Genomic DNA, 124395 nt, shown 5'->3' with positions numbered 1-124395 from the left:
TCACAGTTAGAGTTATTCATGCTCACACACACACACACACACACACACACACACACACACACACACACACACACACACACACAAACACACTGAGGACACTGTAGGGAGACACAAACATGCTGATGTGCTCAGTACCAGTTTAGCTGGGAGATGGGCAGATGGAAGAGTGCTCTTTTTACAGCCTCTTCTCCTCCCTGTGTGTGTGTGTATGCATGTATGAGTGTGTGTGTGTGTGTATGTGTGTGCATGTGTGTGTGTGTGTGTGTGTGTATGCCCGATGCCTAGCATAACACTGGCAGAGTGTTGGTGCCAAAGTGGGCATCTGGTCTGTGGACTATCACAGGGGAGAGAGAGAGGGGAGAGAACAGTAACACCAATATAAACCCTCCTCTCTCTCTCTCTCTCTCTCTCTCTCTCTCTCTCTCTCTCTCTCTCTCTCTCTCTCTCTCTCTCTCTCTCTCTCTCTCTCTCTCTCTCTCTCTCTCTCTCTCTCTCTCTAAAGTTGTGGATGCAGTTAATCCTGCTTCAGATCTTGTTCTGGTTTCATGGATGTTGCTGCTTAGCAATAATTAACTACACACACATGTACACAAACAAACAGTTGTGCATTTAAAATAAAAAAACAGAGAAACACACACAAACCCACACAGGGGCCAGATTAAAGGTCAAACCCTTTCCGTCTCTCAGTGGCTTCACTTTCTGTCAGAATGACGCTGTGGTGTGTATTTCTGTGGACTGCTTCCAGGTTGTGTAGGGGTCAAACTGTCTCTGGGGCCCAGAGTATCGCAGGTGCTAGAACTTAACACTGGCCACTACCCAGTACACACACACACACACACACACACACACTAATAAATACACACCTATCTCTTTCACTCAAAACGTCTAAACGGTGAAACATCATCCTCCACCAGCCTGTAAACTTTGAACCTTTGTTCTCTACTTGCCTTTGAATGTTATCGAGTGTTTTGGGTGGAACCGCTGCTTTAGTGTCACCAGCCAAGTTGAGTTGGCAGTGTCGTTCTTTATACTGTGAGAGTGATAAAGCTGATCTGTGGTCAGCAGCCGGGCTCGGGGAGAGCCGATCAGGCTGCAGTTTGAAGGTAAGGTTTGGATTATCAGCAAACTGTTGCGTGTTAACGGCTACCCCTACCCCTTTCCCCGGGAAATTATTCCCATAAATGTCGTTGTCTTTCTGGCTTTATAAGGCAGGTGAATCCTCTGCAAACACACATGCGTGCGGACACACACTCACAAAACAAAACGTAAAACAAGTGGAGACACTGATCATCATGGTCATGCAAACAGAGAAGAGCAGAGATGCACTAAAGTACCATCAAATGGGAGCACTAGAGGATCACACAAATAAGTAATACAAACATAACACACACACAAACACAGAAAAAGTAGATGCAAACAAATTATCTGTCAAACAAAACCACATGCTGCTATAATTCATACTATCTGCAATGTATTGGTTATTTTCAGCTGACACCTGATCTGACTTGCCTGCTCGAGTGTCCTTCTCTTGTTTGTATTATTATGCTATATAGTATGTCCAGTCCTTTAGACTATTATTAGCTTAACATCTTTCAGCAGCATTTGTCTTCTCTAGCAACACCATTCATCACTTCATCATTCAGTAACTGGTAACAAAGCAGAAAAAGACTAAACGATTGAAATCCTTTTTTCCCACAAATAATCGTAACATCGTGTCGTCATGAGCTCAGTGACGTTCCATACTTAGGTTGTGCGGTGACAATTGAACGAACTCCCTCAAAAAGGCCACAAAATCCGTAAAAAACATCTGTAAAAGCTGCTACGTGGGTCTTGATGTATGTATGTTTTTCCAAAATTCCAAAAGTTTCACACTTAGTTTACATGATGCTTTTGCATTTTGTTGTAGGACCTACTTTATCTCTTATGGTACAACTGTAGTTTTTTTTTGTTCGGTAGCTGTTAACCGTTCCTGCAACCGTTCCTGCAAAAAATAGTGACAATATAAATAATAGACAAAAAATAGTGACGATATCCTCTAAAATTGATCACAGGTTTACTACATTTTCGTTTAACTTGCAAACATTATTTTTCTCACAATAGAGTCTTAACTTGACCATGAAGGCCTCAGGTCTTCCTTTGTGTGTGTGTAAACTGCACCGTCATTGCAGGTTGCTCTCAGATGGAGCATGATGGACTCTCTGATACTTGTCACTGATCTGCAGTGTTCAGCATTAACCACCAGAGTGCAGGCTGCTCCCACAGATCTATTGAAAGTGGTTTCCCATTCATGTCCCCCTTCCTGTTTAGGTCAACACTGCTGTGAGGTGTTGTCTAATGAGGTGAAAATACACATAATAACTGGCAAATAACTAATTTATACTGTCATGCGTGTTACAGTGCTGCAGATTTGTGATGTTCTGGCTACAACAGACCAAACAAAAAGAACACCTGACTGTATTTACATTACACACACTCTTATTGTTCAGGTTAATGTGTGACCGAGTGTGTGCCTCCTTTATGGCTCCCTTTCACGTGAGCAGACTGGGACTTAAACCTTCACCCCCGACGGGGCAGTCAGTCAGTCTGTCTGTCTATGATTGTGTCCAGTGGGCACCATGGCGACCCATTCTCGTGACAACCCTGTAACCCGAGCCACCAGTCAGGTAGGGCAGGTATAACCGTGACGATGTGAACGATTCAGGTCATAGGTGTGTGTGGAGGCGGAGCTTCAAGAAAAGAGAGAAGAGACAAGAGCAAAAGTTTAAACAGAGAGAAAGCTCTGACACTAATGAATGAGCCTGTGAGTTAAAAAACAAAAAGGAAACATGCTGGAGGAAGGAGAGGAGACTCACGCCGTTGGTGCCGAGGAAGAGGAGGATGATGGGACGTTCACTAACATCTCTCTGGCAGACGACACAGGTAAAGACTCAAGGGACTACTCTGCAATTGTTTTGGTCTTTTTTTTTCCAAAGTAAGCCCTTTTCTGCCCTTCATTTGTTGTATATGCACAAAATGACAGACAGTTACGTCAATTCTTTAAAAGTATGTGACTGAACAAATGAGGGCAGCTTGTAAAACCAGAGTAGTTATGTTGGTGTGTTGTGCTGTGACAGGACGGAGGTGTGGCTTTTACCAAAGCTGCATGCCTTTCTTTTTGGTATTCTAAATTTGATTATCAGGGGGGAAAAAAAGCATTTAGTTAAATATTAAGAAGTAACAATATACCATGGGGAATAATCCCTTCCAATATAAATCCTATATCAGAATCAGAATCAGCTTTGTTGACCGTGTATGCGTATGATGAAAGGAATTTGACTCTTTCCGTTGCTCTCAGCGTACATACACAGAATATACAAAAAAAACACAAAAAAAACAAGGACAAGAAAGTAGAGGTAAGCGTAAACATTTAACTATTATGTACGAATAGGGTTAGGGTTATATACAAAAGTATATATATGAACACAATAAACTGCATACTGTCTATTACCACAGCATTGGTATTACATAATAGTTTGCATTCTGAAGAGTTTGTACTCTAGGAAAAAGGGAATATTTGACTCAGTGTTATGTTCACCTCTATTTGTGTCTATCTGCCGTTTGATCTGGGTTTGGCGTGCTACACCGAGGTCAGAGTGCTCTGAAGTCTCTAAAATCTTAACTTGCAAATTGATTACAGCTTGGATCTCTTATGTGTTCACTCATAGCGTGGTTTCTGATAAATTGTCATGAAGAAAGAGCTGGAAAGTATTTTGAAATGGTAGTAGTTGGGGGTATGACAGTTTTGGCACTTTCAGCCAGTGATATTTCACAGGGATTGGGCAACACACACACACACACACACACAGAAAAAGATGGAGAGAGAGAGAGAGCAGACTGGTCATAGATGGCTTTTGGCTACAGCAGCCGTCTCCCCAGGGTTTGGTTTGGCTAACAAGCAGCAGCATATGGACTCCTCAGATCGAGCAGAGACACAACACAGAGGCTGCAAGAATACTACACCCAGACGTGTATATTAATGTTTACAAAGGCTGCCAACCACTCCATTCATGCAGACAGACACACAGACAGACAGAAAGACAGACAGGGGGACAGAAAGACATCTATGCACAAAAACAAAAACATGCAAAGGTCTGGTGAGAATGACATTGCTGCTCTCTGACTGTCTCGTATGTATGTGATATTATAGCAGTGGGAATGACTGAAGGCCTGAGCATCTGTGAGGACTGCAGCAAGTGTGTGTGTGTGCAGAGTGCCCCCTCCCGTCGGCTGGTGTGGTCACGCACACTCGGTGACGTCGCTATCATCGTCACTGTCCTCACCATCACCACATAGCCTCGAGTCTGTTTACAGGGTCACTCCGCTAAACGGAGAAGACATTTATTGCTGTAGGTGAGTCTAAATGCCGGCATGTGTTTTGTGTAAAATAAAATTTGAGTAGCTAAATCACAGCTAGCCTTTCCATTAGCAGTTTGAAGCTAATGCTAGCTAGCAGCAGCAGTTAGCTTGTAACGTTAACAGTTAGCGGTAGCATAACTCTGGGTGTTGTCCCGGTTATTAAATGTATTTATCAAAGAGTCGCCTCTGAATATCAGACGAGATAGACGAGTTCGTTTTGGTTGGTTTTTGGTGAGTAACTGACTTCGCATTGGGTGCTGAAGTAGTTGCTCCGTTGGTGTAGCTAGCCACACCGCTGACATCAGTTAGCTTAGCGTAACATAGCTAGTAAAAGTACACGCGTCCATTATCGGACTCGTCCTGATAATGATGAAGCTAACCGGCTGTCATGTAACTGTGGCTCTGAACGGGAGATGTGATGTAACGTTGTTGTTTTTTCACGAACGATTGACTGTCAATTTGCCGTTAGTCGCTCGTTTATTTGTGGCTGTAGTAGCCAGTATCACATAGTAGCCAGTATGTAGCATCACCACATCATCTCACACCCAGTTCACTGACTGTAAACATAGAAGCAACCATGTTTAGCTAGCAAATCCAAGCTAAGCTGTATTGTTTTAGTGCTCTTGTTCTCAGTGAATACGGATTTCATTTACATATAAAGTCAAGGATGCTTCCTTTGGTTTTATAGAGGTAGGCCACCTTGCATGAAACAAAGGTCTCCTCTGCTAACATAGTGAGACAATAAACCTTTTATGAAATAACAAATACTCTTTGTTTAATGTGACTATGTTTAGTAACTTAAATGATGACAGGACAAGGTGGAGCTGGGTGGCTTACCACCTTGATGAGGGCATGAAGGAGCTCAGTGCAGTATTAGGCTCCCTTACTGTATATATATAGTTTTTTTTTTCCCTATCTTTTCAAGGCAACTTTTTGATTTATAAGATGAACGTGAACACACTTGGTTCCTCTAACCACCTTGACTGGTAATCGGTGTTATTCATATGAACAGGGAAGCAGATAATTGCCGGAGTCTCTGCCAGCATTTGAAACTTTCATCATGCTAGAACCTCCTATTATCAGACGTATGACCGCTTCATGGAGCTGACAGTGTCTGTTTTTGCTCTTTTACAGTGGCCAGTGGATCTGCAGCCCTGTATACTAAGCAGGAGAACGAGCTTTTCATCATGAACTGCGATATAGATGGTGCGTCTGCACACACGCAGCTTTGTGAAACACTATTATGTCCGATAATTAAATAATAATGAGATGATGTGTTTTCAAGTGCATGTGAATAGCGTCAGCGTTTGTATCTATTGCAGGAGACATGGAGAACCAGGTGGAGATGGAGGAGAAGACGAGGTTAATAAATCAAGTTTTGGAACTTCAGCACACGCTAGAAGGTAACACACACACACGCATAACTTCATCTCCTGAGTCTGATAATTGAGTTACATAGAGTAACTTGATGGCCATAATAGTTTCACTGGGCTAAATGTCACCAACCAGATGTCTGTTGTTATAAGAAAAAGCATGTTATCCAGCACAGCTGTGGACAGCTGTGTCAGAACTTAAAACGTAAGCTGAGTAGACCACGGACTTTGTCTTTGTTCCAGACCTGTCAGCGCGGGTTGACGCAGTCAAGGAGGAGAACCTGAAGTTAAAATCTGAGAACCAAGTCCTCGGGCAGTACATTGAGAACCTCATGTCTGCCTCCAGCGTCTTCCAGACCACCGACACCAAGAGCAAACGGAAGTGAGGTACCCTCAGAAAAACACACAGTCCCAGGCCAGCAGCTGGGAGAGGGAACCACCCACTGAGACATGGAGAGGGGTTTGTTTTCTCAGCTGACCTGGGTTTCTGTACCCGTTACAGCCCACTTACCCGAGTCGAAACTAACTATTTAAATATCAAAAACATAAACTGACGTTGTCACATGTCCCGCTGACTCAGAAATAAGATGAATTTAATGTTAGTTTGACCCAGGTCTGTTTTGCAGCAGCTCCCTCTCCACACTACAGAACCAGACTATGTATATGAAGTGGTTAAGGGTCATTTGTACCATGAGTTTCTTCTTAATGCTCTCTGTCAAAGTATCTGTAAAATAATTCTTAGTTCTGCTTTACCTGCTTGGTTTTGTGTTTGAGGACAATTCAGATTTTCTGTGATTTTTTTTTCCCCCAACTTTCTGATAGTGTTCCCGTCTCAAACTGACCTGTAAGTGGGTGAAAACAAATCATAAATATTACAAATACTGGTTGACCACAAAGCTCATTTCAACTCTGGTTTATTTCTTTTTGTAAAATATTTTCTACATCAGCTGGATCTGAGTTGTTCCGTAGGTCTTGGATGTCATCATGTCTATATGAAACATGACTGTATTCTGCCATTTAAAAAGCAGGCAAACTGAACAGTATTACTGAGAATAAAATGTATTTGGATTGCATGTACGAGTTCTTTTTAATTTGCAAGTGTAGTATATCTAATGAAATGCCATTAAATCAATAGTCACTAACTTACAGACTGTATAAAGCTTTTGAGAACTTTGTAACAATAGAAGGTGGATACTAGACCATTGAGAGCTCGGCAACAATGCAAGTAAAAGCACAGAGAAACTAAAAGTTATGTAGACTTCATAAAAGTGTAAATCTTAACTTATCAATGTTTTATTGCAAGTGGTTCCATTTTTTTTTTTTTTTTTTTCAAATCACAATTACACACTATTTTCATTTTGCACTTCAAAGTATTTGTAACCCTTTCAGTTGATCATATCATGAATGAGTGTTATGGCCCAGACTGTAATGTAAGAGAGACAAAGGAAATGGTCATAAATGCAGCCGGGCTGACTCAGAGACGAACCCTGCATTAATGCATAGTGTGTGTCTTCATCCTGTTCGTGGGTGGGGGGGGGGTGGACTAAATGGGCCGGATGAGTCAAAAGATACGAGGAGGAGGAGGAGGAGGGGGGAGAAAGGGATGCTTTCCCCTTTAACTGCAAGCAGTAAAGAGGCCTTGAGTGCTATTGATCCATCCAGCCAGGCCTGGAGCACACCACCTGCTAGAGGAGGGGTTCGACTGTAAGGTGTGCCGATGTACTCGGTGTGCAGCAGAGTGGAGGGTGTGTCTTCCAAGACTTCTGCTGCAGCAGGTACAAAAAGAATGAGGGTGTAAAGAGATGAAGTCACGTAATCTCAACGCATTTGCATTCCCTTTAAATGTATCCAGTTGAATAATGTCTGGAAAGCAGTAATTCATGTGTAAACATCAAGTGACTGTGGTGCTGTTTGAAAGGGGTGACGTTAATTATGTGGAGGCTATAAACACTGTATATGATGTAATTTATTGAGGTTTTTTCGATATTTTTAACAGTTGTACAGTATCATTTCTTCAATTTCTGTCTGGCTATGAATATGCCCCACCTACTACACACGCCCTGTAGACACCCTGCACCTTTGCCTTTAAACTGTTTTTTGTTTTAATAAAAACCTAAGATCACTCCTTTCTCTGGGTCTTTTGTCAACATTACATTAACTTTCAGGAGAGCAACAGAAAAGGTTGATATATATATTTTTTTGTATTAAATAGTTTTATTTTCAAGAGCAATGTACAATTTGCGAACAAATGTAAACAGGGATTCCTGCCAGAATCTGGCAAGAACATGATCTACAAAAGCTTGAGACAATAATATAAAACAAATAAGTTATCATCAATGTTTTTCCCAGGCAATAATCTTGGATCTGAACTCCAGCTAGTCTAGATACTCTGGGAAAGCGCTGCCGTGTACTGACTGAATGAGACGTGTTTTCGGCAGGTTTAATATCCAGCGGTTTGCTGCAGGAACCTACTAATCTTGTCTTATTGACAACGGATGGCCAAAGGCATTCAGTGTTTGGATCAGACCCAGACCTTTGAAACAGACCTAGGTTCAGAATAAGCACATCAGTGGCATGGCGTAATTAAGAAAACTGCCTCAACAGGAACAGTGGTGGACGAGGTGGGCCTTTTCAGGCTGACAGGCATTGGTGACAGCAACGGCTTAGAGGAGAGAAGAACGATGGAGAAAGCGCGGAAGCTCAGGATGGAGGAAGAAAAACATCTAAATGCACGGAATCTCCGGGGGATTGATTCGTCTGATCGTTCAATGAGCAGGCAGGGAGGAGGAGACGAGACGAGGGATGCAGGATGTGGTTCGGGAGACTGCGGCCCTGTGATGGGTGTAGCCGAGGGGGTGACTGCAGGCTACCGGGTGGTTGGGAGGAAATGCATGCTGCTCTGCTCAGAGAGGGGGCGGAGCAGCAGCTGAGACGGCCCTTTCCTCCACCTCCTCCGCATTTGGGGGGGGGGGAGAAAGGAGACAGGAGGCGTGGGGGGGGGTTCACCTCTTCAGTCTTTCCGTACCCTCCTCTTTCTCACAGCTTGTTTGTGGCTCTCTTCAGCGACGTCTCCTCCCTCCTTCGACTGGGGGCCACAATCGGAATGACAGAAAGAGAAAGAAAAAAAAGGGCAAATTTAATGGATGAGATATAACACGTCCCTCTTGCATTTTTCACATTACCGACATCTTAACACATCCGAGTGTAGCGTTCGCCCCGTGTTACAGGGTGTCTAGACTTTCTATCAAGTCAAATTAAACTGATTTAATTAAATTAAAAGGCCCTTTAAATGCCAAGTAGAGTGAAATACATGATCACTCTGGAAAAAGAGCCGCGCACATTTCACACAAGGCCAAGGACACGGTGTCCGAGACGTGAGTCAGTCTCAACAGAAGGGAGGTGAGGGAACGATCCTGTTCACTGTGTTGTCTGCAGGCCACACGAGACCGGCTCACCGTGTGTGTGTGTGTGTGTGTGTGTGTGTGCGCATATGATAAAAGAAAGTGGAGCATTTATAGGTCCATGAGGGGCTTTGCACCCTGTATCAGTACACCAAACGGCAACATTTTAGCTAATTTTTAAACATAATGTATTCAAGTATGGTTAATGTGAATTATAAGTAGAGTATTATTAGATTATAAGTCTGAGGTTCCCATCAGATACCTAGAAGAACTACATGAAAGATAAAGCTGGTGGTGAGATCCAGGGACCTGGTTCTAGGTATTAACTCCTAGCGTGTGCATGAACCCCCAGATCTCTACCAACACCATCAGCTCATGTTGCTCTGCAGGTAAGAATAACTCACGACGACACCCACCTCCTCTTCTAATGTTCGCTCAGGAGCTTTGCTCTCCTCTACTCCCTCCTCCTCTTCTTCTTCTTCTTCCTCCTCCTCCTCCTCCTCCTCCTCTTCCTCCTCTTCTTCTTCTTCTTCCTCCTCATCCTCCTCCTCCTCTAGATTGTCACCTCCCGCATCAGCTTCATCCTCCTCTTCTGTTGCTTTTGAGGGAGACAGAGTAACGGTGATGACAGTAAGGACAAAGAAATATGAGTCTAGAACAATGTAGCAGCAAAAGACCAATACAGCAACAACAGAAGAGTGTGTGTGTGTGTCCTGTGTTTGACCCTCTAACCTGCAGCTGGAGCACCTTCTGCAGCCTCAGCTGCTTTGTCTTCCTCATCTCCTTCTGCCTCCTCTTCTTCTTCTTCTTCATCCTCCTCCTCCTCCTCCTCTTCCTCCTCTACATCAGCCCGGGGAGGATCCACCTTCTTGTACACGTAGTCGTCATCTGATTTCTGTGACGCAAACAGGAAATGGGATCACGGTCTGGCTTAGAGGGGGTCTGCTGGAGTGCTTGGCATAAATTGAGGATGGGAAACGCGCAATAAATAAATCCCTCGTTAGGTTCACAGTACCTTTGGCCAGCAGAAGAGCACACCCAGTCCAACAGGCAGGCCAACTGTCAGTATGTAAATCACCCAGAGCCACGGCCGTTCCTCTGCTGCGATCATCAGCTGAGCGAAAACCCCCGGCTGGTGGGATCGAGGAGCGAAAGACAAGAGCAAATAGTGAGCCTTTGTCTCTCAGATACTGACAGTAAATTATATGCACAAAGTGACAATGTAAGTGTCTGTGAGGGTGCTGCTCCATGTTCCTTTTTGCCCTTACAAAACACCACACTGACCTCGTTAGCGCTGGCCACCAGTTTCTTCAGCCCCCAGCTGTCGGAGGCCCAGCGGTCGGCCACCTCCTTGTGCGAGGTGATAATGAAGTTGTCAAAGTAGATATCAGCGGTCATGGACCACAGCTCCAAGCCCACAGCCTTGAAAGGTGTCATCCTGAACGGCTGCAGGTCCTCAAAATAATCCGGGTTATTGATCTTGCGCGGCTTCCAGACTCCCTGGGGGACAAGAAGGTAGAGGGAAAACAATTATGGTGGCTTCAGCTGGTGCGCAAACATACAGCGTCTCCAGCAGGACAGGTCAGAGGTGTTACAAGTAATACAGAGAGTGAACTGGCAGAGTGCTGTAGTGTGCACCTCATTATTTGTGGCCTACAAAGAAGCTAGGAACAGTTCCTAAAAGAGAAATGAAATAAAACTCTAATAAGCCCAAAACGCCTGGTTTAGTTAACGCTATAGTCACCTGATAGTTGGGATTGTCCACCAGAGGGGCTTTCCACTTGCCCTTGTACTGAGGGTTGTTGATCTGTGGACGCTTCCACTCCCCACAGCCGGGGGCCGTCTCACAGGCTGGGTTAGGAATCTGCGGGGCTTCCCACTCTCCATCCATCTCCTCGTCCCTGCACACAGAGAAGAGCGGTCAGGCTCGATCGTTTCCTTTACTGTAACATCATTCAAACTGCCGACTGTGGGTTTGTTTGGTGACCGTGTTCATTTTACCAGTCTGTTGGTTTATCAGCGTTGGGGTCGGAGACAAACTCTGGTTCGTCGTCCAGCCAGCCCTCTGGCTTCAAAGCGTCAGGGTCTTCAATCTTTGCTGGAGCATCTTCGTCCCTGAGACACACACACACACACACACACACACACGGCCATGTTTGTTATTGAAGACTAGGTCCAATCTGCAACAGAATCTGTACCGTCTACAAGTATGTGGCTTGCGGTCACCAGTCATCGGGCTTGGCGGCCTCGGGGTCAGGCATCTTGGCCCTCTCGTCCCAGTCCTCCGGCTTAGAGTCCCGTGGGTCGTCTATCTCTTTGGGTGGGTTGACTGGAGGCACCACGTCGTGCAGCAGGCTGCCGCGGCTCACGCTGGACTGGTCTATGAACATCTCGTAGCTGTTGTCTGGGTTCAGGACTAACAACGGGGGAAACACGCTTGAATGAATATGTGAGCGAAATGAGAAATGTACATTTTATGAAAAAATAAAATTAAAAAAAGGCAGAGATCGGTATGTAAGCTATTACATTTCAGACTGATGTAAAAACATATATATTCTCCTGTACCCAGAGTGTAGAGGTGAGTCTTCTTGTCAGTGTAGAACTTCTTGAGGTCGACATCAGCCCTCTTGGCATGCTTCTCCTCCTTGTCTTTGTTCAGAGGATTCTGGTGGCGGAAGATGAAGTGCAGCTTGTAGTCCTCGCCACACTTGTCTGGTCCGAACATGAGGGAGTACGATGTATGGTCGTGGAATTGCTCCTTAAGTGAGGGGAAAAAAAAAAGAAAGTGTATTTTAAAAGAGTGTACAGAAGACAGAGGAGGAATGCTCTGAAGGTTTGGGATTCAGTTCAAGGTATCTTCAGTATTTGCTTCAGTGTAAGATGCTTTTGGATGGACGTACATTAAAACATTACACATAAACAGAGCCAGGGAGAATGACAACATGTATACCAACCAGATTGAGATTGCCAGTGTCTGAAAGCAGTTTGATGTAGGCTCCACCACAGTCGATGCCATCCTGGAAATTCACCTCATACCTGCAACCAGAACACAAGAAAACAACTTAACAAGTCGCATTATTTCACACGGTTTAGTAAACTTGAAAATGCAAATAAGAAGATTTAAGTCACACACTTATCCATCCACGAAACACTGTAGCTCGTGGAGAAAAGAGTGTTTTCCCGTGTGTGTGTGTGTGTTTGAACTCACTGTATGACCAGAGGTTCATCCTGGAACACAAAGGGTTTGTTCAGCATGGCGGCGATGGCGTGGTGTTTGGCCCGGGACTTGAGCACCAGGCCCTGGTCTCCTGGAACTTTGTTCTCCTTCAGCTGCTCCACAGCCCACTTCCCTACAGCCAGAGAGACGTTCAACGTTTATCGTCACGGTGCGGTCGCAGAGTCTCTGCTTGAGGCGGCTTTAGTGTCGTCTACGTAAAAGTCCAACTGAGGCGTTGGACCTCATGTCACAGCAACGACGCTGCAAAGTGTTATAACCAGTAGTGATGGTTGCCCAAAGTAAAATAAGACTAAATATCTTTATTTACAGCATACATGTGAACAATGAGTCTGTGTGCAAAGTCAAGATAAGAACAGCCAGTTGTGCCTCTCTACAAGCTCTCGTACGCACACATCTAGATAAACCAAGAGGGCGGGAAGAAGAAAAAAGGAACAAACCGTCATATTTGGCGATGTCGTCATCTGCATCCCCCTTCACCGTCTTTGAGAGCTGCCAACTATGGAGATGAACATCACAAAACCCTCAGCTTCCACACAACAACATGTGAACACACTACAACCACTGATTGTGTAAGTTTATCCGGGGTCGGAGGCTCATCTATCCGAGCAGGGATTAAACATTTACGCTGTATTTTTAGCCGCCCTCGGGGGTAAATTTGTCAGGCTCTACCTTTCCAGAGAGCCGTCATCAAACGTCTCTGCAAAGTACACATCTCCAGTCGGGACGGGAGTCTTGTATGTTACCTGGGGAACAAAAAAAAAACATAAATTAGAAGTTAATCTACAGGCCACGTTCCGCTAATCCAAAACTTTGCAACTGTGAAGAAAAGCCTTGATACACTTCAACATCACAAATGGGCTTTACGTCACCTATGAGACCCATTTCTGACCTGGAAGGAGACGTTTGCATCCATTCCAGCCTTCCCACTTGCTGTGCCGTCTGTCTCATCCAAGAGGTCTTCATCCATCACCGTCGCTTCCTCCTCCTCCTCCTCCTCCTCCACCTCTTCCTCATCTGCCATCAAGACATTTAATTCCTCCTCGTCCAACCCTATATCTTCATCCATGTCTGAAATATCAACGTCCAACTGCGTCTCCTGGGTCGCCACAGCCGCCACAGCCAGCGAGGTCAGGAGCAGCACGCACCACATCCAACCCCTTTCCAGCTTCATCTGTAGGGGGAGGGTAGAGATAGCAGACGGGTGAACAGAGTGTGCTGATGAGCACGGTGTGAGGAGGGTGAGGGAGGGTAAGGGGTGGGAGGAAGGGGGCAGGTGTGAGATGTTATTTATGGGGAGCAAGGGGGGGGTGGGTGGACGTCAATGATATAAATAGAAATCACAAGTGCGTAAAAGGATGAAAGGATAAGAGGGTGAGACAAAAAAAACAAAAAGAGATTGCCATCACATTAGAACACAGAGTTACTTGATGTAGGGCCTGTGTCCTCAGATCACATCCTTATCTCACAAGACTGCCCCTTCTCTGCTGCAACGCATTCCCGCCAGATGAATCTAAAAGACGGACTCCTTCTAAGCAGACGCCACTAACATCTGTACCATACGAGCCTCTTTGGATGTATAATATGTCCTCTTTCTAAAATACCCTTACGAGTTCTACTTTGTGACGCATCGGATGAGAATCTTTTTTTGTGTGTGTCCTAAAACGCATTTGAAACCCTACCTGCTGAATAGTGGTACAATTCAGATATTTGTTACACCAAACAACAGCTGTAATGACCCATCGAGCTGGCCGCAGCTGCTCAGTCCGCTCGAGAGCAGCAGGAATTGAAAAAGCATCAGTGCAGACGGCACAGCAGCACGCTCGCCTTCATTCCTAATCAACTTTGATTCCCGTGCTGCTGTTGTTCTGTTAGGTAAACGGAGTGACCGGGGACCAACAGGGTGAACACAAGGGAGAGAGACGATGAACAAATCACACGTCTTATCTTGAAAAGCATCAGAATGTGGCTCAGTAACAGCTATTTGCATCTTTGGTCTTAATGCAAGCATTGCAACAGTTTGTAAGACATCTTAGCCACATCCCATGTTTCTGATAGTAGGAACACTGCACACAATCCTCATATTTAATGTATGAGGTGGTCACATGTGGCAGTGGATTAACCAATGAATTGACTTCAACAAGAGTTACCGGTGGTTCTCAACCAGTGACATTTAGAGTCAAAACTGTCAGTTCTGGGTCCTTCTACTTTAACCAATAAAAGAAGTACCTGCTAAAGGGGCACCATACTTTGATGAAGGCTCAGCTTCTTTACAATGACAAAGGGCCATTTACCTTCACTTTACCTTCACAGATGCGGGCATGGCTCTTGCAGAGTGCACTTTATGGCAACCTCGACGGTAAAATGAACCGTTTGAGGCAAAGCTTTTACTGGTTGAATGCATCGTACCCCACGAGCTTTCTGTTCTGCACGACATGTCTATGAAATGTCAGGGACAGTGAACTAGGTCAATGGTGACAAGGAGGCACAGTCAGGTTAATACGCCAGTTTTAGATTAAACAGTGCAAATGAAATGTTCCTCTCAGACATTATCATTACAATGTTGGCCTTTCTGTGAATTTTTTAGGCCATTTTCCATATGAAAGATATTATGACTACAAATACAAGACTACACAGTGAATGCTGTAGAAATCCCAAAACAGGTCATTCCCCAAATTTATAAAAAAGGACAATACACATTCCATAACATTTCTACAGCAACAATATCCACTATGTTGCACATGTAGAGAGCAACTCAAAGCACAACACAGCCAAGCCATACAGATGATAACCACAATGACACATGCAGGGCAGCGATAGGGTGTAATTAACATACGGCATTCATACATTATTTTTTTGTATCCCTTTCTAAGAGAAGCTTATTACTGAACAGATCTAGAAGCTACACAGAAAAGGTCACAGGACAGGGTTAAGGAGCCAACATGGCTGCCACCGAACACTGCAATATCCAAACTCTTGTAGATAAATGGCTCTGGCTGCAACACCTGCTCCGCTAGCTCGCTATGCTAAGTGCACATAGCGCAAACGCTAGCATAACACGAGCTTATCTAGTTGACTAATGGTAGACTAATGGGCTTATACGATGAGCCCACTAAGTAAACACGCCCTGCAGTTAAAAACGCTAAACGGAAAATATGTATTTCAAAACAAAGGGGAGGCCGAAGACTGAAGAAACGATTGGACAGCGACGGTTAGCTTGCTGAATTGGTAGTAATGTCGCACAGGGGAGCGATGGGAGAGAATGAATGAGCGCACATAAAAACAAACCTTTTGCGCCTTCTTGTCAGCTGCAGAGAAAATGTTTTGATAACAGCCTTTTCTCCGGAGTAAGTATCTTGTGCGGTTCTCCTGCACGGAGGATCACCGAGGCCCGCCGTGTACAGATACACGGTTCTCGGCTGGAGAGGACGGAACGTAGATGACAGCTTGGCCCCGGATAACGGTGCGCGGTTGATGAACGCGAGCGAGTCCCCCCAGCAAATGGGCATGACGCATGCGCACATCGCGCAGGGTAAGAGAGCGTGAATGCTGCCTCCACGTGCACCAAAATATTAGCGGAGATGAGAGGGTTGCCGGAGGCTGCTCGGAATAGATAACGCTGGTAGGGCCATTTCACTCTAATATTGCTATTATTTTGCATGAGATACGTTTTGAATAAACTAAATTTACAACTGAAGCGATTAGAATAAATTCGCCACCGTTTAAAAAAACATTTCTTCACGTTTTATGGAGCACCATTTAGTTGTAGTGTTGCTTTGAAATGCAGTTGTTAACCTTTTATCCACGATACTCAGTTACTCAGATACTCAGTTTGTCAATGGAATTCTAAAATACAGTCACTAAAAACTCCTTCAGCAACAGGATTCATATTTACTCAACAAAATGCTGTAAATATTTACAACTTTGAAAGCCCCAAACAACGAGTTTACGCTAGGAGCGCTTGAGGGCATCAGACATTCGCTTTGCAGCTGCCTTTCAAAGTAAAAGCTTAGTTTCTACTAAACACGTTCCTTGGTCATATACTGCTAACGAAGATCTGGATCATAATAACACAAGCACAAATACGCTAACATAAAAACAATTATGTACAATCATTCCAAAATAGTCAAATAAAGAGAATGATTTACCCCAACCTTTACTGTGGCATGTAGTATGCACATCCGGGGTAGAGTTCAGAACATTTCTATGGTGGCCACATGCTTGTCGGATCAGTGCAGTTGTGAACTACATTATTGAAACCTGTCTGCAGTCACCCAAGAACCCTCAGAATGAAGGACACACCGCTGTCTAACTGTGAGCGGGATTTCCTGCTCAAAGCGATCGAAGAGAAAAAGGTGAGCTGGTTTCTGAGCATTTTACACTTAAATATAAAACTGACGACAAAATACATGTTGCACAAACGGAAAACCATACCGATGTAGAATAAATAAGCTTTCTGTGTATCTTGAATCCCTTAAACACACGCCTGAAAATGGACTACAGTCAAATTAAAAATGGAAAGTTCTTCAGTGAGTTTGCTTCATGAACGTCTGCTTTGGAGGCTTTGTTGTCCTTAGTTAGAGTTTCACCTGTCGTCTCCCTGCAGCGTCTGGATGGACGACAGACCTACGACTACAGAAAGATGAAGATCACATTTGGGACCGACTATGGATGCTGCTTTGTGGATCTGGGAAAAACCAGGTGAAGCTAAGGCCAGATATATGTAAAGTCAAGTGTTTAGCTTTTTCTACATCACCCCGTTAGTGTTCAACCCTCCTCATGAATCTTGCCCCAAACTTTGCTCAATTAACCTTACAGTTTGACAGCTTCATATACAGCGTTTCTGTTTTTGCACCATTCTATCAGATACGGAATTCAACGTGTCTTGTGCATTATTTTATAAACTTTTTTTTCCCATCAACTTTCACATGACAATTCTTTTTACACGTTAAAATAAAGGGATGGGATAAACAATGCTTGTCTGCAAGGCACTAATATCGTGCAAAATTGAAGTGAGCACTTGCCCATGTCATGCACCCACACTCATGCATTTTTTAAAATTTAAAAACACCATGAAGTTATATATGTTTTGTGTTAATGGAGTAGCAATGTGCTGCACTCTTCAGGGTCATGGCCCAGGTGTCATGTGAGCTGGTGACTCCTAAAGAAAATCGACCAAACGAGGGAATCATGTTCTTCAACATCGAGCTGTCACCCATGGCCTCACCAGCATTTGAACAAGGCAGGTGAGAAAAAAACAACCCCTTTTTGTTTTTATGTATTAAACCAGAACTGTGTCTGAGACATGGTTCATTTGCTCTAACTGTTTGTGCAGAGAGTGTAAATCATCTGTGGTGGTTGTTTTTTCTTCTCTCCAGACAGTCTGAGTTGTCAGTGAAGTTAAACAGACAGCTGGAGAGATGCTTGAGGAACTCCAAGTGCATTGATACTGAGTCCCTGTGTGTGGTGTCTGGAGAAAAGGTGAGACACACACACACACACACACACACGTAAAAGAAAAGAAGAGAAGAGAGAAGAACCTTATGATAATGATGTGTGTGTGTTCAGGTGTGGCAGATCAGAGTGGATGTTCACATGTTGAATCACGATGGGAACCTGATGGATGCTGCCAGCATCGCCGCCATCACCGCTCTGTGCCACTTCAGACGTCCCGATGTCGGCATCCAGGGAGATGAAGTCACAGTGGTGAGTCAGCAACAAACGCAGCAGGTGGTGTCTCCTCACATCGCTGAATCTACTGGGGAAAGCCTGACGCTCCAAACACCAAACTGCTCCGTTATCTGAATTTCTTTGACGATGCTCACAGGGGGGTATAATGTGCCAAATTTCCTGCTTTAATTCCACAGTGACTACTCACTATGTCGGCGTCAATACATCTTTTTTTTACTGTCAAAACAAAAACACCTCACACTTATGTTGCACCACATATTTTTCATACTTTGTGGTTGTAATACTTTTTTTTTTTTTTTGCTGTGCTCCCTTAGTACAGTCCAGAGGAGAGAGACCCGATTCCTCTGAGCATCTACCACATGCCCATCAGTGTCAGCTTCTCCTTCTTCCAACAAGGGTAAGGCACATTTAAATCACATTTAAATACAAGACGCAATTATTTTCTGTGCAAAGTACTGAGTAGGTACGACTTTTATTTGAGGGGCGCTCACCCATGTGTATTCAACCCTAACCCAAAACTACGTCCTACAACAATCATACAGTTGAATCGACGCCTCTCTTAAACTGTTTCAACAAAAACTAATAGTTTTAGCTAGGTATACCTAATCTAAGTGTATAAAACAAACAATGATTATTATAACAATAAAAGTATCCAGCAGACTAATTGAAGCTCGCCAGTCATTGGATGAACGTTCCCCTTCATTGTACCAAGCGCTCTTCTTCTGTTCTTCCTTCTCGCTCTGCAGAACCTACCTGCTGGTCGACCCCTGTGAACGGGAGGAGCGGGTGATGGACGGCTTGCTGATGATCGCCATGAACAAACACAGAGAAATCTGCTCCATTCAGTCCAGCGGGGGCATCATGTTGCTTAAAGAGCAGGTAAAAACAGTCGTGATAATACTGCGATGTGGATTTTGGTTTTGCAGCCATGGAGATCAATTGTTTTCTGAAAAGAATTGTCACTCAGTTCACTGTGGAGCTTCACAAACGTCCGTGTTTGCTGGAAGAGGTGCTCTCTAAAACACACACAAAAGATAAAATGAACACAAGTGAAGTTTTAAGAAAAAGAAAAAAACCTATTAACGTGAAAAAAATACTAAAATGTTAACACCAATATATCTTGTGTGTGTGAAGGTTATGAGGTGCAGTAAAATAGCCAGCGTTAAAGTGTCTGAAATCACAGCGCTCCTCAGCAAAGCCCTGGAGAACGACAAGAAAGCAAGGTGAGCAGTGACATCACATAACCACACCGTCAGCATTGTGGAAGTGGACACTTTGACCGCTGTTGTAACCGTTAGAAGATTTACAAGAACTCTGTATTTTTACGTTTTCCAGGAAGGAGGGTGGTAGGTGTGGTTTTGCGGAGTCCATGCCACAGGAGCGAATCACAGCACTGAAAATGGATGAGACCTCAGTGGAGATGACGGATGTGACGGAAAGAGCCAAAGACATCGTCCAGAAAGCCGAGGCTCCACCTCAGATGTATCCTTAACTCGGCAATAACAGCAGCACCTACCGGAATGTCTAACTTTTTTTCCATCACTTTGCCATATTTTACCCACTGTGGCTCCTTAACCGTACATACCAGGGTGCGTTCCCCCGTGGTGCCCGTCCCAGGTGTGGGTCAGTTAGGGCAGGGGCTGCAGAACACCTGGGGACTGGAGGAGGAGGAGGAGGAGGATGAGGATGAGGAGGAGGAGGATGATGATGAAGAATGTGACAACAGTGATGAAGAACAGGAGGAAAAGGTTATAATGATGGAAGAGGAACAGCATGAAAAGGAGGCGAGCACAGAAGGTCCGTTAACTAAAACAATCTTATGTCAAGTAAAAAGTTTCTGTTTCTAAAGACAGGAAAATATTGTTAACAAACATAAAAGTAGTTTGATAGAGAAAGTGATGCAACAGGTTGGAATCTGATGTCAAACCAGCACGCTGATGTGTATATACTGTATATTTGATTAATATTCAAGCTCAGGTGATATAAGTGATTATTCTGTCAGTATGTTTAATTTTTAACATTCGTTTTGGCCTACAGGAGATGTGGTTGAGATATCTGACAGTGAAGAGGAGGATGTGGTCATACTTCATTCAGAGACACCAGACAAAACTCCGAAGTGGGTGAACCCATGTTTTTTTTTTTTTCTATGCACAGCAACTGAGACGGTATGCCTGTTTTTTTTTAGTTTTTTTTTAATTTTACATTATTTTTCTTGCTCCTAGAAATACAGAAAGCAGGTCCCACCAGAAGGGGGCAGCAGCATCAAAGAAAAGACAGAAAAAATGAAAGATGAACAGGTGGAGTTTCCTGCAGCCGGAGATCTGCATATCTGCAGCAATGCCAGACACTGGTGTACCTCCTCATAACAAAGACCCCCATTCTGGCTAAAATGACTACAAGCTGCCAAGAGTGAGGATTGGTATCAAATACGGAACAGAAACACTTCCAAGTGTTGGATTTCTACACTTAGAACATGAGGTTTACTTCTTGTTTGTAGCCATTTGAATCGATTTAGAAACAGACTGCGCCTACAAATGTATAAAAAAATTATTTTTAACAATGAAAGGATTTTGGTAGTAGTATTAAATAAAGTATCTTCAACCACTCTTGGAGGTTAAGCAGACTTTTACATTTCAGTTATGTTCGCAAAGTGCTTTATTTTGTGAGGAAAATGAGATCTGTGGTATTGTATATCAAAATAAAAAGATCAATATAGTAACCTTGATTTTGTGTAATTTTTACACCTCACAAATAAATACAAATATACGTTTTGTTTGCATTTCTTTTCAGACAGGTAAAATAATCACACATTGTAAGAAAGTGTGGTGTAAAAGTCTGGTTCCACCGAGATCGCTGGATTCAGAGTGCTAACCATTACACCATGGAACCGCAATGCCGGCTTTGTCTGATGGTCTGAATATAAAGGAAATCATTACAGTACTTCAGAGAGACTATAATTGTCAAAGGTATTGTAATGAGGAGAAATACAAAGTAACCGTATCGGTGTATTGGAGTTATATTTCCAACTAAAACAGTCATGGCCAGTACGGGGATCGAACCCGCGACCTTGGCGTTATTAGCACCACGCTCTAACCAACTGAGCTAACCGGCCACTTGCGCGGTGACTGGATATTTTAACATGTCGGACTCCAAAAGCAATCCCCGTAGAGCCCTACGACATACTATGACTTTTGTATGCCTTTTTTTGGTATACACATACACTGGGATAACCAGATCCAAATAGACCGGTAGCCACAACTCTTTTTGTTGGAGTCATATCAAGCACACTTTGAGGTGCCAGTGTTGGCAAGGCTGTCCTCTCTTAGCTGATACACATTCCTAACTGCTATGTAATACAGCCAAAAGAAAACGAGGGCGTGCACATGCTGTGTGATTGTGAAATCATGCCTCTGTATCCCTTCTCCTCCCCAGGAGTTCAGGAGTTAATGCAGTCTTAATCAAATGTTTGTTTTTTTTTAATTTGCCTTTTCCTTCAACTGTATCTTCTTCACAAAGACAGACAGACAGACAGACAGACACGCACACACACACACACACACACACACACACACACACACACACACACACACACACACACACACACACACACACACACTCAGCCTGGTAGCTCAGTTAGTGGAAACGTATACTGGAAAAAGCAGAGACTGCATACCAGCCCTCATCACTGCCATCAACAGTCCAACACACAAAACCACGATTGCCTTCTCAGTTCATTAACACATAGGGATGTTTGAGATTAAGTCACAGACCGGTTATTCTTATCCCTTTTATTAAATGTAACAATAATCTCTCCATAACCGTAACCATACCACAGCATGCACACGTAAATATTGCAGAAAGCAATTTACACATCTTGGCAACCATTGCCATCAAAGTAATCCAGCATTTTGAAGAATCTGTGTCAACTTTCTTTCCACAGGACAAAACAAATATTTTTGTTTATAAAACATATCTGTTTCATTGTGTGGGTGTGTATGTGGGTGTTTATACAGTATGTGTGTTATGGATGTATTTTCTTTTCTGATTGCATTGATGGGGTGCGGGTATCCAACAGCAAACATCCCCAATGTGTGTTTGTTAATGTGTTCAGGAGTGATGGTTGTGGTGGTTTTGGTTTGTTAATCTTTTTACATTATCCTGCATTTTGTTGGTATTGCATTTTTTCTAGAATGTACTTTTTGTTGTTGTTGACACAAGTGGTGCTTTTGGTTGTAGACTTTGTGTATTAATCTCAAGAAACATTTTATTGCAATGAAAAGGAAAAGACAATCGTTGCAGGAGCCTGCAGAGATTGAGTTATTATATGCATCGTCCTCCATGGTCTCACTTTGTAGGTTAGTCATGTAATCGGATCTGCTTTGTATTTGATGCTATAACAGCAAGAGATATGAGAGAAACAGGGACATGTATGGACCCGATGTTTACATCTAGTTCCTGTACATGAGCAGACGTTGTGTCTTTTTACATTTAAAAGCATTGAGCAGACAGTACTGATCAGTTAAACTTAGATAATGTCTGATCTGTATTGTATTGTGACCAATAAGAGGGGCTGGTTTGGGACGATTTCTAAAAGGATTTCTTTCCCTAAAGGGGAGATGGCATCAGTGTGTTTCTCTCCTCCAGACCCTGGCCTGAAGACTTGCATGTCAGTTCTCAAATGACCAGGGTGGATGACATGTCAGACCAGCTGCTGAAGACCAGCGAACGGGGACACATCACTGGGATAGGAGACTAATGAAATGAAAGAGACGTTTTTCAGGGTAGAAGACTAGAGAGGAGAGTGGAGTAAAACCTGAGAACTAGAGGAGTAGACTGGTCTTGACATTTTATCATAGCTCTCCGGTCTATAAAGAGGATATCATCTGACCTTTACTAATGGAAAAATAAAAATACCTGAGTAATAGAGTTAAAGCTGAATCATAACAGTGCAGTGCCCTTGCTGAAGGATTTTCAAATAGGCTAGCATGCTAACATAGTTCTACATATCTAGCTAGCAAAATAACATTCAGGTAACTTTATATTGCACTTCTCAACATTCTGCATCACACAGTAGAAATATTTTATGGCTGTCAGATTTATAATAACAATATTGACTTACCCTCCAGAGCGAGGACTTATTTAGCTAACGTTACAATTACAAAAGAAAACAAAAACAAAAATCTTTTTTTAATGTGGTGTGACATGTTTTTCAGCGAAACCATCTGCAATGATACCTATACCAATTAGCTAAAGGGCTGCTATAATTAAGAGCAACAGTATCCTCTGCTTTGAAACGCGATTGCATGTTGATTGCATTCACCCGTTATAAATAGATTGAGAATGAAGTGAGGGGCACGGCTCCTTTCCTCCACTGAACAGGCAGCTTTAGGACTTTTTGTTTTAACAAGAGATCACAATATATTTCATCTAGCAGTATGTTTTGCTGCCCATGCATTTAATGAACCCTAGTAAGACCTAGCTGTCACAATATAAATCTCTTGCACCGAAATAAAACATGACACCAATCAATCAAAGAGCTTTACCACTTGATCCATTGCTGAAAAAAGCCAAACCAATCCTCAGTTAACTTATCTTACTTATCTGAAAACTGGAGCATGGTCGTTTGGTCTTTTTTTCCCTTAAGAGTTAATCATTGAACAATGGTGGATAAGCCAGATATCAGTGATCAGATATCAGCCTAATATTCACCCAACAGAGTGAGTACCAGGCTCAGCCTCAAGTAGGCGATGTATGTTGAAGCCCTTCAACATAGCTGGTTGCTTAGCCCCAAGCTCAAGTGTCTTCCAAGTGTCAAACTGTTGCAACAGAACTGTGAAAAGGTAACTTGAGGTAACACATGAGAGAATTTGCAGATAAGCTGTTTTTATTAATAGTACTGTTTGACATCTGCATTTAGCCCATCATAAGCATTATGGGCTGCTGTAATCCTACATCTCATGAAAAATGTTCAGTCTCATGGCTCTGAATGGTTGGACAGGGTGCAAGGAATATTAACTATTTTACAGACAACACTATTAAATCATGTGGAAACTTTAATTCTCAATAAACCAAAGTGCAGTTTCATTAACAGGAGGATGACACACCTTCCATGGCTTCTCTAATCACCAATACAAAGCATACCTTTAAATACCTAGCCCTATTTTTAGGCCTCTGCTCGAAAATTGCATACCCATACCAAAAAGACTGTAGTTCTGTAACTACAAGGTCTATTTGAATAATTTTGATGTTATAATAACAGAAACACTTGTGAGATTTGTTCAGATGTGTAGATATCAGTGTATATGTTACTGGTTAATACTAAATGAAGATCGCACACAGCTAAAATTGAAAATGTTCAGGTTCGCCTGAAAAAAAAGCACTTTTATTGTTTCTTTGTTCTTGAAATAAAGCCCTGGCTAGCTTAAAATCTCTCCCAAATCATAGCACATGTCAGCAGTCTCTAATAAAAATGTGGCTTTGATAAAGTGAAGCAAGACAAAGTTATAGAGGTTTCAGTACGGAGAGGTCATGTGGGGTCAAGCCAAATTCACATTTTGGAACCAGCTGTTGCAGCTGTTCTATTCTAATTGTATATACTATATAACTATATATTTCAATTGTTTTATCACTAATAGTATTCAATCTATCCAGATACAGCAGTTTGGCATCATTTTGAGAGCCAGAATCCTCTCTAAGGCTGTAAACCATGGATCCATTCTAGTCTGAGCTCCAGTCTTAATGTGTGTATTGGAAGCTCAGCCAGCCTATGATTGGTCAATTTTAGAAAATGACCAAATGGTTCTCGCTCGGTAGCAGGTGTATTATGTACTTTGTGTCATTGTTTTTTTTTGTCCAGCCATTGTGTTCCAATTTACTGCCGGTATTTTTGGAGAAGCTCGCCCGCCATTAACCAGTTAAGATATTTGGATGCCCGGGAAAACAATTTATACATTTTTGAAAGGCTCACAAGTTGCATGAGCCACTAAGATGATTTAAGACCCCAAAGAAACAGTGATTTAGTTTCAGCCTTTATTCTGACAGAACATCATCCCATGGGGTTTTCCATTAATTGATTACAAATAGGGACCTTGCCAAGTGCCAAGAGTGAACAGTTCAGTATACAAACATCATTGTTAATGTAAATCAACATGGATATACAAACATATTGGGGGTTACAATATACTACCAATTGATATTGTAAAACTTACAGCTATTCAGTACTTTCATAAAGATACTTGATTTACCCCACATGGAAAACAAATAATGTCTCTTCAAAAAGTGGTGTAATGCACGGATGACAATAAACATACACTCCAATATTAAGGGCGTTGCCATCCTTCATTATATTGTGGATGTTTTGCTGAGGACTGCAGGCAAGTTTTCTTCCATCAAATCATTTCTGGAGACGTTATCAAGCCGGAGTGTTCATCCTAAATGGCCAATACTTTCACTGAGCAGTATGCATTTCATGTGATATGTGTACAACACACGACTGGTAAGAATCACTGCACTGACACAAATAAACTGCCACCCGGTGATTTAAACATGTGTGAAGGTGAAATTACATTTCATGTTCTGCAAAATGTAGGTGAATTTATTTCACTATAATAACATCGCTTGAGATAAAATACACTTTTGTGTTTTTCTTCTAGAACTCACAACGCATAGCAATCAGCTTAGATAAAAAAAGAGTGTTAATATACAAATCATGATGATGAGGACTGTACAGTATACAAGAGTAAATACAGGTTGACATTACAATCACGTAAAAAAAGATGGATGCATTGTGCAGTTTGTTCTGTGCAATCAGTCTTTGGAAAATGACACATACAGTTTTCTTTGGATAGAAGTTAGAATCATAGGTTGAAGTTGTGTATAGAGCCAACATTACCACTCCATGAGGTATTTGAACAGTGTCAAGAGTATACACCCCTTTTACAATGACCAGCAAATAACCGCTGACAGTGGAGTGAGACCAGATTCCAGTGATTCTGTGAGCAACAATATGGTAGAGAAAAGGGTTTCTGCCTATCCCTTGTTAACAGGAATCTATTTGCACAACAACACTACAATAAGGCTCAGAAAAACAACAAAAACAATCATTGAACAGTCTGAACAGTCAAATTTGCATTAAATTTACGTATATTCTCAGGAATTTAGCTGCAAACACTTTCACCACCACAGAGGAAATAATGATCCCACTGTAAACTACAGCTTTGCATACAGTATATAACAGAAAACAAAAGAAAATACATTTCAAAGTCACTAACAAAATGAAAGGCACATCTCTCACGAAGGATACGGTTGGCGTTCTTTATCTCCACGCAGTTGTAGAAAACTGCTACATTCAATTATTCATTATGTGAATAAATTGCAGGTGAAGGGAATGGGCTAATGATAAATGCTGGGAGATCAAGTTCTGCAGTTTTGTTTCTCCCTGCTGCTAGTCAGGGAGTGTTTGTGCGACTTCTGTCAAAGTGCTTTTGGTTCCCGTTCTCAGATTTGTGATATTCCTTGCATAGCAAAGCCACCAGCCATGCACTGCAACATACCTCAGCAGCATTCAGACAGGTTGGGACACTTTAGTCACCAGTACCTGGGTGGGTTACAAACAAAGAGTCTGAAACTTGATGGTGTCTACGGAGCAGTATTTGAGCAATGGAGGTAAACGTTGCTCTGAAAATGCACATGTAACTATGAATCTTCACATCTCTGATATGTTCACAAAACTGTGATACTCTCTCTTTGCACACAGATTCATTTTTCTAAACAATTAAAAAAATATATCTTCAGGAGTGTGGACTGCTGCTCAACAGAAGTGTCTGATAATACGCAGCTAAGAAGTTTGGTAATCAGAAAACAGCACAGTCTTTCTAAAACAAAATCAAATTGGTGTATGAGCAATTGTTTTATGTGAAGGGAAAATTGATGATCTAATATTAACAAATACGCGAAGAAGAATCACAGTGTATTAGAGCTTAAGGCAGCTGATCAACTATAGAACGGAAAAGAACAGATGACATTAAAATAAACTGTTAAATATAGAAATGTCTTTCTCAAATGCGCCACAGAAACACGCAGAGAGTGCAGGCGTTCTTTGGATAGCATTTCTTTGTTCCGGTGTGAATGAGAGCTCTGTCATGCTGCACATAGCTGCAAGTCATTGACGGAGGTTCACACTGAGAGAGGAGTTAGGTGCACTTGCAGTGCAGTACAGCACCGTGAGACACGTTTCCTGCCGGCCTATAGCTGATTAATGATTTTTCAGTAAAGGGAAAATCAGATGTCTTGATGGTTGTGTTGCCACAGCACAGATGTCTTTGGGAACTGATTGCAGGTCTGTCAAAAATCAAATCTCAATTTGTCAAAATGTGGAAAAAATAAATTTGTATAAATCTGTACAAATGTAAAAGTCTGTTTTTAGGGAGGGGTATCTAATGAATAAGAGGTTAAAGTTGTATTATTTAACTTCTGTTTAAATCCTTTTTTATCCAAATGCAAATTTATTTTTTGATGGCTTGGTGGATGAACTTTGTGTGCATCCATTTCAGTGATGTATGATGATGATATATTATATACATCACTGAATACAGAGAATATATATATATATATATATTCTCTGTAGAAGGCAATGAGGCAACTGGTGAAGTAGGGTGCGAGTTGCTCAGAACACACTCCGCTAATGTAAATATTATCACTACAAATTCACTGTGATACTGCCAATGTCCAGCCTTTGCCATTGTTCCCTCTCTGTGAACGCCTGCTTAGCAGACGATCAAACATGTTCGCCTCAAGCCAGTACACCATCTTCTCTCCCTCCTCGTAAGCCTCTTCAGCAGCTGGTGGTTTCCAGTAGCTGCTTGGCCGCTGAGGCTTCTTCGCTACCACAGTTGGTCTTCTCGCCGGCCACCGCTGTTGGTTTCTCCTTGCGTTTGATCTTGAACACATCCCACCTCTCAGGCAACAGACCCTTGTTGAAAATGATGGACGTCAGCCAAGAGACGAGCAGGATAGTCAAGAGCGAGGTGATCATGATAGTGGTGCGGAAGGGGAAATACTGGGTTAGCTTTCCCTCGGCATCCAGACGGCAGCCAGGGAAATGGATGGCAGGCGGGAGGCCAATGAGGGGCTCGCCGCTCATTATCCTCAGGATGATTCCCATCAGGTAGCCCAGGGTAGCTCCATAGCCATTGGACACTTTGAAGAAGAGGACGCAGACCAGCTGAGGGAACATGATGGTGTAGGACATGTCCACGCCCACAAGCCAGAAGACCAGGACGCTGTTGTCCAGAAAGGTGAGGCCAGTGCCAATCAGACCCACCACCACCACTGAGATACGGATCACCCACTGCATCTCACGGTCTGACGCCTGCAGGAGCAGAGAGAATGACAAGAAGAAACACAAAGAGAGTTAAGTTGCGCCTTGTTATAGTAATAACGATCATCTGGTCTTGAGACCTTCTGGGTGTGGCTGTGTCTCGGAGTTACAGCGGGTTGTCACTTAACAGTAGATCGGCAGTTCGATCCCCGGCTCTTCCAGTCATGGTGTCGACTTGTCCTCCTTGGGTAAGATACTGAACCCCAAATTGCTCCACAAAGTGTGCCAGCAGTATGTGTGAGTGTGTGAATGGGTATTAGGTTGAATCTTAAAGAGCACCTTGTATGGCATATCTCATACTCTGTGTACATCAGAGTATGAGATGTGTGTGTGAATGAATAAATGTTGGCATGTAGTGTAAAGCGCTATGAGTGGTCGGAAGACTAGAAAGGCCCTTTATAAATGCAAGTCCATTTACCAAGAGATCCCCTCACAAAGACAGTACCAACGTTACAGCACTACAAGAACATTCCTTAGGGGCGTAACAATGAAATCATTGTTGTAATAGAGCAAACATCATACACAAGACTCTGTGTGAAACAGTGGACATACTGTACATACTGTACTTTTGCAAGAATCACTTTCGCAAGAATCATTTTGCAAAAGTCATACTGTACAGTATGTACAGTATGTACAGTATGACCTACAACCTACAACCTACTGGGCACATTATGCAACATAATGTGCCCAGTATTTACAGTATTGTAAAGTCAGTAACTTGTGTTGCTGTTTCCAGCTTGTGTAGTGAGTCCAGTATAGTGATACAGTCTCTGTGGAATCCTCCAGTGGAATTCACATGATTTGATGGTTAATCAACCTTTAAATTACATATTCAAATGCATCAAATTAAAGATGTTTAAATGTTGTTCGGTCTTTTTTTTGGATTTTGTCACACAGTTTGCAGCCTTCAAACCCTCTTTTCTCAACAGTAGTTTTCAGTATTTGGTTACAGATGCACTACGTTAATATTTTTCTCCAAGATTCTCACCTGCTTCCTGAGGATGTTCTTGTATACATTTGAGGAAAACAATGAGGCGGAGGACAGAAGAGCTGAGTCCATGGAAGACATGACAGCAGCAGCTACAGCTCCAATGCCGATGATGGAGATGTAGGGCGGTGTAAGGAACTGCAGGGCGATGGGGAGGATGGAGCCTGCCTGGTTGCGCTCATATGGGGTGGGTAATCCATAAGCGGTTGAGTTCCAGTCTGGGAGGAAGGACAGATGAATTCTTGGATTAAGATCAAAGTATTGGGTTTTATCTAAGAAACAGATCTTAATTGATGAAAAGAAATTGTTAGGAAAAATCTAAATGACTAATTAGTATGCGTTTACGTGATTAAGGAATGTTATACTGTTATCCACTGTACGTGTTTAAAGCCTGTGTCCTTGTCTGGGACACCATGGTCTTCAGCAGCTGTTTTGTCTATCGAAGTATCAGCTGTCTCCTAAGAAGAACACTTACTTACGCAGAGCTGATTTGCAACCATGACATCCTGATTTCGATAAAGGTGACCTTTGGACTAGAACAAATTGTTACAGTGTCCAGATACTGTATGAAGGCAATTCGTATGTGTTATCCTTTTGTGACGTCAATTACTCTGTGCCAGTCCACTGCATGTTGTTTACTTAGTATATATATCAGAGACTCGGAGACAGATCCCCGAGCAGCCTTGAACCATGTATACTGTATGTGTTTCAACTCTGTTCCTTCTTGCAAGAATAAATCTCCTGTGATTAATGATTTTTACCACGGCTCGAGTGAATTGTTCTATCAGAAATGTATAAATTCTGATTCATTTAAATGAAAACGACACCATAATCATCGGCCGGATGAGACATGAGATTTCATATCTTGCAGAGTGAAAAAATACAAATAAGCGAAAGAACACAAACCACTGTCTACATCAATGGAGCTGAAGTCCTGGGAATCAGCATCACAAACAACCTGACATTGTCATCACACATCTCCATCATGAATGGCTGTATTTATTAAGGAAACTTAAGATGGCAAAGCTCCAGTGCCAAGTTCTTGTCAACTTTTACACAGGAGCAATAGAAAGCATCCTGACTAGACAAACTGGCAAACTGGCATGGATGTGCACGGCCTAGGACAGAAGGGCTCTAGAGCGGGTGATTAAGACCGTCTGAAACATCTTTGGTACCCTTCTCCGAGCATCATTGATATTGGTGACAAGAGGTGCCTGCGAAAAGCCCAAAAGATATTAAAAGACATGACCCCCACCAGCCACAGCCTGTTCACCCTGCTGCCATCTGGTAAAAGAGACAGAAATATAAGCTGCTTTACCACCAGACTTCAGAGCAGCTTCTTTCCTCTTTTTTCTTTTACGTAGCAAAACCCAACTACAACTGCATTTTATTGTGCTACCCTGTGCCGTACAACGACAATAAATTAACCTTGAACCTTGAAAATGAAAGCAGACTTAAGAATATTCCGGGGCTGTAAGTGAAGAGTGTGTACCTGTAGAGGCAGCCACAGCCCCCACCAGAATGGAGGGGATACCCAGCACCAGGCAGAAGCCTGAAGAGGCGTAGCAGGTCACTTGAGCCTGGGTGTAAGATGAGGCGGACAGGATTCTTTGGTAGAACGCCTGATAGGCCAAACCGCCCAGAGCCTGGCACAAACACAACGTTCAGACATGAAGACAGGAATCAGTTTGCACAGCAGTGCAGGACAAAAAGGAACAATCCTCTCATGGCCTTGGCTTTTGTTGGCTCATCAAATGCAATAACAAGCCCACTCACCAACAACATGAAGTCATCAAACCACTTGCCGGCCTCATCGAACTCCACCGTGCCGACCCAGGGAGCCTGAAAGGTCTCGTTGTAGGCCGTCGCTGAGATGTCCATAGAGTGAGGGTTGGTCAACAGGAAAGGAACACACACCCACTGTAAACACAAACACAAGGATTCAGCTAATCCGATTTTGGGCTCAGCACTCAGTTTCTGAATGCTGCACAGCACACATATACTACACAATGATTAACTTTACACACATCATACTGATCCAAAACTCCCTCTTTTCAATCATATCACATGCTCTTTATCAGCGGGTGTAATAATGAGCAGTTTTCATGGAATTTCATGGAACTCATGAAGCTCAACTTTTAAGTCAACACGGACAAGAAGTCTTTAAAGAAATTAATTTGAACATCTACAATTGGGCAAACTGCTGCCGGTAAAGATCATGTGAAGTGATTGAAAGCTCCAGCAGCTAAGCCTTTTTGGGGAGATTATTTTGTCAACCACTAATTCTAATGTTAAGAACACATTTCTTAGGCTAAGGAACTGTCTATACAACAAATGGGTGCAGCTTTAAAGCCGTTTCTCACCAGTGCGATGCAGAAATGTGGTGCAGGAATGGGGAAAATCTGCGTGCAACTATGGTCCAGTGTAAATTATCAGCATTGCCATCTTCCCTTTTTGTGAGATGTAAAAATAGATCGCTATGACGTTATCTTGGTACAGAGCCAGGCTAGCCATTTCCCACAGTTTTCAGTCTTTGGGCTGAGCCAATGGACCAGCAACATTCCTGTATTCAGGTTTAGTGAATGAGGACCAATGACTTTCCTCCTAAATAGTGCCAGTGTCCACTCCACACAACAAAAAACGATCCAGACAGAGAATGTCTAACAAGCTAACGTTAACGTCTCAATACATAAACTAATCAGACCCCGAATTTGATGCTAACGGTAGCTGTTGTGGCCACAGCCATTGAATGAAGGCTGGGACACGCTTGAGCTGTGGGGTATGACACATGTAACTGGGGCTGTAATTGAATAAGCTAATGAAATCAGTACATGCTTTAATTTAGCAGGTAAATTAATCAGCTAGCATATCAGCTAGCTCTGCAGAAAATGTGATCCCTCTGTCTTCTTTCATGAACTTGTTACTACAATGTAGTTGAGTGAGTAATAGGATACTTGCATGATGTTCATCATTCAATAGAAGAATGAAGCTGGAGCTATGAGGTTAACCCTCCCTGATTGTTCAAGATGGTGCTGTGTGAACAGGTCAATAGCTAGATGTTACGCACCAGACTGATAAAGATGAGGATGAGCTGGATCACGTCTGTGTAGGCCACAGAGTAGAGCCCCCCGAGCAGTGTGTAGACCATCGCCACCACTGAGGAGAGGATGATGGAGTAGACGTACGGCAGGTCCAGGATCACACTCATAGTTCCACCTGGAGCAACACAACAGAGCGATGAGCATCGGAGGGCCGACAGACAAAAAGTCTTACACCAAGTTGTCTAATGTACAGGCTTTGGTTGCTACAGATACATGCAACTGCTTGCTGTGATAGTTAAATTGCGTGTTTTATTAAGTTCTCAATCTCTTTCAGGCTTTTAAATAATTTCCCTCTCACACAGACACGCATTATACATGCATCCACTTGTATGTACTTATACTAAAGACGCTAGGCAATGCTATTGTCTTGTTTTACTTTTCATATCTTAATGCAGTTTTTTCCCAAAAAACACAAATACACAAATTATTGAAATCAATAATAAAGCGACACTTCAGCATGGGAGGCTTTAGTTAAACTTTTAAAAAGCACCCAAGAGCTTAGACAAAGCAACAAGCCAACATAAAATGATAAAATTGTAACAAAAACAACTGTACAGAAACACATAACAGAAGCAGCCTATTGATTGTGACTCCAAAATATGCCTTTTCACCCTCTTAGATGAATTATCACCCTAATACTGATAATTCTTAATTAAGTAAACAAAATCAAGCAGAAGGTAAAGAGAAGTGTCTTCAAGTAGTGAAACAAATATGTAAAACACGTATAAGTAGAGATAGACAAGTGAATAATAAAAGAAGACATCTTGTTACTCAAACAAGGCAAGCAAAACGACACTACCTTCGCCAGCTCTTCTCCCACATTGCCAGGGTCTCCCCAGCCGCAGCCTGCAGCCACACACAACAATGCCCTTAAACATAAAAAGTGTCAGATCGGCACCATCGAGCGCGACTTACCACCCTGCTGACCCCTCACCCCCCCCTAAACCACCCCGTCTCTGCATCATCTTGACAACGCATATTTCACAGTTTTCAGTTTGTCCTTTCCCCCCCCCCCATGTGTTTGACATTTTTTAAATCAAATGTATTACCCGGGAAAATTTGTCACCATATCATTTATCGGCTGCTTTATCATATTAACTAAATTAGTTTGTTGATGTTTCTTTACCCTGCAGACAGACTAACCCATCACTCAATTGCCATTACAACAAGATATTAGGTCCCACAGATACTCACCACCTGTTCACACTTTTTTTTTTTTTAGGTAAGCACTGAATACAGATACATTACATTGAATGACAGTTACCTAATGTTTTTCACCCTTTAGGTCATATTCACAACTTTTATTTTGAACTTGTTGTCATTACAAGTTTTTGCTGTGTTGGGTTGCTGTGTTTTGTTTACTGTTGTATTATGTATTAATTAAATAAACTGGAATCCATCTCTACTACATCTCAACCTGATCTGGATATATCTGGATATGCATCCAGACCCCACAGGGCACTGTATCCCTATCTGTTCTGTGCTGAGCTGTGATGTTCCCATCCATGCTAAATTAGAAATTGGATGGGGATTGACAGAGAGAAAGAGCTGCCTAAATACCCCTGTGTTATTTTTAGATCCATGTCCCACCTTCATACTACTCATGCATGTGCGTGCATGCACAACCAACACAAACATACCATTTGCAGCCTGTCTGTTCTGTCCCTGATTCTTTCCCAGAAGAAATTTGACCTTTTTTGGGAAGTGTGTACGCACATGCCCACGCGCACGCGCGCACACGCACACGCACACACACACACACACACACACACACACACACACACACACACACACACACACACACACACACACACACACACACACACACACACACACACACACACACACTCAAGCAGACCTGAAGCTCAGTTTATACTACACATACACACTCACATAAACAAACAGTCTCCCAGCAACAACTCCCGTGGGTCAAACGCTCAGTGCACTCTCTGGAGTGTCAAGTGTTTATGTGCGTGTGTGCAAAGTGCTCGTCGGGGATGAAAGCATAACTGTCCCAGAAACAACGACAGGAGGTTTTACTGAGGAGTGAGGGGTCCTCTGGTTCTATATTGGTTTAATAGGTTTGGGACATTCCTGCCTCCCAACCAGTCCTTTTGTGGAGCGTCATACAGCATACAGTGCTACCTTGGTGACTCAAACACTGTCAATGGATTTCACTGTTTCCCTTCGAGTTTAAAAAGGCTTAAAGGATCATCATGTCAATTCAGTGTGCGTTCCCTCTGTCAATCAGTTAGAGCCCTGGCACAAACAATAGCAAAACAAATCTGATGACTCTAATGACAAATGATAACAATCTGGTTTGAGTAATTGATCACCTTTCACAATCAACAGGCTGCTCGATGTTTAACCCCCCTTTTCAAAAAAGACTGGAAAAGAAAACAGTATTAAAAACACACACAAGAAAACATTACGTATACACATTCACGCTGCAGAGCTACTGCACACTTGTGTGCACTATAAAAGCACAGAAACAAACACGGTTATATTATCACTTACAGACTAGAGACACAAACAACAAGGCCACTTTAATCTTCAAATAAGCAATCTTGTCACCTAAAACAATTTTCCAAACTACACTACAATAATCCCACATAATAATAATAATAATCCACGGATGGTGGCTGACCCTGTTTGTGTTTATAATTATGTTTTTATTTTATACCAGTAAGACAGTCGCTCAATTGACCGTTTGCTAATGACCAACCAAAACAACTTCAAGACTCCCAATGTTGTTGCTATGGACATAATACGTGTCAGAAATTACATGAATTACTATGAAACCTGACCATACAGGATAAGTGATAGCGTTATATCAATTAATATTAAGGTTTTACAGAATATCGCGTTTTTGACATTTGATGTTTTCGGATGAAGCTTCAAATGTTTGTCGGCATATTTTATAATGTCATCAACCTATAAAAATGGGGAAAACATTATTTAGTGTTGTGGTGGTTATATAAATGTAATTTATGGGGCTGTTATATTGCTGCTTGTGCCAGCCAGGAGAGTCAACTATTTTTGGACCGCAATGAAAATTGTGTTTTTGAATGGCTAAACGCCCAAAAATATAGTTTGAAGGATAATATTTAGTGAGATAAAAACAAGTGAATTCAGGAAATGATTGGGCTACATTTATCTGTTTTCAATAAATTAGTTTTTTGGACTAGCCCTGTGTATGTGAGAGAGAGAGAGAGAGAGAGAGAGAGAGAGAGAGAGAGAGAGAGAGAGAGAGAGAGAGAGAGAGAGAGAGAAAACAGAAGTTGGATTTACAGCTTCGAACTAGTCAGTACAGCCCAAATTAATACAAGGCCTGTTATTATCTATCTTATCTGCATGCCTGCGTCAGTGAGTGAGTGTGCACTATTGTGTCTGTCCACAGCTAATCTTGCATCTGCTGCAGCAAATATTTTGGTTGCCCAGTTATGGCTGCAAAATCAAGGAACTCTGGGTTGGGGTGACTCACACTTCCTTTTGTTGCCTGTTTGATACCGCCACGTCTGTTTACTCCTCACTCACTACTCTTAACCGGCCCCCGGCCGGTATGGGCCGCTATTGATAGCACAGCTGAGTGCATTGCTGACCCTTGGTGTGTTTGGCTAACAACTAACAGCTAATGCAACTACCAGTGCACACAGTGCTGTACCTCAACTAACCCACTGCTAACCAGGCAGAAAGCTTGGTGAGTTAAAGAAAACGTGTATTATACAATGACTTTGAGGCGATTGTTTTTGAGTTTGAATTCAGTATGTTTGAAAACTGGGTTATATTCATTCCATCAAACAGAAGCAAAACACGTGGACGTAACACATACTAATCAACACATATGCTCCATATGATTCAGTCATGAATGATGAAAAACAGTGCAATAAAGCTCAGCATTTACACTCATTACAATAACATGCTTCTTTGGCGCCACCAATAGAAAATGCAACCACATAGCCCCTCCCCAGTGTGTAGAGTTGAATGTGAGTTTATTATAGTAAAAACACTTATGCACCGTGGATTGTCTGATGTTGCGAAACTTAAAGTTTTCGGTGGAATGCCTGCATCGTGAATATATGGTTTGAACGGGAAAATGTACTTACTAAAATTCCACATTATCAATTTTTTTGTTTACATTTACATTCCCAGTGTAAAAAGGCCTTTAAAGGCAAGCTGTAGTTTGAGGTGGTCATTTGTATTATTTATTGTCAGGTGGTACTTCTATTCTTTTCACATGCTTTCTTGCAGTAATCCACAGTGCGGAGCCAAAAAAGCACCAACCATCAACATATAGTCTACTCTGGTGTCTGTGTACATTGTGTACTCAGACCTGTGGTTGCCTACATGATTGCATAAGTATGTAAGTAATTTAGTAGTATTATATTACCAGAGAGATTTACAGAGTGAAGTAACTTACCCAGGCTGACGAGTGTGCGTGCCACCCACAGGACATCAGCCACCAGTGCGGGAAAGATCAGTGCAGTGCTCAGAACGTTCCCATATTTCTGTTGGAAGGGGTCCATCATTGTCAGATACTTGTTCTCTCTCATAGGCTTGGCAAAGAAAAACCCACCTGGAGCAGGAAGGAAGGGATTAGCATAGAATGATAATCTCTCTCTTCAAATGATGATCTTTCTATCATTTAAAATCCCAATGAGAGGGAAGGGACAAAGAGGAAGAGGGTCAGCAAGAGAGTGAAAGAACAAGTGTGTGTGTGTGTGTGTGTGTGTGTGTGTGTGTGTGTGTGTGTGTGTGTGTGTGTGTGTGTGTGTGTGTGTGTGTGAAAAACAAGAACAACTTTCCCTTCAAATAACACAATAAACACCTTCAGCTGAAGCTGGGTCTACTTGGCGTCAGGAAATGTTGTCTTTATTTCCTGATCAGGGACATTGGAGTTTCCATTTCCTATTACTCTCATACCATGAAGGCCATTGGGACATTGGGACTGCAGCGCTGATGATTTAGTTTCAAATGCTCACAGACAGCACATTGAGATTGTCGATTTGATGAATTCAGGAGCGGGCAATGTAAGTCTCTGAGGGAACTGTCCCTTTGCACCTGTTGCCTCAAGTTACAATCCTGAACTGATTTCTCATGGTCCTATTTTTAACTTGAGCGACCCATTTAATGGTGCGTGCAGCCAGATGGGAGCTGGGGCCATGGCCGCTACCTTACTGGTCTACAACGCTTCAGCTCGAGACAGAAGTCTGTGAAGTTCAATTTAATGTTGTATCTTGTTAGTTGTGTGTAGAAACTTAATTTTAGAGTTTTCACTGAAATGGTTAATGTACTCTCTTGATGAATTATGATGAAAACAATAATCCAATGCACACTTGTGCTTGTTGTTAAAATCTAATTCCAATTGCCTGAGTGTCATTATACTTTCATTCGTGTAAAATAAGGTATGCACTGAATGTCAAATGTTGACAACAACAATCTTTCCTCTTCCAATACTGAGTCCTGACCTCTCAAAAAGAATCTATATCTGTATTTAAGTGAAGCTTACCAGTGTGTGAATGCTACCAGCATGTGTGGCAATTTACTGGTGCTTGCAGGTGTTCATTTCCGACCCTGCATTCAAGGCCACTATGCCTTGTGTAGAAGACTATTTATGTTAGGCTGCATAAAGTTCATCTCTATTTCATCAGCACAGTTGTATCCCTTATTACAATCAGTAAGATATAGACAGTAGTAATTGTGTGTGTGTGTGTGAGTGTGTGTGCAGGGTTCATGGTCAAAGCCTGCGGGTCAGAGGTTATACTCACCTAAGAAGAAGGTCAGGACATATGGCACAGGCATGAGAGCCCATACCGCACCTAGTGTTGGGTTGTATGTTGCCTCAGCTATACCGAGGATGAAGCCTCCACCCACCCACGTAGCTGCAGAGAGACAAACGACTTTTCTTGAGACACACAATCACTAGATGTCAGTAGCCATTTGCATTTTTCTTTCTAACATAAATAATTATAGTATCTAATGTCATGAACATATCAGAAAGAAAATAATCAGTCTGATTGAATTCCCTCTGACTGCTTTACCGGTAAGAGTAAAGATGCCGACTAGCAAGTTGATGTTGCGTCCGGCCAGAAGCGTTATCTCCAGGCCGTCTCCTGTGCATTTCTTTTCCTCCTTCTTGGAACGCATGGATGCCCAGATGCCCGTACCCAAGATCAGCAGGTAGAACCCCGCCATCACCACCAGACCCGGCACATTGAGAGTCATCCTGAACTACTTCTGAGTGTGTTTCCTGTAGAGAGACATGAAAAAGAAGGGGAAAAAAAGACGTGAATTGCTAACAGCTGGTAAAAGAAATATGCAAATGTTGTTTGCCAAGCTTGTCTAACTCACTGTGATATACAACTCAAAGTGCAGGCACAAAACCACAATACAATACATATTCCATTAACTTTTTATAGAGAAAGTATTTGTAGGACTGTAGGGCAAGGGTGTGGGGGGAGGCAAGTTTGCTTGTCATCTATGATTCTGACAATCAAAAGGTACATTCATCATACGCAGAAAGCTAAAAGTGGCAAATCATAAACAAGAATAAATAGAAGCCAGCAGCTTGTATTTAAACCAAAGCACCGAGGAAGTTGAGTAAGGAGAAAAAATAACTCTTATGTCTTCTTAAAAATAAAGACAGTAAATAAAGAAAAGGCTACAGTAAAAAAAAAAGGAAAGAGCAGTAGTATCGCGGATGAGCTCTGTGCATCTTTGCAGATGGGGGGGAGACAAGGTGTTGAGAAGGGGGGAGGTGGAGGGAGAGAAAAAAAAAAGAAGGCAAGTGTTTGGGGGATGGCAGAATGAAGAGTCAGAGAGGCGAAAAGAGATCTCACCATCATACTTGCAGCACTGACAAAGATGGCGGACAGATGTTGTCCCCCGTCTTCAGTGGTTGGGCAGCCCGAGTTTCTAACCCAAACATTGTGAATTGAACACAACACGTTAGTGTGCACACATGTGTGCCTATGTGTGTGCGGTTACTGAAACTGTTAGACAGATCGTTTTCAAAAAGGATTAAAAGATCAGATGAGCTTTTGGGCTGATAAAAAAAGAATTAATCTTCAACTAATAGTTTGCACCTATTTGCACCCACATCTCTGCACATGGCATACGTTGAATATACTGTATCAACTGTGTTTTAATGCAGTCAAGAAAATGTGAGGGACTCATGACACGTTTTCTATCTAAAATATCATAGGAGGGCAGTTTCTTAGAAAACTTTTTCTTTATTATAAACAGAAACGCATAAACACAGTCATCATTTTCATGGTGACAAACACATAGCAGCCATGGCCCCCACCCAAAAGAAGTGAAAAACATTTGTTATACAAAGAGCTTTGGTCTGGATCATAACACTCGAGGAAGAAAAAATGCATAATAAGGACTTTGGAGAAGAGAGAGAGGAAAAAAAGGAAATGTCTGTGAAAGGAATGGACTGAAAATATGGGTAGGACTAAGAGGCAAATGTGTGTGTCTTATCTGAGAGCATGGAAGGAATGGGTGGGGGAGTTACAGGCTGCTTGCCTCTGCACCAAAGTCAGCAAAAGCAAGAAAACCTTGTTTTTGTGTGTGTGTGTGTGTGTGTGTGTGTGTGTGTGTGTGTGTGTGTGTGTGTGTGTGTGTGTGTGTGTGTGTGTGTGTGTGTGTGTGTGTGTGTGTGTGTGTGTGTGTGTGTGTACACATTGTTGCAGCCTCTACATACCAGAAACTGCGGGGTTGAAACTGCTTCTATATGTTAGAGTACAGCACGGATATTTACTGGTGAAAACCTGATTGGTTCAAAGAACCAAGATCTACATTCTGAAAAACATTCTAGCTCATGGTAATACACACATTACAGTACTACAGTGTTTGTTTTGTGAACATTTCAGAGTTACTTCATTTTTTGTTTTACTCCACCACATTGATCTGACAGCTGTCGATACAAGCTACAAGCTTGCGGGACACGATTTGACATGCATTGAACACATCCAGTACGCTCCATAATTAAGGTTGGGTAGGGACATGCATGTCTTGGCATCAAAGCAGTAATTCTCAAAAAACTTTTTTCTAGTTGGACTGGAAGTAGAGACAACCCCAAACAAACAAAAGGTCTGATACTCAACCAGTGCTTGGTTGAATAATTGCCGGACAGGTAATAAGCAATAGCCTACTCAGAAAACACATATGCTACATTTTGTGATACACAAAAGCAGTAGCCTCCAGTTACTTTAGAGGGGGACTAGCTACCCCTAAAACCACCAGTGGCCTATACTTCTGAGAACACAATAAATGTGTTGAACCTCCCCGGGGAGGAACAGGGCGGTGACAGAATTCCAAGTGGGCTGCTGGTATTTTTTTTCATTTTGTAAAACAAAGGAACTTTTCAAGAAGGAATCGTTCAGTCCCAGGAATTTCTGGGAGAGTTGCTTCAGAGATATTTCCCCTTTAGGAACACAGCGTTTCTGAATTCATGAACAACAGATGTCCCCACCTTAATTGTTATGCAATATTTAATTATTTCCTTGAAGCTGCATCCATCAATCTAATAGCAATTTGGAGCCAGAAAAACTCTAATACATGGTAACAGATAGACATGCCCTGACATATTACTGCCTAATAAGAGGTTTTGGCTAACGTGCTATAATAAGTTACTTTCACAAATCCAGCAGTCATTATGATTCATTTAGAGCTATGTTTTTGGCCTATATTCACTCTTTTTTTTTTAACTTTCTGTGTTCTTTAACTACTGTGAAAAATAATTAGCTTGCTAGCTAGCCATGGGTAATAAGACTCCCAGCAAGAGGTTAAAGCAGAGACAGTTCAGAAAGGAGACACCCTACTGAGTGTCAGTTTCCTGTATCTGTGTCACGTGGGTTTCTCCACTGCCCCGCCCCTCTAGGAGACGAGCGGCAGGTGACAGAGAAGTGAACAGAGAAGTGAACTTAACTGTATGCTCAGTTCTTTTCAGCTTGGTAGGATTTTCACAGTCCAGACTACTTTAGTGAGCCCACTCACACTTTGTAACAGCATGCAAGATATTTCACAGAGCAGGGAGAGGCATGGGGTCCCTCTATAGGGATATGCACGCCTATTGACCTACTTTGCAGTCGAAAGAAATGTCCCATTATATATTCCCTCCTTCAGTAAACACTCACATAAACACACACTTTCCTCCCCGTCGTCTTTCTAAGGATCTCATTGCACTCAATGTCACATCACAGTCGTGTCTTTATACCTGCAAACTCATAAGAGGTCGGGGGAGAGAATACAATTAAGTTATAAGACAATATTTACTTTAAATATTAATCAGTATTTCAGCTCTAGTTGAACAGCTGGCAATTAATATGCATTCAATCCAGTTCAATTATTTAAATTAAAATGATAATCTACTCTGGCTAAGGTAGGGTATCAAGAGTAAAATAATAGCTGTAATCTATACACACCTCTGCATTAACAACCCGCTGAAATGAAGGTACAGGCACCTTAACCCTCTCTCATTACTGCAGGGCCCTTGTGAGGTTGGGGGGGGGGAAGAGGTTGTATGTTTCATCATGTTACATTTTTTTTACTCCTGAATCGCGACAATGACGAACGTTAACAAACAGAGTTCCGCATGCAGTGAACGTTACCCTTAACCCAGCAAGTCTGAAATGTAACGGAACATAACGGAACTTAAACTGTAACGGAGGAAAATGATGACGCTGTAGACATCTTAACGCTGATTGGCCAAGACTCGACACGTCACATTTATTGTGAAGATCACCATAACACCTTTTCTCCTCGTCTCACTCCAATCTGAGAAACGTTGGCTGGCCAGTTAACCCCCCCCCCCCCCCCCCCCCCCCCCCCCCAAAAAAACCCTCTACGGATCTACACGATTCACGTCGATGACATATTTTGATTAAAAACGGCGAATTTTGCCGTAAAGCGACAAGTTTGCAGGTATGTTTATGATCCCCTTCAGAGCATGTATCATGCAGACATGGTTGAGAGGTCTGTGTTAATCATTTGCTTTCAAAACGTGGTATTTGCCCTCCAAGGCGTCAAGTAACGCAGCTTGGTCAGTACTCCTCGGCATCTGACACCGAAGCATATTACGTGTGTACACGACGCGCCCACCAGCGGCATTACTGGCAGAGTAACTGACACAGAGAGACAGTCCATATATGGTCAGTGGGTGTGGCTGGGCCAAACCAACAGAACCAGTTAAGTCGCCGTTTGAGTGTTTTGCACTTAATTTCCAGAGGTTGCCAACTGGTAGTGCGTTATAGTTTTGAAGTGTAATGCCACTGACCAAGCTGCATTATTTGACACACTCGTGTGAGAATGAGTTGGTCTTGCATAGGTGGCCTGTTATCAAGTGCATAATGTCGCTCCAACGCTTGCTTTTCCTGTCGTGCCTCTTTAAATAATGTCTGACCCTTTGGCGTCACTGTGTACTAGCTCTACGGCCTGCTCTCTCTCTACGCCTGAGAGAAAGCAAGGAGGCTACAGGATTGATTCCCTCTGTAATGAGAGCCTTAGTCATCAGCACGCTCTCTGTCCTTCTATTCTATGTGGTAATCTCTTTCATACAGGTGCAGAAGTGCTTCTTGGCACAGGCGTAGCTACACTCTTTCACACACACACACACGCACACACCTCATGTCCCTGCCTCTCAGTACTTTTCCGTTCAGACCGCCTCAGCTGTGAACTCGCATCACCTGCAATTTGCATTGAGGGACGTTATCATGTGCTATAAGCGGGTAACACTGAACTGAGTGTTAATGGTGATTTTCACTGCAAGTCAACTTGTGTCTAATCACAGACACGCATGCTGTGAGGCTATAACAGTTCAGGTGGATGTATTGCACCATGTATTGCACCAGTGAAATGTGACCTTGCCATACACAAGCATGTTGTCTTTCACAGAGACAGAGAGAGACAGAGACAGAGAGAGAGAGAGAGAGAGAGACACAGAGAGAGAGAGAGAGAAAGTGAGAAGACCAACAGAGATCATAAAAGAAAACTAGCAGCTGCCTTTATCTGCCTTGTTCCCCCCCACCCACATTTCTTGGAAAGCAACTACTGAAACAAAGCTAAACCAATGACCCAGACAACTACTAAGGAGTGTCAGTGGTCTCTGTAAACAGCACATGTAATTACTGTTGCTACGTGGGTTTTACAAGGCACAGAACTATCAAGGATATTAAGTACTGGCTGTAAAAGTTGACTTTGGGAGAAAAACATTGCGTCTAAACCTACAGTATCTGTACATTTAAAACTATGCCAAAAATGTAACATGTTTCTGTACAAGGTCAATGGACATTATTGTGGTTTGTGACCGATTTCTGCTTTAGATGTCACAAAGAAGAGTACCCTTGAAACACAGATGAACTTTCACCATTTCTGACAAAGTCAGGACATAGAGGCAGGCAACAAGCGGATCTGTTGAAAGTACACATTGGGGCCATCAAAGGCAAAGAGGGACACATTAATGCTAAACTCTTAGAGGGAGCCGCTCAATTTGTTAAATCACCCGAGGCGCTCTTTAATGTGGTCGGGCATGGTGACTGATTAAGAGTGACAGTGATAATTGCAGTTATGAGAGGAGGAAATACTTGACATTGAGGAAGTCAGTGGTCAGGTGAAGGGAGTTTTTATTTCACATGGACAACTGCCAGGAAATACAGCAGTGAAAAAAATCATCTGAGAAATGACAGCAATCGCTCACTGCATTCTATACAATCACTCTGAATTATCATTTCATTAGTGATCACCACAAAATCTCAATAAAAATAGATTTTTCAAAACAAGATGTAATCATTAAAATGCAAATAAAAGATATTTCCATTCGTCTAAGTCAGCCTAATACTACTAAGTACAATATCTAGACTGCAGTGTGACTCAGTCGCTGCTATGTCTACGACCAGTGCAGTGGAAAATTACAGCTTATCATTATTATTGATGGAGAGAAAACAAAAAAGAAGACAGCTGTAGCCACAGAATAGACACGAGAATAACATATTTGGCTCCAATGCAGTGCCCCTCAGTGCTATTTCTAGGACAGGCATGCATCTCACTTAGTGTGTCCGAATTTGACCAAGTTTAAATAGACCTCTCAAAGAGAAGCACAGTCATACTGTACAAGCACAACCGTGGAACTGCACATGAAGTAAACAGCATGGAAAATAACTGAGCAGAGGAAACACAAGTGAGCATATTGAATGACTGGATACATACCGAGGGTTAACTGTACGTGTCAGTTCCTAGTGATGATGTGAAGAGGGAACAGAGGCTACTCTCACAGGGCAGAGAATAGGCAAGGTGATAAATTCAGTCCAGGAGGAGCAAGATTGACGTGACACTCATCCACGGTGTTGGGGAGTGAAAAAGTTTAGCCAAGAGATGGGAAGCAACACAAAAAAAAACAACAACAGATGGTCTTCAATCTCTCACACTTAAGAAGCCAAAAAGTCTAATTCTGTTTTTTTTTTGTTTTTTTTCAGTTTTTTAACAAAGTGCTCTACAGTAAAGAGGGAGAACGGTCTGAGTTGATGTTCAAAACTCACGAGGCTATCAACAAGGACGCTAAGAACTCTCTAGAATCAGCAATCAGTGGGCCCCTGGTTTTAAACCTCACAAGGTGGGAGGGTCAGACAGTATACGAAGGGGAAAGCAGTGACTACTGCCACCTGATTGGTGAGTGCATGAGTGCTCCTGCGTGCAGCCAATTAGCTGTGTTCAGCATGTGGGGCACACCCAGCCCCTGTTGACTGTGATCATCTCATTAAGAACCCCTCCTTTCTCTGTTCAACTCCGCTTCTCTGGAAGCATCTGTCTTTTCTTTTTAATGTCCCTACCCACTGTCTTCAAATGGTTGCAGCGTCTCTCATCAAAACTCTCTCTTCGAAAACTCCGAATCAGAAATGACTGCACCTCTCTGTCTCTCACCTATCTGCTGTGTTTCACAGTGACTGTACAGCCACGATGTTCCTCACACACATGGAAAAACACGTGGAGAAAAACAACTCCTCTTGCAGAATGTCCCCGTTTTTTTTTTTTCTTCAGTTTTAGTTTTAGTGTGTGAGTGTGGGCGTGCACACCCCCACCTCCTTGCCCAGGAGTTCCACAAAGCTTTGCTTGTTCTGTCCATATGGTTCAGTGTATCAAGCATTTAGTAAATCACATGGAAAGAAACAGGGGCAGCAGTAGTCGCAGTTAAGAAATAGGCATGACTCTGGTTATATATAGACAGAACAATGTAAGTGTTTGCAGAGGAGCACCTTTCTCAGTATAAAATGATTTATTTTTGGACATAGGTATATCAAAGTCTGCCTTGATTTAGAGACAGCTGCAAAGCCTTCTTTGCATGGTCCAGGTGACTGTTATTGTCAGACTACTGGGGAAAGCAACAAGAGAGAAACATGCTGACGTGTCACCTCAGGGCAGCTCATGGCTACCGAGGTTAAATGTGAACCTACCTTTCGTAGTTGTGTGCACACTAGGAGTATTAGAGGCATTTTAAATGTTTACTTTTCCATGGGGTTATATCTACAATGGCAAAACTGTTGGCTTGCTTACAACCTATGAACGTCTGACTTCTCATGCCTGTCAAGTCAAACAGGATTTTTCTTTTATGTAAATAGAAGCAATATAAAGGACTGAAAAAGATAGTTGTAAATACAATAATATTTAAAGCAGTTAGTAAAGTAAATAATATACGGACATTCTGAGTATTCCTTCTAATAAACAGGGAGGAACCAATCTGCCTGGAGCTGTTGTTAAGCAGACACGCAGTGACACGCAGCGTCACAGTAAATACGTGAAGATCACTACCGTCACCAGTTTGGTATGTGCGTGTTAGCGTCAAGCCCTCGGGGGATCTGTAGCCCATGTGGATACGGCGATAATTTAACCCTTTGTTGTACAATATCGTTGTTTGTTTATGACTGATTGTCCGGTAATGTTTTCTATCTGTTTGTAAATCATATGATGGTGGAAGCACGTTTTTTTACCTGCACTAATTGTCCACACTAACTATTGAGTGATCCAGTCAAAACCCTTCTGAAGTGTGGAAAGTGCACATGTTTAAGAACATAACTTGACAGGAGCTATTTCTTTGCGATGGGGCTGAGTTCCTGGGTGTTACTCTGTGTTCCTTTAAAGGTATTTGTCAGTTACTGTGGTGAACCAGTCCTGTGAGAGTGAGACGACTGGTCTGCACCTCTGAATATGGGGGCTTATCTGTACTGTAAGAACTGTTTTCCAATAACGGAACGACTTTTAGTTCTTCCACGCTTTATTAATCCAATTCAGTGAAACATGTTATTGTACCCTCACACCATGCCAACTACATTAGTAACGCTTTGGTATCGAAATAAAATAAAAGCTGAAATAGCAAGAGAAAGGCTTCGGGGATTTGAGCAACAGGGATTCATGAGATGAAAGGTTATCTGGTAGTGATGTTAGATTTCTGAACAAATTGTTCTTTTTGAATGACTACTGTACCTACCGAACCTACCGTAGTTTCGTAGTTGTGTGCACACTAACAGGAGTATTAGAGACATTTTAAGTGTTCACTTTTCCATGGGGTGATATCTACAATGGAAAAACTGTTGGCTTGTTTTCAACCTATGAACGTCTGACTTCTCATGTTTCTTGCTCTATAGGACCTGTCAAGTCAAACAGGATCTTTCTTTTATGTAAATAGAAGCAATAAACCAATCTGCTTGGAACTGTTGTTAAGCAGACACGCAGTGACACGCAAATAATACGCAGACACGCAGTGACACGCAAATAACACGCAAATAACACGCAGACACGCAGTCACTGCTTAACGACATAATGCTTAACGAGTAAATACGTGAAGATCACTACCGTCACCAGTTTGGCAATAGCAAGAGAAAGGCTTTCGGGGAGTTGAGCAATCCATGAGATGAAAGGTTATCTGATTGCAGTGGTGGCTGGTGGAACATTTTCTAGGTAGGGCCATCCAATCAATTTCAGCAAACATCCCAGTATGATTCAACCAGAAAGTCTTGCTTCTCTTCTACCACCCCACAGTTGAGAGCGTCGTGCAGTTTGGCATCTCAGCCTGGTTTGGCAACCTCAGTGTACAACTGAAAGCCCAGATTACCCGGCTAACACAAAGAGCCATGCAAATGATGGGCTGTCAGACAGCATCCCACACTCCAGGCTGTCATCAGAAACTATCATCAGACAGGCCCAGAAGATTATCTCAGACCCCACTGATGTCCTGCACCCTGAATATCAGCTTCTTCCCTCAGGCAGACGCTTCAGAGTCCCCCAGTGCAGGCTCAACCGCTTTAAGAACTCCTTTGTCCCCCCTGTCCATCAAAGCCCTAAATGGCAAGCTAGCCAGAGCTTAACCACTGCAACACCGATTTTTTTATTCATTTTTTATTATCTTAACTATACACTACAGGTGTGTTGTACAGGTGTGACATTTATTTGTTGGTCTTTTGCATGTACTGTAGGTACTGTGTGTGCGGGTATGTGGACTGGCGACAGTCTGTGTATGTAATGTATGTATGCAATATGTTACTTATATTGTTTTAACAGCAGACACTGTATGTATATTTCCAAGACAAATTTCTTTCGGGACAATAAAGTCTATCTTATCTTAATGCAAAAAAAATTAAGGTATCAAACACGCATTACTACTTTACAGTTAAATATTTAACATTTATTCCAACTTTGAAAAAAGCAGTAAATAACACTTTGATAAACACGTCAGGACATCTTACTTTAGTCACCCTCACAGGGAATTCAGTATAATATATATATATATATATATACACAGTATATATATATAATATAATAATATTCAGTATAATATAAAACACACACACATATATAGACATATATAGATATAAGCTATGATGACTTTTCACGGTTAATTTACCATCTCAATTAAATTGTGATGCCTCCATGACCAAGTTAAGCAGATGAGACTGAGGACAACTATGTAGAAGAAAAGATGTTCACTTTGCCTAATATGTAGCTTGACAGAGTTCTCTCATGTTTCCTTACCTCCTCCTCCCTCACTCCCTACCTGTCCATGCTGGATCTGTCCCCGTTGTTTTAAAAAGCTAAATACGTTATTAGCATGACTGCATCCAGCTAGCCAAACCTGTTTGGTACAGCTACTAGAGAAGCTTCGCATGTACTGCTTCCCTTTCCCGCTAGTCTGCTGTCTGATTGTGATTGCTCGTGCTCGCCTGTAGAGACTTCTCCTGATGAGAACGCGTAGCTTTGGCCCAAACGACTTTGGCCCAAAGCTGAATCTATTTGAGGACGCTGATTGGCTCAATTGTATGTCACTCATTTCTATCTTTAATCAGCAATTAGCTAAACTGCTTCATAGACCCGCCTCCTGTGGGCCAATTTGGCCCCAAGCTGCGCGTTCTGAGCTGTGCAGACAGGCGGAGAGGACAAGCAGGAAAAGCATATATTTTGAGCAGATATCATATTTCACACATATTACTGGGTACATTCCATCGGTTTTTTTTTGTGTGGCTCAAGGTGGGGCCAGGCCTCATGGCCCTCTATTGGCCAGTCGCCACTGTCTGGTAGTGTCTGGATGTTAGATTTCTGAACAAATTGTTCTTGTTCTTTTTCCATAAGGTGCTTTGCATTGACCATTTATGGTTGAATGTGGAAGTGTAGAGGGGGGGATGGAAGGCTGAACCAGCTGCGCACATTTACAGGTTGATTTGAGATTTATAAAAGGATACTGCGCACTGGCAGCGTACGCGAGGTTTTATAAATCTGAATATGTTTTGGCGTACGTACATTTCCTCCTTTGAACATACGCAAACATTTAGTGTGGATCCTACATACTGTTTTATCAATGAGACCCCAGAGCCCTACGTGATTGTCACACAGGGGAAAGTGTTGTAGAGCTACTTTGTAATGTAGCGATTGAATGGAAATATTGCAGAGAAAGACTCTGCTTTAGTCACAGGCAATGCATCTAATAGGGTTGTTGCCGCTTAGCCAGTTTTTTCTGTCAAATGCTCGTCGCATGTCAAAACACACTTATTCTTGACTCCATGTTATTTACTTATCCAAGAGATGCTTTCTTTGTTTTCCAGCTTCTCAGTTGCAGTCTAATTGGATGTGCTGAGAAAAAGGTCAGCAGTGAACAAAGTTCAAGTTCAACGTTGGACGCACAACGCAGCAGCTAGTTGTAAAATCCAAGATGTGCATACAACGCAACACAGTGCTGCCGCAAGAATTAGCAGCGACTGATAGTAAGACACTGATAGTTTGAAAATGAAATGATAAAATGTCAGCCCACAGACCATGTTGCAAAGCTTACGGTGTTTGCACTTTTTTTAGGTAAGCCTAAGCGTCTTCCTTTCAGTGGGCACTCATGTTAAAGAACTTAGGTCAACAGGCCAGCACAGTTTACAGCTAACAGCTCCACATTGTTGATGTGGTTAGCCTGTTTTAATGAACCACACAGACCACAAGCACAGATTGTTAGTCTGCTAAGTAACAACAAAACTAATGTTTATTCACAATTACTGTCTGAAATGAGGCAGTTTTGAAGCCATATTGGTTTGTTGATTGATTAAATGTCCAATCTTAGTGAATGTACATACGTACGTACGTACACACAGACAAGTACACACACATGCATGCACATTCTCGTGATGTCTTGTAAACCACTAAAGCAAACAATATGTACACTTATCTGGGAAGACACATAACTTGTACAGACAGGTTCTTTCACAACTGAAATGAGCTCAGGCCTGTCTTTGCTATAGCACAAAATTAAATATACTGTTGATTGAATGATGATCATTGTGCTGAAGCCCACATGACTCATTATCCAAAACGTGTTCTCGCTTGCCCTTAAACCTGAGAAAACAAAAAAATCTTTATTCAAAATCTTTATTCCAATTTTATTTTATTTCTACACAGTAAAAAAATAATGTTTGCTTGCCTTAATTAACATGCAAGTGTTTCCTCTCTGTATGTATTTGCCACATCTGTCCAGCAATGTCAAATTCATACTTAAATGAATAATCAGACAATTTCATATTGATAATATTGGTTGCTTCTAGAAAAGAGAAAGAGCTGAACCTGTAATGCCACACTGGGCACCAATTAAATGATTCAAGACGAACGTTTAGCATAAGTCCAAGGTGGGATACAGATAACCACAACTCATTTCAGCAGCTGTCAGCAGGCAGGCAGGTCAAATCAGGCAAACACACATGATAGAATTGGAAGTGAGGTAGAATGTTGGCAACAGGAAGCGAGTATCAGAGCCAGGGCTCGGGTTGAGAATAAAGATTGACTGGAGCAAAGAGAGGGGTGGACATATGATAGATGCAGAGTCAGGCTGAGACTCAGTAAAGGCTGCAACAAACGCAGATGATTAGGCAACAGGAACATGTTTTAAAAGACGAAACAGGTTTTACTGTTAACAGCGAGATTCTGACAAGTTCAGGATAAGGGACATAGAGTTCAGAAAAAACAAGAACAGGAAGAGACAGAAAAATAGGCTCTAGTTCCGACTAGCAGGAATGCTGGGTCAGCCAAACCTGGTCTCTCCTGCCAGCTTGTATTAAAAATAATTTACCAATATTATAATATAATACAATATCCTTTGTGCTTGAGTTTGATTTATTTTGGATTTGAATGACACAAGCATTTGTATTATCACAATAATTCATACAATAATACTATATTATTACACTATAATTATGCTAGGTGTTTGTGTTGTTGAGTTGAGCCTTTAGGTTCCACTATACAAACCGAAGAACACACATATGTAAACAAGTTAACTTCTCTTATGTTTGATCATGATGAATCCTGTACAATGTAACCTTTGACTAAATTAAGGCATTGTTGCCCACCTGGCTGTCATCAGAAGATGATCAGAAGGCTTATGAACCCTTTGTCTTTTCAACAAAGAAATGCAAGATACCAACTGAAAGAAGCGACCAGTGGGGATGACAAAGCCAAGGTATAAAGAGGTAGAAAAACTTCCCTTCGGGGTGCACATTTCAACCTAAACCTTGCTGTGCACCATGCTCTGAGCATTAAAAGTGTGACAATATTGTAAGAGACTTTTGTTTTAATTCCTCATTGTCAGAGTGGGATTAGTTTTGAATTGGATCTGGTGAATGTTTTTGTGCTGAATAGCACAGGGACATAATGCTCATCCTATCCTGGGCATAGTGGGCAGAACCTGCTCTTTGTCTCTTCCCTCCTTGCCAACTCGTTTCCAACGAAAGTAGCTAGCAGGACTTTTTTCAAAAAAGGACAACAATTTCAAAAAAGTCGTTGAAGAAGATTATCAAGTTTGCCTTAAACTCAGTGGCCTTTTTAGGCTCTATACAACCTGTATGACTACTATACCTACACTGGGATAACCAGATCCAAATAGACCAATGACTCACCTCCGAACTTTTCATTTGTGTCCGTCGGAGTGAAGAAAGTAATCACATGTTTGCTGTATAGAGGGGAAAGTACATAGATCAGGTGCCAGGTACACACACACACACTCACTCACTCACTCAATCACTCACTCACTCACTCACTCACTCACTCACTCACTCACTCACTCACTCACTCACTCACTCACTCACACAATGACGGCAATCAGATGAGCAAGTCAGTAATCTTAGCATTGTACAATAACTTCGCTCCACCATAGTCAAGTTATTTTTAGTCCAAAAATACCGCAATGTTGGGTACGGCCAATGAGAATCCAGCACATGTAAAGGGGAAACTTGGGGGAGGGGTTGCCTGTTAGTCCTTCAAAAAAACTGAGGAATTCGGTAAACAGCTACATTTATGAACAATTTATTTTACAAATAAGATGGAATGCTTTGTTTTATAACTGTATTGACATACTTCCTTTGATTTAACAAATAAATAGTACAATGTTGTGTTTATTTATAGATATTCTTTTCATTTAGAATATTTTCTTTGAAATTATTCATCCACCAGATGATTAGACACTTTCCAATGGCAAAATTTGCTAAAATCGTAAATCATAAAACAGAGAATTGTTTTTATGGAAAACCATAAATTTGGGAAAAAATTAAATGGAATCTGTAAAAATAAATAAAAGGATTACATAGGGCCCTATTTGCTGTTGAACAAATATATTCTTTTATTTCAAATATAAATCAGTTTTAATCCTAATATTAATGTATTTTAAAGAATCTAAGTTAATTGATAAAGTACCGGGTTACTAAAGTATTGATAAGAGTGGTAGTATCGATAAAATCCTCAAGATACCCACCCTTAGTTCTAAAACCCAGTGTGCAACACATTCCGGTAGCAGCGTCTCACTTTTAGCCGTCACTAATCGCTGCTTTTGCTTGTTAAAAGGAGAAACTGCAGATCATCAGCGTTTGCTAAGTAATGTTAATTCCATGACTAATTTAATAACAGGCCAAAATCAAACTTTGCTGATGCGGGTTTGTGTGCAAAAATAGTTTTGAGGTAAAGCGTCTCTGTGAGTAACACCACTGTATAATTACATGCTTTTGTTCCTACGACTCCAACAGAGTGAGGACTCTTCTTTACATCTCGTGCCATAACATGTTTTGTTTTGTTGGATTTTGCAAAGAATTGGAAAGAAGGCTATTGTGACTGGTAGGCTATGGAGTAAATTGCTTCTGTGAGTTGGCTATGACATTTCAACAACTGGGTCTAAGGTTGTTCATGTCTATCTTGTTATATATCTCAAATGTTTAACAGCTGTCTTTGGTATCTGTAAATACAGTATGCCTCCATCTGAGAGGTAGTTGCCACTTTCTGTAAGAATTATTTTTGTTTCTGATCCCATAAGGTCACAGGCCTGGTAACATGGATGGTTGTGTCTACACAACACCAGTCTAATCACAAAAAAACATATGGGTCAAGTACCCTTATCAAAATGTACGATGCAGGCCTATAAACTTCCTGTTCTAAAAAGGATTGATCGACTTAAGAGCAGGGTTGGTAATCTTGAGTAAACTAGATTTCGAAATGATCCATGCAAAAAACCCAGCCCGGTGTTGCCAACTGTTTTCCAACGAAAGTAGCTAGCAGCACTAGGATTATTTTTGACAACAATTTCAACAACGACAACAATTTCAAAAACTATCCAAAACCAAACAGACCGGTTACTCAGGCTGTGGATGTTCAGTGTACACTTGAGCTCTACACACACACATACACAAACAAACGTGAGAGCAGCACTTATGCACCAAGGCAGGGCCAGGTGCATGACATCCAGCAGGAGACGTGTTGGAGAATACAGGTTTCATGACATGAAACATGAAACGTGTGTCAACCCCATCTGTCTGTTTCAAAAGCGCATGCGACAACCTCATGTGGACAAAAGGTCATCTCTAGTCATTAAATCAACTACTGTCTCTTAACAGCTTAGATACAACATTCAGCGTACAATGGTGGCATCCCTGATCCCAATTAATTTGCATGGTTAAGAATCACAGAGCCATTTGTAGCACAAAGCTAGCTGCAGAAGATCATACAATATCATTAATACTAATGTAGGAGCACATTTAGCTCAATGGCATGATTTGTTGTGGACTAAAAAAAGCATTACATAACTCCAAGCAGAGTATAAATGTCACAGGCTAAATGCCTTTTCTATCAATATTACTGTACAACAATATTAACATATGCTAGTGTGTAGCAATAATAAAACTCTGTGCTAACAATGTGCTTATGTAGACATAGGACAAATCCACATTCATTTTTACAAATATGTTATTATCTAAACTATAACAACTAAACACCGACACAGTAAACAAATACAAAAGACTCGGAAATTAGACTTACCGAGTGACTGAGGAAGTTACACCATTGGTTGGTGAAGTGTTGGAATTTCCCCAATGGCAGTTGCTCTTTGAAAATGAATAGTGTTTGTCCTTTATGTCCCTCAACTACAGAGGGCACCACGCCTTTATTTGAGGCTGGTCTATATTAGAGATAGGCCTCTATTTGCAATTCACTTGTTTGATCAGTATTTTTGGTCTTATTTCAGTATGAAGCTTCCTTTTTTTCCTGATCTGCTACCGTATACCCTGTTGAATTTTTGTTACGGCATTATGCAATTAATACAAACTCATCCCTTTCAAAATAAAAGCCCTGTAGAGTTTCAGGGGACAGGATCCTTTCATTCCCTAAAATGGCATTCCTTGTGAAAAGACAAACCATGCTGTGAAAATTTCGGTGACTTGCGCGGTTCCTGTACAGTACTTCAAATGTATCTATTGCCATCTTGTGACACTTGTATGTTACTACAAAACACATTCATTCACAGTGAAAAACAAAAAGGACAATAACACTTTGGATGAGTAATCCAGAACAACAAAGTCTTGAAAATAGTAAGACTCTTTTGTTGAATTTATTAAATTAATGGCAATGTACATTGTGCTCAGTTGGTAAGCTTCATATGACAGGCACCAGGAGTTTAACCCTAGTTTTTGGCTGTACTTGAGGTCGGCCTTTATTTGTTTGTGGACACCACAATTAATAATTAGTTAATATTTAGAATTTATATAATTACTTATTTATATTTACCTTGATAAATAGGGGGAGGTGGATCAAGCACAGGGATGGAAGACAACAGGAGACCTCAGGAATGGACAGATGGAGGAAAAGGAGGAAAGTGTACAGGCAGGGGAGCAGGAAAGGAGGTCAAAACACAAGGAGACTAGATGGGACCCAAATTGACCTGAAAACCAAGGTTCGAGCCTTGGTTGTACTGTACTTCAACTGGAAAGTTTTACATTTTAAGTCTCACCTCAAGTGACAGTATATACCTATGTAGAGTGTTTTGTTTTTTGTACGTTCAGATTTTGAAATATCCACTTTTGAAGCTTCTATTGCTACCCCAGTACAAAGGAGGTGAATGTAATATTTTTCTTTGGTAGAAAGTGGTTCCCATGAACCTGTTCAAAGGGAAGTCTGTGAATTACCGGAAGTAAGAGATGCTGGTTCTGGAAAGACGTCCTACTGCTGAGTCTTTGAAAATTCACAATGCTTTGAAGAGCACACATCTGTGCAGATTTAAATAGCAACAGGTTACTGTTTCATTGATAGGTGCCCAATAATGCCTATAGCAAGCTGGACTGAACAGGCATGCTGCTTTAGCAAAACAATTCTTAAAACTTCACAATAGAAATAAAAGGTTAGTCTAGGTTTAGCACTATTGTAATTGGATCACAGACTATCGACTAAATGGAATTTTGAATCATTTATTTCTTTTGGGGCCAAAACTATTTCAATTTTAACAATACATTTTGTGCCTGAATTATTCAGTTTTTTACATATGTCAAAATGGCCAATACTGACGGAACGAAGTAAAACATCAATATAACAGGTGATTCCAGACTTTTGAACGGCAGTGCACCTCATCTATTATGCAGTTAACAGCTTAAAATGAAGGTAACTTTAACTTGTGATTTCTCTGAATATAAACATTCATCAGGATCATAACAAAATTTAGGTAAGCAACTTTTTAAAAGAAAAGACAACCGGTAACAATTCAGTTTACATCACTGGCTGTAAAGCAACTCCATCTCTTTTCTCGTCACACTCAGCGTCACTTTCAGCTTCTTCTTTGAGATTCTGTTTGATGGGATCCACAGGAGAAGTAGTAACATTACGTTTTACTTTGAAAATGTCCCACCTCTCAGGTAACAGGCCATGATTGAACATGAAGAAAGCCAGCGAAGAAAAAACTAAGATGGTCACCAAAGTGCAGAGCATGGCGACTGTCCTGACAGGGGACTTTTGGACGTAGACGCCCTCTTCCAATGTGCAACCGGGAAGACGAAGAACAACAGGAAGACCTACGACGTTCTCCCCCAACAAAATTCTTACAATCAGTCCTATGATGTAACCCACCGCGGCACCGTAACCATTTGTCACATTAAAGAAGAGCACAGTGACCAGATGGGGGAATATAAGGGTGTAGGAGACGTCTGCTCCGAGAATCCAGAGGACCAGGGGGCTGTTGGTGTAGAACGTTATGGATGTCCCAACCAGACCCACCACCACCACTGTGACCCGAATCACCCATTGCATTTCTTTGTCTGATGCCTAGGAACACGAAGTCATACAAAAGGAGACGCTTCATTATTCATTCACATACCTGTGCTTTCCTAAATGGATTGATTTGATTTGTTTGTACTATTTTTGTGCATCCTAACCCTCATCTCTAGAGACACATTGTGCCACTGAGCCGCCATCATCAACATCTTGTACTCATTACCTTTTTACGTAGGATGTTCTTGTAGATGTTTGAAGAAAAAACGGAAGTTGCAGACAACAGGGCTGAGTCTGTGGATGACATGACAGCAGCGGCCACAGCTCCAATTCCAATGATTGAGATGTAGGACGGAGTGAGGTATTGTAGGGTCAAGGGCAGGATCAAACTGGGCTCACCACGTACATATGGAGATGGAGATCCGTAGAGCGTCAGGTTCCAGTCTGGACAAGAGAAATAATAATAATAATTCTTGTAAAATGTCCATACAGCACTCATACAGAAATCTGGGCTCTATTCTATAATTGAAAGAGTTTTGCGGGTAGGTCTGTAACAACCTAAAAGGGTCAAGGAATTACATTAAAGGCTTTTATTCAACATCAACATAGTACCGTTTTAAAATGTAATTTGTGTATTTTTAATGCTGCCATTATCTCTTTTTTGCTCATTGGGGTGGTATACACAACAGTGACATACTATGACCAAAAAAACTTTCATGGCACATGCGTTAGCCAATAGTTGCATACTTACACATCCAGCAACATAAACATTAATTTGTAGTTGTGTCTTTGGCCACCTAATTAAAATTCCTGAGAGAAATTCAAGGATCATTTATTGTCATTCTGCAACCCAGGATTGCGCCACAACATGCAGCTGTAGCCTAGTTCATTTATGCTGCACAAGAAAAAAGAAAAACAGCTGTGCATATCTGGTGGGCATTTTTTGAGGAGGAATCAGGAGTAACAACAAAAACACTGGTGAATTCTCTGGGCAGATAATGTGGCCTACATCTTAACAATGAAACATTTGACATCGGGGGAACATTGTAAATTAACTTTGACTATGTTTGAGCACCAAGATTCATTGACGTAAACACCTCTAGTCCACCTCTATATGTGACCTCTTCTCACCACCTGCTGTATCTACAGTACATGCGCCGTCATCCACCTCTTTAGCTACTAAAGGCTATTCAGAGAAGCAGCTCTGTTAATTACTGAGCAAAATGTCTGACAAAAGATAAGCAATGAGTATCATACAGGTATTCTGCAAATAATTTGGCCAAACAATACAAATAGCTCCAGGCCACAATGTAAGTGTCTGAATTAAAGCTCTGTCATCTCTAACCTAATTCCCACCTGTGGAGGCGCCAATAGCCCCGACCAAGGCAGGGGGGATTCCCAGTATGACGATGGCAAGAGCAGCAGCATAGCAGGTTAACTGGGCTGTTCGTGATGAGGATGCAGACAACGTCCTCTGGTGGAAGCTCTGAAATGAAACGCTACCAAGACCCTGGAAAAGAAGAGCACAGGGAGAGGAAGAAGATGCATGTTGATGACAAGAGAAGATGAGGAAGGTAACCAAATAATGAAATATACTAAAACACAAGTACTGGTACTCCCTCAGACTGATAGTAAACCAGTGATTGAGTTCAGGGAGAATCAAGGCTGTGCAGTTTTTCTGCTCAAATGATTGTTCTTCAAAACGATCGCTGTTAAAATTGTTGTAATTCTCTTTACATTCCGACAGCAATCAATAAACCAAGTGCTCTGACAAAAAAGAGAAAATAAATCCAGTACGTGTGGCTGTAGCAGTTGTGTAAAAATCTCCTCCAGTCCTTTCATTTGGGCCGAGGGAATGACTGGACAAGCTCTTTTTCACTTATTGTGGGTCACTGGAGTTTTCCACATGCAGCTAGCTAGACAGCTGGGAGTACCCAAAATAACCATGTTTATTGTTTGCGTCCATTCTGAAACATTTCCGTTCATAATGATAATAAGGGTGTGCCTTTGGAGGGATGCCTGAAGGGCTGGGCTGTCAGTGTTGCACACTTGGTAACTTTCTTGCAAGATTTAGTGTCTTTTAGAGCTTGTGCTGCTAACGACTTTCAGTGGAAAAGAGTTGGCAACACTAGGCTGGGTTTTTCAGTTGATTAATTTCTAATCTCTAGCGTACTCTTGTTAGTTTCTCAAGATTAGCAACCCCAGATTTGAGTCCATTTCAAGCCATTGGTGGTGTTTTTTCTGTCCCACTGACATGTAGGGACATGTAGCTGAGCTCTGAGCTTATGGATTGAAGCAGGTAAAGCTGACCTGCATGCTTTGAAGCTTCAATCCATGGTAATTGACGTCCAAATCAGTATTCAAATTCATGTGTTTTTTTATTTATAAATATATGCAAAAATCCCAAATAGCACATGATATAAGGAATAGCAATGCAACATAATTCATTATTCATCAACATTCATTATTATGAGTAATTCTCAGATGGGTAGTGCTGTATGTAGAGGGTGTGTGTGACAGACAGCCTCATTTAAGGTCTCTTATTTTATATGTTGATATAGGCTACAGTACATCTATTTATTAATTTGTTTATAGGCTTACATCTGAGATTTTCCTCTTTTTTTTATGGGCTATCGCTGTAATTTGATTATTGCACCATTTTCCTATAATTAAAATTTTTGATTTACTGAAGTTTCCAAGACCCCAATATGATATTTGGGACAGCAGTAGAGGCAGGACAGTATGATACTGATGAATATTAATCTTACAATCATTAAGAAGTCATCAATCCACTTCCAGACTTTGTCCTGCTCCAGAGTGCCGATCCAGGGTTCTTGGAACGTGTGGTTAAAAGCAGTCTGGGCAATGTTTGTAGATATGGGGTTGAGCAGCAGGAAGGGGACACACAACCACTGCAAATAGATATTGAGATCATCAGACTGAAGACCTTGATAAAAGTTAGAAGTTAAAAAACAAATATGACATGACATTCAATCCATTGCTGTTTGGCATAGATGGTCTTGGATGTCTGGATCTTCTGTTTTTCTCCCTTTCCGTTGAGAGGTTCAGTTTTTAGCCCACAACTAATTATCCTATAAATGTAACTCTTGTTTTGAAAGCATGTCCGTTAACAGCCGGGAGAGGCTCAGTCGCTAGAACAGAGATGGAGGATGAAGAAAGAGATGCCGGAGATGCATCAGAAGATCTTGTGTCCAAAACAGGAGCTGTCTGCTGTTTGGAAGTTTTCTGATTTAAAAAAAATCCAGTTATATTGCGAGCGGCACATCACATTTATCCTTTTTCAATTCATTTGGACTTTTGTACTGAGACATGTGCAGAGACAAGAACTAAGTGATGCATTGCTCGCTGTGTGTATGTGTCTGTTTGGAAAATAAGAGCACCAGTTTCAAGCATTAATCCATCGTATCCCCAAAAAAAGACAACATGGAGGGATAAATCCCTCCTCCATAGGTATCCATGAAGTGCTCAATGGCCTCACTTGGCTAGTTTAAACTGACATATTGTCCACCAAGCAGAGGGTATGTATTCTGCCTTAAAAATGGAATAGATGACTTAAACCATGAGTCCTGCAGAATGTATACGGTCTTCCTTGACTTTGGAGATGCATTCGGGACTCTAACTCACAATCCGGACAAAGTTGTCACTTATTTGGTGACAGCAATGTGCTTTCCTACGCTGCGAGTATGTGGATGAAGCATTATTAATTATTAAATTGTACTAATTTAACGGCTGGCTAGTTAGCTTCCTACCTACCTACCTACCTATCAGAAAACAAGCCCAACAGCGGGTTGATGACCAACATCATCGCTGGGTCTATGGTCCCTCTCCCACTGGCGAAGCGGTGTGCCAGCGGGGTAGGGGTCGACTAATATGGCCGAATTGGTCAATGTTAACTTTCTCAAGTAACACTCGTGGTCTTGGAGAGTGAATGACTCTGCATATTGAAAGAAACTTGTATTTTCTTTAGCCATTATAAAAAAACATCATCAGCGTTAACTATCGTGTTCAGAGAATTATTATGCCTCCACCTACAAAAATACGTCATCATGTTTCCCAATAGGAAAGGGGTAATACACATACCTGCAGATACTATACATATATGAAGTGAACGTGTCCTACTGTACAAAGCAGTTACTCACCAAACTGAGGAAAACTAGACAGAGCTGGATAACATCAGTGTAGGCCACTGAATAAAGGCCTCCTAACAAAGTGTAGATGATGGCAACAGCTGATGAGATCCAAACACAATAGGCATAGGGCAAGTCCAGTATCACAGTCATAGTTGCTCCTGTTACACAAACACAGAAATGCTTTAATTGTGTCCTCTAATGAAAAACGTGTGGTTTTACTAGGTATGTACGTATGTTTACCTAAGCTAAGCAGAGTGGATGAGACCCACAGCACATCCACCAGTAGCGAAGGCAGCACCAGAGCACCACTGAGTACATTGCCATACTTTATCTGGAATGGGTCCATCATGGTGATATACTTCTTATCCCTCATTGGCTTGGCAAAGAAAAGACCACCTTGTGCAGTGGATGAGATATTAAGCATTACATTGTATTCACTCTCTGAATAATCTATTAAAAACTTTACTTTGTTGATGTTGCAGGCACTGTGCAATGCAAGCTGCTGGTATCCAGTACATCAAGCTCCGCACTCTTTAAAGTGTTGTACATTTACCGTAGCGGTTTAATAAAATATTCATAAAACAGATCAAATAAGCCACACGGAAATAATATGTTTATGTCTGACATTATCAAGATCAGCATAGCCTTCTTCCTATAGTATACGGCTTGTCATACCCATTATGAAGGACATCATGTAATGTATAGGCATAAGAGCCCATACTAAGCCCATTTTAGGAGAGTACACCGCCTCTGCCACACCCAGGATAAAACCACCTCCGACCCATGTAGCTACAGAAGAATGACACAGACACTTCAATTAGAATATATTGTACTTTTGAGCAGAATGTGCACGGTGAGTATTACAAGTGTGAGCAGACAGAAGCCTACATATTTTCTTTCTTTGCACAACACCACCCATGTCTTGCTAGCAAAAAACAAAACAGATAACTAATAAAAAGAGCTGATACTCTGGCTAACATGAGTTTCTAAGCACCACAGAACAACTTACCAGTCATGGTGAAAACCCCGACCAGCAAGCCGATATTTCTGTCTCCAAGGAGCGCCACTTCTGTCCTGTTTCCATGGCTTTTCCTCTGAACCTTCCTGGACTTACGGGCAGCCCACAACCCTGTCCCTAGAATAAGGATATAGAACAGCACCACCGCAATTACACCAGGGATGTTCAAAGCCATGGTGCTCAATAACTTCAGAGCACCTTGACAGGCAGTTGGACCTTATAGATAACAAATACAGATTCTGGCCAAAATAAAGATACTTGTCACAGGAAAGGGTTGAAAATTAACTAGAGTAATATTTAAGTTGGATTATGACCAACCATGATTCAAACACACAATACTTAGAAGTTCCGGCTTTTGGAAACACCCCCTTGATTAAAGTCCAGGCAACCCACCTCGCTATTGGCAGTTTCACATTAGTTTTTTTAGGTCAGTTCAGGTAGTTTATTGTTTATTTTCTACCAGTAAGAACAACCGCTTCTATTGACTCTACAATTTGCTTTACACCACCCTTAACCTCTAAACTTGTCCTCAATGCTGAATTACACAACACGTGAATCAGGGGCAGTGAACGAGAGCAGTGGGTGAAGTGCCAAAACCACATGTATGCTAGCTGTCTACACAAGAAGGCTAGCAACATCAGCAAGGACCCAACCCAACCAGGTCACAGAGTTTGTCCCCCTGCCGTCGGGGAGAAGGTACAGAACTATACAAACACGTACAAACAGACTGAGGAACAGCTTCTTCCCCAGAGCTGTAGCCTCCATCACCCCCCCCCCCCCCCCCCCCCCCCCACACACACACACACACACCACGGTAGCTGCAACTCAGTCATACCACCAAGCTGCTGAAAATTCTACTGACTTTACTGATACACTTTATACTCTGTTTGCACTGTCAAAACAAATGTTTACACTACACTATTTGCACAAACATTATTTTATTTTTATCTTTAGTAACGTTTTTTTTATTCCTTTTGTGTATTTTTATCTTTAGTAAAAAAACATTATTCCTTTTGTGTATTTTCATCTTGTATATTGTTTATCGTTGTTGTTGTTCGCTGCTGCTGGCTGGCTGAGGGCTACCAAACGAAATTTCGTTGTATCACTACAATGACAATAAAAACCTCTATCTTTATTATCTTATCAATCATTGCATTAGGGATGTACTGTGGTTGGTGTTTGTGGAAGTGGATATAGAATAAAAAAATGGGCAAAGCCTTGCACAACATGGCTCACTGAAACCACTGAGAGAGTCAGTAGTATTAGATTGAAATCACTGTGATAAACTTGTAACTGTTTATGAAAAGATTAAGATTTATGAGAAGATTGTCTATTTCTATATAGTTATTCTTAATGTTTGCCATCGGTGCCACCGGATTGGATTCCAAGCGTTAAATCATGCAGGTTCACTAAAAAGTCCTTCAGCTCAAGCTCCAGCGGGGCCTCCAGCAGCGACCAGCTCACCGCAGACAGACCCAGATCCATCTTTTCTACCGCCTTAGATCTGCAGTCAGAAGTTCCCGGCGGGACGACGTATCCTCCTCCAGCCAGTAGCACAGCGTCTGCTTGCTGCCCCTCCGGTCCCTGCTGGGGGCAAACACTGACTCCACACTGCTTTAGGCCCAGGCTGTATTGCTGCGCCCACTGTAGAGAAGGGAGGCAAAGGAGAACCAGGACCACCAATCTGCCCCTGCATACATTATCCCATGGAAATACAACAATATATCGACAGAATGATTGAATAACAATCGTGGCTAGACTTCTCCTTACATAATGAAGACTGTTGAATGTTATCTCCAATAAAAATACACAATGCTATTATCATGTCCAATCAGCTGCTACATGAGCAAAGACCACACATTTATGCATGTTGGCATGATGTAACTAGTTCACAGTAAAATCAACAGTGTCAATGTAACACTTAAAGAGTCAATTTGAACACTAATTCAGTGAACATATACAGTAGGCCCTACAGAGTGTTAAAGTTACACTGGACATAGTGTTACACTTTTAGAGAATTTGGTTTCATAAGTGATTTCGAGAAACTTACCACAGTCTGTCGAGAAGTGCAAAATGGCGGGATGAAACTCATGATCCGTTTGAAAGGAGGAGGAGGTGGGAGGAGCTTACCAGAGTACAGAGTTCTTTACAGAGTAAAGAGTTCTTTCCAGAGTACACTACATCTTGTAGCAGTGAACAATGACATCAACACTGGGGTGCGTTTTACTCTTGCTGTTGTTGTAATAACTCTGAAATAGTCAATGTACTTTGACACTGTATATTTTACACTGAAAAGTTTAACTCTGATTATATTCACCAACACTGGCCAATAAATTGGTAGTAATTACTCTTGCCGTTGTTGTAATAACTCGTGAAAGATTCCATATACTTTGACACTGCATATTTGACACTGAGGAATTTCCTGTGTAGTTAATAAGTTCATTGAGGAGTTAACTTGTGTTTCTATCTTTAGAAAACAACGTTTCTTAAGAAGATACCTAACCCGTTAGCATGAGGAGCAGCTTTGTTTCTAAGCCCAAAAGAACAATTTAGTCATGGTGAAAATCCCGACCAGCAGGCTGATATTTCTGTCTCTGTCTAGAGCACACTGACAGGCAGATGAATGTAATGAATAACAAAAACGTCCTCTCTGAACTTGTCAGAGGGGAGGGCTATTACTGGATAACATAGCTTGCTCGTGCTACTTATTTAATCATCACACATAGTTATGACTGTATGTTTGTAAAGACATCTTTATGAAGGCAGATCCAGGCGCGAGCAGGTTAAAGTTTTGCGAGCGAGAGGGAATTTTGCTCGCGGAGTGATGTAAAAGCGCTCGTCAAAGTAAAACACGCGCGCGGCTGTTTGATTTGCGCGCACCCCTGGATCTCATTTGCACTCTCGGATTTTGACAGTGATTTGCCTTCATACTAAAGCACCACAAGTCAAACCACCACCATGGGTCAACACTAAAGCAAAATATAAGCACTAAGTTACGTCATTGACTGGAATCAAAAGTCGTGACAGCGTCTAATACAAGAAACTGAGTGTAACATTACTTTATAAACCCCCTGAGACCCAAACACTATTTTAATGTTAGCCATATTCAAACAGTGTATAAGCAGTTATATTTTAGACTAATATGGCGTCACCTTATTCACAGAATGAAAGCCAAATGTTTAGCTAGTTAATGTTTGACCTACCACTTTTAGCTAGCTACATTCTTCAGAACAAACCTAACATAAGGTTTCTGCTCATTCATGAAATGAATGTTGCCTCATTTCACTGCAATTGCGACATTTTGGAACCAGCTTTGGTCCAAGTCTATTTGTCTTAGCTACTAACATTAGCAAACACTGAAAGCCTGCCATTAGATTCATGACAATGAGAATAAGTTAGAAAACTTCTGGAAATACTGAAATATTAACGTTAGCCACTATCCACAACTGGCTAGCGTTAACGCTAGCTAAATGGCAGTCTTCACCTCAGTCTAATGACCTCGAGACTTGAGGAGGAACTTATCAATTTAACTCAGTAAATCTATTCATCAGGAGATATGACATAGGACATCAAGTGAGGCAGATAAAATAGCTAATGTTACATCACTTCGACTCAACTTACTATGTCATCTGAACATGCTAGCTAGGTTAATGTTACATGTGTTGAGGTGTTGAGGTAGAGTGTATGCACTACTTAATACACACATACATACAACTAAGTTGTATCAAGTCTTTCCCTTTATTTATTGCGATATGACAATGACGATAATACTACTCATAATTAAAAACACTCAATATATTGCTTACATAAATTCATTGGCATTGATGAACTTCACTTGGATTTCTATATTTGGCACCAAAAACATTTTTTTTTGCAACGGCATACAAAGAAGCAGTGGTGGATGTATTGCTGAGATGATTACATTCAGATAGCATTAAATGCAATTCATGTGCAAAATATACCATATACTGATTCAGGAACATTTACATCAATCCTACATGTATTTAGTGTATACTACAACTGACCATGATACGCAGAGTAACTCTACCTGAGCTTCTTAACTTGACATGCTCCACTATGATACAGAATACAGCACCTTACTGATATTGCTATTCAAACATAGCATGCAACTTTGCAAATTCTTGCAAAGTTGCATTAAAGGAGCAGTGTGTAGGATTAAGGGGGATTAATTGGCAGAAATTTAATATATTATTCATAACTATGTTTTCATTGGTGTATAATCACCTGAAACTAAGAATTGTTGTGTTTGCGTTAACTTAGAAAGAGCCATCTATATCTACGTAGGGAGCTGGTCCTCTTCACGGAGTTCACCATGTTGCACCGCTAGGGTTCTACGGTAGCCCAGAACAGACAAACCAAACACTGGCTCTAAGTAGGGCCTTTCGCATCTTTAAATTATGTGACATTTACTGTAGTTGGTTGCAATTTGTAAATTCACCACTAGATGCCACTAAACCTTACACACTGCTCTTTTAAGCCACATCCATTGTGGAATAATGCTTAAAATATCATACCCAAAATAAATCAGGAATAGCTCATCAACCATTAGGGTTATATGCATATTTTGGGTCTCCCTTGATAGGTAAGAAGCTAAGGAATATGAATCCATTGTGAGTGAAGCTATTTTTATTGCCATTTCAAAATAAATAGAGATGCAATAGAGGAATATATATTCTTATATGCAATCTAAATTTCAAAGGCGGTATCACCATTATAACCAAGATACCATGGGTAACGATGCAACTGAATGAACGGTGACTGTAAATGTAATAGAAATACAACATTAATGATACAATGTCTAAAGATATTATCAGGCAGTCTCCATGTTGACTGTTTGAGTTTTACTTAAAAAAAACGTATTTATACCCATATAGCCACGATATAAAAAAACTAAAAAGTAGTGATAATAGGAAATAGAAAGCAGTAGCAAGAGCTCCATGCTATAGAAAAGATAAATGGGGAATGCAAAGGCCCACAGGGCTAAAACAGGTATAATTACATCCCTCTGAATCAAGGGTAAAGATGGCTCAATGCTGTATGTTGCCATCTAATGGGTGTTTTAAAATAATTAAAAACCAGAGCTTGCTTAGACCTCGGACCTGGAAGAGAAGTCCGAGTCTGTCTCGGTCTCGGACATTAGCTGCGTTCCACATCACATACTTTTTATTTTAAGTACATACTACAATTTTGACAAAAAATAACATAGGTCTTGGTGAAATACTTAGACAAAAAAACTGATTCATGGCAGTGTGACTGTAAAATGAGAAATGTGAATGCGTTGTTAATTGCTGTCGCTGTGTTTTGAGTCAAGATGCAACTTTTGCGCATTTTTACGAAGCTTAATAAATTTGTGCAATAAGGATGAAAATCTGAACCACCTATGAATCTTGATAATCTAAACTATTAAGTCTTTTCTCATACTATTTAATAAAATGTTTAGCACCTATGTTTTTGACAGGCATATTGTTTCAGTCTATAGCACGTCTCATATCATCTCGTAAATTGTCATCCTCACTGTCGACAAGCTCTTGCACAATAGGTGCTACATTTTGTATTATACATACATATATACATTATATTTTTTCTAATCGTTTCTTTCTTAACTCATCTGTTCATTTGATTAATATATAAATAGAATGCTCCGTTTCTTCGAACAACAGCGCTCTTGTAAAATGTTTTAAAACTGGTGCATTCTGCAGCACCCCCAACTCTGAGTGACCTGGTTGTGCTCAATCATTGGGAAGAACATCCTCAATTAAAGTTACATATTGTGGGAGGGGCATATAGCTACCTGATTCATTAGGCATTTAAAATCACATAAAAAAAACAACTGTTAGTTTAGCTATGTGCTCCTCCCACATAATGTAAATATGATTCACGACATGATTGAGCACACCTGTGTCTTATGCCTTAAATAATGCTTTTGTAGCTGTTTAGTCCATCAATAACCTGAAAAGACTATCATGTCATTAGTAAATTATGTTATCCTTTTATTCATCTTGGCTACAAGTGTGCGACTATTTTCCTTTTAACAGCTATTGCCAGTTACCAAAGACTATCAATGTAAGTTCTTCGCAGTGACTATCCACCGAAGCGGAAATGGCAGACAGTGAAAAAAACAAAGTAACTGTGGAAAATGAAATGCTGTGTGTCCTGATGTCATGTGCTCATTTGCTTATTGGCGGCATGATCAAGCATTTACATAAAGCTTAGTGGTTGTGTCAGTTGCATGAGGGCAGAGACTGCCTGAATACGGCGCAAGAAGAGAAGGGTGCCGTTTAGTTTTTTTACTCTGAGCAGCAACAATATAATATATTTGAATATATACGTCTTGCTTTTTCCCTGATGGTCTAAATTTGTCGCTAAATGTGTCACTAGCTGTAGCCTCTGTTAAAACGTAAACTATCCTGTTCTATTTGCTACAGCGGCACCAACAATAATACGATTTGGAAACGCTAGTGGGGGAAAAGTTGAAAAGATGTCTATGTGCTATAAAGACATTCAAATTGTTGTACAGACTGGTTTTGAAAAGGTTTGGTCCGCCAACTCCTCATCTGGGTCTTTTTGGCTTGCTAGATATTCCACGCATACCGCCTTGATTAATTCTCTGCCATAGAGTGGCTGTGTCCAGACACATATGAGAGGGTTACTGGCTAAAAGCAGCAAAAAGCAGCAGACTAAGGGGTTGATCCTCAGTGCGATTAATACCACCAGTAACCCTTTCATTACAAGGTAATTCATCTTTCAATAACTTGTTACCTAGAACGTATCGTTTAACGGCCGATGACGCCATTGATCCAGACCGCCATCAGTCTGACTGCCAGCAATATGTCAGCGGATGACTCATTTCAGTAGCATGGTGAGGTAGCTGCTTGCGAAGATTCCAACGACAAGAATAACGACCATAATCAGCAATGTGAGGCCACGTCGTAAAACCAGCTGCGGTATTGACAGAATATTTCCCACTGTAGTGGTAGCGGATATATTTTGTCCACGAATATGCACCTCCTCATACGTGTTGCCCCCCTCATCACTCTCCGCACTGGATGCAGTAGCGTGGTTCTGAGTCGAGTCTAGAGGATTGAGGGAGAACCTTTAGTATTCACAAAATAGTGTCGCACAAGGATGTTTCAGTGAGTGTGCATTGCAGCTTACCTGTATTTTCCATCACGACCATCTCTTTTTCTTCCTTGATCTGGACTCCTGCTCTTACGAGAGCCTGATCAGAGACATTCAAGACGATTAGTAAAGGGACAGATCACCCATGAATCAATTTACATACCTTTCCTTTTACATGTAGTGCTATTTATGTCTGTCTTCTGACTAATATAACGGGACTATATGGCGCTTGACTTGTGGTGCTCAAAGTGCAAGAAAATACATTTGAGAAACTCAACAGCAATGTCTCATGACCTGGTTATTAAAGATAATCCAAAGACCGCAATGTGAACAGTTTCATGTAGGTACTATGGTGGAAGGAAAATAGTGCCATCCAGGCAGACATCTCTACGGGCAATACCTCCAAAACTAAGCAATTTACACCAAAATAATCTAGGTTGATAAATAGCACTATAGGTAAGAGGGAAAATAGGCAGTTTAGATTTTGAACTGATTTTAACCTTCAAACGCATAAAGACAAATTAAAAAGTCTGATGTGACTGGTTAAAGGATGTAGACACGCACCTCTTCAGCTGCCTTCTTCCAATCGAGTTTGCACACAAATGTGATGAAGAAAATCGACTGCATCAACACACAAACGGTGAGCCCTATCCATAGTCCTTTTACAGAGATGAGAGCAGCGTTTGAATGGCTTTCCAGAACACCTCTTGACATGCAGGAAATATGACTACATGCAGCACTAATTTAAGAACACTGAATTACTGGTCTGGTCTTACCTACAATGCCCATGTTTGCTGCAAACATTAGGGACACGCCAATAGGGAAACCAATTAAGTAGTATCCCACCAGGTTACACAGAGCACCAATCATTTGTTTTCCTGCTCCTCTGAGAACACCTCCAGCCACACCCTGTCCACGTCAAACAGAGATTTGGTCAAGTCACATTGTGTATAGTTCAATACAGAGTCTGAAATCCTGAATACTTGGATGAAATTGTTTCTTACCGCAACAGCATCAGCAAGATGCATGAAGCCAAATACGAGCATGACATCAGAAACCCTCTTCAAAAGGTCTCTAAAAAAAATGAAGATAGAGATTTTTGAGTCATGAGTTATTTAGTTTGAAACAAACCAAACTCAGTCCACTTAAAGTGGACCAACAGAAAAGGGACTCAGTTCTATTTGCGTTAACATCCTCACTTCATTTGAAAGAGGACTCAGTTCTGTTTCTTGTCCACAAAACTGTATTTATTCAAGTTTCTCGCCAAAAACGTAATTCTACAAGATTGCAATTGAACACGTCATGATAAAGTTATACCTTTCGCTCAATATTTTTTACTGAATAGATCCTTAATACATCACATTGTAACTCAATGCAACCTCTGTCATCGTTGTTAGTGGTTAGCTCAGTTACTCAGCCAAGCTGGATTGTGTTGCCCACTGGCAGCTCCTGCCAATTTATCATGGATTGGCAAGGAGAAAGCATTAATGCCGATCTTCCGATCGCATAATTTTACTGAATATCAGCCGATAACGATTGGCGGCCGGTCAAACAGAGCATCCCTAATGGCAATGGCATACCACTCCAGGGATCGGTATACGCAGAACACAGCGGCATACCACTCCAGGGATAGGTACATACCGCAGAACATAGTGGCATACCACTCCAGGGATAGGTATACGCAGAACAACAGTAGCATACCATCGGCTACTGCGGAGTGCGTTGCGTTAATAATGCTCAGGTTAATCGAACCACAAGGCGGACTTGAAACCCCCACCAACTCCTGAAGGGGTCTGAGTACGGTTCGTTTTAGAAGAATCTGACTTCTTTTTGAGTGTTCATATAGGCGCAATAATGCTGACTAATCGCTCCGAGTTCATTAGGAGGGCTGGCATGGATCACTTGTGAAAACACTCATAGTGAGGTATGGTGTGTATAAAAACATCTCCAGCTGACAGATTAGGTTTGTTCAGTTTAACTGAAATGGAAAAAAGCTGGGCCACAGATATGCATGGAAGACCTTTTGAAAATAAATGTCTTAGCAGTGTTTAATGTGAATCACCAATAAGGAGTTTAGTGTTTGTGAGCCAGCATGAACATGTTCTTAGTTAATGTATGACAGTCTGGACACCAATATGAAACTAAGCCTGGTATGTCACATGGGCTGCAAATTAGAGTAAACTAAATGGATCATTCTGTCAGTGCAAGAAAGTGAAGAATAATGTGTCTAAGATTTCACTCACGGCTCTGATGTGAAGATATATCCAATGACATTTCTGAGAATGCTGAGGCTGGCTCCAACAATGCAGGCAATTATGACTGCAAAAAATATATATATATATTGAACACTGAACAAAAAGTGAGTTATGAACAATTTACATATTAAAATTACCAGGGGAAGAGGTGAACACAAGAAAGTGGAATATTGCAAATGGAATTGTTCACGTGTGAGAAAATCTGTTTAGTTTATACAATAAATTCCTCCCTCGGGTCATTCTGTGAATTACATGGAAAGTCTTGAAAAGAACGTTCAGACCAAACAAAATGCATTCATGAGATTCAGTCCAGACGACGTAGAGCTGATATATATAGCAGGAGTGTCGATTAAGGCCCAGAAAAAGAGCTAGTGGACCATAATGACCCAGTAGACCGCTTGATCACTCCATCAAGTATCTCTTGTTTTTACTCTGTATTGCTTGGGTACATTTATGTATTAACACTGTATTTTCAGTTGATTGGCATACAGTTTTAATGTATTACTATGTATAGTTTTTAATACCTGATGTCTTGTATGTCATGTTGTCTGCATTGCCGGTAGTGTTAAGAGGACTTTTTGTGTTAATGAGATGTGAATGTCAAATATATGTTTAGTACAAATGGCCACTAAACTATCACTACCGCTCAAGTGAAATGGTAATTCAGGCAACATGTACTGCACAGTCTGCATTGGGTCTTACGTGCACAAATGATGGGGATTTTGGAAGACAACTTGGCCTGCTCTATGTTTCCTGCACCAAGAGCATTCCCAACACGTACACTGGCAGCAACAGACAGTCCTAATGGGACCTATGGGAAGTAATGACCAAAAATGTATTAAAGCTACTTTTCCTAAAAGAGATAGTTTGGATTTTCCGGAGTAATAAAAGGAGAAGACAAGAGTACCAGCACGGAAGAATATTTTCACGGTTTTATCTTGCCATCAGACCGCCCTTTACATTGGGACACTGAAGCCGTTATCTATACTCTCTTCAAAGCCAACAGACTCCATTCACAAAACCAGTAATTTTACCTCACAGAACAGAGGAGTTGCTGGCCTACAGCTGCCTCGATTGGTTAGTTTGTGTTGTTGTTTGACTTTGGGAAATCCGAATTAACATAAAAGTTACGTCACGCAATGAAAATATTCTTAATATAGCATACAATTGAACAGATTTTTTTAGGTGGGTCTTTTTCATGTGGTTAAAATATGTTTTGCTGCTGCCCCCGTCCACATCACTACGTTGCTTTGCTCCCATTCCGGTACTCTTGTCCGCTTCTCCAGATTGGGGGCGTGTCGACCGCCATCTACTGTATACATTGACTATGGATAAGACCAACATACAACCCTACTTCAAAAGATGCAAACTATCCCTTTAACTATAATTTCATTAGAGCAGTGAGCAACACACAAGCAGACGGTTAGCCTTTAAAATGAATACATAATTATTGGTAGGGCAAAACATATAGAGGACTTACCATGTAAGCTACAACCGCCAGCTCATAAGCTATGGACTGAGCTCCCAGCTCAACTTCACTAATCAATCCGGCCAGGAATCCTCCTATTTCAAACATCCACCACTCCAGACAAAGCATGAGCATACTGGGGATGGCCAGCTTAATGAAGGGTCCCCATTCCTGCAGACACTCCAGTGACCAACCTGTGGGACGGATGTCTTTACATTAAGCTGTTGGGTATCTTTTCATTTCTTATATCATGTTAGAGCTAACTCCTGTGAGCAGTTGGTTATGCTAAAAATCACAATTCAAAAAAAGGATGGACAAAGACCGAAGTGACAAAAGACAAAATCTATCTGCATGAGTATATTATTCAAAATGATTCAAATATTGCAAGTGTATTTTAGAAATTGTAAAAGTGGGCTTAAAGCTGAACAGAGCTCAGGTTGAAAAGGATCAGTCAGTTTATACATAAGTGTTCAGTTAGGTCAGAATGGCTGTACTACTGGCAAATTATTGCTAGTCTTATACAACATCCTTACGAATTATGGAACTGGAAAGTAAATCCTAAACTCTGGCCAGCTGCGTCATCCCCGTAACCACCCTGGCCCACTAAGTTACACAGTGATAGAGTGTAACTTTATCTTGTCAAACATTAAGAGCTGGAAAGTTCATAATAGACAACCAATAAAGAAGTTGCAAAATACCAGAGGCTTGAATGATGAAAGAGAACGAAATTACTGGATAGAATAAGATAATGAATGCAGTCAACCCCATAAGAAGAAAAATCTATATCAATTACAACTGACCTGCCCATGTGGCCTTATGCAGACCCCTGCAGCAGATGTAGATGTATAAGACCACAGCCAGCACATACTGTGAGATAGCATTGGCTGCAGCAGATCCACTTCAAGAAGAAAGAAACAGCAGATTTAGACCAAAGAAGAAATGAGAATCATATTCACATTTTGTTGACAGCTGTTCATGGTTATGAAACTATACTTTATATGCGTTATGATGGTTATTTGGATTAAAATAAAATATGTTACTGAATAATAACACACTGAGTGACAAGATAAATGGCTGTCTCTGTACAATGTCATCCAATACAACAATCTGGTAATAAACACTACATTAGTGAAACTGACAAATAATATTAACTGTTGAATTGGACAGCGGTTTAATTACATTTGAAAAACATATATTACTGAAAAACATGAGAATGGTACGGACGGACGGACAACCTGAAAATATAATGCGGTCGCTGGTATGGAGTCATAATAAGTTAGATTAACTATGTTGCAGTTTACTGCTACAACCTAGTGAAAAGTCCTGAACATATATTCGACATTTTGGTGAACTATATTCAATATATTCCATTAAGTAACTCAGCGACAACGACCAACAGAGCACAGCTGTGAAGGAAAGGCGGGGTGCGCATATACTGTATAAGCGTCACAAGCCAAAATCATATTTGAAAATTAAATTTGATTAACCATCCAACCCTAGTGTATATACTGAAGCATATTCAATGCAACTTACTTATGTGATGTGACATGTTGATCATTATAAGCATGCATCAGTGAATAGACATCGGAGTGTTTCTAAATGGCACAATTGATTGTTAAGCTCTACTACAAAATAATGATGTTGGAAAACTCACCCAACGCCCAACTCCAGACGGTAGAGGAAAAAGTAGTTGATGATTGCGTTGACGATATTTGCAATTGCTCCAGTCACAACCTGAGGCCATATAATTCCCTGTAAACCACAACACCTGGTATTACTATCATTTTTAATAACTTTGGTCCAGCCATAAACTTTAACATCAGTGGGTTTGCATTGCTGTACCTGATTTTGAAGATACCTCCCTTGCAGCTGGTACATAAAAGAAGCCTGAAAAATTAAATCCGAAATTTAATCAGTGTCACTTTGGCATTCTGTTGGCAGCTTGGAGCTTGAGAGTGTGTATTGTATCATTATCTTCATACAAAGAGTTTAGAATGCACCAAACTCACCGGCAGGGCAGGCATGAAGATCCTCACATACAGCTGGGCGAGACTTCATGCAGAAAGGTAACAAACACATGTGATTGTGAGGTTGAAACATATGACTGTACATATAATGTATATATAAAATGGGAGGTTATGAGTCATTGGGATTCGTCCTCTGGTGACAATGTTGGGCCTGGATCTAAACCGTGAATCTAACTAGAATTATTTCATTAAAAACTGAACATCATTAGAGAACGAACATAGAGGAGCATTTAGCAGCTAAAGAATAAGATATTTCCTTCAGGAGTTTGGTGGAGAGATTAAACCAGAGCTAAAAGGAGCGTGAATATTGGACTTTAATTCAACAGGTGGCCAGATGAAATGAAAGCTATAGCTGCTCTGTGTCTCAAGGATGTGTAAATAAGCAACAATTTGCCACCATAACCATACTTAGCTGACAGAGTCGTGCTTATAGCTTTGTTCTGCTGCCCCCGTGTGGCGAAACATTTAATTTAATGCCGCTTTAATGTAGACAGCGTTAAGATATGACATTCATTCCACAACAGTTTGTCAGTCTAGATAAGGCCACATGTCCAGCAGTGTCACTAAATGAGAAGCCAAACTAAAATACTCTCATCCATAAACTACCATTTGAACGTCAATATGATCCTGAACATAATTTGTCCCTTTAAGATGGCAATGTAATCCATTTTGGGGATTTCTGATAGATAGCCTATAGCTCATTGGAAAATCTGAGAATGTTGGAACAATTTTCCAGGACAACACAAGATTTTAAAAGATCATTTCACTTTTTCTCAAATTCTCCATGTGTTTTCTAGAACAGGAAAAGTGGTCAACTGTTTTCCAGGTCACGTGGAAGCCCTGCCACATGTACAGCAGAGTCACTAAAGGGAAAGATACTGAAGGTGTATATTGTTTAGGGGATTGAATAATGGCTCACCTGGCAATCTCTGGGCTCTGTCTGACAGCAAGTAGGAGAGGTTCAGTGTTGATGAGGAGAGCCCAGCAGGGGAAACAGGCCAGCAGCAGAATCAAAATCCCCCTCTGGAGAATCACACCCACGCGCTTCAAGTTACCGCTCCCATACGTCTGCATGAAACAGGTAGACGGATACTCAAATAAGCAGAGTTAGAAAACACCAAATCACACCAATAACCAAGGGTGTGATGGGTCAAAGAAAACTAACATGATACGAAAGCTCATTGTTAAGTTGTTTTAAAGGGGACCCCAGGAAAACCTGGGAACCCAGCAGTAACAGTTGTGTTTATCTTGATCAAATTAAGTGAAAGAGCAACATCAGGTGACCCTACCTGAGATATGAGGGTATCACAAGTTAACGATAAACCAGTTCCAATGGAAATACCAGTGACATTGACCACCTGTGAAAAAAAAACTTTAATAAAAATACATAACTGAGGAAAAAAAAACATATATGTTAAATGATAATTCAGACGGCAGTACTGTAAGGGAGGATACCAGTCCAAACACAGTTAGGACTCCAGAAAGTCTCCTCCTCACCGCTATTGATAATGCTACTCCTGCTAGTTCAGTTTTCCCCAGGTGACCACAGAAGACAGTGCTGACGAAACTGATCATGAAGACCATCAGCTGGGAAATGATCTGAAGTACAAAGACAAACACAATGCCCTTCTTCATTTTCTTGTTTATATTAATGGCAGATTCATTCATATAAAAAGAAATAAAAACATGAGGCACCATAGACGATTTCAGTGAGTAAAGACCTAATAGATAGTTAGCCTTACCGCATTCAAAATAACAAATAGCCTATGTAAGGGCTCACGTGTTGTTGTGGTTCTCGCCATCTTTGGAAGCAATTTTACATGAGACATGTAACAATTTGCTAAATATTCTAAATAATGAACTAAATACCAATGGTTGTAGATTGGCATTCGATTGGTTAGGTGGCTTGCTGTTTTATTTGACAATGTAATGATCTATGACAAACTAAAAACACAAGCAACTCCAATATACTCATGCACACTGAAACTTAATAGCATGAAAACAAGCGAGTGAGTTAGACTATAAATAAATAAGTAAACACACAGTACAAGGTACACTTAAGAGTGCAGCCTTGAAGTATTTAGACAATGATGAGGCTTGTGTTTTAACTTTTCTATCTGAAGGCAAGTGTTCATGGACCACAGACCCTCAAGGAGCCAGTAGGCTCCAGGTTCGCCATGTTTTTTTTTGGTGGTAATTTGGTTATTGCAAATATGTTTGACAAAACTGTAAGTAGCACTAAAACCCCAATACAAACTGGAATTAATAGGAAGCTTAAATGACACCTGTATTATCTGGCCTACATAATCTTAAAGCCCCCCATCTTGTAGAGGGGCCTGGGTTTATTTCACATAGCAGAGATGCTCACAAGTCATTTCAGGCAAGTCAAAGGCAAGTCTCTTGTAGTTGTAATGAATGTTGCTATTTAGAACACCGCACTGCTATATCTAAAAAAAATAAATCAAAGTATGTATTATCATCGCTACATTATCTAGTATACATTATCAGCATTAATTCGGTGTTTGATATACGATTACTTTACCAGCTATAGCAATGCAAAAATGAAAAACAACTTTGCTTTAAAGTAAATCACCGTCTTGTGCCCCTAAAATAAAGTTAGTCAGTGTTACGGGAGAGTATTCCTCATATTGTGTATGCAATAACCTATTTTTCAATAACAGAGTATAACACCAGGTCTCCAATTAATAACAGTTTATGATATACTGTAACTTAACACATCCTTGTAGCCCCTCAAACCCTGAGATGCTCACTAAGTTAAGTCTCTTCTTAAAGTTACAAAACACGAATTACTAACGCTTACACAATGCACAGAAAGTGAAAGAAACATGAAGACATTCAAACAACATTTAATTCCAAGTTAAAAGTCATCACTCAAATCTCCGTCAAAGTTCATTTCAGGCATCAAACACACGCAGTAGAACGAGTACCGTCTTCTTACCACCGGTCCAGCCAGTTTGACAAGTTCAACCAGCTCTTTTCGAAAATCTGGCGGAATTAAATCACGTAGTTTCTTCTGACAACAGTCCCAGCCAGCACGGGGTCCCTGAACACAGCAAGCCGCTTCATCTGCCTTCACATCTTCCTTCACTCCTTCGGAATATTTAATTGGCGCTTTACTGGAAACGTCCATGGCTGCGGTGCGTTCTCAACAGACGGGTCGGGACAATTTTCTGTTACTGTTGATTTCCCTTTCACAGTGACAGACAACGTGACACGCGGTTGGTTAAATAAATGTGTGACCGATAACCGAGAACAGGAAAGGTTACTACACACGTGGACCCTGAATATCTCGGACATAGGTCTCAGCCAACCACCTCGCGCAGCTATTTTTGGGGCGTCACTGCCATTGGGAAGTCCCAATGTTGCATTCAAGTGCACATTATGAGCTTCAGTTTACTTAAGACTCGTCGTTTGAAGAGATTGTCCGGCATCCGAGTGCAGTACATTGCCTATGAAAGTAGTTGAAGATGTACTCAGATCGTTTACTTAGATAGAAGTAGGAATACCACAGTGTAAAAATACTCTGTTACAAGTAGAAGTCCTGCATTCAAAACACTACTTAAGTAAAAGTACAAAAGTATTAGCATCAAAATATACTTGGAGTAGTAAAAGTACTCTTAACAGTATGGCCCATTTCAGATATATTGGATTAACATGCACATCACTTCAATGTAGCAGCTGGTAAAGGTGGAGCTCATTTTAATTACATCATTCTGCTGTGCTGGGCCTCTTAATCTATATGAACATATAATGTATTAGTTGATTTATAAGTTATCAAATAAAAAGTAGAATATTTGCCTCCAGAATGTGGAGTAGAAGATTAATGTAGCATAAAATGTAAATACTCAAGTACCTTTTAAATTCATAACTAAATACAGTTCTTGAGTAAATGTACGGAGTAATATTGCACCACTGCATAATGACGTGTAACACAATGTGTGTGCCATAGCTCTAGTTTGGGTTTCACATGTAGTATAAGCTCTTGTTTTACATATTACAAGCAGTTGCAAATGTTAGTAAAACAACAATGGGTGTTTCATGGAAATGATACAAATTCTGAGTTTAGGCTTATTTGCAGGAAATATTAGGAGGTTTAAAAAGGTTTGACAACAAGTGGAAACTCATCTCGTCCTGGTCCCAGACTTCACTTCAGGGTCACAGACTTCAGGACTGAAACAGATGTTGCATTGTGTTTCTCTTTACAGCTGTGAAAGTGTGAACATAACACAGCCCATTTCAAGCAATCACAATTTAATGCTCACACTCACTCACGCAAAACACGCACAAAGCATCTGCAAAGTATTACAGTGAGAACATGTAACTCCACTACAAAATATTTGCCTTAGGCTTGAATGAGTAATTAGTACTTTAATTAAAATGAAGCTATTACAGGCTGTAGTCTCCTGGCTGTAACTGTGACTGTCCTTTTCACCATTTGTTGTTTGAATGTCGTGTAAAAATCCCAAAATGCTGTCACTGAGAGAACAAGGAAGTCACTTATCTGAGCATATTCAAACAAAAAATATTTCTGGAGTCTGTTATGTCACTCGCAAAGGCCGAGGAGCAAAATCCAACAGACGGACTTTAAGATGTTAGAAAATGCAAGTTATAATACCTAACCTGTGTAGGGGCTTTCCTATTCGACACTTCAGTGTCAGTCTTGCATCCTGCACATGCAGGTTAATTTTCAACACCCATGGAAGAGAGAAAAAGGACCACGTTCACACTTGCCTTGAAGCCAAGATCACGGAAACAAACCAACGGGGGAGTTAAATGGCAGAAAGGTCATCTCTATTTATGTCAAAGTCTGAGCTGACCTCTAGTGGACTGTGTGGTGATACAGTTTTGGCTTCGTTTATGACATTTCATTCATTGCGTTATATATGTTAATCATATGCTTCTCTTTGACATATGAATGTTGCAGTGTTCTCTTTTTTTCCCATTTTGAAGTGATGAGATTTGCACTTAATGTATTTGGCTCTTCAGTGGATTTGTGGAACAACTAAAACCTGTTTATCAGGTTAATTCAAGCCAAGCTTAAGGTTATTTGGCCCTTGTTTATGAAATACTACTTATAGCTAAAAAACTATTTTGTGAGAGAAGCTCAGAACTGAAGATGTCCAGCTAGATTGCCCCGCTCATACTCACACAGTTTGAGATTCATACACATATTGACCCCTAAAAGCTGCCCAGTATATCCACAAATTAGCCAATGCAGAATCAATGGATTTAATTTGTTTGCTCAAAAGAACATTTTCTTTGTCATCTTTGGAACTCCAAAAAGTTATCATTAAGTCACTTTTTGTGATGTACTTCATACACACGATAATTTAATGTTTTTTTCACTATAAATATAATATATAATATAAACTAAGTCTGAATCCATGACTGCACCAATATTACTGATTTAGTTTAATTTTAGTTTCACTGATATTGGATCAAGGCTGAGTACTTCTTTGAGACAATTTTTTTTTAATTATCCTTATTTTAGTACATTTGAGGGTCACATGAATAAATATGTTTCAGAATGTTGCTGTTTTCATCAAAACATGGGTTTGGGAGAAAATGTACACTCAACGATTGACCCCCAAGGAACTCCACACAATTTGTCTGATTTGTGCTGATTTTAACAACAAGGTGAATCTCTACACTATCTGGAAAATTCCCAAATAATGAATTGAGGCCGCTGACAGCACCATGAATAATGCTTCATTTGCAACCGCTATCTGTCTGTCTCAAGGTGTGATTCATAATAGATGTTACGCTAATGTTATGACAGCACAAACACACCCATAACATTTTGCAGCTATAACTGGTATAACTGGTATAACTGCTGCATTTGTGCCAAGAACACACAGGCCAAAAGAATGGCATAGAAAGTTTCGGACAGGGAGCTACAGGTCTTGACCGACAAGGTGCAGGGGGTGCACAAAAGTCATGCAATCCTTTTGTGAATTGCCCCTATATATTCACTTAGCACCTAAAGGAAAACATCTAAAAAATATTCATCCTAAAATTGAAACATCTTTGAATTCACATTCTAACACCACTTATAATCATATTCGTGTTTTTACGTTACAGCTTACTTGCAAAATCCAAGCAGAACAACAGAAAATCCAACAGTGGACAGGAATGCCTCAGCGGTGATATGTTGTTGTACTGTGTGGTACTACACAAACTAATCAAGTTCTTATGGCTCACTAAAAAAAATGTGACTGAAGTAACTTACAATTATACCTGAAATGTAAGAGTATCTGCGTTATAAATTACCCATAGCCAACTGATATAAATGTATAAGATGAAGAGAACGTGTGAAAACTAATTGTCATCCCTCCCCCATGTAGCTTTTAGTTTGTTCAACTTATTTATTCAGCCAGAAAATAAGAATGAAACTAAAGTAATAGGCTGACTCTGGATGAGCAGCTTACAGTGTTAAATTCAGCATCACCAATAAACAACTGGAAGACTTGTTAATACCAAATTTGAGTGCAGTTAGATTTACACACACCATGAGCAGAGCAATTTAAATAACGGTAGAAATCTGTGAATCTCTCCTTTCAAAACGTAATTTGAACACCTGCTGGTATAGAAGACCCACGTATCTGTGGCAAATCAAAAATCCAAAATTAAATCTAACTGCAGTCAAATTTGATATAACATATAGTCACAGAAATAGTATTTCAAATAAAAAATGACAACCCTATGAATTTAGTTTTTCCCAGTTTTCCCAGCAGCAGTACAATGTCTGGAGGCAGCAGATAATCTGAATTTTTAAAGCCAAAAAAACTAATTAGATTTTTGTTTGAATTGCTTGTATTGAATCAAAAGACTTAATATCATGGACATGCAACACATAAAGCCATCGGTAAATAGCAGAGGAATCGACGTGAGCCCCGGATTCACTCTGTCAGCAATGCATTCACAGACTCCATCCTCCCCTCCACTCTGCTCCCATGAAGACAAAAAACACATTGGGATTGACCTGGCAACCTCCGGGCTCTGTCTGACAGCAAGTAGGAGAGGTTCAGTGTTGATGAGGACAGCCCAGCAGGGGAAACAGGCCAGCAGCATGATCACACCCACGCGCTTCAAGTTACCGCTCCCATACGTCTGCGTGAAACAGGTAGATAAACAAGTGGAGTCGAACGACACCGATCACGCTACTAAGCAAAGATATGAACAGGCCAAGAAAACAAACATGATACAAAAGCTCATTGTTGAGCTGCTTCTTTCAGGGGAAAGGACAACCTAACGCAGATATGAGGGTTTCAGTTTTAGTGGATGACAAACCAGTGCCAATGGAAACACCAGTGACATTAACCACCTGCAATTAATCAATAATGAAACTTCAAAGGCAAACTTATAATGTACAAGTCAATAACTTGTACATTGTGATGTGATGTCAGTATGCACACAGATAGGGCTCAAAAGGATCTCTCCTCAGTTTCTTTAGTGGCTGCTGAAGAAACTCCTGCTGATGTTTTCTTATAAACTTTAAGGGAACACAAGAAGTTGGAAGTCATCTTAAAATCAACTCATCACTTCTAATACCAGATTTAAGTACATGCTCACTATAGACAGCTTGCCTGACAAAGTTATCTTTATTGGATTCCGGTTGACGATATGCTGACAAGGTTCATTTTTAGGATTTTACATATAAAAAGTAATTGAACAATCGTTTGCTGTCTGCTTGAATGTAAAATAGCATCCTGTTTTTCTACTAAAGTATATAGAAAATATCGTCCTCACTGTTGAGTATGTTTGATATGATGATGGCAAAAGTTGAGTGACCATGAAAACAAATAGTCCATTGAGTTGAGTCCAATACTCAATCTTTATCCTAAGTTTGAAATATTGCATTCTGTCAGAAATCAACCACTTTCTGACCTCAACCCCTTTGTATTTGATCCCGTTTCCTAAATGTTAACACATATTAGTGAGTGCTAGGAGGTGGTTTCAATAACTAGAATGAGCGATATTTCAGGAAACAAGTGACCTCAAAGTTGACCTACAGTATCTTGGACAAACACCCGACCTAAAGACACAGATAACGTCTTTAAAAATAAACATGCCAGTATGGTTCTCTGATTATCAGAGAGCTTACTATACAGAACATTTCATCTAAAATAAATACATATGAAATTGAGTTGATTTCTTTGTCCTTTAATCTTAATTTACTAAAAATGCGTCGCAGCCGATTACCAGACATGTTGCATTCTGAGGTAACTACTGCAGGATGGGCAGAGCAAATATTCAAAGTAATAAGATTACTACAGCTAAAACATTGCATTTTGTTCACTGTTTGACTTATTGTTAAATTATTTTAACAATACAATACACAAGGATTTTAAAGCATTTGACCTGAACATGTCATTGGAGTGTTGTAGGGGTTCTTGATGTGTTTGAAGGTCCAAGGTTTCTAAATTAGTTTTACTTGGCAACATATTTTCTTTATGGGAATATAGCAAGATTCATAAAAAGTTCTCAAATATACAGTAGTCTTCAGAAGTTTATCTGGTTTTCTTGACAATCTTTTCTTTTATTTGAACTAATTAATTAATGCATAAAGGCCCAGAAAGGACTCTAGATGTCCACAGCAGAGCCTACACATGCAGCAGTGCCTGCTGTTACACACACACACAATGTTATAATTCACATATTCTGTGCTATAGACTAGTTTCGAGTTTATCTTGACCTCTTCATGTAGCTTTTTAACTGCTTTAGAGCAGGGTGCAACAATTGAAACAAAGATGACTTCAATTATATGTATGACTCATATTTAAGAATTCTGGTGTGATGACTGGAAATCATACAAGCAATAGCACATTGGACCATTTCCACAGACTGCAAGTCGGAGCTGCTGCTGTTTGTAGTCGCGACGTCACGCTGACGTGAAACGATAACATCACGAGATCAAGGTCGCTGCAGCATTTTTACTTTTATATTTTTAAATAAATTTATATTATTGAAGATTATTTATCCCAAATAATTCTGTTTTTCAAATATTTTTGTATTAATGTTTATTTAAATGCATATACTTGTTTCTCTGTATCATTCTGTTGAGTGCACTTTTTATATATTTAAATGTTTTTTCAATAAAGATTGAAGAAAGGTGGCCCCAGCAGCTGTAGCTTTCGTGCACAACTTGCTAACTCCTAATCAGATCAATATGAAAACCCCCAGACGTATCAAATATATAATCAAAATAATTCAATGCCATGACATAATGAAAAACCCCGTTCTATTTCTTGTTGCTGATTGAGAAAAAGTAAGCAGTAAAAAAGTTAAAGTAGAGTATGTTTGGATTGCCTAAAATAAATAGATGCCTGCTCTATATCACTATCCATAATATACAACATGTAATATGATGGATGTTCTGATGGTACATCATGGACTACATACTCACCATCTTCCGCAGAGAATCTTTGTTCCACTGGCTCAAGTTCAGCATGTCTCTTACACCCCATAAAACCTTTTTTTCTTTCGACATTTGTAAACGAACCTGTCCTGGTAATTAGAAGGCACAGATGGGTAAGCAGTAAAGGAATCATAAAAAGAAAATCTTAACATTGTTTTTAATAGTGGGAGTTGAGCATTACAAAGCAAGAGCAGACGTCATCATTCAGTCATTCACAGATAAAATCCCTGATGAAACAACAATTTATTTTATGGCTTATTACAGCATGCTTTGTGAGCACAGACTATTTAAAAAAAGTTTTCCATCATTTGTTTGGGGCAATTTTCTCATGGAGATCATAGTAAATGAAATTCTTCACTGCTGAAAATTGGGAATACAATAGAGGATATTATATTCTTTTGCAACCCCGGGGAACAAAACAGGACAAGTTAACAATACAGTTTCAATTGCCATTATAAATATATACTATATATGGAAACACTGTTCGCAATAGATGGTGTTCCCAGCACTGCAGTGGTGAAATTAATTCTGATGACTTTCATTTCTCCAGTGAACATGCAGTTCCAGTGTGCGTCAATCCTTTGTATTTCAAGAAACATTCCAAGTGAAAATGCTGTAACATGTCGGCTTATCCACAATAATAAGCTTCACGTAAATCAGTGTTGTACAGGATTCGGGGGCGAATGTGTTGAGTTTAAGGAACTCCAATGATAGGCTGTCAACCAATGATTGGGTCAGTTTGACAGACGTTCTCCCTCTCACTCAATATGTTAATCAAAAGATGGAAAAGCACATACAGATAGCCTGTGCTACATACTGTAATCCTGCACTGTTTGGGCTATCTGTGCCCATGTTCAGTCACTGGTTTACCACTATTTGTGGTCATACTGGGAAATTTGTACAATAATAATGCACTTAGTGTAAGGGACATAGTCGTAGTCCTGACTGTCCCCAAAGCTCAGAGAGGCGTGCAGGTTTTTATGAGCTTGAAAAGCTTGCAAATTGCTTAAAACGTAAGATTCTTAAAATTCCCATAAACAATGTTACATACCATAAATAGCTATTGGGAAGTGTCACCAAGTCTCCGACTAAATTCTGGAGATTCTTGTTCTCACCGGACATGTTAGTACTAAAGAGAAGAAATAAAAGAGTTGTACTAAAAAGACTGGTGGTTGACAGCCACATCACCATGCACTGGAGGGTTCAGTGTTTCCACTGGAGGTGGAGAAAGAGAGTGTCGACTAATAAACGAGAGAAAAGCTAGCAAATGTTTCACATTTCCATAAACCATACTGGATGTGTGTACAAAATGAGAACAAATTAAGTGTGCAAAGGACTGTATCTCATCCAAACTGTTGTTTCATAAAGTCACGTAATGCGCATACATCAGCATTCTGCTACTAGATTTATAAAATGGCAAACACAGTTTCAGGCTTGATTTGTGGAATTTGAGCAAATCATTTCTCACTCTAGTTTTTTTGGTTTTGTAAACAGTAACATTCAAAGAAGTCCTCACTGGCCGCCTGGAGAATGTAAAGATATATAAGCGTCGGTACACTGCAGTGTTTCTTATCCTAACATTGTCAGTCAGTCACACAGAAGGCATGTGTATGAATGGAATGAAATACTGATTCACTCTGTGTATTTGAGGTTGTGTGCTTGTGTGTGTGTGTGTGTAAAAGGCCCACTACTCCTCCGTCTGAAAATATGCCTGTAAACATTTCCAAAATGTCTTTCTCCCATGACTTTACATTCCTTATTTGCTCACTGTAGTAACCTGTAATTAAATAAATTAATGAATAAATAAACATAATCGATAACATAGAATACATTCAAGTACATCAGTTTCTCAATACTGGAAAACAAGCAGCACCACTCTGCAGTCTGCTCGTTGGCTGACTCTGTGTTTTGTGGGCTACAGTACGTGCACAGCATAAAGTCAGTAACCACATGCACCTCAACGATCTCAAACTGGCTTTATGATGTTGAGAGTTCTTGTTGACACCCCCGTGTTTCTGAGGTAACCTCCCCTCACACTGCCCACCCTAAACACGACTGTCCCGAGTCACACTCTGGCCACACCTGCGTCAGCTGTGGGCTCACTGGTGACCTCGTGTATCTGAGATTACACGCCACAGGTGGCTTCAAGGTCATCTCAAAAGACTTCAGAGAGGTTCGCTCATAGCGCGGTGAGGGTGCGGAACAGCTGAGTGAGGCAGAAGACCGAGGCGGTGAGCGCGGTGCACTGTTTCGCTAGCAGTTTGGAGCTCAGGTCCTGGCAGCTGCGCTTGCTGCTGGCCCGCTCTGCTGCCAGACAGAAGTCCCTGAAAGAACGAGCCACATCTGCCAGACCCGCAACTGCCTCCGCGTTCCTCCGGTCACACCTTTCGCAACCGGAGAACCAGATGCATATACCTGCCAACTCCACCAGGGTCCGGAAACTGTCAGCCAGGGAATGAAGCATTTCCTCTGGGCTCTGGCCAATCCCCACCACCTTCTGGCAGCCTGACATCAGCCGCCGTGCCTCTATCTGGAGCACCCGCTTGTTCTCTGTAAAGTGGGCGGGGCAGGTGTCCCTTGGGTGGCGACCTCCATGGCCTGCTACGGATTTGTCAGCACCGGTACTTTCCAAAATGGAAAGGAGCTGGTCCACGTCTATGCGGAGTACTTGGAAACCCGTTGGGGGTTCTGGGTAGCGCTGCTGGCCTAGCCGACTGATGGTGTCCTTGTGCGTTTGGGGCAGGAAACGGTCAGAGGAGTCCGATAATGGTGAGAGGAGAGGGCTGAGCTCAGAGGTAGAGGAGGAGAAAAGGTTGGAGCGTGGGAAAGAGGGAGAGTGGGTGGAGGAGGTGGAGAGAAAAGAGGAAACGGGCGGAGAGGTCACAAGAGGAAGACCTGCTCCAGAGGTCTGAGTCACTCCGCTGCTCTGTGTGCGGCAGGAGAACTCGTAGACGGTCAGCTCCTCGTCGAAGCTGTCCCCGCTGCTGAAGCAGTTGGTATAGACCGTTGGGCAACCACAAGCCTCCAGCGGCACCTGCACCCCTTCCACTACTGACTCACATCCAGACGTTAGCAATGAGGTGCAGCCAAACTCAGGCTTCAAGGGCGGGGTAGTCCCCACCGTGGCTGGACTCTTTGTCTGGGATGGATCCTCACAGATCGTAAACACCCGGCAGCCTGAAGAAAGCGTTTTTGTCGAGTCTGAATTCTGCCCTGCAGGCCTACAAAGACCCATCAAAGGTCTGTCACTACTGGTCCGTCTTACTTTCTGTGCCGGACTATGAAAAGGGAGCCCTGGTCCATTTAGATTCTGTGTGGTCACCACTATCGGATGGGCGATAGAACGTGACTGATTGTTCATTTTAAAACCTGGAATGTCTTCACCTGGAGTTGTAACCTTCATCTTTGATTCTGGAGTGTCTTTTATAGGGCCAGGAGTGTCCATGTTTAGGCCTGAAGAGTCTCTTTGGAGTCTGTTCACTATGGAGGCAGGAGGCTTTGTTATTGGTCCTGGAGTGTTCTTGATAGGTCCAGTGTACAGAGGCAGATGTTGGGGTTGGGGTTTGGGCTCAGTCTGGACGGGCGATGGAGGGCTTAATTCCTTCACCTCTGACACTGATTGAAAACTCTTTGCTAAGTTTGTTTCAACATAAATCTCCCCGTCCACCTCAGATCCTGTAACCGTTGTATCCGAATCGTCCGACTCCACAGATTCTTCAGTTGTTCCCGTTTCGAAGTCTATAGTTTGTGTGACGTCATCGACGTCCGTAACTTTGATGGTGATCTCGACTTCGTCCCTTCTGCTGTCCTCAGCTGAACTCTGAGGAACATCCCCCACCACAGCTTGGTGGAGGGTTTCATGGGAGCGCGATAAATAAAGGGGCAACTGTTGAATCTTCCCCCTGAGTGTGGAGGCAGATAAGCTACCCATAATGCTCGGGGAACAGGTCTGGAAGAGGAAGTGAGTTGGAGAAGGAGGCATCTTGGAGAGATTGTGTATTGTGACTGGGTTAGCTTTCGCTAAGCTAGGACTACCTAAGCTATTTTTAGCTTCAGCACTTTGCATAGTGGAATCACTTATGGGTTTGTCTACATTTTGATCCAAACCTGAAGCACTTTCATTTGTCACCTCAAGCCGCAATCTGGTACCTGCATTAAATGTAGGAGATGTGGCACTTGTTGCAACTCCGAGCTTTGCAGTGATAGAGTTTATAGCACGAGTATAGTCAGAATTTACTGAAGTAATTCTTGTATGAGCTTCAGTGTTGGTGGGAGACTTGACAATAATTTGAGACTCACCTTCACTTGCTGTAGCCAAAGTTGCACTGATGCTATGTCTGGTAGCTATGGCCCACTCATCTTTCTTGTCACTTGAACTTGAAGTTAAGGAATTAATCATGTCATCATCAAAAAAAACATTGTCCGAATTGGTGCTGTCTGTAACTTCATCGCTAATAGTCATAGTAGAGCTAACAACACCGTTGGCCTCATCCTCAATAACACTGGTGGTGACGTCTAATTGTAATTGTGCTTTGTTCGTGTGTCTTTGTGGCATCTCCTCGGAATAAGATGAAGACATTTTGGTTGCGGTTCCAGTGATTTCGCTGCGCTCTTCTCCCGTCAAATAACAGTCACTTTGGGATTTGTGAAGAACTGGTGTTGGAGGAAGAGGGGATGAGGGTGGAGGGGGTGGTGGTGAGTATGATGGAGGGTTTGACTTTTCACACACACCTTCAAGCATAAGTTCCTCTACATACGAGTTTTGCTCGAGGGCAATCAGATGGGCTCCCAAAAGGCCATTACTCCTCTTTTTAGTCCCATCTATCAAACATGTAGGCAGTGTGTTGGCCTCTGGCTGCCTCTCGGCACCAATGAGTGGCCTCTTTGAGCTGGATGAGTTCTCTCTCACCCCCTCTCTCTTCTCTTTTCCTCCCTTACCTTCATCCTCTGTGCTTTCTGTCAAAAACATATGATTAGTGAACGTCCCTTTCCCCGACACACCTGCTGTCTCTTCCTCCTCTCCCTCCTCTTTCCCCTCACTCGTCTCCTCCTGTTCCTCCCTTTCCTCCTTTCCGTCACCCCTCCGATCAGCACTCTCCTTTCCATCTGGATCCACCCGGCAGCGGACAACGGTGATGGTAGGAGACGCTGCCTTCACCAGGTCTGTGACTGATTTGGATTCCATTGCATCAGGTTCCATCTCCATTTCTTGTTTCCTGGTCCTGGAGGTGGCCTGTGGGTCTCTAGTCTGCTCGTGAGACCCCAAACCACAAGGAGAGCTAGGTCCGTGTGAGTGGGGCTTAGACAGGATGGGCTTTGACTCAAGCTGAGCCGGTTCCCCTTCAGAGTGGGTCAAAGAGGAGACCGTAGGACTGGGATTCTGGGTTTGCTCTGAAGGTTCAGGATCTGAACTCAGCATCTGTGCGTCATTGGCTTCTGCCACGAGGTTCTTATGAAGCCTACTAGAGACCAGATCCTGTATTCCAGGATCTGGCTCTGGATATGACACCGTAGAGGTGTAATCGGTTTCCATGAAGGAACGGCGCTTACGGGATCTTTTTCTGAGCTGGAACAATGTTTCTCTGCCTCCTCCTTCCTCGTCTCCTACTTTTCTGTCTTCTTCCTCTTTTCCATCTTTGTCTGCCTCTGTCACCGAGACTCTGATGTCACTGAGGCTGAGTGTGCTGAGGAAGTCCACTTTCATCTCTGTGTGAATATCTGCAACATAGTAAAAAAGTCTCAGCTTCAGCAAGAGTGTACATCAAAATGAGCTTTTTTGTGTTTCAAAACCAATTCCTCAGTAATTAGAAGCAGGAAGTAAACATAGTGTAGGTAATCCAAATCAACTCAATAACAAATAGTTTTGTGTCTCTTATTCATTTTTAGCTTGAATGTTTATGTCAAAGGTGAGCGGCCGGGTAACTGTAATTAAAAGCAGTTTTATGCGATGATACATCATAATGAGGGATGAGATGTGCCTGATCGCTGTTTGAGATCCTCTAGCAGGGCCCTGATTCATGTAATGGTTCCAAAAAACAATCCCAACTTGTCAACAAAGATGACTGGGCTTTCTATGTCGTTTTCTTAACTGATGGCATATTGTTGCAGCTATTTATACCTTAAGTTCCAGATCACTTTGCACATGGATTACTTTTAGCATGTATTTATTGTAACACACTTTGTAACTTTGTTTTGAGAGGTGCTATATAAATAAAGTTATTCAATTATAATGGGTTTCACCTGTCGGGCAACATGAACTGGCTGTAGTTGGGGCTGTATGCACACTGCATGCACTACTCTGTTATAAAAGTACTTACCCTGCTTGTCTAATCTTTTTTTATTTATGTCTTTATTTACAGTGAATATTATCTTAAAAAGGATTCTACAATTGAACACACCAATCAAAGAATCAGCAGGAAACTAGAAAGTAAAGATGGAAATAGGCCCACAACATTCGTCAAGTATCAGGTCTCCATCAAGGAAAATGAGTAGGTTTTTTAAGTAGGTTTGGTGCATTAATAATAATAAAAGCAATTTGCATTGATTTTTAACCATTTATTATGGAAAGCATGTTAACCAATGTCATCTCAGTGTTTTAGTTGAAGAGTTAAATTATTCAGATCCTTAACCGAAGTCAAAGTATTAATACAAAAATGTAAAAACACAAAAGTATTATCAGCAACATGTGCTGAAAGTATCATAAGTAAAAGTAAAAATGTCACCTGTGACTGAAACATTATTATGTATGACATTAGTATATTTACTGTTGTAGCTGGTTAGGTTGTTATATTCAGTGGTACCAAGGTCGTAAGATAAACCGGAGGGTTTGTGAGAAGATTAATAGGACTTAAAATAAGAAAAAAGTTCTGTTGCAGAATGTTTCATTCATTTTTGTACTCATTTTGTACCTTTCTTGTGAAATATTGGACAATTTGACCTAAATGAATGAAACCACCTGGGACGTCTAGAGGTGAATTCTCTCTGTCGTGGAACTAACAACTCATTGACAGACAAAGGGGCCCAAACAGGAGAAAGCCTTTTGTCAGGGGTCACATGCCAGCCAAACAACTGGCTTAATCTTTAACTTGCATTGTATCTCAACAGTAACTAGTGAATATATCTGTTAAATAAATGCAGTGGTATCAAATGTACAATAATTCCATCGGTAAGTTAGAAGTATAAAGTAGCACGAAGTGGAAATACTCAAGTACCTCAAAATTGCACTTAAGCACAGTACTTGAGTAAGTGTACTTAGTTACTTTCCACCACCAGACTAATAAATATCTTTGGACAGTTAAGTGTAATGGATGAAATGCTGTCTCTGGCAGGAGAGCTTGATTGCACTGAGCTCTATAGAGTGAATCGATACAGACAGTGGACCTCAGGTCGACGGTACAGTGGGAGTGGTCAGACGTTGGTCTACTACTTTCTGGCAATGACGTTTTATTACTCTTTAGTGCAATGTTGTGTCACTTTTGTGTGTAAAACGTTCAACCACTAGATGGCAGCAAAAACTGAATTAGCAGCCTGTGTTCTCATGTGATCAGCCTCACAATGAAAACCAAATCACCTGTTGGCATGGCCCCCAAGGTTGGGTCTTCAGGTGAGGTGAAGCGATCTCTGGCGTCAAAGAACTCCTCTTCAGAGCTGCTGTCTCCAAAGCCAGGTGGTGGCTGAAGGATGGGGATAGGCTCCAGGTCGACCGCCTTAGCCGGATCTTCCTCCACCTCCTCCCAGTGTTCTCCCTCATTATGATGCAGCGGGCGGGGAAGGCTGCGAGCGCTGTCGGGGGTGATGTTGGAGCAGAGTTTGTAGTAGCAGCGGGCGTCGCTTTGGTCAAAGTTAAACACAAACTCGATGTGGGAGGACGGGGACGGGGATAGTGGATGTTCTTTAAAACTGCCCTCGCTGTTTACGCTTCCTCTTTCACCTGCTCTTCTCGCCGACTTTCTCCTCCTCCTCCTCAACTCCTCTTCTTCATCTTCATCGTCCTCGCTGGCCTCCGGAGGGCTCGGCAGGAAGTCCACAAGGCGGGAGAGCTCAGCGAAACACATGGAGCCGTCATCAGAGCCGGGTTTACCTGAACACTTTTGGATGTATTGAAGGCTCGGAGAGGGGGAGACCGGTGCGAGGAGCTGGGGATCAGCGCCGTCGCCCGACCTCCTGCGGCCCCCTCCTCGTCTGTCGTGAGTTGTGAGGTGGATGAGAGGGTGGGCGTGAGCTGGTGGAGGGGCGAGGAGGTGGGGCTCAGCGCGCCTATGAGAGTAGGGATGAAGCTGAACGGGAGAGTGGCTATGAATTTGTGAGGGAACATTGGAGTGGATGGAGGAGGAAGAACATGAAATTAAGTCATCTTCCTCCAAAGCGTCGAGGGAGTCGATGGAAGGGCTGGTGATGACACGAGAGTCAGTATTACAAGAATCCGATGCTTCTGATACAGACGGCTGCTCCTCGGCTGCTCGCACTTCGTCTCCACCTTCTTGTCCCACTTTTTCCCCATGTTCCCCAGAGTCATTGTCCGTTATCTCCGTCCGTGTTTGCCGACCATCCTGCGCTCTTTCTGCCTCCTCCTTGTGCTCTGCGTCTTCATTCTTTCTCTCTCTATTCTTATCTAGGGGAGACTTTTCCTTTTCAGTGTCAGCATCCTTTTCTTCCTTTTGCTTTTTATCCTCCCAAGGTTTATCTCCCCTTTCTTTGCCATCTTTGTTTCTCCTTTTGTTTCGGTCTCTTCTTTTTCTTCCCTCTGGGTCTGATGAGGATCTGACTCGATGGTAAGGCCTTTCGCCATGAGACACCAGGGTGACCAGCGCTTCCATGTCCAAGTCTGAGGAGGTGTCTGAGTCGCTGCCGCATCGTGACACATAACCTGTGAACATACACCAACATAAGACTGTTATTTAGTATTTAGAACATACTGGTGTGTGATTTCATGGATGTATGGATACATTTTATGGCTGTATATTACTGTAAATGTGTACCTTCCTCAGCAGACACCCTGTGCTTCTTGAAGTCATGTATCCAGGGGAAGACGTTGAGGTTGGGGTCAACAAACACTCGACAATAACCTGCTATTAGGCAGGACATGTCTTTGGCGGCCGTTGACTCCAACAGCAATGTGATGGGCTGATATGAGATAAGACAAGGAAAGTAGAGGGATGGAAAGTCAATTTCAGGAGTGGAAAAACACTTAGTAATCCTGTCGTACCCAAAGGGGTCATAATGTTGATGAAAAAGCAGTTATACTTCTTTAAATGCTTAAGTCTGCACATTGTTTACAGGAGAGGGTACACAACATGATGTAGACAGGTCAGTAAAAAAACAACCTCGAAGAAATTAATCACGATTAAAATCACAGCTACATGTTAAGTTGAATGCTAATTCATAGTAATCAAAATGACAGATTTCCCCTTTTACCTGTAGTGGTTTTTATCAATCTAGATTGTTTTTGTGTTAGTTGCCTATTTTTGGATATATCGCCCATAGAGATGTCTGCATTCTCTCAAATATGATAAAACAATACGACACTCGGCTTGTGGTGCTCAAAGAGACAAAATAAAACATTTGAAAAACTCAAAGAAAAGTGTCTCTTTCCAGAAATCATGACCTTGAAGATAATCCAAAGACCTTGTTGTGAGCAGTTTCATGTAGGAACCTTTTTCTTTCTACCGAACTACACTTTCAATGGAACCACCGCGCAGAAGGAAGCGTTCATCTACTCATGAAGCTCGTGCTTGTGACAGCGCGAAATGTAAACATCGATAGCATCCTCCACGGCTGAGCTGTATTAGCTACCTCAGTGGTGCTAGGTGAGCTAGCAGTATCGAGTACAGACAAATACTTCATTCTGCTCGGTGGTAAGATTGGTGGGTGTAGTTTGGTAGAAATAAAATAGTTCCAACATGAAACTGCTTCTTAAATATATATTTTTTGAACTTTGACCACCAAAAGTTGAGTGCCTTATAGTCCCATAATATTCAAGTAAAGGCAAACATCTCCACGGCCGATATCTCCAACACGCGGCAACTAAGACCACAACAATCTAGATTGATAAACAGCACTACAGGTAAGATGGAAAATATGTATTTTAACTGTAATATATAACTGTCCCTTCAAACTATTAAAGAGTTCAAAGAAGCTAAATCTCCTGTGACCTACCTGCAGGTGCATCAAACTGCACCAACAAAGGAGGAACAAATAATGCTAATTAGTACGGAACCGGAATTACAACCCACCTTTGTAGCAGTGCTTGTAATGCTGATTCAGTTACTTCAAAGTAAAAGTGCTTTTAGATGAGGTTTACAGTATTTTGTCTTCCCTCTGTATATTACAAGCGTGTATTTTCCGGCACTTACCTTGATGTCCTGCAGGTATATTTTGACCAGGCTGACCTTGTCGGATTCAGGCAGCAGCTCGATGCGTGTGATGCTGGTGAACTCTGTGAGGGTGGACAGGATGCTCAGTTTGTGGTTGACCACCTGACTCACCCCATAGCGCGCCCCCACCAACAAGGTCACCATCGACTCCCTGTCCTGAAGCTGAAGGGTGGGGGAGCAGGGGGAGGGGACAATGAAGAGATTGAAACCATCACTCACCAAAAAATAAATATACACATGTACAGCGAACAGTTCAAAGCCCTACCATCATGGTGGCACTGAAGGATTTCCCTCCAAACGACTTGAGATCACTCAGTTCCTCCAGGTAGTTTATCCGGGTCTGATCGACTGACAGACCCTTCTGCTTGGGATCGTTCTGTGATTGGCTCTTCTTCATGTGGTAGCCGACGGCCTTCCTCAGATCTTTCTCTCGCATGTTCCTCAACAAGGTGGATGACACAAAGTTCTCTATGCCCCACGTCTTCCTAGAGCAAACACAAAAACACAGACTGAGAGAGAGGGTCTGTTTGTGTGTGCAAGACGCTGCGTTCAGGATGTGTGAATTTACAATACATGTGATTGGAATAGCATCCCCAAACCCTTTTTGTTCCTTGAAGATTGTACAATTTCCAATATTGAAATGCATCCTTGATGCTCACTGAGTACTAAAAGAGTGCAGTTGTTCTATACAACAAAACATATTTAGGACCTCCACTTGTTCTGCGGTAAAGTCCTTTGTTAATTATAGTTTTAGTGGATATGAAAATAATTCAAACTGTGCGTGTGTGTCTCACGTGATTATCTTTAAGTTGGTCTTTGGTGACTGTCCACAGCTCGCCAATCTCTCCTGGATGTGCAGCGCAGCGAGTCGCAGGGCGGTGTTACACCTCATCTCTATTGCAAAGCGCTCCTGCAGCACATCATTCACTCCCTAACACACACAAAACGGTACAAAACGGTACAAATGGTGAAAACAGACAAAAAAATAAAATCTAATTTGAAAACGCATTTCAGGACCATCTATGGTTTGTAAACAACTGGCATGTCTAATTTGCAGCATTTATGTTTTTACTTGTGAACTGAGCCGAAATATCCATAACAAAAGGATGTTACTTATGCTGCATCCTGACTACACGGTACAGCACGTGGAGTTAAAACAATGCAGACCACTTATTGCTCAGAGAGCATCGTCGGGCCCCTTCTTGCTGTGAGGCGAAAGTGCTACTGCATTAGCATTTTTTATTTTTTTTATCAACTCGACCCAGATTTTCAAAAACGTCATCCTGCAAACCTGTGCTGTACACTACACTGTATAAATGACGAAATGGAGACGTTCCTCTGCTTCTTTGCCCACGAAAGGATTCAGCGTCGCGTAAACGATGATGCAGTTTCACGCAGCATCACTATAGCGATCAGCTGAAAATCCCGCCTACGCTGTTCTATCTGCAGTAAAAAAACTAAATAAAGGAAAGGACCTGGTTCCAAAAGGGAATTGAGTCGAGATGAACCATGCAGTGGAAATTACGTATTTGTTTAAACAGACACAGGAACTTGCTGAAAGTACAGAGCGGGAATAAAACCATGGTGCGATTTGATGAAAAACTTTCAGTCTGTTGATTTACATCACGGTGAAATGTGTCAACTGCAACAATAACTGGACTCTTACTCGAGGGTAAGTTAAGGGTATGATGGAAAACCTGCGAACTATCAAAACAGATTATGAGATATGAAGAGTTAACTTCCGCCTGGAGTTTAATGGTGGGTCGGAAGTTCATCGATCTACCTGCAGGTAGAGGTAATCAAAGGCTGTGTGATCCTCCTGCAGCAGCGTTTGGAGGGTTTTGGGCATGAAACAAACACGGAACAGACATCTGTAGTCATGGGCCTCTTTCTTCTGGACCACCTGAACACACACACACACACACACACACACACAAACACATTGCTTCAAATGTATTGCTTTAAATTCAGTTAAAAGCAGTCACAGAATAAACCCACTCTCAAATGCAGCTTTAGTGTAGATTTAGATATAGATGTACGTAAAACAAGAGTTAGTGTGTGTGTGTGTGTGTGTGTGTGTGTGTGTGTACCTGCTGTATCCTCTCCTCTTCATGTAGCAGCAGTAGTTTGGAAATGCTGTGTCGCTGCTCCAGCACCAGGGAGAAGTGTTCAATATGGCTCAGAGGAAGCTTTTCCTTGAGTGTCATCACAATGTCCTGATGCACAGGGAAGAACATTACCTCTTGAGAGACAATATTTTATGACATCAGCAAACATAACTGCTGATCTGAGGTTTGTCGGTCTCAATGGAGCACGATAAGGTCTGAGTAGTTGGCAAATCAAGAAAACTGATGCACAGTATATATCATACTGATAGAGAGGGAGCGAATCAGTTGTAGCTTTTAAATTAGACCATAAATACAATCCAATATCATCTCAGTTTTATAGTTATATTTAAATATAAGGCTTACTGTAAACTTTAAACTACATCAGCACAGTATGGTCGTAAAAATTGCGACAGTTTTTGACTTGATTAAGAATCACAGAGAAATACTTCCATTACAGAATGAACCTCAGCTTCATCTCTGAACTCCCAGAACTCTATTTCTCGTATCCAGTAGACAAGAAATAAATAAGAGGAATGGATATCAATATGGACTGTGTCACTGCATAGTACCTTGACTGTGGTGCTGGGGTCAAATTTAAAGGCCTTGGTCTGCCCGTTCTCCAGATACACCTTCAGAACATTAGGCAGGAAGAGCAGCGAGTTGCCCTGCAGAGCAGACATGGGGTCAAGGGTCAAGGGAAGGGTCAAATGAAAGTGTGAGCGTCGTAAAACTTGGTGGTTCATTCTAGGGCATTGTAAGTAACAGCCTGACAGCTTGATATGAGATAGAGTCAAGAAAAGAAAGCAGTTTGTGTCTGTGTGTTTGAGTCGGACAGCAGATTTATTCAGACTAGTGCAGAGCCCGTCGACATTATTCCTGTTCAGAACGGACTGAATGCTTGGCCTGTGGTGTTGCTGTTTGCTCATACAAACAACTTCACACTCAACACTGTGCTTCCTTTGGTCCTCAGCAATTCACCTGCCATGACACGGTAGCGTCATACACCCAAGCTACTACCTCACAGCGTGAAACACACTCTGGTTCACAGGAAAAAAACCCACCAGGGGCAGACTTTACCTTTAGGCAAGGAAGGTAACCTGGGCCTTGGACCCCAAACTGAAAGGTCCCCCTAACAGCTGTAGATTTATTACAATGTTCAGTTTTGATCTTTTCATTCAGGAACAGTAATTCCTCCAAGGGTTTCAGCTTTGGGCGTCATCAATGACGCTACTGTTCTAAAACGATATGCGCTTCACTGAATTACTCGACACATATAACATCACTAGGTGCTTCTGCCATATCTTCTATATAAATGCTCTGAATGTTGTATATTGGTCCTTTAAAGTTGGAATAAAATAACACATCCCGGTGTTTGAGGGAAGGCTTAGTGTTGTTGAAGAAGGGACCAAGGGAGGACTGCAATTCTGTATGCCGATTGTCAATATTCTGGAAATTTGGTTAAAATCTGTGCTACATTTGGCCTGAAAAACTAATTACGTAATGTGTTTCAATCCGCTATTGTTATTCGAATAATATCGCTAATTCTCCAGCCATGTAGATCAAGAAGCTATAACTAAAGAGCACCAGTCAAAGTGGGGAAATCCATATGGAAAACACGATGGACAAATTACTTTTCTGTTTGCTTCGTGTATTAATTTAAGTGATTTTACAGTCTCCTCATCGCTCCACACAGAGCCGATGTTTTCTCTGCTGCTATTTTTAGCCTCTTCAGTGAAGATTCAGGGGGCGTTCAAGTCACATGCTTCATATTTGTCATGATATTTCTTAAATCTGTTTCCAGTCACATTTTGCTTTTAATCATCGATAGACTAAAAATGCACGTACAAACAAGTGCATGGAAATGCCTCTACTGATATGAATGTCAGTTTTATTGGAATGTAATTGAATTGCCTTTATACCTAATAATAATTGTAATTTCAAGCCAGATAAAAAAAACAGTTACACCAGGAAAGAGAGACGCTCTTCTCTCAGAGAGTTTCTTTTGCCTGTTTCTTTCTGCCCAGCCTGCTCACTGTGGTGAGTCATCTTAAGTGTGTTTCTGTATTGACACTGTGATGTAATGCAACATTAATGTCTGTATGTTTTAAAGTTCAAATGGAGAGCTTTCAAATTTTAAACAACTCCTCCCTTGTCACCCCCCCATCCAGCATGTCCCCCCCCCCCCCCCTTCTTCTCTACCCTTTTTCCCTTCTCTGGTGCTTATTGTCCTGTAATCACAGACATTAGGACTGGAGGACCAGGCAGATATCGATCCGTGTTTTCTCTGGAATTAGTAATGGCCACTCAAGCTTCTGTGGTTTTCCTCTTCCAGCTAATTTCACATCCGCTGGCAGGATGAGAACCCTGACCAACCAGAGCCAGGCTTATAAGAGAATACTGACCAATTATAATATACCATCCCTCCTCGTCATTGTGCAACGCTACAACTAGTAAGAATAAATCACATTTTAAAACACTTTACAAAGCGAACTTTAAATCCACCGTTGTTTACATCCATGTTTGCTAGCTTCTTCAACTTAATGTAATGACCATCTGTTGATCAGTGGCATAGTGTGAAACCACTGCATGCACGGGTCACAAGATTGTGTATCGCGTCACCACCAGAGGAAGCGCTGCTCCACAGCCAACCTTTAACTCAGTGGTTCAAGAGAAGGGTGTTCAAAAGGTGCTTGTACCCGTCTACAGCTAAATAATATACATGGTTTAAAGTTTAAAAAGGAATGTGAAGAATACCACTTGTCTGAAGGAAATACTGCAAACAGATAATAATAATAAGCTGACATTGACGAGAGCGATGGGGGATCTAAAGCTGATTTGTAAGCTATTGAAGGGTGGAGAATAACAGTATTCCATGCGCTCTCTCACTCACCTGACAGTGTCCATTGACTTCAACCTCCTCAGCAAAGTGAACTTTCACAGGGTTGGACCTGAGCTTGGCCCTCTTCTCTGGTGTGATGAATGATGACTTTGGGCCCTGGGGGGGGGGGGGGGGGGGGGGGGGGGGATACAAATCAATAAATCAGCATGTCATAGTATTTCTTTTAAAATTATTTTATAAGACTCAATATGGTACAGATACCATTTTGGCGCAGCAATGTGAAGTGGTTATATATGAGGGAAATGAAAAGACACGCAGCCCGTTGCTTTTGCATGCATGCAGACATTTAACCAAACACATTTTATTATTGAATGGTTTGATAATAGAAAACATGTTTTTCTTTGGTGGACTTCTATGGCAGGTTGCAGACTTACAGGGAAGGACATTTTGCCAGCTTCAATGTCACTACTGACACATTGCACATCGTTGCCTTCATTACTGCAAAGCCAGTCAGTGGTGGATGGTGGATTGAAAGCCCCAGAAGAAACTGACAAAACAATCCTCCTACTCTTACATTCCTTTTGATGTTTTGTCACCATCAACATGCATGACAGAGATGCATACTTTCTGGGAAATGATAATAATTTCTCAAAGCTCAATAAAGATTTCTTGGAGGAGCTGTGAGCTATGAATCAGATGGTAAAAAGATGCTTCCATCAGCAGAACTGCTGATGAGAATCACTGAGGAGCGGCCATTTATTTACCGATCTACTTCACCTTAGTGCAAATACACACGCCAGCTTCACAGAGTCAGATCCACAACCTACATACACACACACACACATACACAGTAAACACACACATATGTAGCGATCATGATAGAGTGTGTATCTGTTTGAGTCTGTCGGGCAAAGTTTATGGGGGTGTTGCCACTGACGTAGTGACGTAGCTACTTGGTGACGGGATGCTTGTTAGCAATGGCGCTTGACACCAGATCCTCATTCACATGACGATTAATGGGTTTGTTGACAATCAGCATTTTAAAATCCCAAGTGTATAGAGACACAGTACATCTATAGAATGTAAGCATGTGCACACATACATGCCTGTGTATGTTTTCACAAGAGATGTTCTGAGTTCATCTTGAATGTGTTTACGTCCAACTGTGTGTTTGTGGTTAGTTCGATGCAGTAGACTCACCAGCATCGTTCTCAGGACAGTCATTGCCAATGAATCTTGACACTCCCTGAAAAACAAAAACAAAGGGGGGATGGTAAGGTTAGACTTGATGTGCAATGCCTAATTTTAAACAGTATTGTTTTGTGGTGTATGTACTGATAATCATGTGTGTGTGTGTGTGTTTGTGAGCTGACGGTGTCGACCTGATTATTTCAGCAGCTTGCTCCGGGGTCAGGTCATCGACAGCGATGTTATTGATCTTCACAAGCTGGTCGCCAGGGACGAGCCGGCCATCTGCAGGACCACCTGGACACACAAAATGTCCTTGTGTTGTCATGCCTGAGGGTGTTTGATTGGCTGGGGTTGATGCCAGGCAGTAGCTTGTATTCTAGTGATCTCCTTTCATCTCACAGTGATGCATAATTTTTCACACCGCTCTCCAAACCTAACTGTGCCACCGCAGGGAGAGCAGCAATCTGATCACTGTACATCTCATTTAGGGTGTATCAAACAACCGTATATCCCTCCGCCTTCTTTATGTGACGCATTCTCCCATCACTGTTCATTTATTGTCTCTATAGGCCAGCATCCAACACTAACTGGCTGCACAGCTGATAGCATTAGGGGCAGAATCTTCTCTCCGTGTGATTCTCTTCAGTCATGAATAGACACGTAAACCTGTTTGTCTCTCTGACGGCCATATCTATCATGCATTATCAACATGCTTATAATAAGTTATAATCTGCTTATAGCATTGTAAGAATGCGGAAATAATCATAATGCTTTATAACAATGACCATAAAACAAAGCATTTTTTAATGACATGTATCATGATACTTCAATTGCATTTGCACATTTTGTTTTTCTGGACAATAGTGTATTGTAATTCCCACAGTTGAAATATATTATACCAATTTTACAATACAATGCCTTTAATCTGATTATAAGTTATTGTAAGTGAAAATAAAATGTTAAAATGTTTTGTGTGCTGTTCTTGCATAGATTTAATTGTATTTCTTCACGTGACTAGATACATGGTAACTAGTGTTACCACGTGGGCTAATCTCATTGTATCAGGAGATGAATGGAAGAAAAACCTTGTTTACAACTTGCACTGTACAGATCGTTTAAGTAGTGAGCATAAATTACTGTGGATGTTTGCAATTGGAGATTTGTTTGCACATCCTATGGTCAACATCTTTAAATAAGTGGCTGATTATGCATATTTAAAGAATGGTTCGCATCTGTCTTAAAACAATAGCCAGGTTCCCACATCAGGATTGAAGCACGTTTTTATTGCTGTAATCATTCCTCCTGTTCTCCCTATCCATTTTTAATCCCCCTTCACTTTCATTGGCAGCATTAAGAAGGGATCTTTTAATGGTCAGAAGTAACAGGAGGAATAATTACAGCAAGCAAAACCTATTACATATATGAACCTCTCGTTTAACTTCTCCCTGGTCAAGCTATTACAGAAAGAACTGTTCCATTAGTGCATTAGTGGAAAAGAGTTTCACAATATTAGATGGAGGTATGGCAAAAGATCTGTCCGGTGCTTTATGCCAACATGCTGAATTTTGGGAAGATTTCATTTTTACAGAGCTACTGATAGCTCTAACTCTAGGTTTGTACATGTTAATCATGCAACATGTAACAAGACACTTTCTTTTCTTATTTAATAGATCTGATTTGGTAGAATTAAAATCCTGGGATAAAGCATGAATTTCTATTTTTGTGCACAGTCACAAAGGCATGAACATCGTCAATGAGGTTCCACCATACAAATACTAAAAGACACAATGTAATTCAAGTCAATAGGCACCACAGCAAACACTGGTTCTCACTGTAGACAGCTGACATGAATTCATGCAGGCGTATGCATAAATTAATATCTCCAAAGCACAAGTGATGTGCATAAATTCAACACCACATGCACCAATTAGTATGGATGAAAACTCTCTGAAATGATGTCGAAGAGTTTACTTATTTGGGAAGTCTCCTCAGTTCGGATGAAGCATGCAGCAAAGACATCAGCATCAGGCTCGGGAAAGCTCAAAGTGCATTTGCAAGTAAACGGTACAGCCTAAAAAAAACAAGATCACAATTGTAACTTCAAATCAGTTTTGCTGTGCGGCTCAGAATGCCGGTGAATGGTTGAGAGCGACATGATTTATAATAACAGATTCATGTTTTTCACACTGACTGTCTCTGTAAAGATTTGCGGCATCATTTAGCCAGAAGAGATCTCAAAATGAGGACCTGTACAAAAACACAAACTGTTTACGTTTGGTGCTGGAGGACATTTCCTCACAACGGACCAGGACCGCATTCCTAAAGTAGCCTTAAGAAAATCTAACTTGAGGTTGTCACAACACAGGATCAGATGGAGGCAGAGAGTAGCAGGCAGCCTTATGTTCCACAAGGAACAAGGAGGATTAAATAAGTACTATGCACTCAATAACTAATTTAGTGCTTTAAACTGTGTAATGGATACTGTGTCATAAACAGACATCACCCCTGTCACTGTCTCCATAGACCACTCCCTGCCATCGTCATCCTGTCATCGACAGCATCTTTAGCATCAGGTAACCGGACAATACTGAGCTATTCAATTGAGATACAAGTGCTTGATGTTCCATCCAGAATGGACATAGACAGATGCAGGCGACACCGATAGCTCTGAAAATGCTTTTAAATAAAAGGATTCATATTTCACTATCAAGATGCTGCAGCACGTGCCGGAGAGAAAGAGAGAGAGGAAAGATTGAACCAAGGCTTAGTGGGGCCACTGGAGACATGAGCAACACTGTGTGTGTGTGTGTGTGTGTGTGTGTGTGTGTGTGTGTGTGTGTGTGTGTGTGTGTGTGTGCGTGTGTGACAGGCAGAAGCAGATGGTGACAGAGCAGACTTGAGCCAGACTGTCAAAAGCGAGGTAATCGGCCCCCTAACCTCAGGGGGATCCAGATCCTTGTGGCTCGGCAGCTCAGCAGCAAAATGCACTTCAGAGTACAGTTATAGGCTGAATATAATATACAGTATTTATTTAATGACTTAAGTAAATGTTTATCTTCAGACAGATGAGAATAGTACAATTGGAAAGCTGTTTTTCTTTTGTGGATTTGCAGCACTTACAGAACAGGTTTTTGTTTTAGCATGCAGTGTATTTCTCTAAGTTAATCATATATTTTTAATTCAGATATCCTATTTGCTTTATAGTATATATAAAGTCCAGGTCATTGTCATTTGCTGTAGCACATTCACAAGTACAGCATCTAGCTATACAGTCCAGCATTATAACAAGGTGCATATATAGTACATGCATGGTAACTGGTTCATCCACATTGTTGGAAGAATGTCAAAACATTTTTTTTGTTTTCCTTTATCTGAAGTTTGTTCAGATAGTTTGTTCTGTTTGTCTCAATTTAATACTGATGCCTCGATATGATCAACAAAAATGAGTTAGTTATTAATAGGAATATACATTTAATGTATTTTTGTCAGTTGGGGAGTGCAAATGTTGGTACGTGGCTCATTGGCACAAATGTAACTAATACTGTGATGCATTAAATGCCACAACAAAGACTTACAGTAATCGAAACATGTCGGCTCTTTTAATGATTTAGCCACAATAATAAAGGCTTTTTAATTTGTCCGGATTACGTGGATTGCCTTCAGGTGCAACCTTTAAATTTAACTGTAAAAAAAAAGAAGAAGTCTGAATTGTATTTTTGTGCCAAATGCAAACTAGTCACTCCAAGAACTACATCTGTCTATCAAGACAGACACAACTACTGTTTTTATTTTTTAATTCAACACTGAATACAAACAACTGTCCTTTTCTAAAATGGACACATCACATTTTAGAACGGGACACTCAACCATGCAAAGTACGAGTGGAGGGATGCATTAATATTGCGAGGTTAAACATACTGTTTAGCACACACGGCCATTTGGCTCAACGCAATTTCAGTAATCTTTGAATGATTCACTCAGCATAGCTTACAGCCTGGCATCAGCTCTAAAGGTAATTATCCATGATGGCTGTCAGTAGATCATACTCAAGATACTGTTATGCACAATTCTATTATAGGAAAGTTATTGAGGGACCGTAAGACTGCAGCTGTCCTTTAGATGTGACAACATTTACAGCGGCCAATCACTGGAGAATAACTTATGTTGTTGTGAACTCAGGACGCCCTTTAAAAACATGCAACATAAATAACCGATAGCGTCAAGTTTCATTAAAAAGGGTGTACCATCGGTGAGCATATCAGAGTAAGTTTTACATTGTGACCAGTAGGAGGTGCTGTGCCATGAGATCCAGTAGACACCTACAGGTGCTGACACACCCTTATGCCCAGGTAAAGGCATTTAGCTGAGGACTTGTTACCTCTGAGTGAAGCTTCCAAGGCACGCTGTATGCACATCCCTTCTCCTTCACTGAGACCCCGATCGAACCCCTAAGCCCCATCTTACTCACCTATTACATAACAGAAAGTACATTTGGCATTCGATTGGAAGAGATTCTTGGCGACAGTCCACAGCCTAAGAGGAAATGCTGCCTGAGAGCTTCAATAAAGAGAAAAAAAGTCCCTCTGCTTCAAAAGCTCCTCCTTTGTTTTGCCTCCTCATTATACTGAAGATGCTGAAGACACACGTACGCACACACACACACACACACACACACACACACACACACACACACACACACACACAGACGCACACACACGCGCCAGTGCCACAATACGTTTCTTTTGTTAATGCAATTTTGTGTGCCGGCATGCACTATGAGCATACAGTCTCAGCCTCCCTCTGAGTTTCCACTTTTTACAGCTTGTCTTGTACACTGGCCAGAGGCCGGCAGTGGTCTGGCACAGCTCCACTCTTACATTTTCCGTGGAGACTATATAGAGACTAGATAAGAAACAACAGAGAGAGAGAGACAGAAGAAATGCTCTGTTCCTGAAAGAACAGCATACATTTGATTTTAACACCCTCCTACCATCTATGCTGTAGAGTGGACCTGTCAGCCGAATCCCATGCACATGTTGTACACACTGCAATTAATTCAGTATTTTCTGTCTCTACAAGCACATCATATATCAATGTGTTAGATGTAACTAATATGCAACAATGCTTAGCTCTTGTCGCAGTACTGATATGAACAAAGCAGACCAAAACACTGCAGGATGAGCGGTACCAACCAGACATTAACTGGGCTCACGGAAACATGAAATGTAAGCTATGAGATCAAACTCCCTAACTCTGAGTCGTGCTGTATTTCTTCTACTCATTAGCTGTTCAGGGTGAGAAGTGCTGCAGTGCTTTTAGGGACAAGGGCTCTGTGTGTTGAAGAAACCGTGGATAAAGACAACAAGGTTTGTGCACAGATGAACTAAATCATATTTGTCAGCACTTCTTAGTAATGTTGCTTTGTCCTTCTTCTACGTTTGCAGTTCATAGGTCTCGTCATACCTGGGGTTACCTCCTGCACCAGGATGGGGGTCTGCAAGGACAGAGTGAGGCCGTGAGAGTTGAGGTCCGGGTCCCGTTGGATCTGGACGATGAAGCGGAAGGAATAATTCCTCTGATCAGAGCCACTGCACTCTGCTGACTTCCCATCCACTGCAACCCGGTCTCTGGAGAGCAGCAGGTGAACATACATTAAACAAACTAAAATGATTGAATATTACCTCGCAAATCACACATTTCCCTTTCTGCTCTGGCAGTTTAATCAGTGCAGATCTTTATATTGGTGTGTATTAGACGTATAAGGAGAGTAATAATAAATGCAACAGACTAGCAAGATGCAGCACACATTAAAATAATGCAGATGGCTTAATGGATCACTAATGTGGATTTCCTGTGATTTCCATATTTTCCATACAGGTCGCTCCCTCAGTCAAAAGACATACAGGTTAGAGTAAATGGAGAATCTAACCTGTGAACATAAATAAGACAGAAACCGAGTTCTACCTGCTCAGAGAGTGAGACCTGCTGCCCAGGTCTCGGGACCGTCTCAGCCATCGTCCCACCACCTGCTCCACCCGGCTGGTTCTACGGGATGGGGAGCGGCTCCTGTCCTGCACCTCCATTTACCTACCAGAAGGGGTTATGCATACAGTACAGTTGTTTATATGGCTCTATATTAACGACAAAAGACAACAGGAAATAGAAACAAATCTAAACAGAGGCAGAGAGCTAGGATACTAACACTCAAGTTCAACACAAGACTGAAAAATCGAACTCCATCCGATCTTTGCAATCAGAATGCAACATGCGAGTTCATCGCAGAAGTGACATCGCCAGCTTGCAAAAAGCAGTGCGTCAGACACAGAGTCGGCTTGGCTTCTTGTGGGCCGAGGCCAACAATGATGTCACTTCATGCAGCCTAATAGTCTCTTAGCCTGAGTTATGGGCCATTTGCCTGTTGCGTTCAAGTCTCGGTAAACATCGATAAATTGCTAATTATCAATATTGATGGTGTCTCCTTCAAATGGGTCCCTGTTGTGTTTGCTGTGAGGCAGGTGGTCGTCATAAAAGGCTGAGGCGAGGCTCTGGTGGTTGGTGAGCGGGATATAATGGACACGGGTCGCCTCTGGTGCCTGTCGATCTATTAATCGCTTTGTCTATAAAATGTTGGTGAAAAGTAATACGAGCTCATTATAATCTATAAAATAAATATAATTTCAGAGCCCGTGGTGACATATTCAAACAGTCAAAAGTCCGAAACCCATTTTTGCTTCAGAAGAAATAACAGAAAGGATGAATTAATTAACAAAATACTTTTAGTCAATCTCATTGTGTGTCTACACAGTTGTAATCACATTCATAGGCACACACTTTCCTCGCCTAGAGTCTGTGCAGTCATTCATTTAAAGCTGCAAACACAATTTTTCGCAAAAAAAAAACGAAACAAAAAAAAAGAAATACAAATGACATGAATACATTTAGCCAACACACCAAATATATGTACTTTGACATTTAAATGTGTCTTTCATGGTACGGATCATTCACATGAAACAATGCTGTGGTTTACTGTTGAGCAGCTGTTGTGGGTTTGTTTAGTAAACATACAGTAGGCTTGTTCAAAGAGCTGAACATTTGCTCTCAAAGTCTTCCTCTCACTCACTCCACACACGACCGTCCTTCCCAGTGTGATGACTGAAGCAGTCAGACAGAGACTCGGTCATTAGCCGTTACCTAATACCCCCTCGCATCATCAAAGGCTGAATCTACTCGGCCGTGAGTGGAAAACAGATACTCAGCATTTACGTGGAATCACCTCACTCTGAATGACGGACGGAAAAGCATAAAAGCCATGAGAGAATGAGTGAATGAATGAATCATTTCACAGTAATAAAGTAATGAACTAATCAAGGAGGATGTAAGAGTAATGAACGGATGGATGGATGAGAGCTGGAGGCAGATAATTGAATGAAGTCATAGATGGATGGGATGAACGAGTGAATGATCTCAGCAGGCCTGTTGTGTCCCTCAGTGAGCAGATGCAGGAAGGAATCTCCCCCAGACGGACGTTGCTGATGATGGGCATTAGCACCAACCATTAGAGAAAACATGAGGGCAGCGCGGGAGGGAGGGAGGGAGGGAGGGGGAGCTAGGTATCTGAAGCCCGAATAGAAAAGCGAGATGTCCGGTGCATCATCGGGCACAGTGTGATGTGACAACAGCAGATAACTGAATGAAACATAAAAAGATAGAATACAATACAAGAAGGTGAGAGGAGGAAGGCTTGGTGATGAAAGTGGCGAGTGACACACCCAGACAGCAATGTCTCCTGGGAGATCTTGAGTCATAAGCACATTATCCATCCATCTGTCTGTGAATATCACTCTCCTGCTTCTCTCTCTCTCTCTCCCTCTTTATATCTCTCATAGCGTGCTATTCCTGTTTGCTTCGCTCACAATATCTCGCGTCTCAGGTTACAGAGAGACACAATGCAGAAGTGTACTTAGGTTTGTTTGGGTTGAGGGTAACCCAACTAGCTCACCAGCATGGTTAGCTCACGAGATGGATACATACACACATGTAAAGAAACGTACTTTGAAGCTCTAGAATGGTGGATTTCGAGAGGAGTTACTTTAGTTTCACAGTGGATGATCAGGGATGGCAGCCAAATGTCAAAAACACTGGGATGAAGCCTTTATACACATCTAATCCCATAAACATGTTTCCCTTCTCAAGTGGCTTTGATTGACTATACTGATGAAGTACAAGCCAAGCGGTGCAGTGATCCAATCCACTCTGGTAAAAAAATGTGTTGAGAAGGCACAACGATTCCTGTTTTGCAACCACAGCGTTCAAGGTATGAGATGACAGGAAATGTCGGCAGTTTTTTTTTTTTTTTTTTCCTAAAGGTGTAACATTAGAGGCTGCTGGGAATATGATACAAGACAACAGTGCTGTTCTCAGCCTTACACTTTTTATGAATATTCTTGGTGCATCCATCGCTGTTATAGTTACTATTGGTTTCTTATACTGGAAAAAATGGATTTGAAATATTTTCTACTTGTTTACTCATTGTTATACATTTTTTTTAGAACAGATTGATGAGTCATGAGATTAGAAAAAGGACGACTTGTGACTGGAAGGTTTCTTACTTGACCCTGGGACTGACAATTACGTCACTTTTACACCTGCTGTTCAGTTCAGTCTAGGGTCTAGCACTCCATTTTGTCGACATATTGATTTAATCGACGGATCAGTAAAAATGACTTTCTTCACAAAGAATCACACAAAAGCACAGCTTTATATTGTATGTTTACCAGAGATGCGCTCATACGTTTCTTGGACATAAGTCCGCGATGGGCTGGTCGCTGCTGAACGCCCTGCTTGAGTCTGAGCTAATCGACTTTCTGGTGAATATGCACGATTTCGTCAGATTTCGCATGGAATCGGACCGATGACGAGCATTAAGAATAACTATATACGTATATATAAATAGACAATCTTCTTGCTGATGGTCTTGTTTACTTATGTAGGTCACATAGAGGCATCTGTAATAAACTGAGACTGTTAAACCAGTTAAAGGTTTCTCACAGTTTTACAGTACATCTTTTACTTATGGGGAAAGGATCTGAGAAATTCCTCCGCTACAGTAAACAACAGACTGACAAGTCATAATGAACTGAACTGCACCTTATGCATCCATTTATCTTCTCCAGTGGTCACACAGAGCCAACAAAGACGTTTTTGAGGTTTTGAGCGTCATTAGCCTGCAACTGCAAATGGACCACACATGTGATGAATAATGACAGCCGGCTAGAAACCTATTAACGCATGGATCATGTAAAGTTAATAGCATTTAGCTTTTGACAAACAATATACGTTCTATCACACGACCTTGCGATTGTTCTGGATTGCATCGAAACTAGAAATGAACCACAACCCAAGTTGAGGTGTTGAGATGTTCCCTTTCAGTCTCAGTCGATCCAATTGTTTGGTCCGCACCAGAGTTGTGTTAAAAAAAAAAACATGTTAAAATAGACAACTTGCTTCAGTGAATATTTTAAAGAGTCCAACATTTGGGGAAAGAGCTGGTAGAGAAAATCAACAAAAATATCCTCTCCGTGTCCAGTATAGAGGTAGATAGCACATGTTTCTCTGAAGAGTAAAGAGCAGACGATGTGCGTTACACTTTATTCTTTTCTATCTATCTATCTATCTATCTATGGATAAATAGATATGACAGTGGGACAATGTGTTGGTCTTAATTGCCTCTTATATTTTGCTGGCCCCGTCTCAACAAGTCCACTGACGAGATCATATAGAGATCTATCTATATTATCTAACAGTTCACATTAACACGTCTAGACCTATGTTTGAATTTTTAAACGTGGATAAATCTTAATCATTTGGTTGCCTATATATGGCGTCATATCCCTTTTACTGATGCGTCAGAGCTGTGGTGGCCTGCCAGGAGGAAGCAGATCCAGCTGATCGTTTTTAACTCTATATTTTAACCAGATGAAGGATTTTAGTCATCCAGCTCTTCAACAAGCTGAGCAAACCAATAGCTCCTGTGGCCGTCACACAGTGTTGGAGAAAAACACATTATTAATGCTAAACAGCTTCATTCAATGTTTTTTAATGTTTTTAATAACCAGGTTCATCTGTGTATTGTGTGTGTATGTCTCTGTACATGTTGCTCATTCAATCCTTTTCACACTGGTCCTTCCTTTCATCTTGATTCGTCGTCTCTTCTTCTCACGTAAATATATTGTTGCCATCACCATTCAATCCCTCACCTGTGTGTCCTCCTCCATGTTTGAGATGATTGGACGATTGTTTAAATGTGTGAAGAACCAGATTTCTCACATCTGTTTCTCTGTGCCTCTTACATAACTGCAAAAAATAGAGCTTAAAGACAAACTCCACCCTCAAAAAATGACAAGTCATATCGTTTCATACTGTGTATCAGATTATTTTTCTACATCATATTAGATTTCAGACATAATCCATTCATTTCACTTCGTAACGAAAGGCTTTGTTTTGATGCTATTAAATGTCATTAAGATGTGAATATACGTGTTCATGGGTGTGTTATTGCGTCCACACCCACACACACACATGGGTCTCTTTGAAGTTCAATTCACCATTTTAGACGTACTTAAATTTAAAACACAGCACATTTTATATTTCCTGTTAAACTGTAATGTGCTGCTGGAATGCCAATACCACCTATAATAAGTTTATAAATATTAAACAGGTACCGGAGAGGACGGAAACCTTTGAAATTGCTAAATTGTGAGTTTTAAAAACGTGAGTGAGGTAGTAAACTCTTCTATCCAGACAAGAGAGGTCAACTAAAGCTCTGTGCTCTCATAACTCTCTGAGCAGTCATTCCTATAATCAACACAGACAGATTGAAAAAGGCTCTGTGACTTTTCCCAATCTGTAACACCTTTCTACACTTTTCCTTCAAGTTCACATTATGACAGCAGGAAATGTCATCTCCCAGTAATGAGCTTTTGGATGGATGCCGGGGATGGGCAGGGTAAGCACTGCTGCAGAGCAAAAAACACACACACACACACACACACACTCACAATCTGAGTAATGGGGTTGCAGCAGCACTTACAGGATAGATCCCCCCCCACTACCACACTTAAGCTCTCTCTTGTACCTGCATTAATTTACCTTGTCATTTCTTGTACATTTCCCTTCATTCCCGTTTATCTCAGTATGTGTGTTTGCATTTGAAACATACTGAGAGTGCACAAAATATTGAAATCACCTTTTTTTTCTATGACACAAGCCAACCAGATACATTTGTGTGAAAGCGATTCAGTCACACATGAAACAAACACACTAAATATAATAATAAATACCATGTTTTGGAAAATGTTCCTGTAATAACCACAGTATGTGCGAGTGTATGTGGACAAATGATACAAAAAACGAGCTGTGTGCACCATGTCAGCTCCTGATAGGATGAATTTCATCACATATCACAAGAACTTTCAGCCAAACAAACCATATTTGTATCCTGAGGGAGAAATATGGTAATATATATCCTATGCTGTCAAATTTATATTACATTATATATATATTGTTTTCTTACAGTAGGGCTTATTTAACCTATAAGCTTATTTAACAAACAAGCAAATACATTTCATGGTAAAAGCAAGTGACATTTTTATCAATGACGATGTTTCTATTAAAAGTAATGTATCTGCAAAACACTTGCAATTTGGTGATGTGATCTACTAAAGCATGAGATCGGATGCATTACCTCATGCTTATTAATCCAAACCCTGATCCTTCCCTAACCAAGTGTTTGATTAGCCTCACGCTGTACTCTCCGTAGTATAGGTATGTCAGCTTGCCAGAATAAAAATATAAAAAGTGCCAGTGCTTAAAAATTGCATTTACCAAAGTTAACCAGAAGTTATAAACATATTTTGCACAAGGCATGGTTGAGTGTAGCATATGCTGGAACATGCAGTACTCACAAGTAGATTTTTTGCACAATGCTCGAAAAGCACACACACACACACACACACACACACACACACACACACACACACACACACACACACACACACACACACACACACACACACACACACACACACACACACACAGCAGGCAAATGGGATTACAGAGTGTGTCTGCAGGGAGTTTGTGCGTCACACCCGCTGAGCCAGATTAGACTGAGCTTCGCCTCAACCTCACAGGTCTGTTTAGGGCAACAGACTAAAACTATAACACAGACACTTTCTGTCTGTGGTTCACAGCTCACTTTCCTCTCACGGTCTCTGTCTCGTTCTCTCCTCATCTCACACTCTTGATCCTTTAATATTGTCATCTGTCTTTTTGTGTACACACACACATGCAAACACAACCTGTGACACATTTGTCTTTACCGAGACACACACACACACACCTGCTGTCTGCCCTGTGTATCAGGGCTCCATGAAGGCCCCAATTACAGTCGCGCTCTGCTTTCTCTCCGTCCATCGTTCTGCTGAAGAGGACCAGTGTGACGCGTCTTCATCTCCTGCAGGCACAAACAGCGTCACAATTAAGAGTGAAGAGTGTGGGGTACATTAGATGGCTGCAGTCTGAATCACACAGTACAAATCATTGTTGAATAGTCAGATTGATGGATGGTACATCGACAGAAAGACGATGCAGGAGTATCAGTGCCATCAACGTACTAAAGTACTACCGATGAATGCTTCTTTAAGCAATCAGAGCAGCAGGATCTGCATTTGCATTGATCCCGGTCTGTGTAACATCCTACATCTTGGCACTACTTTTTGTGCAATCTGAGCCTCCGTCTGCTACAAATCTTTGCGTGTAAACTGTTAATTACAAATCAGTGGTGTTTCTAAGAATCGTTACAGTATCGCAAAACACAATATTGCTGTACTGAAGTGTGTCGATATTTTCTGACATCCTCAGTGAGGGGGGAAAGAGAGGGAAAGGAGAAGGGATGGGAGGATGACAGGCCAAGCGGTGAGAAAGAGACCCACTTTGTCATCAGGGTGGCTGTTAACAGACACAGATGACAGCAGGGAGAAAGAGGAAATGAACGAGGGAGGCAGAGTGGGACGACAGTCATGTGAATAGAGAGGGGGGGGGAGACAGAGAGACAGACAAGGCGAGAAAGACAGCGGGGCCCCATCGCAGCAGGACGGTCTTGCCTGGGCTGCTTATGCTGTTTGCGGAGTCCCACTTGCCCCTGCTCTGCTCCAAACACCATCCATATTTAATGAGGCCCTCACAAAGCCCTGGGAAAAGAGATGCTGGGAACTCTTCTGTCCTCCCCTCCCTCCTCCTCCCCCCGCCACTCAAAACCTCTCCCTTCATTACTTTTCTCTTTCATAATTCTCCCTCTTTTTGTTCTCCCTTTCCCAGATTTTCTAAACATCTCTTTTTTTTGGAACACTAGTTATTCATTTTTAAGATCGATTGTTTCCTACAGCTCCTCCGTCGTCTTCCACTCCTTCCAAAGTACTCCAGGGTGTTAAGCAAGCTCACACCAAAGCTCAGCAGGGGGGTCACCAATAAGAGTGTTCATTTTAGTCCTGTGCATTTCAAACAGAAGGACTGCTTCTTGTTCTCTTAAAGCTAGAGCAGGGCAGAATCAGCTGTGTTCTCCCAGCCGTAGAGTCACAGCATGCACGTGTGCTGCCGCTCTCCTTTTGCCCTTCTTGTACTCACTCACATTCAAAAACAAATTGAGGCACATGCTCTTTGTGATCGTGTACTGGATGTATATGTCTATGTGCAACGATGTGTTTGATTTTATGAGTGAGTGGTATTTCTGAATGTGTGTGTGTCTTGTGTGTGTGTGTTAGTCAGAGTGCTGCGTGCATCAATAATGTATCTAGATAATGCAGCCGCTTCACTCTACCAGGAACAACTAACAGGCATACCGACGCACAGAGGAAGACAGAGAACGAGAGGGAAAGACACATGAGGTAGCAGAGAGGAACGATGAGAAAGGGAAATATGAGCCATGACAAAATGGAGCGAGAAGTTGAGGATGTGATGGGCAGGGAAACCTAAAGAACATTAAAGAACACGTGTGTCACACCTGGGTGTCAAATATTAGCATCAATCCTCAGTGTTTTAATAACAAACTTTGAGTGGCTGTGTGGGCTTTATGCTACAAGCTCATTTAAGTATTGTCAGTAACATTCTGGCAGGCATTGTTTGGTGCGCAAGACAATCGTTTTGTGATACGCTCGATTCTCCAAGATACGGTATCTGTAAAGTAAACCTTTTTTATTCTGATTTTATACATAGTGTGTACTTTATCCTAGGACAGTTTTTTATGTATTTATTACAATATATTGAATCGTAACCCTGGTATCATGATACTACGTTTCGTTCCAATACACAGCCCCAGTCATTCTATTGTGTGTATTATTATTCACGTTATTAAAAAGTGTCGCAGTTGATCCGCTTGTATTGCATATGAAGTCATGTACAAATGAACTCATATTACAGGAGATTAGATGGGCGGGGGATCTGTGCGTCTAACTTCTTGGAAAATATCAATTTGCAAATACTTCACTATATTGACTCAATCAGCGTTTTGGGAACAAACCTGGCAGATTAATCTTAAGCAAGATATTTTGCCCATCGAATGCCACGGTGTGGTCTCATTATGATGATGATTTGTTTCCGTTTGGTTCTATTCATTATCCCATTTTTACTGATTTGTCGTTCATCTTTATTTGCACTCACAAAGTTGAGGAGGTTAAAACTTACCTCGACACAGGTACATCGCAATACACCACATTCACAATAACGGAGGGGGAGCATTTCAAAACTTGAATTACTCTTATTTCACTCTTTCTATTAGAGAATCTTTTATGTGCAGTCCACTTCTGGATGCATAGATATATAGTGATCTGCTCAGCTGAACAACAATAAACAGATTATAGGCCCTGAACACCAACACTTTTAAATAATGGCATTAAGTTATGGTTCGTTTTAAGCACCCATTTCATAAATCATGTTTGGTATGAATGGAATAATACGTCAGAAGTCAAGTAAGCAGGTGAGCAACACAGCATCTGTTTGGATGAAACGCAGCAGTCACTGGGTTGGGCAGGCCATGTCTGCTCAGTATGAGGGCATTTGGGCTTTCTTATCTGGACACTCACTTGAAAATGAAGCTTGAAGTAAAATAAAGATGGCAGGAGTCTGTGATATTAGTTTCTTTTACCTGGAGCTTTCTGTGTCTGGCTGAGTAATGACCAACACACATACAGGAGCCCTTTAATTTAGTTTTCTTCTCTCAGTCAGACCACATCTCCTTTAGCTTCTTCTATCCCAAAGTATCATTGAACATGTCCCCCTGTGCTGCATCGTCTAGTCACCATGCTCACCCCCACCAATAATAATACAAAAAAGAGCTTCTGAAAATCACGTACGCATCTTTTAATATAACTGTTCTCCCCATTCTTAACCTAGTACCCCTCATTGACACAGCCACCACATCGCGGAGCACTGATCAAAGCACACAACCTCAACCCTCTGGCCGCAGATACAGACAACCAATCTGTGAAAAAGCATTTTAGGAGGACTTTTGTTACCTTGCGCGGCAGCTAGATTCTCGGGATGTCACGAGATCGCGCAATAATTGCTGGATCACATGTTGCACTGAAATCCATCTCGTCAGGCTTCAAATAATGTGTTTGTGTCCGTTAAGCAAGCGCAAGGACCAATCAGCATCCAGTGAGGAGGTACTGCTAGCTACGGGCGTTGCATTAAGTGTGTTTTTAGAGACGACACAATGGTGTAGTTGCTGCGTCAGCATCAGTTATATCAGAACTGGAGAGTATTTCTTCATTGAAAGAAGAGCAAACGACGACAGTAAGGGGGTTTTCACAATGGAGAGGATGTTTTTGGTCTTCTCCCGACTCGCTTCGGCAGGAGTTTGATTAACAGATGGTTCATCCAATCGTCTGCCAAGTACTTTTTGAAAGTGCCTGCCCTTTTCCAAACAGTTTCCAATGATGGCTTCTCACATGGTTCTGTGTAACAAACCATCTGCAGGGTCAGGCTAGGAGCTTTGTGCCATCAGCTATAACTGCTTAAAATAGCCAGGGCACACTAATAGACTTGTGTTGTTATGAATATTATTTCTGTGTACAGAAATTTCCTCTATAGAGGACAATAAAGTTAGAAAGACTTTTGACTTTACAGTGTTTAGAAGATAGATAGCATTCCCTTAATGTCACTGCACAAAGTACAGAATAAGAAGATAGCGGGGAGGGGGAGACCAAAATAAGCAATCCTGACGGTACATACATACATCAAACCGTAATGAAATATATATATATATTATAAATAGAACGTATGTATTTGCTTTGACCCATACAAATAGTAAGATACAGTATTGCACTGGATATTGCTCATTTGCTGAGTTGTTTGGTTTTACATACAAGTAATAACTACGGGAGTACGTTTGTATAAAGAAACAAACTATGGTGCAGTTGTTGGAATGTAAACATCTGTGCAGACTTCTGTGTATAAATATAAAACGTTAGTCTGCAGTTGGAATGCAGCTTCGCACTTGTAGTGCTGATATTCAGTGTAGACAGTCTTCAGTTCATGTATGGCTGTTTTTTGAGTCTGCTCGTCTGTGGTTTGATGGAACTGAAGCGTCTAGCAGAGGACAGCAGATCAAACAGGTGGTGTCCAGGGTGGGAAGGGTCTTTCACTGCATCGGCTGCTCTACTGAAGCAGCGAATATCTTCTGGGTATTGTTGATGACCCTCTGAAGGGCTCTGCTGTCTGCTGCTGAAGGAGGACCACAACAGCTTCTCCTGCCGTCGCTGCTGTCCCTTCTCGACTACTGCTGTTGTGTTCAGGACGAGATAGTTCACCACCCTGTCAGTCTTTAGACTTCCTCTCTATAGGCCGTCTCTTCTCCTCCTTAGACAAGTCTAACCACAGTCAGTTGGGGCACAGTCATGAGTGTCGAGGGCGTAGAGGATGGGTGCTGCCGAGTAAGGGTGAAGGAGAGAGGTGGGGGCCTCGTCTGACCATGGGGACACGTTGAAGATTTTTGTGAAGACCTCGGAGAGTTGGTCTGCACACATACCTTCAGCATCCTTCCCGGTACAGTTTCCTCCGGTCCAGCGCTCTGAGCACACGCCTCACATCGTGCTCCTGTAGCTGTTGGAGGCTGCTGATGGTGTTGTGTCTGTCTCCACTGCTTTCACCTCAGAGCGAGCAAAGAGCAATGAAGTTCTCCTGCCAACAGGGCGTTGCCGTCGGCAGCCATGCGCTCGCCGGTCATTTGAGAGCAAATGTGAAAGTTGTGTTGAAAAATAAAAAATAAATCCCTGTAGAAAATGTTTAAATATACAGTACGAGTCCATCAGTGGCTGTGCATCATGTCAACATCTTTTGCACGGCGTGCATCCCTTCATGCACTCGGTCAACATTTGTGACGTTACATATCTTCCATTCATTTTTGCTCTCCTGTTTATTCTCCTCTTGACCCAAAATAATTATTTGTTCACGACGGACAGCAGAGTGGGGACGCTTAGCAGCTCACATCGCAGCCAAACACACACACACACACACACACATAATCCTTGTGACCCAATGGCCTTTTCATGTAACTGACATAGTGTTTGGCCTAAGTATGCATGTGCGTGTGTGTGTGTGTGTGTGTGTCTCACAGGTGAATTAGTACATGCCGTCTACATTACATTAAAGTAACTTCACTTACAGTCGGGACAAAGAGATTTCTCAATCAGACAGAGTGAAGGTTTAGATGATATGGTGCATTTCCGTCATTAGTTGATTGATATTTCTTTGCCATTTATAATATATAGTGTTTCGTCTCAGGCAGCAGAAGTTTGGCTTTGATTCAGAGAACACATTTATCTCTGATCTCCACTCAGTCAATGTGTTTACGGCAGCTATGAGAATAGGATACGAGGTAGCCAATGCTGCAAACTCTCTCTCTATTTATTCATTTCACAAATGCTTTTGTGAATTGATTAAAGGCAACAGCTTGACATCATGAGGCTCCAGTTAGTTCCATCCTGTTAGTGAGATATCCGTCTACTAATGCCAAGAGAGAGAGACCGGCATCGAGTGTTTGTCTGAGTCACAGACACACAGCCACTGGCTTTACCGTTTAGTTGCTGGCTAATTAATTAATCCACTTGCATGTGGCCAACAGGGTTGGGTCTGCTAAGTCAAGATCATTAATGACTGGAAAGGTTTTCTTCTGCCAAATAGCTGGCATTTTGAAATATAGTTCCTAAGAGTCATTTGGGTATTTTGCCAAATTAGCTTGCTGAAACCAAGCCTGTCAAGAACATGATGAGTCTGCTAGCACTGGTTCCATCCTAATGTCCACTGGATGTTAGAGTGTGGCATTCAGATGTTCAAATGTCCACTGGAAGCATTTCTGAAGCGGAGCGTCTTCAGTCTGCAACATTCCCAGAATAGTTTAGTTGTTTTGGGGACATTGTTTGTTTTCACGAGCACATTAAATTAACGATGGAAGCACATTTATGATTGATGTGGTAACAGATGATAATAATAATAATAACAACAACAACAACGTGCCATCTTGGCATTCGTATTTCCTCAATATTGAGCATTGGCATGAGGAAAATTGTTGCATTCCTTCTCTTGCTTCACATTAACAAACAACTGTATGTCAATTGTCTTATTACGAGTGTTAATACACATTTACAGGTGTATCTCCCCCTTCAGAGGAATGATCTGGTTCAGCAAACATAGACCCAGCATGAAAAAGGAAGCATAATCTTTTTTTATTTCACGATCCAAAGTTCTTTTGCAAGCTCCTGAAAAAAAGGCAACGTTCTGAAACAATCTTTAGAGCTTAAAATACAAAGAAGAGGCTGCATCAGAGCTGTAAGTGTACGGCTTCCCCCTTCTGTGTGCTGACGTCTGCCTCTAAGCCAGCGACTCACTAGAATAAGTGTGTTTTCCTTCAGCTCTAGGTAGCTTACGATTCCCAATAACAGCCGACACACGTAAGAATTTATAGAGGTAAGATCTGCGCTAAAAGAAAGGTTACTGAATCAGCAGGAAGGTGTCCGTTTACCGCCTGTCTCCGTCCAATAAGAACTGATGGATAGCCTCTGATGGGCCTACTGAACTAAAAGCGCTTAAAGATCTATTTCTGCTGTAGTCGGAGAACCCTTTAATCAGGAGTTTCAGACTAAAGCCAAACCGGGTGAAAGTGCAGTCTATATGGCAAAGGAGATTAGGGATGACCTAAAACCTTCTCGACCTCATAAGAGCAGTTCCTCACAACCTCTTTCGTTTTTAATTCACCATTATGCCATAAGTCAGAGCAAGCAGGGTTTTTTTTTTTGTATTACAGAGGCACTTAAGACTCCTTCCATCCTTTACCCTTTGAAAATCTTTATGGAAAGGACTCAGGTTTTAAAAGTAGCTTAAGTAAAGCACAATTTGAAGTGCGACATTGAGTTTTGGGGTCGAAAGTTCAATACTTCATTCGTTTGGTTTGGAGACATAACTAAATTTGACTATGCTTCTTATTTTACGGTTGGGTGTGAAGCGTTGCGGCTCAGACAGGCTGAGGCTCTCTCAGCCGAAGGAGATTTGATTACATCAGGTGAGCTAAAGCTCAACAGTGCACAGTTCCATGTCAGGCACTTTGGTAAACGTTGGTCTTGCTAAGCGCTATACGAATCAACTTTACTATTACTATGAATAATGCAGTGCCGAAAGGCCTTATGAGTATCTCCACACATCATCTGTGTCTATGTGTGCAGCCGTGTGTGTGTGTGTGTGTGTGTGTGTGTGTGTACTGTACATTTGCGTGCATGCAGTTACATACAACGAAGTTGACAGACACACCCCGAGTTTTTGCTCAGTATTAAACTTGACAAATTCGAAGCATCAAAAATGTAGCCGAGCCTAAAAATAACATCATAAATTAGTAAACGCTTCAGAACACAGCCGGCCTCATATTCTTCTTCTTCTTCTGTTTCAATTCTGCACTAAGTGTCATGGCTCGCTTGGTATTCATGTCTCTTCGTGAAACACAGATACAAGTGTCCACTGCACACACCCACGGGACACGGGCGCACACGCACTTAACATGCACATGGAGTCCAGCCATGTACAGCAGACCGTGCCACTCATTAGCATGTTGTAATGGCATCAACACGGTGTGCCTCGTTTCAGGAGGCTGAAGCATGATGCAGCAGAATATTTGGGGCAAGGTCATGACTGTAAAATGTGTAAAATGCATGTAGCAGTGTGTCTGTGTGCACGTATCGAGTGTTTGCGCGTGCATGTTCCTGGTGGCAGCGATGCATTAGTAAAAACACATTTTGATTTCACACAGACTACGTACCGTTAGTCTATTCATCAATTCTTTAGCAGTAGTTGAACATGGAAAATGACTGAGTCATTTGCTTTAAAAGGGAGCCGGGGATGCCTCAGTCTGTTTGTATCTCATCTGACTGAAGTGAGACATCTAGAGCTTTAGGACCACCTCCCCCCTTCCACGTCTGAGAGTGTTCTAAACTCAAAAATATCTCTCATCAACCTGCCTCCATCCTCCATCATCATATGGCTTAAGGTGGACTTAAACAGGTAAACTCGTGTTTGGGTGGTAACTTTCCCCCGGCTCCCTCTCCGAGCTGGGAGTGACTTTTGGGTAGAAAGTGTAACGATGATACATTTTGAGATGTTTTTTTCTCAGCTACACCTGTCGAGCTTGATGTCATTTCCAGTTTGTTAAACTATAAAGGTGATATCAGTGAGCTGGTGGAATAATAAAGACTTTTGAGCATTGTTTTTTTTTGTGTGGATTTTTCCTATTTTTGATAACAAATGTCTGTCGTTTGTTGAGCCAAAGCACCGTCATCTACTCTGCTAGCTTGCAGCGAAGCACTGAATGGAATATAAATGAAATGTATACTGACGGAAATCTATTTTGGGCACTTTGTTGTCTGGTTGTTGTCTGTCTAATAATGAGCTATTAGCTGTAAAGACCTTACCGAGTAGACGGGTGTCTCTCTAATCCGCCTCCTGAGCGCAGGACGAACCGTCCCGACCGTCCTGGATGTGGGACAACTTCGAAAAGCGCCACAAAAACAGCCGCACCTTCCTCAGACAGAGACAAGTCAGTTAATCCATATCACCTGGAGTGTAGGCAGCACGAGGAGCACGGCTCGAGAACCCCGTTAAGGTGCGTGTAAGGTCCCAGGGCAGGTGAGCGCGAGAGATGGGGACGGGCTAGGTGCACGCGGCTTAACCGACGGTAATCGTCTTTTCTCTCTCTCTCTCGCGCGCGCTCTCTCTCTCTCTCGCTCTCTCTCTCTCTCTCTCTCTCTCTCTCGCGCGCTCTCTCCCTCTCTCTCGCTCTCTCTCTCTCTCTCTGACACACAGAAACACACGTTCAACAGTGATGACGGGGTCCTCGCGAACAAACACACCACGAGCTCACTGTTGTTGACACACCTGCATCTCTCGAGCTCTGAGTGATTGATAACCGATTGGTAATGCGCGTGCCCGCACGTGCGTGAATGTAAGATCATGCTCCCGTGCGAATATAGGCTTCAGATACGGTGTAAGGAAGAAACCACACATCACATCAAACATGTTATTTTTTTCAAGAATTGTAATACTATACATTGTCCGCCCTGACACATTTTAAATGAAGTGGCGTAGACGTTCTATAGATAGACTTTTAATTGGTCTCTGTCGCCTCCTACTGGCGTCAATGTTTTACTGCCACTCTACATTATCTTTCCTAAGAGGATGTTCAAGGCTGAATTACCAAACAGTGAAACTGTCCAGGGTCCCCACACCTCCGAGGGCCACAAAAAGCCCTCAGTTATTTATTTTTGTTTAGATTTTGTTCAAATGGTGACATACAGTTGTTTTTCATCAAATTACCACAAACTAGCGGCAGGTAGTATTCCAGTAAATGAGTGCTGGTTGGTTCCCGAGTCTCTGTGTTGTGTGCACTGTACAGGATTGGAACATGGAGGCAACAGGAACCCAACAGCACATTTCTTTGGCCACAGGTCCTCCAAACATGTTAACCCAGCCATGATTAGAATCGACTGGAACTAAGACTATACAGACGAGCTATGTTGCAGTACATCAGACAGTGCATGAAGATTTCATTACTACCTGATTAAAGAACTCTTGGTGAAGGTTATACTCTCCCAACACATGGGACTCAAATATGCAAAGACTCTTGTGCTGACGATGCACTGAGTGCTTAAGAGTCGTATGGATGCTCCTAATACAGGACAGGTGCACATGACTACATGTTCAGTGTTTTCTAGTGGTTTTGATTGTTTTTTTTCAAAACTAATGGCCACTAAACAATTGAAAAGCAAAGCACAGTACAAGTTAACGTTGGGTCATGTTGTCAGTACTGCAAATCAATGAGCTGGAGTGCTTTATGGCATTATTAGGTATTTATACGTTTTTGGCATCACTGTTTAGAAGTGCCATGATTTGTGAAGTATACAATTTGCCAAAAACACATGATAATGATGTTACTCTATCTCAACTGGTTTTTCAGATGTTTTTTTTTATTTTTATATCACAGTATGTATTAACATCACAATGTAAAAGTACAGGCTAATATGATAGAGGCCACTGCTAGAGGGTCATTCATTAACATCATTTTGAGGAATTTCTTTCTATTCATGGTTGTACTGTGATTTTTTTGTGGCATTCCTTAGTTCCCTGATTACAGCAGTCCTCTGAGGAAATGGAAATGTAACAGAGGGTCAACTTCTTTTAATGGTCCAACTTGAGGTTAATAGCTGAGTTTCCAAATCTGGCCACAAGATGTCAGTGTTAGACAACTTGTGCGGCTGCTCCCTCTCTCTCTCTCTCTCTCTCTCTCTCTCTCTCGCTCTCTCCCTCTCTCTCTCTCTCTCTCTCTCTCTTTTTGTCTCTCTCTGTCTCCTTTTCATCTACTAAAACACACACACATACACACACACACACACACACACACACACACTAGTCTCACATGCAGTTTTAGCACTTGTCCACTCTCAATGCTGCCTTTAATTATAATATCATAACCACACAGTCCACTTCCAGTCACTACTCAAGCCCTTTTATCCTGTCCAGGAAGCCGACACCACGACGCACGTCCACTCTAATTTAACAAAGATTAGGAGAGGAAACCCTTTTGTTGCTCTTGTTTCGCCCCCCCCCCCCCTGCTTGTGGTCGGTTTGATCTCTGTCCTTGGCTGTCAGCTGCTGGACAGAACTATTTTGGTTGGGCGCATGGGGATTTTCTGGCCTCTTGATTGTTCTGAGTCATAAGAATTGGCTCCACTTTTTCAACTGGAGGAGAGAGATGGGCTGCAGTGGGGGTAGAATCAGGGAAACTATAGTATTCTATTCACATGGATTGATGGAAAAAATTATTTAAGAACATATAGAGAGAAAATGAGACCAACAGAGAAACTAGACGTGCTAGAAATACAGAAGAAAAGACAAAAGGCAAGTGTCAAAGGTCATGATGTTCCTCATGTCCCCAGCTTTATTGAAGCTGGTTTTCCTTTCAAATTTTTTATTTTTTTGTTGCGACACTAATTGAGCACGCCATCAAGACCGTTAACCAGAAATACATTTCTCCTCTTGACCGAATGTCCCAAAGTTTCAAAGGAAAGTCCAACAATCTAGCGTACTGACTACAGAACTGAGCGTACACACATTCTCATTGCTTCCTTCCCCTTTTCCTCTCCATACGGAGATGAAAAGATCTTTCATGTTGTTTCCTCTTGTTGCATTATTTATTGCCGTGTGGCGCTTT

At 41.5% G+C, this 124395-nt stretch overlaps 7 protein-coding genes across 12 annotated transcripts; 2 read left to right on the top strand and 5 right to left on the bottom strand.

Moving 5' to 3' along the window:
* The first annotated feature begins 2759 nt into the window (after positions 1–2759).
* On the top strand, positions 2760–7097 carry scoca (short coiled-coil protein a). 3 transcript variants are annotated; one of them, XM_079160171.1, is made up of 4 exons: positions 2760–2919; positions 5530–5601; positions 5718–5798; positions 6012–7097. In XM_079160171.1, the coding sequence occupies exons 1-4, from the start codon at positions 2826–2828 to the stop codon at positions 6152–6154; spliced, it is 390 nt and encodes a 129-aa protein (XP_079016297.1). In that variant the 5' UTR covers positions 2760–2825; the 3' UTR covers positions 6155–7097. The 3 variants fall into 3 exon arrangements, with proteins under 3 accessions (XP_079016297.1, XP_079016298.1, XP_079016299.1); XM_079160172.1 differs by lacking the exon at positions 2760–2919 and adding an exon at positions 4279–4389; XM_079160173.1 differs by lacking the exon at positions 2760–2919 and adding an exon at positions 4300–4385.
* Positions 7098–7985: 888 nt separating this feature from the next.
* On the bottom strand, positions 7986–15847 carry clgn (calmegin). Its single transcript, XM_079160170.1, has 15 exons — positions 15693–15847; positions 13297–13578; positions 13077–13150; positions 12845–12903; positions 12378–12519; positions 12124–12205; positions 11735–11927; positions 11396–11585; positions 11171–11284; positions 10914–11070; positions 10454–10669; positions 10185–10301; positions 9902–10064; positions 9586–9767; positions 7986–8853 (listed from the first exon to the last, which is right to left on the bottom strand). Exons 2-15 carry the CDS (start codon positions 13576–13578, stop codon positions 8779–8781), a joined length of 2046 nt encoding a protein of 681 aa, XP_079016296.1. The 5' UTR covers positions 15693–15847; the 3' UTR covers positions 7986–8778.
* A 771-nt stretch (positions 15848–16618) lies between these two features.
* On the top strand, positions 16619–20785 carry exosc9 (exosome component 9). Its single transcript, XM_079159057.1, has 12 exons — positions 16619–16759; positions 17011–17105; positions 17531–17650; positions 17783–17885; positions 17973–18110; positions 18410–18492; positions 18842–18974; positions 19230–19318; positions 19431–19577; positions 19684–19892; positions 20133–20211; positions 20318–20785. The coding sequence occupies exons 1-12, from the start codon at positions 16694–16696 to the stop codon at positions 20379–20381; spliced, it is 1326 nt and encodes a 441-aa protein (XP_079015183.1). The 5' UTR covers positions 16619–16693; the 3' UTR covers positions 20382–20785.
* A 4309-nt stretch (positions 20786–25094) lies between these two features.
* LOC306695759 (high affinity choline transporter 1-like) lies at positions 25095–54403 on the bottom strand. Of its 4 annotated transcripts, XM_079159095.1 has the most exons (10): positions 44773–45138; positions 39402–39477; positions 38604–38812; positions 38331–38444; positions 36983–37138; positions 32529–32677; positions 31238–31381; positions 30954–31107; positions 29462–29679; positions 25095–28464 (listed from the first exon to the last, which is right to left on the bottom strand). In XM_079159095.1, the coding sequence occupies exons 3-10, from the start codon at positions 38785–38787 to the stop codon at positions 27928–27930; spliced, it is 1656 nt and encodes a 551-aa protein (XP_079015221.1). In that variant the 5' UTR covers positions 38788–38812; positions 39402–39477; positions 44773–45138; the 3' UTR covers positions 25095–27927. The 4 variants fall into 4 exon arrangements, with proteins under 4 accessions (XP_079015221.1, XP_079015222.1, XP_079015219.1 ...); XM_079159096.1 differs by lacking the exons at positions 39402–39477; positions 44773–45138 and adding an exon at positions 54373–54403; XM_079159093.1 differs by having other exon boundaries at positions 38604–39477.
* Positions 54404–56088: 1685 nt separating this feature from the next.
* On the bottom strand, positions 56089–61930 carry LOC306696407 (high-affinity choline transporter 1-like; the record flags this gene model as incomplete). Its single annotated transcript, XM_079160011.1, has 8 exons — positions 56089–56640; positions 56813–57030; positions 57943–58096; positions 59355–59498; positions 60747–60895; positions 60978–61133; positions 61413–61526; positions 61747–61930. The coding sequence occupies 8 exons, from the start codon at positions 61928–61930 to the stop codon at positions 56089–56091; spliced, it is 1671 nt and encodes a 556-aa protein (XP_079016137.1).
* A 3564-nt stretch (positions 61931–65494) lies between these two features.
* Positions 65495–77834, bottom strand: LOC306696550 (multidrug and toxin extrusion protein 1-like). The gene is made up of 16 exons (XM_079160204.1): positions 77605–77834; positions 76143–76244; positions 75935–76003; positions 75565–75713; positions 74628–74670; positions 74461–74505; positions 74273–74370; positions 73419–73516; positions 72631–72812; positions 71853–71961; positions 71139–71214; positions 69900–69969; positions 69672–69804; positions 69460–69554; positions 68932–68995; positions 65495–68849 (listed from the first exon to the last, which is right to left on the bottom strand). The coding sequence occupies exons 1-16, from the start codon at positions 77794–77796 to the stop codon at positions 68620–68622; spliced, it is 1755 nt and encodes a 584-aa protein (XP_079016330.1). The 5' UTR covers positions 77797–77834; the 3' UTR covers positions 65495–68619.
* An 8429-nt stretch (positions 77835–86263) lies between these two features.
* Positions 86264–106678, bottom strand: frmpd1a (FERM and PDZ domain containing 1a; the record flags this gene model as incomplete). Its single annotated transcript, XM_079159832.1, has 14 exons — positions 86264–89802; positions 91655–92950; positions 93063–93207; positions 94437–94619; positions 94723–94942; positions 95252–95388; positions 96241–96360; positions 96548–96673; positions 97135–97230; positions 99456–99560; positions 100605–100650; positions 100787–100889; positions 106059–106222; positions 106560–106678. 14 exons carry the CDS (start codon positions 106676–106678, stop codon positions 86264–86266), a joined length of 6399 nt encoding a protein of 2132 aa, XP_079015958.1.
* Between the last annotated feature and the right edge of the window lie 17717 nt (positions 106679–124395).

The sequence above is a fragment of the Pholis gunnellus genome (assembly GCF_910591455.1).
Source record: "Pholis gunnellus genome assembly, chromosome: 5".
Classification (NCBI taxonomy): domain Eukaryota; kingdom Metazoa; phylum Chordata; class Actinopteri; order Perciformes; family Pholidae; genus Pholis; species Pholis gunnellus.
Note: the sequence above shows the minus strand (reverse complement) of the source record. Positions and strands in the feature narration are given on the sequence as shown.

What these genes read in the sequence shown, in the direction of transcription:
- scoca (XM_079160171.1), top strand. Translation starts at nt 2,826, where the DNA reads ATGCTGGAGGAAGGAGAGGAGACTCACGCCGTTGGTGCCGAGGAAGAG. An exon ending in CTCTCTGGCAGACGACACAG is followed by an intron (nt 2,920 to 5,529) that starts GTAAAGACTCAA and finishes GCTCTTTTACAG; the next exon opens with TGGCCAGTGGATCTGCAGCC. An exon ending in ACTTCAGCACACGCTAGAAG is followed by an intron (nt 5,799 to 6,011) that starts GTAACACACACA and finishes TCTTTGTTCCAG; the next exon opens with ACCTGTCAGCGCGGGTTGAC.
- LOC306696550 (XM_079160204.1), bottom strand. Translation starts at nt 77,796, where the DNA reads ATGGACGTTTCCAGTAAAGCGCCAATTAAATATTCCGAAGGAGTGAAG. An exon ending in GTGATACCCTCATATCTCAG is followed by an intron (nt 75,714 to 75,934) that starts GTAGGGTCACCT and finishes TGTTTCATGCAG; the next exon opens with ACGTATGGGAGCGGTAACTT. An exon ending in GCATAAGGCCACATGGGCAG is followed by an intron (nt 72,813 to 73,418) that starts GTCAGTTGTAAT and finishes TCCGTCCCACAG; the next exon opens with GTTGGTCACTGGAGTGTCTG.
- clgn (XM_079160170.1), bottom strand. Translation starts at nt 13,578, where the DNA reads ATGAAGCTGGAAAGGGGTTGGATGTGGTGCGTGCTGCTCCTGACCTCG. An exon ending in AGAAGGTGCTCCAGCTGCAG is followed by an intron (nt 9,768 to 9,901) that starts GTTAGAGGGTCA and finishes CTCCCTCAAAAG; the next exon opens with CAACAGAAGAGGAGGATGAA. An exon ending in AGCGAACATTAGAAGAGGAG is followed by an intron (nt 8,854 to 9,585) that starts GTGGGTGTCGTC and finishes TGTGGCCCCCAG; the next exon opens with TCGAAGGAGGGAGGAGACGT.
- exosc9 (XM_079159057.1), top strand. Translation starts at nt 16,694, where the DNA reads ATGAAGGACACACCGCTGTCTAACTGTGAGCGGGATTTCCTGCTCAAA. An exon ending in AGGGAGATGAAGTCACAGTG is followed by an intron (nt 18,111 to 18,409) that starts GTGAGTCAGCAA and finishes GTGCTCCCTTAG; the next exon opens with TACAGTCCAGAGGAGAGAGA. An exon ending in GAGAACGACAAGAAAGCAAG is followed by an intron (nt 19,319 to 19,430) that starts GTGAGCAGTGAC and finishes TACGTTTTCCAG; the next exon opens with GAAGGAGGGTGGTAGGTGTG.
- LOC306695759 (XM_079159096.1), bottom strand. Translation starts at nt 38,787, where the DNA reads ATGACTCTCAATGTGCCGGGTCTGGTGGTGATGGCGGGGTTCTACCTG. An exon ending in GGCTGTGGCTGCCTCTACAG is followed by an intron (nt 29,680 to 30,953) that starts GTACACACTCTT and finishes CCTTCCTCCCAG; the next exon opens with ACTGGAACTCAACCGCTTAT. An exon ending in AGAACATCCTCAGGAAGCAG is followed by an intron (nt 28,465 to 29,461) that starts GTGAGAATCTTG and finishes CTGCTCCTGCAG; the next exon opens with GCGTCAGACCGTGAGATGCA.